This window comes from Desmodus rotundus, chromosome 5, assembly GCF_022682495.2.
Source record: "Desmodus rotundus isolate HL8 chromosome 5, HLdesRot8A.1, whole genome shotgun sequence".
Taxonomy (NCBI): Eukaryota; Metazoa; Chordata; class Mammalia; order Chiroptera; family Phyllostomidae; genus Desmodus; species Desmodus rotundus.
The window spans coordinates 60,410,347-60,554,525 of record NC_071391.1 but is presented as its reverse complement, the minus strand read 5'-3'; the positions used below and the strand labels follow the sequence as shown (position 1 = coordinate 60,554,525).

Genomic DNA, 144,179 nt, shown 5'->3' with positions numbered 1-144,179 from the left:
CGATTCACAGATATTTCCATTGCAAGTTTGCTGTTACAATGTTGATCAGGACTTGACTGCCTGGGCCAGTTTCTGTTCACACTGCGGGTAGTATGGGAACAATTTCACCTTCTCTTCCCTCCTGGTTTTGCATATACTGCAGAATTTGTGTTATATTGGAGTCTTTCGGTGAATGTTCACAGAGTGGAACAGTCACCTCTAAGAATATTGCTGCCACAGCAGGGAGTGAAGCTTGTCTCCTGAGAGGTTTGGCTGCAATCCTCCCAAGTTGTCACCACTCATCTCTCTTGACCAATTACCTAAAAATCTCCTCTCACAACACAAAACACAAATGCTCGTTCACATCATGCTGACAGTGATAAACTGGCATTTATGTGCAACATGAACATAAGAATCAAACAGGGTACTTAAGGGGTGCTACTACCATGATTCCCATGCAGATGGAACCACAGGCAATAATGAGCTTAGGTTCCAAAGAGCAGGGCTGTATGTGGGATGCAGACAGGAAAGTGGAAGCTGGTGAGCAGGGCTTCCAGGCTCAGCCTGGCAAGCAGGGGCTCAGGTGGATGAGGCTTCTGTGAAAGGGGTGGACATGGTGGGTAGAACTCAGGCTTTGTTTCACAGTGCACGTCCGTCTCAGGTGCAGTGCGCCTAGGCAAACCAGGACCTTAGGAGGTTAAGCCCTGTTAACACATGCACGCAGAAGATTTTCTGCCTTCCTGTCCCTTACTTCTGTCCTTACCACCACTGAGCCTAGACGTTCATGCTGTGTGACAGCTCTCACAAACTCCTTAACCTCCAAAGAGCATGCCTGTTTCACGTGTGTGTGCAATTGTGTTCTGTGGTGGGGCCGGGATGCACACTTGAGTCTCTTTAATCCGAGTGATCTTGCTTATGGGGGAAGTAGTCAGTAATAGCCTAATAACTAACTTTTTCATACTGTTCCCAGATAAAATACAAGATGCCAGTTAAAAGTACATTTTAGAGAAGATTGAATAAATTTACAGTAAAGGTATGTCCCAAATACTGCAGGGGGCACAATTATCCTAAAAACTAATTTATTGTGTATCTGAAAGTCAAATTCAGTTGGGTGTCCATTATTGGCTAAATCTGGCCACCTGGAAAGATTTCAAGGAGCACAAGTAACACTGGCATCCCGTGGGAAAGAGGACTGTGCTGACGGGAAAGAGCAGGAGAAAGACTCGTCACTGATTTTCCCATTTCGCACAATTTGCCTGTGAACTAAGCAAATACATTGCTTGTTTAAAATATCACATGAAGATCATTCAAAAGGTACAAAATTAAACATTGAACAACATACTACTCTGAGAAACAAAAATTAGTGATTTCTGGTCCTGGCCTCATAGGCTACAGGGCCTCCCCTTATGGACTGGAGCAAAGGAGACTGCTGGTGAGGCTGGGCCGGCTGCAGCCTGCAGAGCTGCCAGCACTGGATGGTTCTGGGCCTCGGGACCGTGTCCTAAAGAGTGATTGCACACTGCTACCGAACAGGCTGGATCTTCCGAGTCAACCCTAGTTTCAAACACGGGGTTGTGTGTGGCCCTAAGTTCCCATTATTTTTTCAGGTGGTATGTTTGACTTTTGTTCAGGAAGTGTGGCCTGTGTTGAAGTAAGTCAAGAGTCAGATGGGAAGCAGGTTGAGGGACCCAGAGTTAGGTTGATGGATCAATAACTGAAATAAAGTGAACATCAAGTAAAGCCTTTGTGCTGTGAATTGAAACAAAACAATGTATAAGTTTCCTAAAGATGCACACCAATTGTGTTACCACTTAAAATTTGAAAGGGACTTCTGATTCTCACCCACCTGCAGAGCCTGCCATGGAATGTCTCCCCACACCAACCCCACCATGCCACCTGCTCTCTGCCCCTCCCCTGCTGCAGAATTTCTGGAGCCCTAGGTTCCGCTGTTTAAATTCAAACTCCTCCTTCCACTGGATGCTGAGCATCTGTTGGAGCAGGTCACTCTCTGGATCCTGGACTTGCATTTTCTCATTGTGGAGGCTCCTGGGCAGTGGAGGTCAGTGCCTCAGCCTGCAGGGATGGCTTCAGAAGGAGGTAAGCTTGCAGGTTGGGGGGCCGCTGTTTTAGAGACAGCACTGACCCTCAAAATTTAGGATTACAAGATGACAGTCCCACTGGGGAAACAGTTTGGACTGAAGTAGAGGAAGGAGAGAGCCCTTGACCCCACGGACCTGTCACCCGGGAAGGCTGGGAGGCCGTGGAAACCCGTGAGGGTGTGGGACAGGAGGGCTGCTGAGAAGCAGTCAGGATGACTCGGGGGAAGTGCCTGGGTGTACAGAATGGATGGCCACAGGCACGTTGGTTCTTTCTAGAGGAGAGACAGGCCACTTCAACGTGTATGCAGGGAGCAGTGGGGTGTGTCGTGGTGGTGTCACGTGGGGGAGGGTTACAGGAAAGCCTTGCCCTCTGTCCTGTTCTTCAGGCACCTGGAAGCTACCCCGCAGTATCTTTCTAAGGGATTTGAACTGACTATATTAGAGCTAATGGGGCAGTGGGGACAGGTGGTCTTGGCCATGAAGATGTCCAGTGTGACAGTCTGTGGCCAGGTCTCCAATGAAATGTCAGCCGTGAGAGCAAGGTGTACGGTACCCCAATTGCTGCAGCCCAGGGCTTCCCCACTCCTTCCAGCCCAGAGCTCACTTCTCCTGAGTCCAGGGAGCCACTTGTTTTCTTGGGTTCCACATGGGCAGGGCAGCCGGGTAACTTCTACCAAGGTAGGGCTCGGTTCCCTGACTTGCCTGAATTGTTCCCCCCTGTGGAAACGGTTCTTCAGACCTGACCTGCTTCCTCCCATTGTGTATCTCATGGTGCATCCCTTGCCCTGCCTTTTCCCTGTGAGATGAAGGGTTTGCTCATAGGTCTCGTAAATACCTACAGATCTGGAAAGGCGGATTCTTTTTTAAAGGGGGCACAGAATCAGGAAGACGATCTTCTGTATCATTAGAAAACATCCAATGACACCTGTCCTGAGCAATTAGAGGCACCTGGTCAACTTTCATAACTTCTGTCCCACCTCCCGGTGAAAGGACCCAACATAAAGTCTGCTAAGAACCTGGCTGGACTGGGAGTGGGTGGGCCTTGGAGAATAGGCAGGTCTGCACGTCCTCACAATTGACTCTTTTGGATGCCCCCTCTGTCCTCTCCCCTCCCGGAGTCACACGGCTTCAGAGGGCCTGGCCCAGCTGCACCTTGTTAATGTCCCCCTACACTGCCCTCACCATCGCATGCCTTGGCGGTGGAAGCTGCAACCCCTCACACTCCCTCCTCTTCCCTCTCTGCCCCAGCTCTAATTCCCAGGAAGGCTGTATCCAAGGCCTAGTGCACCGGCAGACCCCTGCAGTCCCTGGAGACCAGGGCACCCAAGGATATCTCCCCTAGGGCCTTGAAGGGGTACATGGCCATCATGGACAAGCTGGTGAGGCTGGCCTTCTCTGCCCCAAGGCCATCAGGTGGAGTATCGAAAGAGGACAGAAAGGAGTATCAGCAGGAAGAGGATCGGACCTACCTGGACCCTCGTCTCCTGAGCTACATTGACAAGCTCTCTTCCCAGGAAGACTTTGTTGTGAAGGTGGGCTGGCTCAGAGCTCCGGGGTCTACAGGATTCTAGAGGGCGGCACCACAGGCCCCAGACTGGGGTTCTACCCAGGTGGATGAGATGAGCTCTGTTCTTTCTCTTTTTTTTTGATATATTTATTGATTATGCTATTACAGTTGTCCCATTTCCACCCCTTCACTCAACTCCATCCTGCCCACCCCAGAGCTCTGTTCTTTGTTCCTGAGCTCTGTGTGTGTGTGTCAGTGTGCATGTTGTGTGTGGTGTATTTGGTGTGTCTGTAGCTGATGACCAGGAGTTGTAAAACCTCTTGTAGGAGAGGATGGGGTAGACCTTTGCTTTTCCAATTTTCCCCCTGGTTCTACTGACTCACAGGTCACTCACAGCCTCTTGCTTCTGTCCCAGGTGGCAGAGGTCATTCACCCCAGATTTCTGGCACAGTTGCTTTCCCCAGAAGCACAGTTGGATGTCTTGAACCTAGCTGAGGATTTGGGGCAGGAGAAACGACTTACTCCTGTCCAGGTGAGCCAGTGGTGGGATAGAACTTAGGAAGATGGGAGGGGGTCTGTAGGGGAGCCATGGGAGGGACAGACCACAGGTGAGTTAGAGGAGAGAGGGGCTCTAGGTTAGACAGGGAGGGAGGGACTCCAGGTAGATTGGGGATGTGGGGACCCCAGGTGAGCCATGGGAGGGAGAACCCAGGTAGACCAGGGCAGGCAGCAACCCAGAACAGGGGCGCACTTGACTCTGTCTGGCCGGCCTTTGCCTGTAAGGCATGGCATGTTGAGGGACCAGCTCTGGGGTGGGTGCAGTACAGGACGACAAGAAGGAGAGGGTGACAGGAAGGAGAGGAACACAGGGAGGAGAGAGTGATAAGAAGACAGGAAGGAGTGAGTGATGGAATGGGAGACAGAAGAACAAAATGCAGACATAAGCTGCCTGCTCTCTTTCTCTTTCACCATAGTACAGTATTCTGCTGGGTTTTGTTTCTATTGTTCTTGTCCCAGAGTAAACTGCAAATTCACCTTATTGTGATTTATCATCTTAGTATGGCAGTGGATAGTGGAAATAGTAACTAATACATCCTCCTCTTACCATTGTCAGTCTGGTGGTAATAAGCATCTACCAATTTGATGAAAGTTTGCTGTCTAGTATGACGCCATAGTATAGTGTGCTCAGAGAGTTTGGATGAAGAGGAACTACACTGATCTGTACGGTCAGAGAGGACATGCTTTCCAAACTGTTATTTTAGCTGAGATGTGATGGGTGAATATTATGGTATATAACTTTTCGTAATACAGCTGTTAGTTTAAAAAAATGCCATCGATCCATTGACTATATTCTAGGAAGCTCTCCATTGTAACAAATTTTATTAAAAAATTTAATGAACACATTTGTACATTCAATGTGGTTATGCCATTTTATAAACATACGATAATGATGTTTCTTTAAGTTACAATATGCTCCAAGACAGTCAGGTATCAACCTGCTGCCTCACGGGACATTTCATACAAATAGTTTCCTTAGACATGGAACTTTATCAAATAAGTGGTCAAAACTTAACTTGGAGAATCAAAACATAGGAAAGGCTTCAGAGGGGAAGAGAAGGAGGAAGAAACTAAACTACTTATGAGGGAACTTTTTTCAACATCATAGAAGCTCACAGTTGAATTGTCATAATCCAAAAATACTCCGATCTTGCCCGGAGGCCTTTCCACATACTGAATGAAGAGTTGGGAGTTAGTGGAGAGACAGTAATGATCATTCTCTTTCAAAGACATTAGAAGAGATGCTTCTTCATAATCAACAATAATATCGGTATGGCTCATCAGGGAATCTTTACAGACTCCCAGAACCCACATTGAGCAGTGTGGCATATCCACCTCCCAGTAATGTCTACCAGAGGTGAAGGTGTGAGTTCCCCATGCCGCAAACCTCTGCACTCGCTGGGGCTCTCTGGATGTGCTGTCACGGTCCCCTCTAAATATCACACTAATATCCTTAGAAAGTCTTACATGGCGACCGATGCTTTCCTCGCTCAGAACATTATCCACTGCAAAAGAGGCAAAAAATCAGGTCAATGAATGGAATTTCCATGCCTTTTGGGACAGTCTCTTCATCTGCCCTCCTCTAAGGAAATACAAAGTAAAGACAGTAAAAGGAGTGGAGACTGACTCCTCTACCAAGAGCAAAAGTTATCACTACCTCTACAGCACAGAAATCCTTTAAATTATACAGAAAAAACAAAACAAAACAGAAACCCTCTGCATAGATTATGAACTGTGGAAAGCAGTGATTTGATCTCAATCCCTAGACAGTTTGTTTCAGGTTACACCTAAAACTTTTTCGTCACTTTAGAAATCTTTTCTTCTGTTGGTTGTCCGTGATATTATTTAATAAATAGATAGCAAGTTTGTATTTGAGGGTAATTATTGGAATATAAGTTGCACCTGTTATATATTCAAGAATCAAAATATTTGATAGTAGGTCATTAGGGATAAATTAGAAGTGTCTGAAGGGGAAGTTGTGGCTCTACGGTATCTGCTTAGACCTCAGATTCAGTCTGGTCCTGATTTCAGCCCTCAGGGTCTAGACCTGCCGTCTAGGTGGCGCCTGACATGGTGGGGCCATGATCACAGACCCTTCTCCTGTCAGTGGTTTTGAAATTGATCCAACAGCATTAAAATTATTCTGCTTTTGACAATTTCAGTTATTTGGGGGGCTATCTGATTTTATAAATAATAAATAGTTTTGTACAATGCACGATAAATGCACTTGCAATATGCAACAGATTAAAAGCCGTCAATGCCGTATGTAAACTCTCAAGAGTGAGCGAGACTGAACAAAGTACAATGTTGGTTGCTACTCTGGGAACTAAATATTCTCTCTCTTCATAACCAGGTGACCAATCTGACTGCTCATCTTCTAGTCTTCTTCAAAGTCTACATCAAATGTAGTATAAAAAGGTATGTTGCTTCATATTTTCAATATTTTGTAAATGGCAAAGTTCAGCCTTGGTCATTGTGATATGACTATACAGGAGGAAGATAACGATTTTGGGAAGTCATGTACTACCTTCATGTCAGAAAAATATATGTAATTAAAATAGATGACTCAGTCTTAAGAACCACTGAAGAAATGGAGGCCTGATGCCAAAGGGCTGACTCTCACCTCTGAAGTTGTTCAGCATGTCTAGGATTCCAGTGAAGTGCCATAAAGTGAGCTCTGGATTCACTGGCTCAGGCATTTGTATCTGCACCGATTCAGTTCTGTAAAGAATAACAGCAGAGGGATTTAGGGCCAAAGGTTAATCATACAATCATTGCAAAAATCACAGCTTTTAATCCCAGATATTTCGCCAGAGTCCTCCCATTCTGAGTTAACTGGGTATACCCCTTATTGTATTTTACCCCTTGGGCATATAAGAAATGTTACTTTTGTAATAAATTTAAATTATATCAAATTTCAACTTTCCCATGGTTTTCAGACATTGTTCCATTTCTAACGTTGAGAATCATTTCCTCCCTCTACTCCACCTCAGGGAATGCAAGACTCCTGGCTATCTTCACAGAGCAGAAAAGTCAGGAAAAGCCTGTGGGACTTGAGTCTGCAAGTACCGTATTTTGTCATGTAAAAAGCACACGTTTTTGCCCAAATAATTGAGGGAAAAGGAAAGGTGTGCATTATACATGGATAGTACTAATTCTATGTCTATATAAATGTTTTTAATTCTTTTATTTATGCTTATGCATTAAAAGTGTAACTCTGGAAGGCAATAACAATAGCCGTATGCAAAATAATAACCTGGAAAATGATAATCGGTTCTGTTTCTAAATATAAATAAATAAATTATTGATTTTAAAATATTAAAATGAAAGATTTTTTTCCTGAAAGTACGGGCCAAAAACATGGGCACGCACTATACATGGAAGTGCATTATACACAGAAAATGCAGTAGTCACCGACAAAACATTCAGTGTCCAAAAGGGAAGAATCTACAGAGACAGACAGCTTTGCTCTCTTTTTTTGCCAAGAAAGGGAAAAAACTAGCCTGGCAGCCCTGCTCCTGAAGGCCACACTTCCTGAGGGCACCAGGAGGTCACCGCCCCCTGAAGTGCTGCCTACAAGGGGGGACACGCAGTGATGGAACAGGCTGAGTCATTGCTAGTCCTGGGAACAAAAGCAATGACCCCTCTCCTATCCCACTCATAGGAAAGCTCCCTCTTCCCTTCCTTTTCCCCTTCCATCTCTATAATACCTTACAAAAATCCCTTAGAAACATTTTTTGTGATGTCTGGAGAGGATGGTGGGGTGAGTGGCTGGAACAAAGCCCAGAAGGTCACATGGTTTTTAGGTATGTTTGAATGCAGACACATAAGGAAGAAACTTCTGAGACCATAGTGCTTCAGGGCTTTGTTATTTTTTGAAACAAAATGGAAAATAGCCACTGAGGACAAGGTTTATAGCTCAAAAAATGTACACCCACTTCATCAAGAAAACTATGATTTCTTAGAAATCATCATTGTAAACTCACCTTTCCAATATATTTCCCAAATCCTGCAAAACAAACAAAAAAGAAGGTAAACATGTGACCTCTGGCTTTTATGCCATTTCTAGTATGTTTTAATAGTTTTCAGAGTTTGTTTTAGTAACGTATTTTTTCCTATTCTTCTTTAAGGAACAATCAGAGCCTTTCATTCTTTTCTTTCTTTCTTTCCTTCCTTCCTTCTTTCTTTCTTTCTTTCTTTCTTTCTTTCTTTCTTTCTTTCTTTCTTTCTTTCTTTCTTTCTTTCTTTCTTTCTTTCTTTCCTTCCTTCCTTCCTTCCTTCCTTCCTTCCTTCCTTCCTTCCTTCCTTCCTCTTTCTTTCTTTCTTTCTTTACTTATTTATTTATTTATTTTTAGAGAGAGAGTGAGGGGAAGGGAAGGAGAGAGGGAGGGAGAAAAACATCAATGTGTGGTTGCCTCTCGAGTGCCCCCTACTGGAGACCTGGCCCACAACCCAGGCATGTGCCCTGACTGGGAATCAAACTGGCAACCCTTTGTTTGCAGGCCCACACTCAATCCACTGAGCTACACATCCAGGGCCAGAGGCTGTCTTAATAACAGAACTTACACTAAATCATGCTAAGTTTCCTCAGGGTACACTGAGGGAGGAGGGAGTTCAGGCAGAGAAGTGAAGTGATGCATTATGTTCTAGGTTTCTAATGTCACTCATTTGCCCCATCTTATTCCCAAGGAAAGATCTGACCATTTATGATAATAATGAAAGCAAAACAGCAAATCATATGAAAAATAGAGAGAGCATTAACATTGATTGCCACATTCTATAAATGTTGCCTAGGCAAGGAGCAAAACCTCAATGTCTTTAGTAAGTTGTTTTTGTGGGGATAACAGAGCGTGACAGTGGACTAGGGGAACATTAATAGAGAATTACCGCAGCAAAGTTAATGTTCCTGGTCAGAGACTGACTGATTTTGAACAATCTCTGAGTAGATAGTACTTTGGATTACACTGAAATCGTTATTATCAGGATATGAGGAAATTAGTGACTGAATGGACAGACTTGATCATGGGAGTCAAGGAGCATTATTGCTTAGCTGAGGGTAACGGTATTGTATACGCAGGCAACATCTCAATATTAGGGCGACATTGCCCAGAAAAGGATTTCTGTCTCTGAGGATCGACCCTCCCTTCTCACCTGGAGCAGCTCCACGTTAGGCTTGTGGCACATGTCAGTCAGCTCTGTCAACGTGCCTTTCAGGCTTTCTTTCTGTTGGGTCATCGTAAGTTTGCTCTCCTCGAATTGTCGGAAGATCTCCCTTGCCTCTCTCTCCATTGTGTTCAGATGGAGTTGCTCCTCCTCATTGAGAAAATGGCGCATCTTCTGATATTCAGCTTTGATCATCTCCCTCCTAAGGGCCACGCAGTCCTGCACAGATAGTGCATCAAAGGGATTACCTATACCCACTCTCTCAGCAGAACACTTAAACTTTAAATATTTCCTCACACTCATCAAAAAAGTACTTGATGAACTTTTCTGCCTCACACCTCCAATTGTCTTGAGTATTTGCCAGTCCTTCTGTCTATCCTGACCCTATGTTCCTGGTCTTTTTTCCTGTTAAATCAAGCCCACCAAAGGACCCCAGGCTCTCTCCCTCTCATGCTTCTTCAAGGTTCTTACTCCACCAATAGTTTCCTCTCTGTTACTTTCTTTTTCTCTTTTCTTTTGCCTGCTTTTTCTACTTATTTAACAATATTTAAGTATATACCATAGTGTACTGATTTTTTTAAATTCTCTACTTTTTCTTCTATGTACTACTTTATTTTTCTCCTCTCCTTTGCAGTCAAACTTAACGTGGTGTTGTCTTTTACTCAGTTTCTGGGAGATTTACCAAACCTTCAACATTGCACTAGGAATGCCCTACAAGCCCTGATTACCGCATACACAGTTGACCCTTGAACACAGATTTGAACTGTGAGGGCACACTAACACTCTGATTTTTTTTCCACTAAATACAGAGCTGACTGTCTGTATTTGTAAGTTTCCTATGCATGGATTCAGCCCGTAGTATATCATAGGTGATATTTTTGATCTAAGATTGGAAACCTATGAGTTCAGAGGGCCAACTGTATGTATTAACTTATACCATGTTCTATAAAAGACTTGAACATCCTTGATATTTGGTATTTACGGGTACTGGCAACAATGTCTTGTAGACAAGAAAGAATTAAGAAATTCTGGGAGAGTTAAAAGTTGTGTGTGGATAATAAACTGCAAGCCCCCTGTTTTGTTCAAGAGTCAACTGTATTCATATTCTTTGCAGTAGCTCCTATTGGCTGATTATGTATTTTTTTGGCCAGTACATATGTGATTACTGATATGACACTAAAAACCACTGCCTTTGTCTAAGCAGAAGCTATTATCCTTTAACTGGTAACTTCAATTTGGCTGAAAATATAAGCCAGCCTTTCTCAACCTGCATAAAAATATAAAAATAAGCAGAACGTGTTCATTCTTACCTCTAATGACTGCTTTTTGCTAGCTTCCTGCTTCATATTATTTTTTATTTCTTGAGTCATGTTCCATAAAGATCTCATTCTGTTTAGAAGTTCCTCCTGTGAAATAAGTGTAAGGTTTAGTGACACAAAAGATGATATTGTAAATATGATTCCCTTATTTACGGTTAAAAGCAGTTGTTGGGAAAAGTCACCTTGAGTTAAAATGGAGAGGTTTGGTTTTTTTCCACATAAATTTAGTTTGATTGAAATATTGGGAATATCAGAGGTGACAGAAACATATAATAAGGAGTTTGTGGGTACCCTGCAGATAACATTCATTTCTTGAGAAACTGGCACTGAGATTTTCACATATCCTGACTATAAATAAGTCAAAAGTGCATCAGAAGCCAGTGTTCCTGGTGCTGGCCACCTGACCAACAATTGCACCAATTCTACATACTTGGACAGTATTTCGAAGGCAAGGTTCTTTAGTAAAGGCTCAACACACCTTTGATTATAGTGCTCAAGTTGGTTAATAGCATTGCCCAGATACACTTACAATTTGGAATTTACATGGAAACAGGACCATCTCCACTATCTCCATTGTTATCCACGTCCTCATCATCATTCTCACCTTTCTCTGTCATTTTGGAGCCTAGAGCTATCACATTGCACCTACCCTGTATTCCTCAGCAGACCACTGCACTGGGCTGTGACTGTGAGACGCATGCTCTGGGGACTCAGAGCAGAGCGCACAGAGCAGCTTCTTTTCAGCCCTGCAGAAGAGCCCCTTTGCTTCTTTGTGTGCCACACAGATCTGCCCCTCAGAGCTGTTGACATTGTGAGCTCTGGCCTCTCTGGCAATGGAAGCCAGCTTCCTTAGTGTAATGTTGGTTTTGAAATCTGGCCTCTCTGATACTCCTCTGCACTCAGGGCAGCGCATTGGAGTTTGGGCTTCCTCCCAGCAGAGGTCCAGGCAGAGACGGCAAAAGCTGTGCCCACAGCCTATGGTGACAGGGTCTAGGAAGTAGTTCATACAGACAGAGCAAGTGAGATCATTCAGGAAGGCTGGTAAGGTGTCTGAATCCATGTTTCTGAAAATTAAAATAAGAAAGAAAGAAAGAGAGAGTCATTGTTTTTTTCCCAGATGATGAAAGAAAGGCCTTTGGATAAAGGCATGTCTACTTGAGCTCCATCTTCCTATTAAATAGGAACCTGATCTACCCATTAACTTACCTCCTGTACAAACCTACACCTGGAAAGTTTAGGCAGGTTGGGTGTTTTCCTGATACAAGTAAAAAAATGAGACAAGAGAGTCCTCAACATCTTTCTTTGTTTAAAATAAACAATGATCTCGAATGCAGGGAGGAAGATGGCAGTGAGGTAGGTGGGAGCAGAACCCAGTTCTCCCTGTGCCTAGCTGGAACACCTGGCCAATCTTCTGAGGAACAGAGAACAGCCAACAGAAACCCAGCTTACATGAATTTTGGAGGAAAAAAGCTGCAGAGGACATCGAAAAACCTATGTACTATTGTACATAATTGTTGTTCCATACAATTGTACATACTACAGAGTAACCCTTCATGATCTTAGCCCACTTCACTTTAATCCTGAGCATTATTATTGTTGTGGTTAATTATATTCTCTCTTACACTATGCCTACTTTCTATACTTTAATTTCACTGTATCTCATCATCTATACTTGCACAAGCACTCTGTTTCTGGATTCTGCTCACAATCATCCTCCCCTGTAGCAAGAGACTTATCTCTCTTTCACCATTTATAAAAAGTGGCTAGTTGGGTGAAATATCACAGTTAACACTATACTTATCCAGAGAATCTCCTATCTCCTCTCTACTTCTGGTACTTTCAATCCCATACAATACTCTCCTGTTGTCTTAAACCATTTTGCCTACACCCTGCCACTGATCATATACAAAAATAGGTGGGAGCTGTGAAGATCGGTGTACCTGCTGGAGGAGGAAAGCCCACCAACAAACTAACCACCAAAAGGTAAAAACCCAAATACAACTAGAGAACTAACACGAACAGAAGGAAGGGAAAACCTAGAGCATCCACACAAGGAGATCAGAGACCACACCACTGAACCTCAAAAAATTCCTACCATAGAAGTTCCCCGTACAAAGACAGCTAGCAAAGTGAAACATCAGGAAGCACAGAAACAAACAAAGTCACCTAAAATGGGGAGACAATAAAAACATGCAATCAAAAGAAATGGAAGACTCCCCACTAAAAGATCTATGCAAAATGGAGGCAGCCAAACTATCAAATATAGAATTCAAATTAATGGTTATAAAGATGCCAAAGGAACTCACAGACCACTATAAAGAACTCAGTGAGAACTACAACAGCATGAAAAAGGAAATAGAAACTATAACCAAAAACCAGGAAGAAATGAACAATAAAATCTCAGAAATAAAGAACACATTAGAAGGAATTACAAGTAGGCTGGATGAAGCAGAGGATCGAATCAGCGAGTTGGAGTTCAAGGTAGAAAAGAACACCCAGATAGAGCAAGAAAAGAAAAAAGGTTCAGAAAGAATGAACAGGTGGTAAGGGAGCTGCAAGAGAACATGAAATCTAACAATATCCATATAATAGGGATACCAGAAGGACAAGAAGAAGAGCAAGGGATAGAAAACCTGTTTGAAAAGGTAACGATGGAAAACTTCCCTATTTTGATGAGAGAAAAGGTCGCACAAATCCAGAAAACACAGAGAGTCCCAAGCAAGAGGCACCCAAAGAGGCCCACTGCAAGACACATCATAATTAAAATGGCAAAATTCAAAGACAAAGAGAGAATCTGAAAGGCAGCAAGGGAGAAACAGGAAGTAACATACAAGGGGTCCCCGATAAGGCTAGCAGCCGACTGCTCAATGGAAACGCTCCAAGCCGTGAGGGAATGACAAGAAATATTCCAAGTAATGAAAGTTGGAGGCCTGCAACCAAGATTACTCTACCCAGCAAGGCTCTCAATTAAAATGGAAGGCCAAATAAGGAGCTTCCCAGACAAAAGAAGTCTAAAAGAATACACCTCCACCAAACCAGCTCTGCAAGAGATGCTAAAGGGACTGCTTTAAGAAAAGGAAGGGAAAGAGTGAGAGACAGAGGAACACAGGTATGAAAAAATGGCAATGAATAAGTACCTAGCCATAATAATCTTAAACTTAAATGGATCAAATGCTCCAATCAAAAGACATAGAGTAGTTGAATGGATAAGAAAGTATGCCCCACACGTATGCTGCCTACAAGAGACCCACCTTAGAACAAAAGACCTACACAGACTGAAAGTAAAGGGCTAGAAACAAATATTCCAAGCAAACGGACAGGGAAAAAAGGCCCGGGTAGCAATACTCATATCAGACAAAATAGACTTAAAAAAAAAAGAGCCATAAAAAGAGACCCAGAAGGTTACTGCATAATACTCAAGGGAGGAATCCATCAAGAAGACATAAACATTGTAAATATATCTGCACCGAACATAGGAGCACCCAAATACATAAAGAAAATCTTGGAGGACTTCAAGAAAGATATGGACAGCAACACAATTGTAGTAGGGGATTTCAACACCCCACTGTCAAAGATGGACAGATCTTCCAAACAAAATATCAACAAAGATATCGCAGCATTGTGCAATGTCCTAGATAAAATGGAATTAACTGACATATAGAACCTTTCATCCCAAAGAAGCAAAATACACATTCTTTTCAAATGCTCATGGAACATTTTCAAGGATAGACCACATGATAGGTCACAAAACAAGCCTCAGCAAATTCAAGAAAATTGAAATCATGTCAAGCATTTTCTCTGACCACAAGGGACTGAAACTAGAAACCAACCTCAAGGAAAAAACTCAAAAACACTCAAACTCATGGAGATTGAATAGCATGCTATTAAGCAATAAATGCGTCAAGAAGGAGATCAAGGAAGAAATCAAAAAAAATTCTGGAAACAAATGAAAATAAAGTCACAACAACCCGAAACTTATGGGACACTGCGAAGGTAGTCCTGAGAGGGAAGTTCATAGTGATACAGGCCTATCTAAAAAAAAAAAAAAAAAAAAATAGAAACGTTTCAAATAAACAACCTAACCCTACACCTACAAGAACTCGAACAACAACAACAAATACAGCCCAGAGCAAATAGAACGAAGGAAATGACCAAGGTCAGAGCAGAATTAAACAACATAGAGACTAAAAGCACAATTCTAAGGATCAATGAATCCAGGAGCTGGTTCTTTGAAAAGATAAAATTGACAAGCCTTTAAGCAGACAAGGAGGACCTGAATAAACAAAATCAGAAATGAAAGAGGAGAGATGACAACTGATACCACAGAAATACAGAGGATTATAAGAAATTACTATGAAGAAATATATACCAAGAAATTTCAAGATCTAGGTGAAATGGACAAATTTCTAGAAAAACATAATCTTCCAAAACTGAATGAAGAAGAAGCAGAAAGACTTAACAGACCAAAAACAGCTGATGAAATTGAGGCAGTAATCCAAAAACTCGCGACAAACAAAAGCCCTGGACTAGATGGTTTCACAGGAGAATTGTACAAAGCATTTAGGGAAGAGCTAAAACCTATCCTTCACAGACTATTTCAAAAAATCCAAGAAGATGGAAGACTCCCAAACTCTTTTTATGAAGCCAGCATCATCCTAATCCCAAAACCAGATAAAGACATAACAAAGAAAGAAAACTTCAGGCCAATATCGCTGATGAACATAGACGCTAAAATCCTCAACAAAATATTGGCAAACTGCATCCAGCAATACATTAAAAAGGTCATACACCATGACCAAGTGGGATTCATCCCAGGGATGTAAGGATGGTACAATATTGCCAAAGCAATAAACATAATACATCACATAAACAAAAGCAAAGACAAAAAACATGTGATCATATCAACAGATGTGGAAAAAGCTTTTGATAAGGTACAGCACCCACTTATGATAAAAACACTCAGCAACGTGGGAATAGAGGGAGTATTCCTCAACATAATAAAGGCCATATATGAGAGACCTACAGCCAACATCATACTCAATAGGCAAAAACTAAAAATGTTCCCTCTAAGATCAGGAATAAGACAAGGTTGTCCACTTTCACCACATCTATTCAACATGGTATTGGAAATCTTAGCCACAGCAAGCAGATAAGAAAAAGAAATAAAAGGCATCCAAATTGGAAAAGAAGAAACAATACTGTCATTTTTGCAGACGACATCATAGCGTACATAGAAAATCCTATAGAGTCCACCAAAAAACTACTTGACCTAATAAATGAATTTGGGAAAACAGAGGCATACAAAACCAATACCCAGAAGTCAAAGGTATTTTTGTATGCCCACAGTGAAACATCGGAAACAGAAATCAGGAAAAAAGTCCCATTTGATATAGCAACAAGAAAAATAAAATACCTAGGAATAAACCTAACCAAGGAGGTAAAAGCCCTACACTCAGAAAACTACACAACACTGAAGAAAGAAATTAAGGAAGATACAAACAAATGGAAACATATACCGTGTTCATGGATCAAAAGAATTAACATCATCAAAGTGTCCGTATTGCCCAAGGCAATTTATAGATTCAACACAATACCTATTTGAGTACCAATGGCATATTTCACAGATGTAGAACAAACACTTCAAAAATTTATATGGAACCATAAATGACCCTGAATAGCTGCAGTAATTTTGAGAAAGAAGAGCAAAGTAAGAAGGATCACAATATCTGATATCAAAATGTATTACAAGGTCACTGTAATCAAAACAGCCTGGTACTGGCATAAGAACAGACACATGGACTAATGGAACAGAATAGAGAGCCCAGAAATAAACCCAAGTGTCTACGGTCAATTAATATTCAATAAAGGGGGCAGCAACATAGAATGGAGCAAAAATAGGCTCTTCGGCAATTGGTACTGGGAGAGCTGGACAGCTACATGCAAAAAAATGACACTCAATCAAAAACTCACACCATACACAAAAATCAATTCAAGGTGGATAAAAGATTTAAATATAAGTTGCGGCACCATTAAAGTCCTAGAGGAGAACATAGGCAGGAAAATCTAACATTCCACACAGCAATGTTTTCACTGATATGTCCCCCAGACATAAAGGAAAGAAAAAACAAATGGGATGTCATCAAAATAAAAAACTTCTGCATGGCTAAAGAAAGCAGCATTAAAATAAAAAGAGAACCAACTGTATGGGAAAACATATTTGCAATGATATCTCAGACAAGCGTTTGATTTCCAAAATATATAAAGAACTCACACAAATACACTCTAAGAAGACAAGCAACCCAACTAAAAAATTGGGCAAAGGACTTAAATAGACACATCTCCAAGGAGGACATACAGAGGGTCCAGAGACATATGCAAAGATGCTCAGTATCGCTAGCCATCAGAGAGATGCAAATTAAAACCACAAGGCAATACCACTACATACCAGTCAGATTGGCCATCATAAACAAAGCAACAAACAGCAACTGTTGGAGAGGTTGTGGAGAAAAGGGAACCCTAGTGCACTGTTGGCGGGATTGCGGACTGGTACAACCACTATGGAAAAGAGCATGGAATTTCCTCAGAAAACTAAAAATGGAACTGCCCTTTGACCCAGCAATTCCACTGCTACGATTATATCCTAAGAACCCTGAAACACCAATCCAAAAGAACCTATGCACCCCAATGTTCATAGCAGCACAATTTATAATAGCCAAGTGCTGGAAGCAACCCAAGTGCCTGTCAGCAAACGAATGGATCCAAAAACTATGGTACATTTACACATGGAATTCTATGCAGCAGAGAGAAGGAAGGAGCTCCTACCCTTTGTGGCAGCATGGATGGAACTGGAGAGCATTATGCTAAGTGAAATAAGCCAGGCGGTGAAAGACAAATACCGTATGATCTCACCATTAACGAGCCTAATCAACAAAGCGAACAAGCAAGCAAAGCATAGCCAAAGACATTGAAATTGAGAACACCCTGACAGTGACCAGAGAGGAGAGGGGAGGGGATGATGGGCGAAAAGGGTGAAGGGTTTACAGGAACAATTATAAAGGACGTCTGGATAATAATGGGGGAGGGGTGGTGAGGAAAAGGAGGGAGGGGGCAGGGCTGTTGCAATGGAGAGGGGTAGGGGGAAAAGGCAGAAAACTACTTGAACAAAAATAAAAAATAAATAAATAAAAATAAAAAAAACCCAATGATCTCAATGATAACTAACTTACTTAAACAAGCTCAGTGGTCCAGAAGCACATATATAGATCATGTATCATTCAATCTCCCTCTCTCTTCCTCTTTCTCTGTCTCTCTCTCTCTCTGACTCCATGACAGTAAAACACACACACACCCTTCACACCCTTCATGTCTACGCTCATAGTCTATGTGTCCTGCCTCCAAACTGACAAATAGGACTGATGATATTAATTCATGCTTATTTAATTTAATCAGTGTTGACTTTAACTTTAAACTCCTTAAATTGTCAACAGTTGAATTTACACCTAAACTTTAATAACAAATCTTTCAAACAATAAGTTGTAAAAATTATGTTATTACTATGTTCAGGAAAACAATTTTTCCCAAGTCACTTTAGTCCATCATAGCACCTTCACATTTTGAACTGGTGAATGTTCAAGCTACAGTGGTAATCAGCAATAAGAATTCAATTATTTGAATAGAAATGAGGACACCACTAGAAAATGCAGAGATGTGCCCTGGTTGGTGTGGCTCAGTGGATTGAGTGCCAGCCTCTGAACCAAAAGGGCTGCTGATTGGATTCCCAGGCAGGGCACATGCCTGGGAAGTACTCTAGTAACACATATTTTAAATATCGATGTCATTTTAAATAATCAGGAAAGCTACTTGTTTGCTTGGAGGAGACCCAAGCACTCCAACATGTAAACTGAAAGCATTTGTAGAAGAGAAAGTAGACATGGATATATTTATTCTAAATTCCATACTCACCAGAGTCTCTATGCGTGGTCTCGACTCTGGAAATTCTGCCGATGTCAGGGTCAGTAGGAACTCTGTCCGCTCTCCTGGCAGCTACAAACTGTGTCCGTCTACCCTGGAGAAGTGGCTTCTGAAGTAAACGGTGCCTTTGAAAGGATTCCACCCACCTGAGGCCACACCCACTTCCTGAGGTTGGCCTACACCTTCAGAGAGAGGTGACACCCAGACAAGGTTACCCAGAGAGATAGAGTGGTTGATTAGATTTACCTTGTATAGAAAACAACACTGGGGGCCAACACCCTAATAAAACGTAAATGTTGTGTGATAAGTTGTATGAAACTCTTACATTTGCATTCCCATTTTTATTATAGAAATACGCTTGATTACATAGGGGAAGAAAGGGGGAAAAAAGAACAAAAAAGAAAGAAACGCACCAGAAATACACTTGGTTAAATTTCTTCCTAACTACACTTATTACAGGAAATTTTCCTATTCTACAATCATGCTATGTTAATAATGCAAATTATGGTAGCCTTATTATTGCCAACTGTTATAAGATGTATTTCATTTTCTTGTCTATTTGCATAGAGCAGGACATCATCATAGTGTTAAATATAAGTTGTAATAACAGATACTCTTATTGCATTCCTTATTAGGGGAAAACTTTCAAGTTTTTCACTAAATATGATACTTGCTATAATTTTTTCTAGATAATTTCTATGAGAGTACACAAGTTTATTTTCTTCTTTGTCTATAAGTATTTAAAAATAATAAATGGGAATTGAATTATTTCAAATGCCTTTGTTCAGCTCTTTTTATAAAAAAATTTTATGGTTCTTCAGTTACATTTGTATGCCTTTTGTCCCCATCCCTCCACCCCACCCCAGCCAAACCCACCTCCCTCCCCCACCTCCACCCTCCCCCTTGATTTTGTCTACGTGTCCCTTTTAGTAGTCCTTGTAATCCCCTCTCCTCACTGACCCCTCCCCACTCCCCCTGGCTATTCTTAATTCTTCTTAACTTCAATGTCTCTGGTTAGATTTTGTTTGCTTTTTTCTTTTGTTGATTATGTTCCAGTTAAAGGTGAGATCCTATGGTATTTGTCCCTCACCGTCTGGCTTATTTCACTTAGCATAATGCTCTCCAGTTCCATCCATGCTGTTGCAAAGGGTATAAGCTCCTTCTTTCTCTCTGCTGCATAGAATTCCATTGTGTAAATATACCATAGTTTTGGCATCCACTCATTTGCTGATGGGCACTTAGGTTGCTTCAGTACTTGGCTATTGTAAATTGTGCTGCTATGAACATTGGGGTGCATAGGTTCTTTTGGATTGGTGTTTCAGGGTTCTTCAACAGTATAACCAATCCTTCCATAATATCCCATTTTTAATGCCCAGATTAAGTTTATTTTTGTTGTTTAGATTTTCAAGATCTAGCTCCCTTTTCTATTTTTAAAGCCTCAAGACAACAAGTTATAATGATATACAGTACCATATAACAAATTATACCTTAAGAAAGGAAATCAGAGCAGTAATCTGTTCTAAAGTAAACTAAGGGTGACTTAGTTGTGTTTCCATGATGAGAACATAATCTTTTCTCTCTTTTTATTAGAGATTTTGATTTACACATAATTATAAGCTGTGAGTCAGTAGGACTGAAATAGAGTGTTTTTTGAAGCTATATCAACAAACTAAAGGTTTTAAAGATACATAGAGGTCCGCATTCCAGGACCTGTGTTCCCAATTGATTCAACACAATCATCTAATTTATATGAAACACTTGTTTTCACCTTAGCAGTTTCCAATGTTTGGGGTGAACCAAAACAAGATAACTGAGCCCTCTCCTCCAGGAAACTTACTATGTAAGACTGAAGTTCAGGCACAATCTTCCCGCTTTGGGAGACGTGCTCGATTTAATTACAAGAGTTTATGAAATACAACTCAATCCTTAATTCATTCAAATATTTAAACAGCAATTTTTTTTTCCAGAAACATACTCTGAGCCCCTTATGCTTTTAAAAATGTTCTAATGGCCTCATAATAAAAAGTCATTAAGATATTTAAAATAAAATTTAAGAATATACTGAACCCAATACATCTAAAACATTATCATTCAACATATCACTGTTAAAAATATTAATGAGATATTTTACATTCCTTTTATTTACTAAGTTTTTGATATTCCACATGCGTTTTACCCTTAGACAGATCAATTCAGACCGCTACATTTCAGATGCTCAGGATCTGCATGTGACTACACAATTATACAAAACAAGGTAGACAAACCACCCATCTACATGGAAAACAACTTGTTTCCAAATCCTTAGCTGACAGAACAATTTCCAGTAGTCTTAGGGACAGAGGGTGGGTAGGAACTCACCTTCTTTAAATTCCAACAGATGGCCATTATGAATGGTCTTAAGATGGTAGTTTTAGAGGAAAAATTGTCCAAGTTAGCCAGGCTGGTTACTTTATAGGACACAGTATTCACTGGTGGATATAACTTGGTATCATAATAGGAAGACCCACCAGTGAGGGTCATAATAAGATAAAGACCCACCAGTGAGGGTCTTTATTTTCTGGAAAATGTGGAGACTGAATTTCACTATTTAATCCCTGGTGTAGTATTTCTAAAGACTAGGCAATCTTCTTAACGTTTGGACCTACACTCTGAACCAGAGATTAGGTTATGCTGGGTGTAAAGAGGAGTTTAAATCGTTTGGATTGGATTTACATAATCTCTTAATCCATTTAAGGAAACCATAACAAATACCTGCTTGTGGTAAATACTTCAACTATTGTATCTGCTGCCATTATTTGATCTTACATTTTTATGCCCTCATAAAATACCTTGATGTATGCTTTTCAGTAATCCTTCATTAGAAACCTAAAATACAACAGTACAATAGGTTTTTGGCATGGATTTTTCTTTTTTTCCAAATAGATTACTTTTTAGAGCAGTTTTAGGTTCAGAGCGAAATTGAGGGAAAGATACAGAAAGAAACAGAGATGTAGAAAGATACAGAGTTTTAGGTTCAGAGGGAAATTGAGGGAAAGACACAGAGATATGGCCCTTGTCCCCACACACGCATAGCCTCCCCCCCATTATCAACATCCCCCTTCATAGTAGTATATTTGTTGCAATTAATGAACCTCTTTACACATCTTTAAAGAAGTTCATCAATTGCGACACTTCTTTATTACCCAGAGTCCCATAGGTAAACCTGTAATTTAACTTACGATTGACTCTTGGTGCTGTACATTCTATTGGTTTAGACAATTCATAACCAAATGTAATCCCCATAATAGAATCATACAGAACAGTTCCACTGACCTAAAAATCCTCTATCCACCACCTGAATTAATTATTTGAATATGTCTTTTTTAATAGTAGAGAATTTTTCAATAAGGCAATTAAAAGTATTTTCTGATATAAATTAAAAAAAATGTGAGTTCTCTTAGAAAATTATCCTTTAGGTTGACATGGTTTATAAGTACTTGGTATATATATGCTTTATTTTAAAGAATTGCTTTTTTTCTGTTTTTGAATATTTTTTTTTCAATTTATTTATATTTAGAGAGAGGGGCAAGGAGAGAGAGAGGGAGAGAAACATAAATGTGTGGTTGCTTCTAGTGTCCCCCCACTGGGGACCTGGTCACCAACCCAGGCATGTGCCCTGACTGGGAATCGAACCTGTGGCTCTTTGGTTCACAGGCCAAAGAAAAATCCACAGAGCCACACCAGCCAGGGCTGATTTCTTTACAAATAGCCCCAAACTATTTATTGAAATCCCTGAAGGATTTGATTTACTCAAGTAAATGACAGTGTCTGAATTGAAATGAGAATTCATAGCGATGCGCCCTATAAGCAGAGATGAAATTCCATCTCATTTGGTCTTTATAATCTTTCCAGTTTTTCAAAGCAGTGTATGTTTTATAAACTTTCCTATCAGATGAGTATAAGGCATAACAGTGCATTAATGTAGCCCAGGGGTCCCCAACCAGTGTGTGGTCCATTAGGAACTAGGCTCACAGCAGGAGGTGAGCAGTGGGCACATGGGCAGAGCTTCACCTGTATTTATAGCTGCTCCCCATCGCTCACAGTACCACCTGAGCTCTGCCTCCTGTCAGATCAGCGGCAGCATTAGATTCTCATAGGAGCATGCACCCTCCTGTGAACTCTGCATGTGATGGATCCAGGCTGCACGCTCCTTATAAGAATCTAATGCCTGATGAGTTGAGGTAGAGCTGAGGTGGTGATGCTAGCGCTGGGGAGCGGCTGTAGAACCCGACTATCCTTAGCAGAAAGGTGTTTGCTAAACACCTGCTAAAGGTGTTTCTTAGCAGAGACCATAATAAATCAATTGCTTTCAGACTCATATTAAAACCCTATCATTGAGTGGCAAGTGACAATGAAGCTGAATCTAGTGGCAGGCTTTAAAGCCATAACCCCCACCATCCATGGAAAACTTGTCCTTCATGAAACTGGTCCATGGTGCCAAAAAGGTTGGGGACCGCTGGGTTAGAGTACCATCCCAACATGCCATAGTTGCAGGTAAGATCCGCAGTCAGGCCACGTAAAAAAAAAAAAAAACAGTGAATGCGTAAATAAGTGGAGGAACAACAAATGTATGTTTTCCTTCCTTTCTCTCTCTCTCTAAAATCAATACAATAAAAAATAATAACAATAAAAATTAAAATTATTAAAAAAAACTTAAAAACCACTCTGAAAAGACCACATACTTGACAATTGATACTTTATGACATACTGAAAATGGCAAACCTATTTAGACTTTTAAAAGATCAGTGTTGCGTGGATTTAGGTCCGGGGGGGAGGTAAAAAGGCAGACCACAGAGTGTTATTAGGACAGTGAAAATAGTCTGAATGATACCATGAGGATGGATACATGTCCTTAGACATTTGTCCCGACCCTTTGAATATAGAACATCAAGAGTGACCTGGATGGATTCCTGTGATACAGGTGTGTCAGTGAAGGCTCAAGGGTTACAGCACGTCTCCCACTCTCCTGCAGGATGCTGGCAGTGGGAGAGAATGTTGATGTAGCAAAGGGAATGTATGGAAACTCTGTAATTCAGGTTTAATATACTGCAAACCTCAAATTACTCCCAAACCAAGGTCTACTTAAAAGTAATATAGGAGGTCTAACTACCTACCACATATTGTGAATTTATTAGACTCATGTTTTGTCATATGCCTTAAAAAATAATCTTTACATTTTGTATTCACACTAGAATAAATATGGCAGCCCAGTATCAGTGGTTTTATTTTTTAAATTTTATTTATTTATTTATTTTTATTTATTTATAGAGAGAGAAGGGAGGGAGAGAGAAAGGGAAAGAAATAATGATGTGCAAGTAAAACACTGATCAGCTTCCCCCAACTGGGGACCTGCATGTGCCCCGACCGGGAATTGAACTGCTGGACCCTTTAGTCTGCGGGACGATGCCCAACCCTCTGAACCATACCAGTCAGGGCAGTTTCCATGGTTTTATATAATCCACTTACAAAAGATGTGATTGAAATCTCTTAATGAATTATAGAAATATGAGTTTTGAGCCCAATCATATTATTCTGTATTTCAGAAGGCAACAGAAGTATTTTCCCATAACATCTGAATAGAGAATCACAGCAAAAGAAAAAAAGTGTTTAAGTAGTATTTCACTATCTTCCACTACTTTCTGAGTAGTGGTTTCACAGGTGGTAATTTCTGGTGAGTGGTGAGAATGGGAAAAGAGCCAGACACCAATAACGTGCTTCCTAATATTTGCTAAAGGAGTAACATAGATCCTCGTACTGGAGAGAAAATCTTCTATTACAAGCATATTCATTCATATTTTTGTTTTTCTACTCACCTATATGTCTCAGACTATAGATAGTAATACACTTATCATTTCTAAATATCAGTGACAATTTTCTTCTTATTTCTGGAGGCAGGAGTCTCTCAACCTTGCTGCGTGTGTCTGAGTGCTGAGTATAGCAACTGAAGACACAGAAAATAAGGTAAAGAAAATCAAGAGCTGGCCACTCCCGTCTAGGTCACCATCCTTATTGGTTTCCCGGGGCTGACATAACAAATTGCCGCACACCAGGTAGCTGTAAACAACCGAAATTTATTCTCTTGTAGGTCTAGAGGCTAGAAGTCTGATATCAAGATGTGGCAGAGCCACTCTCCCTCCAAAGGCTCTGGGGGAGGGTCCTTTCTTGCTTCTTCCATCTGATGGCTCCTGGCATTCCTCACCTGTGGCAGTGTGATTGCAATCTTGGCTTCTCTCTCTACAAGACCTTCTTCCTGTGCCTCGAAGTCTCTGATATCTATCACCATTCTCATGTAAAGTCACTAGTCATTCATTGGATTTAGGACCCACCCTAAATCCAGGATGATCTGAACTTCAGCTGCTCAACTTAATTACACCTGCAGAGACCTAATGTCCAACTACGGTCACATTCAACACAGGTGAAAGATGTTAGGTTTTGGAGGTAATTTTTTTTGGGGGGGGGAATTTAACTCACTACACCCTTCAATGAAATGAAAGAAGGTTGTCCTGAAATTCTGAGGATTCAGTTTCTCCTGAAAAAAGAAAAAAAAAAAGAGAAAGTTTATTCCTGATATGTTATGTACAGTGCTCTTGTTTATTCTGTGAGAAATACATTGCAAGACCCCCAGGGGAAGCCTGAAATCTTGACTAGAACCGAACCTTCTATGTATTATGTTCCTCCCTATACAAAGATACTTCTGATAACGTCTGAACTACTTCTGTACTGTGGGACCATTACTAAGTAAGACGAGGGTCACTTCAACACAAACACTTCAATATTATGACAGTGGATCTGATAACCAAGATGACCACTAAGTGACTAACAAGCAGGTAGGGACTCCAGGTAGATGCTCTAAAGCAAGGGACGAGTCATGTCCCGAGAAGGGCAGAGTGACAGTGTTGGATTCCATCAGAACGGCATGTCATTTAAAACCTAGGATTGTCTCTTAATAGAATCTTCCATTTAATAGTCCCAACCATGGTTGACTTCAGGTAACTGGAACTGAGGCAAACAAAGCTGTGGAAAGAAGGAGACTACTGGAAGCTGATTATACGCAGTGAGAAGAGAAACTGTGGATGTAAATTTCTTGTATGCTAAGTGTTGTCCAGGAAGTTCTTCCGGATTCTCTTCTATAACTAGAATTACTAGGTCAGAGGCAGACATATTTTTAAGGATTTTAATGCATATTTGCAAACTTCCCTCCACTGACTGCTAACATACTGTGTTGTGACCCTTCAAGGCCAGGCAGGTTCATGGTATTCGCACAGACAGAATAATATTCACGGAGCCGTTGGGTTGTCTGGCATGCCTTTATCCACAGGTGGGCAAGCCACGCACGCTGCAAGCTGTGTATCTGTCTGCCTGTCTCCATATGGCACACGTCATGGACCTTGTTCCCCTGCATGACACTCATCATGGCATCTGTCTCTTTGCTTGTGTCTCTCATCATCACACCCATCAGGAAGCCCCTAACAGTTTATGTACTAGATGGGAACAAAGCTGGCTAGATGTCAGAAATTTTACAACATAACATACTTCTGCGCATGGGAGCCCACTTCATGTTATGGATACCGTTTATTGGACCCAGTCCCAAGGCTATGAGAACACTACTTATCAGGTCCATTCAAGGCTATGGGGACACTGCTTCCCTTAGCTACTGGGACACATGGGTGAGGAACCAGACTACCTCCACTTACCCTACACATACCAATAGTATAGGACAGTACCCACTTCATATTTTACCAATTTCATAGTTTCATAATGATAGCTTTCACATTTCAGAATATAGTTTGCTTACCTTTCTTTTTTATTAAAACTATTTATGTTAGTTGTTTTTCATAGTCCAGTGAACAGAGCATATATTCTGTGTGTAACTGAACGCTTGTGAAGAGGTAACAGGAGGGGACAGGGCTCTGGCTCCTGGAAAGCAGGAGAGCAGGCTTCTTGGCCTCAAGCATTTCAGCCAAGTTCTGAAGAGCTCTCACAATACACAAGGCCTGCAGGCATGGGTGCTGGGAACTTGGGCGGTTGGGTGCTGTGGGGGATGGGGGTGTGGTCCGAGAAGCGGTGGAACAGACAGGCCAGGGGTGGAGCACAGGCAGGGAGTCTGGGCTGCATGCTGTTCTCCAACCCCCTGGAACCAGGTCTGTATCTGCAAGTGCTGGCTCTGGGGTGCATGCTGCCTCAAGGGGGTGGGTGGGCTTGCCTTGTCCTTGGCACTGTGGTGCCTGCTCTGCAGACTGGGCAGCCACCAAGGACAGCAATGGAATTGTCAAGGCACCAGGTGACATTTTGACTGTGGTCCTTGTAAACCCTGAGCTGGTTGGTGGGTTTCCCAAGTGACCAGGTAGGTATAGGGCCGGGGGATGTGAAGACCGTGCCATAGCCTCATGGGTTGCACGTGTAGTCTATGTGAGTTATTTTAATGTATGTAGTATGTATCTGGCAGTATATTTCTATAAAAACAGCTTTTCCTTCTTGGAGTGCCTCGTTCTCATTACCGAAAATGTTGCACAATACAAAGAAAGAGACATTTATTTTAAAAGCTCACACCAACAAGTTATTACCTTTGATAAACACAAGGAGTTTAGACCTCCAGAAATTTCTCTGTAGAAATTTTAGCTGTGTCTATATGTATGAGTAAGTTGAACAATCCAAAATTAATTCCTATTTACAGACTGCATTATAACCTAACTGTTAAAGCTTTTTATTAATTTAGAGTTTCTTGATAATATGCTATTGTGGGGCAATTCATAGAATAAATTATTTGCTGGAAGCTTAGTAATACAAGTTTTAAACAGAGGTGGGAAATGGATTTTTAACAAAATTTTTGAAACCTGATACTGTAAGAAACAAAGTCATCATTTCATTCATGATATCCTGATTGCCAACGTGGGTTTCATCAAATTGCTTTCACCAAATTATGTGTATTTTAGTACATATCTTAGCTCTCTAAACACAGAACTAAATATAATCATTCACAGTTTTATCTCAAATGCCACCTTAACCTCTAAAGACTGGGGGGAAATTGAACAGGACTGAAACAGTTTAAATAGCCATCCTGCAGATAAGAGAATTTCAGATTCCAGACCATAGAAAAATACTGAAATTAGAAATGAAGGAGAGAACTTATATTCAAATACCACATTAAAATAAAGTCAGATGTGGGAGCAGGAATGGAAGTAGAATGTGGGAACATTCTCACAAACATTCGCCAGAAACTCAGACGAAATTTTGCCGTGTGGATTTTGTTAAAAATCAATCAGTGTCTAGGATGAACCAACATAAAGGGATGGGGGCGGGGGTTAAACAGATTATTTCTAATCCATGATTACATTGTCTGTCCTACAGGGTTTCAGACACCGTAGAAACCTAATTAGGGCGGAGCTTCCAGGGTCCTTTTATAAACGCGGCTCAAAAGCCAGGTTCATTCTGCTTGCAGGCCTTTGTGGTTGGCTGGACTGTGGAAAACTCAGACGGTCACAGCTGCCTTCTGGTCCTGAGCGCCCAGACAACACAGAACCCCTGCGCCAACAAGCATTGATGAGAGGAATTACACAATCATCAGGTGAGCACACACCTTTATGTAGACGAGTTCTTCTGTCCTTAAAAAGTAGAAATCATAATTTCACTGTCAGCTGGCTTAAGACTTTCCTAAGAAAGTGTAATTTGCCTAAATTTAAATGATGTAATTACTTTAGTTTACTCTGGAGCTATAACATTTTAATGTTATTGTTTTGACATTTAGTTTTGCATAATTATTTTTTTTAATTTTAGTTCCTTGTCTGTACAAATTGTGATACCTAGAGGGAAAGTTGTAGATTTTGTGTAGTTTCTTATTCAGGCATGAAACCTGAAACTTAATTGGAAAACCTTGTTGTGCAATGGTAAAAGTGACAGACGATTAAAAATGAAGACAAGTTAACCTAATAAAATTGTAGATATCCCATAATTCTCATTTGATCCTTGACACTTGAAGGGTGAAGCAATATGGTTCATTAGAGGTACTCATTCTTCCTCACTACAAATAACCTATATGTTAGTCACTTATTCCAGGTTTGAAATTCATTCATAGAAAATGCCAGTGTGGAATGCATGTCTCCTTAGCTTGTTTCATTTCATTTCTAGCGTGTACCTTCTGCACGGACACCTGAGTGCACTTAGAAGGTGGCCACACTAAAGGCCCTAGAGATCAATAGTCCTTCCCTCTGCGACATTTCTCTTTCCTTTTCAATTTTTGCTCTGCTTCCCCAGGGCGCTTTTCTTTTCTTTTCTTTTTTTTGATTCATTTCATTAAAAATTTATTTTGGGGGCTCATAAATGAGTAAATTCCGAAGTAGTAGCGATACAGAGTATTTAAGGACATTTTACTATTTCTTTCTGCTTAACATTCCACCTTTGTCTTGCTTTCTGTGAACAAATGTACTGGGTTAAAGCAACAATACTCAACCCCAAATTCATCGCTGAACAGTTTCCATTATCTATTTTGAGCACATAATAAAGCAGAGGCAATTAATTATTCTTGAACATGTTATGTTCATTCAGAGCTTGGCAATTACGCTGGCTTCACATTATTCTGTCACAAATGATAACCAAACGGCCTAAGTAGCTCAAAGCATATAACTCTTTTAAGCCAAGTCAGTGGTATGCATAAAGTTAACCTAACAACTATACCATTAGACATTCGTTTGACACCGTACTAGAAATGTGCCAAAATAACAAGCTTTATTAAAGAACGAGGTTCTTGGGGGAAGAGGAGTCACACCATCAAAAATTATTAGAAAAGATTATAGGTAAAAAGGAACCCGCTTACAATTCAACCCAATAAAAAAGGCAAGGGGAGTACATCAGTAGGGTCGATGTCATTCAGGAATACACATTTATCGTTCCCCCACAAACTCGCCCACCCCCTCCAGGGCTCATCCTCAGGCTCTCCAGGCATTCTCTTATTCTCCCACTGAGTTTCCCTACATGGAAAGTAAACCTACAGGAATGGTAGCAACAGAATGCCATACTGCTATTTCATCTGACAGTAAAGAAAAGAAAAACAATTGTTAGGGCCAGACTGACTTTTGGCCATTTCAATACCCCTGAAAATAGGAGCAAAAATGAGTCATTAACAAACAATATTCAAAGAGCACTGTATTATCTAATGTGATTTATAAAACAAGTAAAATTTAGTCATCTTCAATGGAAAAAGCCATAGTATTTCAAAGTTAGGAATGTTTGATGATGATTTTTTTTTTACCAAAGTAGTACTCCAAGCCACTTAAGTTGGAACAAATCCCAAACTCACACTTACTTGCATCACCTTTGTTTAATAATCCAATAAATGACAAACAAGACAAACAATGAAAACAGCATCATATAGCACAGCAGCTTTGTTTGGCTCCCTCTGGATAAAATCTTCAGTTTTTCCATAGTTTTACCTAGAAATCCAGTTGTAGAATCAAACTGTGAATCCATTTCAGCTAAGAATTTATTTTGACTTTTAACTTCATGGCCTATTTCAATGTAAAGAGATTTTATGGCAGTTACTTTGTGTCTCAGCCTTTCAGTGAGTCTGTCATGTTCTTCTTCACAGGCACTATATCCACTATTAGCATAGCCATAGTTGCCAGGAGGTCTCCTTCACCATCCAAACGTGGGACTGCACCGAAGTTAAGGAAACACCTAGGATCTGTGACAAACACAGTGTTTCCTCTTGGCGCAGCCTCCAAAGAGCCCTCCATACATCCTGCTTTCTGGCTCAGATTCCAGTGGCAGAGACCCCACGTCCCGGCGCCCAGCACCGCCAGTTCAGGGCCCCCGAACTTCGAAGGTGAGCCTTCTCCTTACCCAGGCCTGCAGGCCTCATCCTGCAAGAAGAAGGAGGGGAAAGGCAGGCCAAGGGGTAGGTAGGAAGGAGCCTGGGGTCTCGCGGACCACGACTTCAGGACCAGGGCCCAGAGAAACAATTTCTTCCCCTAAAGCGCCATGAAATCAATCCCCCAGGGCGTTTTTCTTACATTGAGCCCTGAGTAGCAGTTGTTGTCGTATTTAAGAAAGGCCCTGATGAGATCTGGCAAAAGCAGGGTAGAATGAAAGGTGACAGGACGATTTTGAAAAGTGACAATGTAGCATATGAAAGGTAAACAGAAATTTCACTTCAGAGATAGATAATTTTTCCTTTATTTTGTTAAGGCAAGTCAGTTACATGAGGGACATATGCCAAGTGGGTTGTGATTTTCTCATTCATTTCTTCTCTTTCTCCTCAGAAATATAGAACCACGCTTTGCAAAGCTTCTGAAATAGCTCAACTGCTAAGTCTTAAGAGTGAAGATATTTGAGCTTCTGCTGTGGTGTCTGCATAACTTTGGGGCTCAAAGTCCTAGAAATGGCATCGACTAATGGCCAAGACCAATGGCCCAAAGAAGACATTGTGATGTTACTGGACCTCCTAGAGAATAATCTCCCCTTCAATGACAGCCACACTTTCACAACAACCCAGTCACAGATGGACTGGGAAAAAGTAGCTTTTAAAGGTTATTCTGGAGAAATGTGCAAGCTCAAATGGTTAGAAATTTCTAAAAAAATAAGAAAGTTTCGTACATTGACAGAAATAGTCCTGGAAGCTAAGGAACATTTTAAAAATCCTTACAAAAGTGAAAAACTCAAGAAGCATCCCGACTTACCCAAGAAGCCCCCGACTGCTTACCTCCGCTTCTTCATGGAGAAGAGGGCCCAGTACTCCCAAATGCACCCTGAGCTGAACAACATAGAGCTGACCAAGCTCCTCTCTAAGAAATACAAGGAACTCCCAGAACAGATGAAGCTGAAATACGTTCAAGATTTTCAGAAAGAGAAAGAGGAGTTTGAGAAGAAACTGGCTCAGTTTAGGAAGGACCACCCCGGTCTAGTCCAGAACTCCAAGATGTCTGTTGTTCCTAGAAGGAGCCTGACCAAAGCCCAAAAGAAGATTCAGGAAAATGTGGAAAAAGTGAAGTCTCCCTCAGAACACTGTTTTTCTGAGAAGGTAAAATTCCATGGAGAGCCCAAGAAGCCCCCAATGAACGAATACCACAAGTTCCACCAGGATTTGTGGTCGAGCAGGGAGCTGCGAGACCTGCCCCTGAGGGAGCGCAGGGTGGAGATTGGCAGACGCTGGCAGCGCATCCCGCAGAGCCAGAAGCAGCATTACAAGAAGCAGGCCGAGGAGCTGCAGAAACAGTACAAGGTGGACCTGGACCACTGGCTCAAGAGTCTGTCCCCTCAAGAATACTCTGCTTACAGACAGAGAACCTATACTAAGCGTAAGAACATGAACATGAATGGAGGCCCGGACCCCAAGATCATCAGGAGAGATGTGCACTCTCTGTGAGCAAGGGCTCTGCAAGAAGGGCTTGCACAGGAGCAGGGGCTGTAGGCTCCAGGGGCAGAATCATCAGGGACTACAGGGGGCCATTCTCATGCCTCACAGAGATCAGAAGGAAATAAGGAAGATGGGGAAAAGGCAGAAAGCAGTAGCTCCTCAGACTCCAGCAGTGGGGATGAAGATGAAGACTGTGAGAGCTGCAGCTGCAGCTCATCTTCCTCAGGAGTCACCTCTGACTCAGACTCCATCTGAGCTTTGTTCATTCCCGCAAAGGTGGGACAGAGAGCTTCCTGACAAATATCCATGACATCTGCAGCAAAAGAAAGGGCTGTTCTTCCTCCCTTTTATTTATTTGCTTGTTCCTTCATCACCCGTACCCCTCCTCAATACGGGGTGGAACACATTGGGGATTATGGAATTTGGGACAGTACTCTTAATATCAGGTGAGTAAGCCTGGGAGGAGAGTGTCCTGCTGGGAGAAGAAATATGTTATGAGCATGTATTGGGGCCCCTACCCCATATTTACCACTCCCCCAGGAACTCTGTGTGGTGAAGGCTCTTGAAACAGAAGATTGGGCTGTGGAGGTCACTGGGCTTTAGACTGAGTGTTTCTGAAGTAAGAAGTTTTGCTTTTGGAATGTGTCGATGGTTTGCCAGGTGTGAGGGCATTGGGGGGATGGGTGAAAACGGTGAAGGGATTAAGAAGCACAAATTAGTTGTTACATAATAGTCATGGAGATGTAAAGTACAGCATAAGGAATATGGAAACAATAGTCTAATAACTATGTGTCGTTATCAGATGGGTGTGAAACTTACTGGGATGATCACTCATAAGTTATGTAATGTCTAATCACTGGGGTGTACACCTGAAACTAATGTAATAATGTATGTCAACTGTAATATTTTAAAAATTATTTTTAAAAAGGCTTTGCTTTCCCCATTTTCTGTCTGCCAGAGGTAGTCTGTGGCCGCCTTGAGCCTGCGGCTCCTACACTCCCTACAATAACTGTGCCTCTGGACTCTTGCTCTGTCTGGTGTGAGGAAGGAGTTGACCATTCTGAAATGTGAGAGCAGGCAGCTCATGAAGGAGGCAATATATATATATATATATATATATATATATATATATATGAACTTTAAGAAATATATATATATATTTAACTCTTACATCTCTGTGAGACTTACATCTCTATAATTTTAAATATATATACATATTTCTTAAAGTTCACTGTTTCATTTGATAAGTGCCTCTATAGAACAGAAGCCTAAATTCCTTCCTGAAGCTCCAGGTGCAGGTGAATCTCATATTTAGCATCAGGACTCATGGAGGGATAAAGAGACAGACATACAAGGGCACATAGATACTTAGCTATAAGACATAGATACCTATATTCTATTATACTGGTCTCTCTGTGAATTCTTGTCCCAGGGCCACATTGCTTTGATTATTTGGTTTACCCATATGTTTGAAAATCTATTGAAGGTTATTGCTCTCTCATTAGATTTTTTTCCCTGTATATTGCTGGCTATTTCCATATTGTGTTCTCATGCAAATAAGCATTATAAAAGTAATTGTGTCATTTTCATATGAAAACCGTTAAGGTCTGAGCATTTAGATAACTAGATATCTTCGTGAATTATTATTATTGTTTTTCTAGGTAATCAGTTTCCAAAAATAATGTCAATATTAACAATTTTTATACCTCTAATACCTTTTTCTAAATGTTTTTTTGGAATATCCAGAACAATGTTAAGTAATAACAGTGAGATATACTTGTGTTGTTTCTGATTTTCAAACTAAAGGATTTACTATTGAAATTATACTGATGATATATATTTAAAATAAATTATAACCTATTCAGAAAATGCCAGTTTATTTACTTATACTGTTGTTGTTATTATACAATCTGTTTTTATTATTTAGGAAATTACTTCTCTGAGCTATCAAGGACATTTTCCTGAGGTGTATTAGTGTCAGAAATTGGATTACTGTGCTACCTAATATTAAACCCTCATCAGATTCCAGAAATAAACCCACTTTTTTATTCCATATTGAAGAGATGATTAGAGTTCAGACAAATTTTCCATCCTTTCCTATACTGGGAATGTAACATTTACAGAAAGTTCCTGGACATGTTTATTACATTCACTCATTCTTTTTTTCCTTATTACTTTATATTTATTGTTGACACTATTAAAAATGTCACCATTTTCCCACCCCGATTCAAACACCTCCACCCAAACCTCCACCCTCTTCTCTCTCTTTCTCATAATCTAGATTTAAATTGATTTTCCCCACAGTAATAATAACTGAGTGGGGGCAACGGGGTGACAGAAATACATGTTGATTATTACAATGAAGCTGAAGGATTCCCACCTCTCTCTTCCCAGAAAGTTAAAATGTGTTGAGGGTGGAAGAACCAGGGAGGAAAATCTCTCTCAAGGATGTTCCAGGTGCCTCGACTGGGCTAGACTAGCACTTAGTCTCTTTCACTTTGCATAACATGGGAGAGAAATCGAATGGCAAGTATCACAGCATCACCTGGGTGCCACAGTGTGCGTGTGTCGAAAGACCAGAGGGAGGGCGGGTATCCCTTGTGCTGTGATGCTTGAGCTGAGTCTCAAGGAGCTGGAGAGTTCAAGAAAGAACATGAGATGGAGGAATGATTTGCTTCCTACATTCACCACACTTCCTGATTGGTTCTCATTCATCAGGCACTTTCTCAAGGACCAGAAACTCCTGGTTTCCTAACATGGCCTCTTGGTCTCTCCTGCTGCTTTCCCTGTCATGGGGGTTTGCATATGCTCATTTTAGTCTATACACTTTTCTGGCATGGCCTAATTATGTACCATGAGTTTATTTATCATTCTAATATCAAGGAGTCCCATATCCACAGAAATTCATATCACAAAGTAATGACCTCATTGACCTCTCCAGAGCAATTTTCCCCTGGAACACCATTCTCCAAGTGTCAAAACCAGAATTCACCCCAAATCCAAAACTTGCTCCTTTCTTCAGCACGGTCTTGGCATTGATCCCACCAATCACCAGCTGACCCAATCTTTTCCATTGTGCATTCGGTAAGTTCCCCTCCTCCTCTCCACAGCCCGGTGAAGGTGATCCATCCTCTCAATACACAACCTTAAATGTAAATGATTGGCCTTGGCTGGGCGGCCCAGTTGGTTAGAGCACCGTCCCCATATCTAAGGTTGAGGGTTCTATCTCTGGTCAGGACAACTACAGGAAGCATCCAATGAATGCATAAATAATTGGTACAACAAATCAATGTCTCTCTGTCTCTCTCTCTCAAATGAATAATTTTTTTTAAGTGAGGTTTGTTAAAAAAAAATAATAATAACAGTCCAAGGAGGAGTTTCATAGGGGCAGCCAAGCTCTAGTAGAATTTTCCTAAATTATCTTGACTAGTTAAATTTTCTTCAGGATTTGCTAGTTGATAAGTACAGAGTGAGACGTAAAGATAGAAGAGTGAAGTAAAAGTACAATTCTATAGTTGATGATTATAAAGACATTAACAATTAAAGAAGCAAAAGGATTTTTAAAAAAAATTTTTGAAGCAGTTTTAGGTTCCCAGCAAAATTGAATGGAAGGTACAGGGCTTCCCATACACGTCTGTCCCCACACATGAATAGCCCTCCCTCATCATCAACATCCCTTACCAACACAGTTTGCATGTTTCTTACAACCGAGGCACCCACGTGACATACCATTATCACCCAAAGTCCATAGTTTTCACTGTTGGAGTAGGAAAATTTTATTTTTTCAATGTTACTTAGATTTTTATTCCCACACACCAGATTAATCTATTCATTTATCTTTTTCCTTTTTATTGAATTTGTTGAGGTAACACTGGTTGACAAAATTACATTGGACTCAGTTACACAACTCCATAACACGTCGTCTGTAACTACATTTTCTTTCCCCATGCTGTAGGAAAATATTTTTAACTCATAAAGGCTTTGAATATTGTATTGTAGTTATACATGTGGTTCAGACCCCTAAGGACATTTTTGTTTCCTGTTATTAAAACAAATATTTATTAATGCCAATTTTGAGATTTTTCTGAAAAACAAGAGAATGCACGAGACATTCCTCATTCAGAGCATCACTAATATAGTTACTGCCTTTAGAGTCCCGACTTTGCCGTTTCGGGAGTATGCGACGCATAAGTACATGCATTTATTCTCTTAAGTTCCTGGAGTTTTATCAACTTCCTATGACTTCTAGAGTGCTGACATGTTACATTTATTTGGAAAATTCTTTAGCGGATTGTGTCACATGCTTGCTCCTTGACATTATATTTGCAAAACTAAGGTTATTACATGGTTCCTTTTACTTCACATCAGCAGATCCCAGCAGTCATTTCTGCCACTAGGTGGTAGAAGGAGTTATAACCCAGGCTAGAGAGATACCCAGAGTCGATGAGGGCTCTGCTTGGGAACTTAAAGCCTGCATTTCTAATTCACTCAGCACCGGTGTTTTCTAAGCCATGTCTCACTGCACGGGATACAGAGATGAAAGTTCCAGTCTCTGACGTCACACCATTCACAGTCTCCCAGAGAAGACTGACGGGTCAATGCAATCAGTACGAGGAAGCATTATTTGGTCAACAGAGCACATATACTGGAATTGAACAACCATACATTAAAATTCTGAATTTGCTATTGCAATGACATGGGCTAAAATATGTCTTTGCTTACCTGTTTCTTCATGTATATGTTCATGAACTGGGAATAAAATTGCAGGTAGGTAGGATAAGTAAAGATTAAGCTTAATGTTTGTAATTATGGTAGATTTATAGAAAATGTTAGGTTGATTCCATTGGACTGCTACAGCAAAATATCATAGACTGACTGGCTTATAAATGACAGAAATTTCTCTCGCACAGTTCTAGAGGCTGGAAGATCAGGGGGCACATGTGGTTGGCTGATGGCCCCGTTCCAGGTGGCAGCCTTCTTGTATCCTCGCTTGGCAGAAGGGGAAGGGATCTCTCTGAAGCTCATATAAGGCACTAATTCCATTTCTGAGGGTTCCTCTCTCATGACTCAAGCCCATCTCAAAGACCCACCTCCTTATGCCATCACATCGGGCATTACAGTTCAATACATGAGGTTTGGGGGCCACACAAACACTGAGATCACAGCACTTAGCTCCTTTTAGCCCTGTATTTCATCCACCTTCCATATTTCTCCTACAGTGAATTCCGACAAGAATCCTTAAGTAATACATATCATACAGCAAGATAGTTTACATCAAAGTCAGTAAAAATACACCTAATCAAATTACAATATACATGTCACAATGACCTATGAAATCTTGCTGGAATCTGGTTTCAACTCTGACTCCAAGTATCATTCAAGCAATTTTTAAAAAGTAGTGTATTTCTGTATAGATGATATTTATACAAAAGAGTAGCAAGAAATCCATGGAACAATGGAAATTGTTAGAAAGGCAGCACATTTCTTAAAATGTAAAAATTTTACTGAAAGGAAATCCTTCCAGAGTTTGTCATTAAACAAATAGGGATTAAGTGGGAAAAGGGACAGTGGAAGTGGTATTCGGATGGAGGTAACAGCATGGCCAAAAGTTCAAAGTGAAGGTGGGCATCCTTGTAGAACAACTTCCATAGCTACTGTGTCCCGGTTCTTTTACACACAACTCTTACCAACTACTAAGAACACTGCCATTCAGGTGGGAGGCATTCTTCGTTCAGGGATACTTCTTACAACAAAACCAGTTGAGAAGCCCCAAAATATGCACAGAAGCAGACAAATCAGCAATCCCTAAAGATCCATGAGGAGCCCTGGCTGGTGCAGCTCAGTTGGTTGGGCATCGTCCTGTGAACAGAATGGTCACCAGTTCTATTCTTGGTCAGGGCACGTGCCTGGGTTGTTGGCCAGGTCCCGAGTTGGACACATTCGAGAGGTAACTGATTGATGTATCTCCCGCACATTGCTATTTCTCTCCTTCTCTTTCTCCCATACTTCTCCTCTCTCTGAAAAGAAATAAATCAAATATTGGAAGAAAAAGTAAAGATCCATATGCTATCAGGGTCTCTTTAGAAGGAAATGTGGAGATGGGGACAGAACTTCTGGTAAATCTGAGAACCCCAAAAGTCAGCAACAGAGATTTATTGAAAGGCATGGAAGGCCAATTCAAGAACAGCTGCTAACTTGGGTAAGAGGGAGCTTGCACACTGGAATATGCAAGGGGTGCACAAACAGATGTGAAGGCGCTGGTACCACCTAGGTTCAACACTGTCAACATAACCAACAAAAATTCCCTTTAGGGTCAAGCTCCATACAGAGAAAAATGTACTGGGAGTAAAATATGTACAGAAAAACCCCAAAGCAATAGGACCACCTAAAGAAAAAGTTCCAATGAAATAAATGTGAGAGCCCTAGCTAGGCGGCTCCATTGGTTGGAGGATCTTCCCATGCACCAAAAGGTTGCATATTCAGTCCCCTGTCACGGCAAATACCTGGCTTTCGGGTTTGATCCACGGTTGGTGAGCGTTCAGGAGGCAACCAACCTATGTCTGTCTTACACAGCAATATTTCTCTTTCTCTCTCCCTCAATAATCAATTGAAAGAAAGAAGAAAGAAAGAAAGAAAGAAAGAAAGAAAGAAAGAAAGAAAGAAAGAAAGAAAGAAAGAAAGAAAGAAAGAAGAAAAGGAAGGGAAAGAGAACGAGCAGATAGCTAAAATAAGGGGCCATACTGTTGAACACCTTATGCAAACAGCCAGGGAGCTCTACACTCAGGAAGCAGGAAAGCTGTCCTGATGTACCTTCACCTCAGAAAATTCCAGGAACACTAACTGCATATAAAAACCATTAAAAATCCCTGGAGGCGAGGGGATGATGGGGTGGCCGTCTTCCACCTTGTGTTGGGGGTGGAATCAACATGGAGGGTGCAGTCCTCCCTTATTCCTCTAGTGCTAATACGGTGGGGGACTTTGATGCAGATCCCGGCCCTCGGAAACCGTGTGTTGTGGCAGCAATGGACAAATTCACAGGGACTACAGAAATCCTGTGGAGAAAAAGGGACAGCACGGCCACTCTCTAAGTGAGAGAGGGCACTGACCCTTGCCTTGACAGGCTTTTATTGCTTTTCTGGGCACATTACATTGAGGATGGTCCTCATTTACTATGCACAGGTTCAGTTTGGGTGGTTACCTTTTACAGAAAACAAAGGAGAGGATGTTTCTAAGTACATCAAAAAGGAAGGAAATTTGTGAATGTAAAGGGAAAAGTGTTTGAACTGGTTATACTCATCCTTGGAAGGTTTAGCATAGGTTTTAGGAAGTTACTTTAAAGATATGCAGTAAACTTTGCTGCCTCAATTCAGGGTGAGGGAGTTTTAGCAAAAAGCAAGTCTCAAAGCGGCCTCGGTACAATGCAGGCCTGATTCCCCACGGGAGAACCTATCTGTGGGTTTGGGTCCTGTGTGCTAGACCACGCTCCCCACTGGCCTTTCTGAGTGGGAGCAGGGCCCATGCCACACATAATGGTCCCCTCTAGCACTTTGGTCATCTGGACAGTCCTGATGGGAGTGGAGAAATCCAGTCATCTGTAGCCTTGAGGGACAGAGGTGGTCTCAAACATTTTCAGAGCAGAACCTCATTCCCTTGTTCATCTACAGCACCAGGAGTAACGGGATCCCTACCGTCTCTCTGCATATTCCACTCTGAGTCTGCGAAAGCAGATTTGGGGGGCGAAAAATGAATGATCTGAAAGGAACTGTGCTATTTCTCTGAGAGCGAATCTGCCAACACAAAGACCTCCAGACGAAGCCGGGCTGGGTGAGGCCCATCAAAGCACTGCCAGGCCTGGACGGTCCCCTTGTCACCACAGCTGAGACTTCTGAGTTAATTTTTGAAGTACGAAGGGATCAGTTGGCAGCATGGCCCCCCACATCGCCCCCTGGGGACTGAAAAGCCCAGGAGGCCATGCTCCCTGTGTCAGCACTGTCCTCTGATTCACAGGGATGCAAACTGGTCCTGAAATCAGCCCCAGTAGAGGTGTCAACCACTGCCCCAGTGGGGCTGGTGGCAGAGCTGAGCCCGTGAGCCCACAGGGCCCATCCCAAACTATCCCTCGCCCAAGACCCTTTGCACGGCCACTTCTGTCCCTCCTTCAGCCTCTTGACTCTGGTCTCAGGTGGTGGACCTGGAGAGACGGACAAGAGTTTTAGTATTCACAAGGCTATTTGATTTAAAAAAAAAAAAGTTAAAAGGGAGCTACCATAAGATGGGCATCTGATTTCTCAACAGGAGAAACTGCCACCAAATATTCTCAATGATGGAAGTCAAGGACCTACAATCAAGATTCCTCTACTCAGCAAGGTTATCACTTAGAATCAAAGGAGAGATATAGAGTTTCCCAGACCAGAAAAAGCTGAAGGAGTTCATCCTCACCGAACCCGTGTTATGAAAAATGTTAAGGGGACTTCTTTCATAATAAGCAGAAAAATATGAATAATAAAGTGATAAGAGCTCTATATATACCAATAATTACATTAAATGTAAATGAGTTAAGTGAGCCATTCAAAAGATGTGGTTGGCTGAATGAATAAGAAAACGAGGCTCATATATATGCTGCATACACGACAACCCATTCAGACTGAATGCATGTATAGAAAGTAAAGTGACAAAATGATATATCATGCAAATAGAAACAAAAAACCTGAGGTAGCAATATTTACATCAGACATAATAGACTTTAAGACAAAGGCTATAACAAGAGATCATGAAGGAGCAAGAAATTCCACTTCTGAGTATTTGTCCCAAGAAACCCAAAACACTAATTCCAACAGGCATCATTGCTTACAACAGCCAAGATACTTTCTTTTACCCTCACCCTGAACACACAGACAGGCCACTTCTTACCACCTACTACCAAACACTCCAGTATTTTCCAACGAAATACACTTTGAGTAAGGCTAACAACCTCATACCCTATGAACAAACTTTGATGTTTCATGCACATGGTAATCAATATATACACAAACCACTATACATGTGCAGGACACCTAGAAATATCTCCAGAAAACCATGTATGATACAACCTCAAAACACCAAATTATTCCTAGCTTATGAGTCACATCCACAAATACTAACAAATAACCATACCTCCCATCGCAGATACATGTAAATACTATTCTCCCACTTTCCTGTATAAACACAGAAACCTACTCTCTATCAAACACACACGTACTTGCTTCTGCACACACATGAAAGCCTAACAACTCCCTAGTGGAAAGTATAAAGATATAGCTCCAGCAAATATTCCTCCAAACGCCATGGCCCTTGAATACACACACACAAACTAATACACACACAACTCTCCACAAGCCCCAAATACCCCACAACTACCCAGTAAAATACAGACATGCAAACATATCACCCTATACCCTATGTCCCAAATACACATGTAATGCCACAGTACCTGCATAAACGTAACCCCACACTCCCAAATTCTCATGCAGAATTAACTCTTCCATCTCACGGAATACACAATCACAAACACACCAAAGCATGCAAACACCACATAACACCAGCATATACACCATCCACCAGCACACACAGCTCCTGAAAATCAAAAAGTGAAAAAAATACACATAACCATACGACATGCCCTGAATACATAATGACCCTTCTACGTTCCTCAAATACGAAACAAAGAGATCATACACTCCAGCTAGTGATCAGAAACAGTTTTTGCACATGCAGATGGTCCTTCCAAACCCCCATCACAGAAACCCTAATACACGGGGTGGGAGAGGGGAAAGAACAGGAAAACATGCCCCACCCACAAACCCAAAATACAAACACCTAACCACCAACTCCTGGAATATACAGGCACTACCTCTCAACACCCTCCAAATACAACACTCGGTCCTACACGCTCTCCCAAAAAATAGACAGGACCTCGCCTTATTCACGAATATCCACAGACAAAACCAACTCACACATTTCAATACACACATATCAGATTCCCACCAACCAATGAATACGCACAAACCCCCTCTATGCTCGCAAGTCCATGATTTGACAGCAGACTTCATTGCCTTTAGAGTCAGCAAAGTCACTCAGTTCATTAACAAGAGTGCAGTTTGAACGTAATTGCTGGTTGAGACTTTCACGTAAAACTCTCAGGAAGTGCATGAAAGCTTCACTCACTTCCACTCATGTTCAGTGACTTGAGCTACTTCTTGCTGAACAGGAGGACCATTTTCAAATTCAGAAGAATGGAACAGCCCCGGAGCTCGTGTATTATTCAGAATGCAGGAGGCACAGAATGACCCTCAAGACTTTAATAGCTTACATGCATTAGACTTAACTGTAGGCCTGGCAATGCACCCCCCACCACCACCGCCACCACCCCACCTTGCAGCGAGTTCCCCTGGTGCCAGTTTCATGGGTAAATACCAAGGGAAGTGAGCTGGGGGGAGGGGGGGCGTGAACAAAGACTCAGGGCACAAATAGCCCACAGGGTGAACAATAGTGGATGATACCTAAGTATCACCAGGGTGATACCTAAGTGGGAAAGAGTCCAAGCATCCTTTACCTCCTTGTTTACATGACCCACTCTGGAAGCCACCATGCCAGGCCCCGGCCCCGTGCAGTCCAGGACAGCCATTGGGGACTGTCCCTCCCTGCTGGCACACATGCGCCCACCAGTGGCTACTAGCCACAACAGACTCTGGGTGCAGTTGCAGGACAGAGCCCCGCCCCCAGTGCAGTGTGCGCACTGTGAGTCCTGGAGCAAGGCACACCCCTGACCTACCGTTTAGGGGAGGAAAGACATGGAGGGTGGGTGTGAGGAGCTTCCTGCAAAGCTTCTCCAGCAAGGCCTCCTTGTAGTGTTCCCTATTTCAGACCATGGCATGTGAAAAGAGCACTTCGATTTTTTAAAATTGCAACCTTGCAATCCTTCAACTTAGATACAGCCCTCCCCCCGGAAACGGTGTTGGGGAGGTCTCCCTAAAGCACACATCCTCAAACTGGAGCAAGTGCCTTCACTGACTTCAGACTGCATTTCCACGGTTTCTTTTTCTTTCTTTCTTTTTTTTTAAGAAAACCCATTCCTTTTTTCTTTCTTTTTTTTTTTTTAATTTTATTTATTTTAGAGAAGGGAAGGGAGGGAGAAAGAAAGGGAGAGAAACATTAAAGTGTGGTTGCCTCTCATGTGCCCTGTGTTGGGGACCTGGCTTGCAACCCAGGCATGTGCCCTGACTGGGAATGAACCTACCATTTGGTTCACAGGCTGGCACTCAATCCACAGAGCCACACCAGCCAGGGCCAATAATTTCTAAGAATAGTAGAACCTTCCTCCAGAATTGTCATTAAATAATTTTGGCAAGAGAGAAAAAAGGAATTCTGGCAAAGAAATTTAGACCTGGGACACATTTGAAGAGATACTTTCCCCTCACTAAATTCCTAGAGTTTTTCCAAATGCACTAAGTGGAGTAGAGTATTTTTCTTTTCCTTTTCCCTTTTCATTTGTAAAGGGAACTTTCTCGTTATTTACTGTCCACAAAGCATGCACATGAAGACACATCTTCATAAATTATATGGGGGAATCACTAAAGAAAAAAGATATGGTCAAGTTGGGGTTTTTTTGCAAGAAAATATTTTTATTGACTTTCCCCCCAAGTTTTTTTCATATTTTATTTTTTCTTCATGTTTTTGTTTTTATTGTTGTTCAGTGACAGTTCTCCCCATTTCCCCCCACAGGATATTTTCTCAGTGTGTTTTTTTAGTGCAAGGAGGTTTTTCAGTACATGTTGATTCACAGATATTTCCATTGCAAGTTTGCTGTTATAATGTTGATCAGGACTTGACTGCCTGGGCCAGTTTCTGTTCACACTGCGAGTAAGTAGTATGGGAACAATTTCACCTTCTATTCCCTCCTGGTTTTGCGTTATACTGCAGAATTTGTGTTATATTGGAGTCTTTCGGTGAACGTTCTAAGTGTGGAACATTCACCTCTAAGAATATTGCTGCCACAGCAGGGAGTGAAGCTTGTCTCCTGAGAGGTTTGGCTGCAATCCTCCCAAGTTGTCACCGCTCATCTCTCTTGACCAATTACCTAAAAATCTCCTTTCACAACACAAAACACAAATGCTTGTTCACATCATGCTGACAGTGATAAACTGGCATTTATGTGCAACATGAACATAAGAATCAAACAGGGTACTTAAGGGGTGCTACTACCAAGATTCCCATGCAGATGGAACCACAGGCAATAATGAGCTTAGGTTCCAAAGAGCAGGGCTGTATGTGGGATGCAGACAGGAAAGTGGAAGCAGGTGAGCAGGGCTTCCAGGCTCAGCCTGGCAAGCAGCCTGGATGAGGCTTCTGTGAAAGGGGTGGACATGGTGGGTAGAACTCAGGCTTTGTTTCACAGTGCACGTCCGTCTCAGGTGCAGTGCGCCTAGGCAAACCAGGACCTTAGGAGGTTAAGCCCTGTTAACACATGCACGCAGAAGATTTTCTGCCTTCCTGTCCCTTACTTCTGTCCTTACCACCACTGAGCCTAGACGTTCATGCTGTGTGACAGCTCTCACAAACTCCTTAACCTCCAAAGAGCATGTCTGTTTCACGTGTGTGTGCAATTGTGTTCTGTGGTGGAGCCAGGATGCACACTTAAGTCTCTTTAGTCCGAGTGATCTTGCTTATGGGGGGAGTAGTCAGTAATAGCCTAATAACTAACTTTTTCATACTGTTCCCAGATAAAATACAAGATGCCAGTTAAAAGTACATTTTAGAGAAGATTGAATAAATTTACAGTAAAGGTATGTCCCAAATACTGCAGGGGGCACAATTATCCTAAAAACTAATTTGTGTATCTGAAAGTCAAATTCAATTGGGTGTCCATTATTGGCTAAATCTGGCCATCTGGAAAGATTTCAAGGAGCACAAGTAACACTGGTGTCCCATGGGAAAGAGGACTGTGTTGCCGGAGAAAGAGGCAGGAGAAAGACTTGTCACTGCTTTTCCCATTTCGCACAATTTGTCTGTGAACTAAGCAAAGACATTGCTTGTTTAAAATATTACATGAAGATCATTCAAAAGGTACAAAATTGAAGATTGAACAACATACTAGTCTGAGAAACAAAAAGTAGTGATTTCTGGTCCTGGCCGCATAGGCTACAGGGCCTCCCCTTACACACTGGAGCAAAGGAGACTGCTGGTGAGGCTGGGCCGGCTGCAGCCTGCAGAGCTGCCAGCACTGGAAGGTTCTGGGGCCTCGGGACCGTGTCCTAAAGAGTGATTGCACACCGCTACCGAAGGGGCTGGATCTGCCGAGTCAACCCTAGTTTCAAACACGGGGTTGTGTGTGGCCCTAAGTTCCCATTATTTTTTCAGGTGGTATGTTTGACTTTTGTTCAGGAAGTGTGGCCTGTGTTGAAGTAAGTCAAGAGTCAGATAGGAAGCAGGTTGAGGGACCCAGAGTTAGGTTGATGGATCAATAACTGAAATAAAGGGAACATCAAGTAAAGCCTTTGTGCTGTGAATTGAAACAAAACAATGTATAAGTTTCCTAAAGATGCACACCAATTGTGTTACCACTTAAAATTTGAAAGGGACTTCTGGTTCTCGCTCACCTGCAGAGCCTGCCATGGAATGTCTCCCCACACCAACCCCACCATGCCACCTGCTCTCTGCCCCTCCCCTGCTGCAGAATGTCTGGAGCCCTACGTTCTGCTATTTAAATTCAAACTCCTCCTTCCACTGGATGCTGAGCATCTGTTGGAGCAGCTCACTCTCTGGATCCTGGACCTGCACTTTCTTATTGTGGAGGCTACTGAGCAGTGGAGGTCAGCGCCTCAGCCTGCGGGGATGGCTTCAGAAAGAGGTAAGCATGTAGGTTGGGGGGCAGCTGTTTTAGAGACAGTGCTGTCTCTGAAAACTTAGGATTAAAATATGACAGTTCCACTGGGGAAACAGTTTGGACTGAAGTTGAGGAAGGAGAGAGTACTTGACCTCCACGGACCTGACCTGTCACCCGGGAAGGCTGGGAGGCCGTGGAAACTGGTGAGGGCGTGGTACAGGAGGGCTGCTGAGAAGGAGTCAGGATGACTCGGGGGAAGTGCCTGGGTGTACAAAATGGACGGCCGCAGGCATGTTGGTTCTTTCTAGAGGAGAGACAGGCCACTTCAACGTGTGTGCAGGGAGCAGTGGGGTGTGTCGTGGTGGTGGCACGTGGGGGAGGGTTACAGGAAAGCTTGTCCTCTGTCCTGTTCTTCAGGCACCTGAAGGCTACCCCGCAGTATCTTTCTAAGGGATTTGAACTGACTATATTAGAGCTAATGGGGCAGTGGGGACAGGTGGTCTTGGCCATGAAGATGTCCAGTGTGACAGTCTGTGGCCAGGTCTCCAATGAAATGTCAGCCCTGAGAGCAAGGTGTACGGTACCCCAATTGCTGCAGCCCAGGGCTTCCCCACTCCTTCCAGCCCAGAGCTCATTTCTCCTGAGTCCAGGGAGCCACTTGTTTTCTTGGGTTCCACATGGGCAGGGCAGCCGGGTAACTTCTACCAAGGTAGGGCTCGGTTCCCTGACTTGCCTGAATTGTTCCCCCCTGTGGAAACGGTTCTTCAGACCTGACCTGCTTTCTCCTATTGTGTATCTTATGGTGCATCCTTTGCCCTGCCTTTTCCCTTTGAGATAAAGGGTTTGCTCATAGGTCTCGTAACTACCTACAGATCTGGAAAGGCGGATTCTTTTTTAAAGGGGGCACAGAATCAGGAAGACGATCTTCTGTATCATTAGAAAACATCCAATGACACCTGTCCTGAGCAATTAGAGGCACCTGGTCAACTTTCATAACTTCTGTCCCACCTCCCGGTGAAAGGACCCAACATAAAGTCTGCTAAGAACCTGGCTGGACTGGGAGTGGGTGGGCCTTGGAGAATAGGCAGGTCTGCACGTCCTCACAATTGACTCTTTTGGATGCCCCCTCTGTCCTCTCCCCTCCCGGAGTCACACGGCTTCAGAGGGCCTGGCCCAGCTGCACCTTGTTAATGTCCCCCTACACTGCCCTCACCATCGCATGCCTTGGCGGTGGAAGCTGCAACCCCTCACACTCCCTCCTCTTCCCTCTCTGCCCCAGCTCTAATTCCCAGGAAGGCTGTATCCAAGGCCTAGTGCACCGGCAGACCCCTGCAGTCCCTGGAGACCAGGGCACCCAAGGATATCTCCCCTAGGGCCTTGAAGGGGTACATGGCCATCATGGACAAGCTGGTGAGGCTGGCCTTCTCTGCCCCAAGGCCATCAGGTGGAGTATCGAAAGAGGACAGAAAGGAGTATCAGCAGGAAGAGGATCGGACCTACCTGGACCCTCGTCTCCTGAGCTACATTGACAAGCTCTTTTCCCAGGAAGACTTTGTTGTGAAGGTGGGCTGGCTCAGAGCTCCGGGGTCTACAGGATTCTAGAGGGCGGCACCACAGGCCCCAGACTGGGGTTCTACCCAGGTGGATGAGATGAGCTCTGTTCTTTCTCTTTTTTTTGATATATTTATTGATTATGCTATTACAGTTGTCCCATTTCCACCCCTTCACTCAACTCCATCCTGCCCACCCCAGAGCTCTGTTCTTTGTTCCTGAGCTCGGTGTGTGTGTCAGTGTGCATGTTGTGTGTGGTGTATTTGGTGTGTCTGTAGCTGATGACCAGGAGTTGTAAAACCTCTTGTAGGAGAGGATGGGGTAGACCTTTGCTTTTTAATTTTCCCCCTGGTTCTATTGACTCACAGGTCACTCACAGCCTCTTCCTTCTGTCCCAGGTGGCAGAGGTCATTCACCCCAGATTTCTGGCACAGTTGCTTTCCCCAGAAGCACAGTTGGATGTCTTGGCCCTAGCTGAGGACTTGGGGCAGGAGAAACGACTTACTCCTGTCCAGGTGAGCCAGTGGTGGGATAGAACTTAGGAAGATGGGAGGGGGTCTGTAGGGGAGCCATGGGAGGGACAGACCACAGGTGAGTTAGAGGAGAGAGGGGCTCTAGGTTAGACACGGAGGGAGGGACTCCAGGTAGATTGGGGATGTGGGGACCCCAGGTGAGCCATGGGAGGGAGCACCCAGGTAGACCAGGGCAGGCAGCAACCCAGAACAGGGGCGCACATGACTCTGTCTGGCCGGCCTTTGCCTGTAAGGCATGGCATGTTGAGGGACCAGCTCTGGGGTGGGTGCAGTACAGGAAGGCAAGAAGGAGAGGGTGACAGGAAGGAGAGGAAGACAGGAAGGAGAGTGATAAGAAGGAGAGGTGACAGAAGGAGGTGATAGGAAGGAGTGGTGGGGAGGGAAGAACACAAAGCTGGGAATATGGCAGAGGAGGACAGCAGGAGGTTCACATGTTTGTTTTGGATTCAAGTCATAGTGTCATCCCCTTCCTACCTCCCCCCAATGCCATTGTCCCCACACCCACGTACTTCCTCCTCTCACATGGATGTGCAGAGCCAGTCAGTGTACCCCTTTTTTTCCCAGTTGGTAGAGGAGCGAGCGACTCCTGGCCTTGAAGGAGGAGGAGGGTGTGCAGGTACTCCTGAGTCATGGTGCACCCTGATTGGATTTGAGTCCTTTTGAGTCTGTGGCCAGCCAGGATGCCCAGAGGCGTGACCATGGCTCCCAGCCGGAGGTCAGTGACAAAGCCTCCCCACCAGAGACTGACTTCTAGGACTGCCAAAGCCACGGTCAAACAGACACCCACCTGTCCAAGCCCAAATCCTTTTTGTCTTTTCAGGACATCAGGGGTGCTCACCACTGAAGGCTCGATGCCCACTCTTTGCTCCCCAGGGTCCCAGATGCACCTACTCTGCACTGGGGCCAAAGGCTGCCTCCATTCCCAGGGAGACCCCTCCTGTTAGGGAGACCCCTCCTGTTAGGGAGACTCACGGGCCAGTGGGCAGGTCCAGTGAGAATGAGGACCTGCCCAGCCTGTCCTTCCTCTGGGCCTCTCCCAACAGCCTGCTGCCCCCTGCACTCTCTCTGGATCTGGTCACTGACTCGGGCCTTGCCTGTTCTGGAGGCCAGGGACCCCGAGGAGCTGCCCAGTCCCAGCCTCAAAAGAGAAAGTGTGACCAGTATGTCACAGGGAGTTGGAGGAAGTGGTACTGCAGCCAGTAGGGAGCAGTGGGGTGTGTGTCCCTCTGCCAGACACCAGGCAGCCCAGCCTAGATGTGACCCAGCTGTCCCCTGGTGGAGCCACGGCTGATCCTGGCTGTTCCACTGACATGGGCGGCAGGGAGGGAGGGCAGGACCATGATGGTGGGGGTGGGCCTGTGGTAGGAGCAGCTCCCTCGTGGCACAGTGTGTCAGTTATGAATCAAGATGGTTTTGTTTGAAAATGTTCTAGTGGCCGTTGTCTCCATATTTGTGACTGTGCTGCAGCTTGGAGAGGGGACCTGAGAGGAAGGAAGGGTGTGGGAGGTCATGGGCGCTATGGATTCACAGGTGACCCTTCAGTCCCTCCTTCCAGATGGACAGGGACTCCTTCCAACTGCTCCTGGGAGCACACAGCTCTCTGATCCTCAGGGAGCCCTCCCATCACTTCTCCCCAGGCCAGACTGGGTCAGGGGCCTCCCAGAAGCAGTCAGTCAAGTGGCTGAGTGATTCTCAGCTCTTCTAGGGCACAAATACAGATTATCATTAGCAGATAGGTTTGACTGCACAGAGACCATAATAATCAATTGCTTACAGACTCATATCAAAGCCCTTTCAGTGAGTGGTAAGTGACAATTAAGCTGTATCGTAACCTATAAAGCCATCCCCCCTTCTCCACTGTATGTGGAAAAATTGTCTTCCATGAAACCAGTCCCTGGTGCCCAAAAGGTTGGGGACAACTGAATGTAGCCCACAGAGTAAGATGGACATATGCAGTGTCCCCAATATAGAAAAGTAACTTCAATTTATATAATCACTTTCTTTCTTTATAGATGATTCCTATTTGATCCTTTGTTATTATAAATGTATTGGCAGACATGGTCATAGGAGCAACATACAGAAAACATTCCAAATGCCCACCAGCAGAAAAATGAACAAATACATCCTGTTATGTGCCAGTTATCCAACTTATTACTTCCAAATTACTCCTCATTGATCCCTCTTTGTAAATGCATCTGGGCCCTTTAAATAATGCTTCTCTTACCAAGAGGCATGGTGTCAAACTTTGAGCAGAAGGCATTGGAGCGACATTGGAAGGAGGGGTTTTCCTCCCTGGTTCCCATGTGCTCCCTTGGCAGGTCCCTGCATGCAAATGATCTCCCCTGGCCCCTGCAGTGCACTGGGCTTCACTGTTGTCCCCATCTTGTAGTACATGCTGCTGCTATAGCACCTCCCTGTATCTTGCAGTGCAAGGTGGCCAGCAAAACCAGCAGCGGGACCTTCTTCCAATGCTGCCCTGGTCTGGTTTTGTCGTAGAGTGCCTCCGGCAACACACTCCCCTATAAACAGCTTCTCACAGTGGCTGAGGTGCAAGATTCTGGGGAGTTTGGGGGTGTACATTTCAGCAAGTCCTGCTGGTGCAGCACCACAGCTGCTGCTCTGGCATTCAGTGAGGCCCGTGGGGTGGGGCGGACTCTCCACTGGCTGCTCCATCTCAGACCTAGGGCCAGTGACCGCTTCTTGTTTCTGCGGTTCTGTTCTGTAGAGTTCTCTGTGCCTCCTCCCAGACAGTACCTTATTGTTTCATGCTGTTCTGATCAATCATTCTTTATATTAAGTTTCCCTATTTATGTTTCTGTGTGGTTTCCCTGCCTTGACTAGATCTTGAATCATAAATGTCATAATCATGCGAGTGAAAATGCTCTGTGAAATCTGGGGAACTACAGCCGCAATAATGCATGGAGCAACCTTCAGAGTTAGTGAAAAACTCTAGTCCTAGAATAATGCACATGGTATAATTTTACTTATAAAAAGTTCAAAAATACACAAAGCCAAAAATGCACAGGGGATCTAGCCAGGTGGTAAAATTATAAATAACAGGGCAGAGCAACATAAAATTCAAGAATGTGAGTATGTCCGGGAGAAGAGGAAGGCACACTGGTCAACAGTACTTGGGGGGAACCGAGGATATTGGTACTATTCTGTTTCTTCATTTGGTTACTGGGGTGGGGGAGGTGTACACATGCTGTTTTATTTGTTCTCTTTCACTGTACATATTGTCTAAGTAGTGTGATAAGAGAGTATCCTCTCAGCCTCAGAGGCCATGCAGGACTTGAGGCCTCTGGTTCGGAGGGACCCTGTGAATTGTCCTTTGGGCTCTGACACAAACTGACGTGTCCCATGTGTGCATCCACAGGTGTAGGTTTAGAAGTACTGAATTAGACTTGATTCCCTGATAGCCCACATAAGAGTTTTAACATATTAGGCTGTTCTCCTTAATTTTAACACATAGTTCAGCTTCAGAATGACCTTGTGTAATTATAGAATAAAAATCATCTACCTCTCTTTCCTGATCCATGGGGAGAAATTAAAAAAAATACTAAGATGTATACAACTTTAATTTTGAGCTTGTCAATATACCCATGATGGTACTTTCTGATGATAGAACATACCTATTCATTATGGGCCCTCTACAGAAGCGCCTTAGGCTACTTCTCTCAGAGTCCCTGCTGCAGCCTGCACCGTGAAGGCTGCAATAGCAATCTGTCTCTTCACTTCTCCCCAGGCCTTGGCAGGATCTGGTTTATTTTCAATATCAAACAGAGCATCATAAATTCCTGGGAATAACTCCCCTGTGTACTTGTTGTGGTTGCTTGGCGCATAGATGACATGCCTGTTGATTAAAAAAAAATAGTTTGCTATCCACTAGTTGTCCAATAATATATACAAGTAAAAAACAAGAGCATGCAAGTCCAGGATCACACAATTCTAATTTTATGATTTCAATAAGCCACTTCTCAACTCAACTTCCAAGTTCAATCACCTCTAAAGACTGGTCTATGGAATATGTATTAGTTAGTTATATTTTGACTTTAAACCAATGACTTAAAGTGGTTTTGAGCAATAAAAATAACAACTACCGCAAAAACAGCTCATCACCTGCTATAGACTGTGGTTGACAGAATTTACCTATAATTTTTATAATCCTTAAAAATAAACTCTAAAAAAAGTTAATATTAGTACTTAACAGAAGAGGAAATTGAGGCCTGAGAGATTGAGTGATTAAGTGGTCAGTCTCAAGGCACATAGCAAATATGTGCTGACTTTCCACTGTAACACTTCATCCCCCGAAATGCGGCAAAATTGATTATTAATGTCCTATCTGTGACCGACCAACCAACTATTTTGCTTTCCCTCCTCTTTAAAAAAGAAGTCATGCAAACATGTTAAAATGCCTGGCTTAAAGCATGAAGAATCATGAGAAACAATTCTAATGTTCAATCTGACTGAAGCAGAAGGAGGTGTTTTATTGAGAGAGTTAGGTCAGTCTCAGTTATAGCCCTGGGCAGGGAAGAACAAGTTCCAAAGTAAATTAGGGAAGAAGAAAGGACGCACAATCATGCCACCTTTGGCAAACCAGTCACCCTGTCCGTCAAATGCCCTAGCCCGCAATTCCAATCCTTTGATAATCCCTATATTTTGACCCCTGATAGCCAATGATAAATTAATTCTGTAATACTTGGTAAGATCAACCTGGGAACAGAAATATTATATGTCAAAAACAGAAAAAAATTCTAATGTCAACATTAGGAAAGTGAGTAAATTATCATATTATATACTGTATATATTTATGTATAAATATAGGGGTGGGCAAAAGTAGGTCTACAGTATATAAAACACAATTTATTATATTAGTTTATTAATGATTGTATGATTCACTTGTACTACAATTGTAAATCTACTTTTGCCCACCCCTGCATATATTCACTATGTCTTATGTATGTAATGAGAGAAGGGCTAAAATTATATACATTAAAATATGAACATGATTTTATAAATGACTGATGGGATTGAGATTTTTATTTTCTCCTTGTGACTTTCTGAATCTTCTAAATGTCTTACAGTGAACACATATCCTTTTATAATCATAAACAAGACACTAAAAGGAAAGATACATAATGATCATATTAGCTTATATCAAGGAAAAATAATACATCATATACAACATGCATTTTAACATTTTCTATTGGCTTACAAGAAATCAATTATGATATTATTTTTCTACAGTGCAAAAAAAAAAAAGAAATGCTATTAAAATGAGTCATTTCCCCCCTTACCTATAGAAAGGCCTGTCTGGTAACCCTAAGGGATCAATAAATGCTCGTTCCAGAAACATCAGTTGATCATTCATAATTCTCAATGATATTAGGCTAAAAAGGAAATTAATACAGTTATAACCTCATGAAAATGTGTGCACTACTTAGCAAACAAAAATATTAGAATGAAACTAAACAATACTAATATATTTTAAGTTCCTATAGTTTTAAATTAAGAACAATAACATAGTTACATTTTAAAAATTCTATGAAGTACTACTCTGCTGAGGCTTAGAAAACCATAGAAATAGTCATGTGTGCCAATGGAAAAAAAATGAAAGTAACTTTTATTTATATTGAAATAACCATTAATTGATAAACCCAGGTACTTAAACATAGGCAAGACCTTTTCATCTTATATAACTTATTAATCTACTTATGGAAGTAATTTCAATGTATACACACATTTCCCTCTTTCTCTCTCTCTCTTCCTGACCTTGTGGCTGAAAGTCATCGAACTTTCCTTATACAGAGAGATTCAATTTGAAGAAACCCTGGGAGGTAATGCTCAGAGCACCAGTTATGTAAACGGGATCTTTTCACTCCAGGAACATGCTGGCTTCCCTCGGGAGACTGGAGAACTATCAGTCTTTGGGTGGAATATGGTGTGAGCACGAAGGTACCAAGAAGTCAATGCTATATCCTTTGATGGGTCAAGGAATTGCTTAAAGAAGTGTCTGCTCCTCAGATTTCAGTTTTAGTTCAGAAATTCAGCATCCCGTTTCATTTGCTTTAGCCAGCATTACTATTGTCATGCACGACAGTGCTCTAGAGCTCCAAATTTGGAAACAATAACACAGGGACAGAAACTGTACCTTAGTATCATTTGGAACAAATGAAACAAATACAGAAATACTCAAAGAAGTGAAAGCCATAATCTGACCTACAGGTAGTTTGCCAGAGGGAGAAAATATCATTATTTTAAGGATCTCTTTGAAGTTTATTTCTCATTGTTGACATTTTTGCACATGAGAAATTTGGAAAGGATTGAAAAGTATAAAAAACTCCATATTCATCATAACACCATTATTTTATAAATTGGTTTACTTTTTCTCTGTGTTCAATAAAAATGTAATCAAATATATTTACAATTTTATATCCTTTTTGTTTACTTCACATTATAAATATCTTATTGTATTTTCTTTATGATCATCAATTTTAATGCTTATAAATGTTTAAATTGGTGGACACCTAATTTTTTTAGTAATTTCTTTCCTCTTAGGTATTAAAATTATTTTTAATTATTGGGAATTATAAATCATATTTTCTCAGAGAAGCCTTTTTTTCCTTTCAAACTTGAAACTTTTTCCTTAAGAAAAAGATTCAAGAAACAGGACTTCTGGCCAAGATGGAGGCGTAGATAGATATACTTTGCCTCCTCGCACAACCAGAAGGACAACAACATATTTAAAAACAAAAAATAACCAGAACTGCCAGAAAATGAAACTCTGTGGAAGTCCAACAACCAAAGAGTCAAAGAAGAAGCATTCATGCAGACCGGTAGGAGGGGTGGAGATGGGCAGCTGGGGCAGGAGAGAGAACACACAGCAAGGTGGTGGTTGGAGGACTGGGTGGTCCCACATTTGTGTGCAGACAAACCTGGAAGAACAACTGAGGGACAAGACAGACCATGCAACTCAGGTTTCCAGTGTAGGAAAAGAAAGTCTCAAAACCTCTGGCTGTAAAAATCTGTGGGGGTGGGGTGGTGGAAGAAATTCCCTGCCTCACAGAAGAGTTTGTTGGAGAGACCCACAGGGTCCTAGAATGTACACAAACCGACCCACCCAGGAATTGGCACCAGAAGGGCCTAATTTGCTTGTGGGTAGTAGGGGAAGAGACTGAAAGCCAGGCTGAGAGCTGAGCAAGTGGCATTTTTCCCTCTCTGACACTTCCCCACATACAGCACCACAACACAGTGACGTGAGTTGCCCTGCACTGGTGAATACCTAAGGCTCCGCTGAGACAAAGAAATATGGCCCAAATGAAAGATCAGATCAAAGCTCCAAAAATAGAACTAAATGATGAAGGGATAGCCAACCTATCAGATGCACAGTTCAAAACATTGGTAGTTAGGATACTCACAGAAATGGTTGAGTATGGTCAGAAAATAGAGGAAAATGTGAAGACTATGCAAAGTGAAATAAAGAAAAATATACAGGGAACCAACAGTGAAGGGAAGAAAACTTGGACTCACATAAATGATTTGTAGCAAAAGGAAGAAATAAACATTCAACCAAAACATAATGAAGGAACAAGAATTCAAAACAATGATGACAGGCTCAGGAACCTACAGGACAATTTTAAAGGTTCCAACATCCAAATCATAGGGGTGCCAGAAGCAGAAGAGGAAGAGCAAGAAATTGAAAACTTATTTGAAAAAATAATCAAGGAGAACTTCCCCACTCTAGTGAGGGAAATAGACTTCTAGGAAGGCCAGGAAGCTCAGAGAGTCCCAAAGAAGTTGGACCCAAGGAGGAACACACCAAGGCTCATCATAATTACATTATCCAAGATGAAAGATAAAGAGAGAATCTTAAAAGCAGCAAGAGGAAAGGAGACAGTTACCTACAAAGGAGTTCCCATAAGACTATCAGTTGATTTCTCAAAAGAAACCTTACAGGCAAGGAGGGGCTGGAAAGAGATATTCAGAGTCAAGAAAGGCAAGGACCTATATCCAAAATTATTCTATCCAGGAAAGCTATCATTTAGAATGGAAGGGCAGATAAAGTGCTTCCTAGATAAGGTCAAGTTAAAGGAGTTCATCATCATTAAGCCCTTATTATATGAAAGTTTGAAGGGACCTATTTAAGAAAAAGAAGATGATCAAAAATACAAATAGTAAAATGACAACAAACTCACAACTATCAACAACTGAACCTAAAAACAAAAACAAAAACAAATTAAGCAAACAACTAGAACAGGAGCAGATTCACAGAAATAACAATCATATGGAGAATTATCAGGGGGAGGGGGAGAAGGGAGAATGGGGGAGGAAGACACAGAGAATAAGAAGCATAAATGGTAGGTATAAAATAGACAGGGGGAGGTCAAGGACAGTACAGGAAATGGAGAAGCCAAAGAACTTATATGTATAACCCATGGACATGAACTAAAAGGGGGAATGCTGATGGGAGGGGGGTTCAGGGCAGAGGGGAATGAAAGGGAGAAAAAAAATGGGACAACTGTAATAGCATAATCAATAAAATATACTTTAGAAAAAAAATGATGTGGGAAGGGTAATTAAAAAAAACAAAGAAAATTATTCAAGAAACAGAAATATAGTAAAGTGTAAGAACTAAGTGATGGCTCTTAAAACTTCAGCAATATGTAATTCTATTTTTCAAAAGGTTAAAATAAGTCACAATGCTCCAGTGAACAGCCTGTAGCAATGGGTACAATAAAATTTAATAGCAATTAATTTGATGCACAAATAGATAAAATTTTCATTTGTATTTTTGTTTATTAATGAATTTGAATATTTTTATATCTATTTCTGTACAGATGGTATCCTCTTTTAAATTTGTTTGTTTTGTCTGCTGCCAGTATTTCCAATTTTGTTCTTTTGGATTTTCTTAGAGTTTTCAAAAGGAATTTTTTATAATGTGTATATGAAGCAGGAGATAGCATAGGAAGAACTCTGAGGCTGCACTGCTGTTGCTGGCCAGCATCTAGAGTCCTGGTTGCCAAGCAATGCCTTTTAGCACTAGGTAGAATAGATAGCAATCCAAGGCAGGGAGGTAGGGGAAGACCTGTGCCATTAATTCAGCAGTCCTGAGCCTGGTTTGATAAGATTGCCAGGCATTCCGAACAACACAAGCAAAGACAGTACAGGAGGAGAGAAGAGTCCTTGAGACAGGACTTCTGTGAGCATCTGTGACAATCGTACTAAGATCTCCAGGTATCCTGCACTTCCCAAAGCCTAGAACGTAGAAGGGAAGGCCTTTAAATTCTATGTACCATTTCCACTGTCTAGAAAAGAACCCTCACACATACCTACGTTTGGGTAGTCATGTCCCCCTAGGGGAAGCTGGCACCACTTTTACCCACCAGCCAGTATGTAACTCCCTCATCCCTATCCTACCAACTATGTAAGTCCTCAGAATAAAGGACCCGAGGCCTCTTGTCACCCTTGCTCTTGCCATCCCTGCTTTTGCCTTTCTCCCCAGCCTTGGCAAGGCCTGCTCTCTTCCACTAGAACGTATCACTAATGAACCCTACTTGCACACTAACAGACTTGCTGATCTGTAATTCTTTACTGCATCAGCAAGAAGAACCAGGTTTCCCCTGTTAACATATAGCCCCCTTTCCAAATTTGGTGCAAAAGAGGCATCCCTGGCTTTTGCCTGGGAGAGGAATAGAAGTCTTCCTGAGGATACTGAGAGTTCTCCCATCCCCCCTCCCCCCACCACCAATCCTCCGGGCATTAATTAGGAGACAGGTTGTCCCACAGGGACTTCGGAAGAGGTTTCCCACTCTTTTATCTTTGTTATTGATAATTAATTTTCATGTTATTTACCACTGCAATATTCTCAAATCTGATTGTAGTGTCATTTCCCTGTTGCTTCTAAACTTGGAATTTCACTTCTAAGAAATTTCAATTTTTAGTAAAGAATTCCACACCTGTTACCTATGTTTGCATAAAATATGAAGTGAGACTCTGAACTCATTTATTAATTAGTTGCTAAAAAAGTTTATACAACAATATTTTTGAATACATCTTTCTTTCCCCATTGATTTTATGTATCCTTCATTACAAATAGATCCTTATATATAATTACTTTATTTTGGACCTTCTGCTCTTATCTTTCTATCTATTCTTGCATCAGTCCCTGAGGATTTGATATTTATGTGAGCATATGTTTCATATAAAGTAGACGTTCACCCTCAAAATTCTACTTTAAAAAAATTCCTTAATATTCTCATATTATTTTTCTCCCATCTTAAACATCTGTTCAAATTATGTTTGGTTTTTGTGACTTTATACACAATTAATCGTAAAACAATGGGTTTACAATAATTGTTATTCCAGATAAATAGAATTTTTCTAGGTGGAAGTGGGAAAAAAGAACTCTTTGCGGAGGTAATGACATGAAGAAGAGGGAGGAAGAACATGTGTTTAGGGAATAGGGGAGTTTGGTGGGAGCATGATGGACAGATACTGAAAGAACAGGAGATAAAACTGGATAAGGCTTCAGTCACGCAGTAGAGGACCTTCAATGTTAAGGGGGGATTTCGTATTGATGAGTGGTAGTAAAGAAGGGACGAGCCTTTCCCAGCAGGAGAGTGCCCAGTCAGAACGTCAGAAGCAGGCCTTTGAGAGATACAGCAGCCCTGTATGCACTAGAGTGGAGGGACAGAAGGAGCAAAAAACTTGCAAAGATATTTCAACAGAGATGTCAATATGCATTTCTTTTTTACTTATATAATAAATAGAAGTAAACTTATATATGTAGAACATACTTGCTTTTATCCAAGTTTTGGAGTCTCTCATTGAACTTAGAAGCAATTTCTGTAAAGTTCTTCACTGCAGAAAATAGTGAATCTGAAAGAGAAATCAGTATCTAAATGGTGTTGTTTCAGCTTCAGCAAAGAGAACAATATAGGAAGTTGTTCTCCTTTGTATTTTATAAGGTATTTATGTTTTATATATTACAACATGAACATGAGTGAAACAAAAAATACATTTGTAGACATAAACAAAATATTTAATCATATGGAATAGCAATAAATAATAAATGGACCCAAAGTAGGTCACCATATTTTAGGAATTAATAAAAACATACAGATAATGAATTGAGAAAGAGGAAGTGTAACGTACCAAATGACACACTGTATGTTTTCATTTCTTCTGGATATTTCATTGAAATATTGTAGATATTGTCAGCATACTTTCTTAAAACCACAGCATAATCTCGACAGTCAAAGGGGAGCACTATGGAATTGGCTAGTTCAAATATCATCCCTCCTCGAACCTGGGCCACAGTATGGTGATACTTAAAAGTTGGATCATAAAACTTTTCCACCAATTCATATGTTTCATAAACACTGTGATACAGTGGAAAACTGCCAGATTTGTATATTTCCTACAAAAAAAAGCAAAGAACAATAGGTATCCCTTATAAGATAGCTTATAATATAATACATAATGCCATATTTACTATTAATATTAGTGAGACTATTCTGGTTAGTAATGAATAAAGGAAAGTATTTAAGTACCTGTATAAGCCACTTACTAAAGGGTTAATATAATATTAAAACCTGCCCTGAGTTTTTACCAATTAAAAAACATGTATATGTAACATCAATGATATTATAAAAATTATCTTGGAAAGACCTAACAGTCTTGCCTTTAAGAGTACAGGAGATGTGGAAATATTTCTGGAACAATGAAAGAATATGTTGCATTTGAGTAAAAAACTTAAAAAGACAGGATGGGTATAACCAATATTATAAAGGGTAATGTTGCAAATTACTTAATGACTGAAATTCCATGAATGAACAACTCCCTAACAAGCAGTGTGCTGAAGAGTCAAGAGCCTGAGCAGCGAGGGTTTCAGGGGTGGACCTGAAACCTCACTAAGGAGAGAGAAGGGATGCTAGGACAGTTTAAGAAACCAAGACACACATCAAAGGCAAGAGGCAAAAACTTTTTTCAAACTGTGAATTGCCGATTCATGTCTTTTCCCCATTTTTTAGCTGCATATTTTTTTTTATTGATATAGAAGAATACTTGATATATGTATGTTAAAAAGACTAAGACTCTGGAATCAGCCTGTCAGAATTTGAATGCAAACTTAGGACTTAATACCAAATAACTTGAGGTGGTTAGTAACGCAAAGGTTATTAACCTTTCTTTGCTGAAGTATTCTAGAAGGTAAAATGTAGATAATATTAAAATCTACCCTTATTACTACCCTATCTAATCTTGTCTAATCTCCTACTCCAATGGTAGGAGATTATTAAAGATTTCTTTTCTGGAGAGAACAACTAGTCTAAGAGAAAAGACCAATAAATTCTAAATGGTGGTTTTCTCCCAATGAAGCAACTGGAACAGACATTATTGATCACTCTCCTGGGAAGATTCCCAAAAGTGCCACCCTTGCATACAGGGTTTCAGTCAGCTTCTCATGGTCTCACTCCTAAGTAGCACAGATTGCTAAAAATGACCAGGCATTGAGAGTTAACTTGAAAGATAAAGACCAAGCACACAAACTAAAATAAAATCAACTCCCAGTAAGAAGGTAATGAAATAGAGGGGATCCTACAGCCAAGATTGTTCTGCCCAACAAACACATCGTTTAGAACCAAGGGGCAGATAAAGAGCTTCCTAGACAAGAGAAAACTAAAGGAGTTTCATCACCAAACCATTATTATATGAAAGGTTAAAGGGACTTATTTAAGAAAAAGAAGATCAAAATTATGAACAATAAAAATGGCCAAAATATATACCTATCAACAATTGAATCTAAAAAACAAACTAAGCAAACAAGAAGAACAGAGACAGAATCAGAGATACAGAGAGCATTTTGATGGTTGCCAGATGGGAGTGGGGTGTGGGGAAATGGGTGAAGAGGTGAGTGGATTAAGAAGTACAAATAGGTAGTTACTGAGTAGCCATGGGGATGTAAAGTACAGCATAGGAAATGGAGTAGCCAAAGAAACTATACACATGACCCATGGACATTAACAATGGTATGAGGATTGCTTGAGGTAGTGGGGGGTACTGGGTGGAGCCGGGCAAAACAGAACAATAAAAGAAATTCAATAAAAAATTAATGACAGAGTTGAGAAAAATATTCCGGAAAGTAGAAAAAGACAGATAGAAGCAAAAGAGAAAAGACAAATACATCAAAAAAGATCCTCAAATGCTAAATTAATAATAGTTCAAGAATGAGAAAAAAGGGAATAAATAATAAAAGACAAGATATTTTCTCCAACTGCAAGACACAGCTTTCCAGGCCAAAGGACCCATTATGTGCACAGCCCAGTGTATGGAAAAAATGGCACAAGCAAGGTTAAAGAGAAGATGCTAAAATCTTCCTTTAAAATATATCAGAGACAAAGGAATTGGGATCAAATGGTTCCAAAATCTCAACAGCAATCTCTGAAGACTGGAAAACAATAAAGCCATGAGATCAAAATTCTGAAGGTACAGATTTTCAACCAAAAGTTTTGTGCACAGCCAAACTATGGAAGAATTGTATGTGGAATACATAACATTCTCAGACATGCAACGTCTTTAGCTTTCATACACCTTTTTCAAGAAGTTCCTGAAGGATGTGCTCCAAAAAAAGTACGGAGTTTACAAGCAATAGGAAGACACAACATCCAGAAAGCAGAAGGTCCAGTACAGGAGAGAAATGAAGGTACTCTCAGGTTTCTCAGTGAAGGAAAATTTCACAGGCCAGAGCTCAACCACAGGCAGCGAGAACAGCCCAAGAACCCAGAGGAGCCGAAGAAGAGCCCTCACGGGGACGATGAAATCTGCCACATCACCTGATGCGTCTGAATAGATGAAGAGTTTGTGGTAAGTTAGTTAAGGATACATGGACAAAAAAATAGTGTTCTGATCAACAAGTGTAGTTCAACTATATATGGAGACATGTGATAAGGGTTAAGTATTCGGGGGTTGAAAGAAGAAGCAATATAAGAAAACTGAATGCCTATCTTCTCTAGGAAGAAGTAAATGAATTCGTAAAACTGATTAATTGAAAGAATTTTAATCTGCTGAACAGAATCAAACGTGGGACAAGATGAAAGTGGGGTAAGGGACCACTCTTCATTATAAATTCTAGTACTATGTGACATTTTGTGAACTATATACCTGTGTTACTTTGATAAAAGTAAAAACTGTAAAATTGTCACTATCATCAGCAACAATAAAAAATGACTTGTGTATCTGTTCATTATTTATAACACCATTTGTTATTATAACATTCATGTTTAATGACTGGAGATATAATCAGATAAAATTCAAGTATTTGCAGGTCTTGATAAGATTGATTTTGAATTACAATGGGTAGAGAGGAGTCAAAGACAATTCCTACATTTCTAGTTTAAATAACTGGGTGAATACAATACCATTAAATGAAGCAGAAAATTTATTTAAGGGAGTATGGGGAAGTTCAAGTCACAAGGCTAAGGATCCCAGATGCAGCAACTGTCCCCGTGGTAGCACCACCTCAGCCATTGAGACTTCTCCCTTCTGCTTCAATTCCTCTATTCCTGTAGTGCTTCAGTCACTTTTCTTGATTCAGAATGATTTGTTTAGCTAAAATATATTCATAAATACTCTCCAAGTACTGATAGATACACTTACCCAATCATTAGTATATCGTGCTCTGCCTGAAGCAATCCCGAGTCTTTGGAAGAACACCTCAAAATCATTACCAGATCCCAACTTGCTAATCCTTTTAGGGATAAAACTCAAGATTATTTGAGTAATCATTTCATCAAGTACAGATTAAAGACAATCAAACTCCATTCTTACTATTGTTAATACAATTTTTTGATGTATCACCTTAGACAAGCAGAAAATAATTGAGAAAAATATCAGTTCTGATCACAAAATACCTACTGTGAGAATATTTTGGGTATGGTGACCATTGCTTTTTTGTGTTTGTGTTCCCGGACCCAATTCCAATGAGCAGAGTGGGATTCTTCCCACACCAACCGCAAGCAACTATTCAGGAAACCAACCAGGTGTCCTACAATTCAACTCAACACTGACACTGTATTCCTGGAGACAGCATTAGATTCCACAGGTCAAGGGCTCATTCTCACAGGACTGTCCCCTGTGAAACATTTTACATACTAGATCACTGGGTTATTATAGAAGGATATATATAAAATCAGAAATAGCCAGAGGGAAGAGGTGCATAGGGCAAGGTATCAGGACAGGACACCGAGGTTCTAGTCTCTCCCTCTCCCTGAATCTCCACATGTTCAACTACCTGAAGCTCTCTGAACCAAGTCCTTTTGGGATTTTGTGGAGGCTTCATTACATAGGCAAGATCAATTAAATCACTGGCCATTGGTGATTTATTCAACCTCTAGCTCCTTTACTATCCCTGGACTGAAAGTTTCAACCCCTCTAATCATGTGGTTGGTTCTCCAGGTAACCAGCCCTCATTCTTCGATGTTTTCCAAATGGCACTAATTAACATAACAAGAAACACCTATGCAGCTCTCTCAGCTCAGGAAATACGTGGGTTTTAAAAGCTCAGTGCCAGAAGTGGGGCTATCTCTTATTGTAAATCACAGTATAACAACTCTATGTCACTTTTTAAAAAAGATTCATAAATAGTAATTCCCTTCATCAACTTATTTATGTTTGTTGTATATGAAACAGTTAAAATATACAGACATATATATGTCTGTATATATCAGACATATACAGTTGTATATGTCTGATTACTTGCAAAATGAAGACATTTTGCAAGTAATCAGACATAAAATTTTAAATTATTCATATTGTTGATATCTACAATCTTAAACTACTGGGACATGTATTCCTCCCCTCGCTTGTGGGCTTGGAGAAGAAAACTTCCATTTCATGTGAACTCTGAGAAGGAATCTTTCTTGTGAGATGGACTCCTTATGGTCAACCCAGGGCCCAAATCTGATAACCAAAGCCTAGCGGCCATTTGCCAGCAGGCGCCCCTCATGTACTCTGTTCACCTCGAAGAACCTCAGACTAAATTCCTGTTTCCTGCACTATGCTGGTCTAGTTTACTTTGTCTGACTCAAACATTGCAGGGCAACTCTGGGTCCTCTTCTACATATGATTGAGACCTACTCTGTCCAATCAGAATCGCACAATTTGGATACCTCATTTACATAAAAGATACTGAGTTGAGAAGCTAGGTGGGAACTTTTATTGTAAAAGGTGGCTTCCACTTGACATGCGGTGGGGGTGGTGCAGACCCAATTTAGGTTTCTACCCGATCTATGTCTCCAGGGCTACAGATCCTTTGTATTAAAATAAATGCTTTGTGTTTTCTATTGCAGTCTAAAGTTAATTTTGATTTACACAACCAAAACTGAAATAGTGTCTATATTTTTCTTAGAGTAGCTAAAATATTTGTTAATTGTATGATGTTCAGAGAAAAGAAAATTTATAGAGTGACCAGCGGACAGAAATATGGGGGGCAATTACTTTCCACCATTGCAACCTTTGACTTGTGGACCGCGTGCTCACATTACCGTTCAGAAGAGAAGCACTTTGTGATGGCCTACACTCGATTTAACTTCCAAACACGTAGTAACTTTTTATTTGTGAAGCTCAGCATCACTTTTCCTTGATCAGATATTAGACAATTTTGAACAATTAAATTTTTATTATTAAAGATTAAAAGAAGTTACCCTTTTCTTTCCAACACAATCCCATGCTAAATTCAGGAGAGAGTTTTGTCTGTCTGCTTTGCTTACCTGGGCATGCCATCAAACACTGGGGAAGGGCTTTTTTTATTCCAGCTCTCATAGAGAGATTTGCCTTCAAAGCCTTCATCAGGACTCGGGAGCTACACAAGTTGAAAGAGAGAAAGAGAGAGAGAGAGGGAGAGAGAGAATACTTATAAATCAAATGTTTTAAAATCTAAAAGTCCATTAACTAAGAAATGAATAGCTAAACTATATTCAGCAAAACAAGGGAACAATTCATACATTAGCGGTCATTAACACTTACAATAGTCAGTGTCTGACAATATGGGGAAATGCTCATGTTGTTTATTATGTATAAGTTTAATTACCATAAAAATTACATGGGAGGAATGGAAAAGAGGCTACACCAAATTATACCAAGCCATTGTATTCAAAGGAATGGTTATAGTACAAAATTTTTTGATGTATTTTTCTTAGTTAAGGGAGACTGCTCTCAAAAACATTATTTCTCCTCCTCTTATTAAAAAAAAAAAAAGGAAAAGAAGGAAGCTAGGTAAGGGAAGGTATTCCTTTTAATATTTCTTCTTTGGCAGTAAGGTTGCTAAAGTCTTTAAATAATACATAATCAAACAAGTGCATTAACATTTTAATTAATTGAATATTTATTTTAATTGTATTAAGTACTGGACTTTAAATACATTTTCTGGTTTTACAGATGAGCAAACTAGGAGAATAAAATATGACCTGCTGTTGGATTCTAGACTCAGAGCATTAGATGTTATACCAAAAACACTTAGCAAATAAACTTTAACTAATGTTCCATTCCCCATAGGTGATTGAACAACATATGGTATAGAATGTTTTTATTTTACAATTCATAAAAGTCCTATGTTCTATTTTTTCAACAAATTAAAATTTAAAAAGCCTATCAAGTGCCTATGCTTTTTAAGACTTTTTTGAACGCCAGGGATACAAAGTTCAGTAAGATGCATTTCCTACTCATTTCAAACCCTCCGTAGTGGGCACTGTAGGTGAAGTGTGGGACTCGGTGGTGTGACAGAGGCATGTACACAGGTCAGTGGGGACACACAAAAACTCGCATAAGTGTGGGGGAAAGAAGTTATACTAACATCTTCGCTTGTAAAATACGACCAAATACAGAAACAAAATAATTTTACTCCAGCTTATAGATTTACACAAAACTTTGGTAGAAGGGACAGTATCATTCCATTTATTCTAAGGAATGCAAATTTGGAATAGTGTAAAAATATATGACTAAGTTCTCAGTTTATCACTAAAAATTGATATGCTGCAATTCACTCTCCCAAAACAAACAAAACCGAAAAACATCAAGCATCACATAATTTCAGACCTGACCTAGAGAACTGTGTTTTTGCAGCTGTCCCAGGGTGCCACCTGCCCAGTAAACAAATATAACCACCCAGTTTCCTTAGCATTTACCTGAAGTTACAAGTGTGGTGAGAACTCTCTGGAATACCCTCTTTCTGATATTTAAATTTTTACATATTTCATGGAAATTGATAAAACTGCAGGAAAATGATAGAACTCTTAAGTAACAACACAAATAAATATTTTTCAAATTAATTGTTTCTATTCCCATGGGACAAGTTAAGTTATAAGATTAAATTCCATGCTTTTGAAACTAGAGCTTAGTGATATTTAAGTCTTACTTAAAATCCCTATTTGAAGGGAAATATGTTTTTCTGGCTAATTACAATTCAATTGGTAATCCTATTAAATAGGCAAGTCTTTATTTTCTTTCCAATACAAATCAGGTAATTAGAAGTAATAAGAAAAATCTGCCACGCCAAAAACCTTATACATTATAATTAATTTTAGGAACAGAGGATTTATGGGGCAGGAGAACCAAAGTGAAGAGTTGCCTGTCAGTCCTTTAGGAATTCAAGCATCACCTCTCCTCCAAGTTCGGTACCTCGAGCTGCTATCAGAATTGATGACTTTAGTGGTCAGCCCAGCCCAGTAGGGCTCAGTGGTTGGAGCCCAGGTCAGGAAGTCAGGAAAGAGGGTAGGTATATGGCCTCACCTAGCCTCCGCCCCAGCAGCCAGCACCTGGTGTATTTTTAATCACACCCTTTCTCAATCAGTTAGAAACTTTACGTCTTCCTACATCCTGAGTTACTTGATATCATTCATTATATTAAGGAATATAAAGCAGCTTTAAAATGAAGGAATTAAACCACAGGTCTAAGTCCTGGTTTGGCTGCTGGATAAGTTGTGTAACTTTAGTGGCTACTGCATTTTAAGCTCCAGCTTTCTCATTTTCAAGTGGGGATGTAGACACATTGCCTCGGGGTGGTGTGGGGAGATACAGGATCATGTGTGTAAACGTATTATTAGACGTAATGCCCTATGGAGAAGATATTTGCTAGACGAAGAAAAGACAACTTATAAAACAACACAGATGCTTAGCATATTAATGGAATCTCAAGCTAAAGGCATTTGCAGAACTCAGATTTTCTAAAATTGTATGTAATCATTTGTACCTCCTTTGTTAGGTTGTATACCAAGCTGTACATCAGTGGGGTGCAATCAACTCTCAGAGTGTAGTTTCCTGAAAGATAAAGAGAGGATAGATTATTTTTCATTTCTTCATTTGACTCTTTCATTCAAAGACCACTTACAACTCTTTAGCCAGCATGATCCTTTCAAAGCCCGACTCTGACCAAAACTATCCAAGGCCTGGTCCTCACCATGGCAACTCAGCGCTGTAGATGAAAGCACCTGAGGCCACCCCTCCAAACTTTCGCCTCCCACTCTGCCACACAGACTCCTTCTGGGGTCTTTGTACACACAGTTCCCTCAGCCTGAACAGGGCGCTGCACCACAGCTGCGTGGCTTACTCTCCCACTTCACTTAGACCTCTGGTCTGCTGCCACGTTCTCTGAGAGGCTTTCTCTGAATGAGCAAGACAAGATGCAGACCGTTTAGCTGTAATATTACATCAAAAACCTGTACGTGGTAGTGAGAGGCGACAGAATGTAGTGGTTAGAAGGATAAAGTTGAAACAGGTCAGTTTGACTGGAGTCTCAGCTATACCCTTTACAATCTGGGTGATCTTGCAAAGTTACTTAGTCCCTCGGAACCTGAGTTCCCTCTTCTGTACTCGAGAGAGGAGAATACTTACCTCACAGGGTTATTGTGAGTACATATTAAATAAACTTTTCTACGTAAAGCACTTAGGATAGCTACCCTGCCAATTCGTGTGAGCTAAATTCTACATACGTGTGTGCCCTTTGTTCCTGATCCTGAGTACATGGGGAGACAAGGCAGCATTTTAAAACAGGGAGTCACGTGATCAGCAAAAACCAATGATTTAAAAACATATTAAAAAACATATTTTATTATCATGAGATGATAATAAAAAAGTTAAAAAAACACATTCAAAATCAATTCTTAAAAAAACTAGCAGTAAAAAGAATTTTATTCTATTTTTAAAGAATATATGGGGTATTTATTTGCACAGAGGTGAAGTGTCACATCTTATTACGTGTTTTTAAGTAAGGGTAACGATCACACAAACTGACAAGTTTGAACATTCACTCTGTGCGAGGCACAGGTCTGGCAGTTTTGCAAATATTAACTACTCTTGCCCTTACAAGAGCCTTTGAGTTGTTCTTAGGAACTCCATGTAGAGGTGAGGCAACTAAGACACAGAAAGTAAGTAACAATCGGAGGTCACCCAACACAACTAGGAAGTGGCAGTGACAGGAATAAGGCCAGGCCCTTGGCCAGGAACCTAAGCTAAGGAGGAAAGAACAGCTGAAGTGCACCGCACAAACCAACCTAGGAGGCAATGGGAATGTAATCAACGGTATTGTCGTAACTGTGTATGGTGTCAGGTGGGTACTAGATTTATTGGGGGGGTCACTTAGTAAGTTATATAAATGTCTAGTCACTATGCTGTACACCTGAAACTAACAATATTGTCAGCTGTAAATGAAAAAAATATTTAAATAAACATCCATTAGTCTTTTGTTTTGGGGGAACAAAAAAAATCATCCTTTTTTTTGTTACCTCATTTTAAAATCATTGAAATCTTTAGTTCCATGATTTGCTTATTCATTGAGCAGATATTTATTGAATTCCTACCATATATCTACAAGGCAACCTGCCAGATGAAACAAAGCAGAGAGCAGCTTTCTCAAATTAGCATTCTGGGGCTCACAGCTGCTGTGAGTCAGGGGCAGGGGCCTGATACAGCAGCAGCGGATTCTGAACCACAGGCCAATCAATTTCCCTTCCTTATTAGTGCCTGATTTATGAACTACACTGCTCCCACTACCATGACCGCATCTTTTCCTGTGGGACTGACGGTATTCACCTTCCATAGAAGAATCGGCATTAACGTAAGCCACACCGCGCTCCTGAAGGAGTCTGGAATTCTCCTACAATATGAGAGAAACAAAAGCGTAAACATACAGCCATAACCTCTCCCCCCAAAATGCACATCTACATTAATTGTGTGCAGATTTGTGAATTAAACTGGCCCAAATTAGCCACAAATTTGAAATATAAGATTTCAAAATTATTTGTTTAAAAGAATTTTTTAAAAATTTGGTAAGGATAACAAGTAAGGCATTTTTAAGACTAAAGTGTGAAAATAAAACTGTCTGCATTTTTAATTTGTTAAAAGGAAAGGAAGTTGATTACTTAACCATTCTATAGGTTATCTATTTCTTAACATGAATGACCTAAGGGATCCTTTCAGTGGAAATATTCTCATGGATATCTCATTACTTAGGTACAGGATCTTGGCTGATTCACAGGGAATGAGTTATTTCAAATATACCAGTTAAAAATAAGTGAATTTCAATATCTGCATACCCCGAAACATGAAGTTCTCCAGTAGGATGCCACCACCTACTGGTCAACATTACTCATTGCAGTTTCCAAACAAAAGGAAGGGTGTAGCAAAGGTTTTTTGAGACATTAAGTGTATTCTGAATCTCAAACTTGCCACCTAAACATCATGACTATAAGAAAGAAAATAGCAGAAAACTATGCCACTCTAGGTGACAAAAACAGTTTGAAAGAGACAAATCACAACCTCAACATATTGAGGCTCTTCCTGATGCCAGCATAAATGTTTTTGTCTACAGAAGCACTGCTTTTTTTTCCCCCCAAAGAAAATTGAAGGTTACAGGGCTTCTCATAATTTCTGGAGTATAATAGCTCAATAAATATTTGCTGCATGACTGCTAGTTAATGGAATGTGTGTTAACTTTGAATATATTTACTTTACAGCTAATGCCTCTATTACACAAAGCCAAAAATACATGCAGGTAACATTACTTTCCAAGGCGCTTAGTAAAGGTTCTGTTGTGGGGCTTTATGTCTCACTGTTAGCATAATTTAATTTAGACTAGGTCATTATGATATAAGGAAGATAACTGCGAAAAGTATACCTTACTGCACAAGCTCGGGCAGTATTTAAATGTGGTTAGCTTGAGGAACCAGTTTGGAAAGGTAATAGAAACGTCATATCTTATTTTGCTGTTTGGTTTCTAGTGAATTTAATTACTTCCTATCACACTCTCAGAAGATGAAGTAAAGTTATTTTGACAATTGTCATTAACTGTCTCTAAAATGTTCAAATAGAACTTGTTCTTTAGTGACAAATGTATTGTTTGTCACTGTAGGTATTTTTTGTTGATTTTTTTGACAAGGATATGTTGCTTCAGATCTTCTGAAAAAAACTTTGAATATCTTCTCCCTGGATTCACTTATTATTTTTACATCCTTGAGAATTAAGTCCGAACTGCTTTCTCATTATAAAAATATTTATTGTAGCAAATGATCAACTAACCTCCGCCCACTCAGTAGAACCAAGGAGCCCAAATTCTTCTGCATCCCAGCTTGCAAAAAAAATTGTTCTTCTAGGCCGCCATCCTAAAATGTATGTATACACACGTAAATGCTGGGGAAGTGCACAACATATCCAAGACATTGCCAAGCCCAACAGAAACCACAACAAACAAAATCATGGATTGTTTAGGTTTGGAATGATTGGCTATGCATAGGAAACCATCTGCGACCTGCAGCTGCCTAGGGCAGAAGAAGAGAGCGCTAGATGTGGTCTGTGTTCTGAGAGCAGATAAAACAGAGAAAATCCTTGACGACTCTTCCGTGTTGTTCTGGCATCACAGGACTGTTCAGTGTCAGCTGGTTGTATGACATCACTCAACTCTCTGCCAGGATTAGTCAACAGAAGCTCAGTTAATGTCTGCAGTTACTGAAAACTACATGATTCAATGGGGAGGTCGTATGGCTCGGAGTCAAGAACACTGGCCTTGAGGTTAAAGAAAGATCTTACTTTAAACCCTGGTTCTTTCACTTACTTGCGATGTGACCAAAGGAAAGTTATTCACACTTATTAAGCCTCTGTTTCTTCATCTGTACACTAGGAATAACAAAGTAAAGATACTACTCGATGGAAGGATTAAATGGAATAATATCCAGAAATGTAGCACGTTATAAGTGCTCCAAAAACTGTAAGTTGCCTTTATTTTAGTAACTATTTCATCTGTGCTTATTAAGAATGTGGATCCCTATACCTTTCGAGTACAGCGTTTAATTTTTGTCAGGTTTGTTGACAGTATTATTCAAATTTCCTTTAATTTTTATTCATCTTTGCATTCTTTGGCATGCTCTAGAACTGTCTCAGTGATGTTTTGTACTTACCACGAGGAATCTTCTTACAAAAATCATGAAAATTTTTGTAATAATATTAAACACTATGGAATTCATAAATTATGTAAATTCAGGTTTCAGTAGCTTTTCTTTCTAAAAATATAACATAGCTGAAAAAAATAAGCATCTTTACACTTTACTTAAAGAGAGGCATCGTGGTTTTGGGAACTGGTAGCTGGAAATTTGAATTTAAGGCCTGGTTCTTTGACTTTGCCATGCATTAGCTACATAATGTTGAGTGAAGTACTTGATTGTGTAAATCTTGGTCAGCTTTTTTGTAAAATGAGAACAGAAATATCCAGGTAAACTTTTCTCTGGTTGTTATGAGTTCAAAATAGATAGCACATGCGAAAACATCATTTCTCTGAGAAAATAAGTACCATGCAAACTTAAAATATTTTTTTACCATTTTTTTATTGTTGCTAAAAAATATATGAACCACATTCACAGTCCCTAGACTTTTTGTTTGCAGGGTCAGTAAACAAAATGGACTTTCTGCTTTCATTGCATAATAATTATTTTAAAAAGCAACTATTGGAACTAAATTTTATTTGTGCTTTTATACGAAGATTCTAAAATGACCGAAGCAATGGTGCTAAGAGTATAAACCTAAATTCCGGAGAACAGTCAAAAGTTGGGGGTTTGAGAGTGCAGACACTGAAGTTTTGACAGTACCCTATTGGGCAAGAGGACCGGTGTTTTTTTCAATAAGCTCTGCTCTCCCCAGTTACTTAGTACACTTGACCTCACGTATGAGGCTGGAAGAGCCTGAGGAATTTCTGCTCACAGTTCTCAGACCAGGAAGCTTTGGCTTACGACCTAATTCTAGTGTGTACCCTTCAGTGAGGAAACCCATTTCCTTCTTCTTAGTTGCAAAGAGTGACCACTAACAGTGTAATTCCTTTATTTCAATACAGTCTAATATATAAATGTTAATCAAGTGAATATTACTATATAAATGCAAAATGAAAACCCAATATAATTAGCTAACCAACAGGATAGCCACAGTTTATTGAAAGCTATTCTATGCTACTACTAAGTACTTTGTGCTGCTCAGGTGACATAGTTTGCATGTATCCTCTCGGTTCACCCTTCACACAACCTATGAGGTGCCATGTTTACACTCACTTAAGAGAGAACTAAACTGAGACTCAGAGAAGTAGGTCTTTTTCCTCTCTGTTTAAATTACCTTCTTTTTTCAGAATTCCGAAACTCCTCACAATTTCATGAACAACAGCTGCTCCACTCTGAGGGTCAATGCCACCAAACACCCATGAGTCACGGTGACCTCCAAGGATGACATACCTGTCTAGAAAGCAATATGGCAAAATTTACTTGTCATTCCAGGTCAATACCATAGCACATTGCAAATGACTCAGGAGCATCGAAACACACAGCATGCAAGTCAGAGGAAGCCCTGGACAGGTGGCTCAGTCGGTCGGAGGGCCGCGCTGATGCGACAAGGTCTGACCCCTCGTCAGGCCCCAGACAAGAACCAACCAATGAACGCATAAATCAGTGAACAACATAATGACGTTTCTCTCTCTTTCTAAAATAAAATTTTAAAATAAAAAGACTCAAAGGAAGATAGTTAGTTTCCTGAAGAGTAGTGTAAATACATTATGTATTTTGTTCTGATTTTGATGTACAAAGGCAATAAAAAAGTCATAAGCAAATGATTAGTATTACAGTGATTATAAGTATATACATAATGATAATTGCGTATAAAATTAACCTAGTCACATCTTTATATAATTTCTTATTAATCCTCTCTACCTACTTAGCACTGTTTCCAGAATGTTCAGATTAAGAGAACACAGTGGCCACATATCAAGTTCTCCTCTTTCTATTCCTTCTATTCCTTTTCAAGATACAGGTCAAGGATTTTCCCCCTTTATGGACTGCTCCTAGTTTCCATAGAGAGAGGGAATTGCTTCCCTACCCAGCATTCAGGGCACTCTGTTGAGATCTGAGAAAGCATTTACCTCCCTTAGATGTATGGCTCCCCTCCCAACCGTGAGCGCCTTATCCCCAGACGGCGTCCTTCTTGACCCTGGCAGCCCCGGTGCTGAGCACAGAGCTGGCACAGACTAGGTGCTCAGAAGATGCAACAAAGAGCCAGTTGCACAGTGTTTCACTTGCACTGGAAGAACATCAACACTCTCGATCACTACAGGAAAGCGCTGGCTTGCTTGTAAGAAAGATAGACAGTTTAATTGGATCTGTTTTGGTAAAAATATATAACCAAATAATTTCCAAGGAACTGGAATATAATAAAGACTCTTTAGGAGATGTATTAATCTCCAGATCATATGAAATCCTATGGAAATCATGTGTTTATATATTTCATCGACTTCAACAAAAATCTATGTAAAAATGATTAATTCAAGGTTATCTTAATTTTCTGAATGCTGTCTTTTATATAGATATGTATAGTTATCATGGAGATATTTTCCCCATGCAAAACTATGTAGTAAACAAATCCATAAAACTCAAGAAAATACCTAAAATCCACCTCCCCCTGCCCTACCTACCTGGACCCTCTAAGTAAAGCGTGCACACTCTGTCACCAACCTTGGCCATCTGACCAGCCTAGCGTCACCAGTTACTTTTCTTTCTTTACGGTACATATCACAATACAAAATCACCTCGCGTTTATGTATTTTGTCTTTATGTAAGTTCCATTAGGGCACAAAGTTGCTTTGCTTTGCTCGCCTGATGGCCCCAGGGCTCAGAGCAGTACCGGGCCCAGAAGCATTGGGTGTGATGTGTGCGGATGAGCTTACCTGGTTCCACTGCTCCTCGGAGAGTTCCGATCACATTGTAAATTCTTGTCACCTTGTTGTTGGAATGGATGTGCATCTTGACTTTTCTAATGCACACATAATGAACACATTCAAAACGTGCTGGTTAACAGATCACAGCCCACAGTTTTTAAATCTTACATCACTGTTTAAAAGATTTCTAAAGGTACGCAGGCAAAGATTACATTTTCCCAACCGTCCAATTATAATGATGTACGTATAATCTCCTCTTCAACCTGTGATTTTGTTTCCTGCTGGTACCAGATAGTTTTTACTTTTTCAGGCACCCTCTATAACTGCTTTTGAATTTAAATTTTTTTAAAAAGGCTTCCTTCACCTAAAAAGAGTTAAACTAAAAAGTCTCTTACTGTGCAGAAAAATTTCCGGTAAAGCCAGGTCCGACATTGTAGGGCACTTTGAGACTTCCTTTCCAGCTGCTATCTGGAGGTGCTGCTCCACCCATGTTTCTGTTGAACATGGAAAGTGTTATTAGCTGAAGGAAGCCATGAAGTTACAAGAGAAAATGTCAATGAACTTGCTTTCTTGAGTGTCTGTTGGTAGTAGCTTCTATGAGTCAGCAATAGTGCAAAGTGCTTTGCACGTGAAATGCCATTTAAATCCTTACTACAGCTCCTATGAAGCCAGTGCTATCACCCCCACTTCACAGATGGGGAGCATGTGCTTAGAGGGACGAGGTAACGTGGCAAAGTCATGCAGCCAGTAAGTGGTATAGCTGAGATTCAGACCTTTGTGAAGAATTCAATCCCTGTTACCAGTTTCCAATAGTAAATCATGTGAAAAGTGCTTTCCAGGGCATGCTCTGAAGAGATAGTTTGATGTCAACTTGTTGGACTTTTCCACCCATTATGTTATTTCTCACACTGATAAATACATTCAAAATATGTATATGGTCATCCTTTACAAAAGGATATCACATCACATATGTCACACACACACACACAGTAGGGAGAGAGGAAGAACAAAGGAAAAATTTCACTTCAATCAGCAGTCCTGAAATGTTTCACACATTTTCAGAAAGGTGGAAAGACACAGACAGGCCAGCCAGTGCATGCGCCAGCCCTGGTTAACTCTTAGCAGGGGACTGAGAAAGAGATATGATGATGTTTAGGGAGTGGTGGGATTTTTGCAGATCGACTTCAACATATCCACCTGTACTGTATTAAGAACACAGATTGACTTTTTCTTGATGTGAGCATAGAAACCAGATATACCTTTGCTAAAAAACAGAGAATAAAAGAATATGGTTCAAGACAAACTTGGAAGTGGAAAACATCAGTTTCCTCCTTTTTCAATGCCTGCACACAAGTGCTTGTTCCCTTACTACATATTTGAGAAAATGTGAATAGCTCAACTTGATCTAGAATCTACTGAAAACCTAATACTCAAACAATTAATAAGATTATCTTCTCATGAAAACTAACTATAAATAATATTGTTTTAAAATTCTCTATCAGGTAAATGCTTATTTTCCCTTTTCCTGTCTCACTAGGGAGTTTGGCTAATAAATATAATTTAAAGGAATATACTATCAAATTTATTTATTTACAATAAAATTTCACATACAAAACATCAGTTAACATGAATGGGCATTTTTCTTTGGCAAAAAAGTGTAATCAGTAGTCAAAACAGCAAATAATTAAGTATGCAAAAAAGTTATAGAAGGCAAGTGAATAAGAATATACACAATGCTTGATTATACATAAAACATTTCTACAATGATATATTGTACACTAATAACACTGAATGCCTTTGTGGTGGAAACGGGTAAAAGGGAAACTTTTTACTGTGTACTGCTTGGAATTTTGAACTGTTAAGTGTATTTTCTTCTATATAATTGGAATTATACCATACAATGTTTTGCAATCTTTTCCCCCCACCGAAAAGTATAGCATATGTAGGTTTCTATACCATTAAATATTCTTGTGCAACATGTACTTTCAAGGCTTTAAGCACTATCATAGCCAGTAATGTATTTGACCACTTATCAGTTATTGAAGAATTGTGTAGTTCATAGTTTTCCATTATTAGAAGTAATGCTAAAACCACTTTCATCTTTTAAATATCATGACCACTTAGACTTTATTTATAAACAAATTTAGAGAAATGCATAATCCATGTTGCCTTGAAAATCAGTGTCCTACCCTGAATCTTAACCCATGTGGTAAATCTAAGAGCCCCAAAGATAAAAATACCAGGGTATTATTCCTTAATGTGCCCTTAAATTGGAGAGATCCCTCCAATGATCTGATGTCAGCCTCCTCACCTGTAAAATTGAGGGCATGGCTCTAGGTTATAGAAAGGTTTTTTTAATAGTCACTATAATAAAATAATCAAGAATGTCTTGAATTCAAAGAAGAAAAGAGATTAACTGGCCAGTCTCGGTGTCCCAAGCAATTCGACTTTTAAAGAAGTCAGTGGTGTCTCCTGTCCTAAAGGATAAGAAGGAAGAAGGGGCATGCAGAGAGGAGAAAGCAGGGTAAGAAGGGGGGAAGTGTTCCAATGCCAGGTTAGGCAATAACACATTTGTAGATGTTTCAATAATGAAAGCATAGGGAGAAGAGGAATACAGATGAAAACAAATGGAAATTGCTCTCAGGGTGTTATTCCAGGACCTCCAATAAGTAGCCAGTAAGAGGATTAGATGAGTAAGAGATTTATTAGCAAAAAGACCCATGAGGAAAATAGCAAGGGATGTAGCTGAGAAAGCCATCAGACTGGTAGGCAGGTCTGATAAGGGGTAAAGAGAAAGGAAAGGAAGAAAAGAATGCTGGGTGGGAGCATCAAGTTGAGGAAGGATGTCAGAGAGTCCTGAGCCAAAATTTCCCATCAGAAAAGTCCTGTGCTTTCCATAATGGGCCTGGTTTAGCATTCCTGACACACTCTGTCACTCACTGGGAGTACCTGTGGGGAGCGTGGCCTTGACACAAATAGGTAATGCATTTCAAAGCAGTGGCTGGAGCAATTCATCAATTATGCTTCCTGCATTTGGGGCTTTGAAAGGCTCCTTTACATGGCTGTCACACACTGCATACCAGTATGTAAATTCCAGAACAGAACCACTGCTCTATAAGATGGTGATAAAATCTGATGCTTCACCCACCTCAGAGAATTTCAACATCCAATAAGGAAGACAAAAGCATAAAAGTTGAAGACTGTCAATAAAGAGAACCACGCCATCGCTTTGTTTCTCAGAAACTTACTCCAGGAACTTCTGTGCGTCATGGTATCCAATCGGATGAACAGGAATACTTGGAAGACCGACAGCCTCTGGGAGTTCACGTCTATAGGCATATTCTGAAAAAAGTTGAACATTCTTCTCATAAAAATTCGGTCCTTTTCAAAATATTTTCTGTAAGTCATGTTAAACATATTTTCATATTATATCTACTAGAATTGTTAAAATAAAAAAAAAACAATTTCAAATGTTAGCAAGAATGTGGAGTGACTGAAACTCTCATACATTTCTTGTGAGTGTAAAATTATAGTCACTTTGGATAACTGTTTTGAAAAGCAATGTTAAACAGAAATGTGCTAAGCAAGTTCACTCCTCAGTATATACCTCCAAAAGATGAAAACATATTGTATGTCCACAAAAAGATCTGTACGAATTGCTCATAACAGCCCCAGTTGTGTTAGCCAAATACTGGACATAGTCCAGGTTCCTCTCAACGGGACAATGAAATATTTGTCCTACAGCCCTGACTAATGTGGCTTAGTGGACTGAGCACCAGCATGTGAACCTAAAGGTCACTGGTTTGATTCCCAGTCAGGGCATATGCCTGGGTTGTGGGCCAGAACCCTAGTTAGTGGCGTGCAAGTGGCAACCGATCAATGTATCTCTCACACATTGGTGTTTCTCTTCTTCTCTTTCTCCCTCCCTTCCCCTCTCTCTAAAAATAAATAAATAAAATAAAATAAAATCTTGGCCTGGCTGGCTCAGTGAATTGAGCACTGGCCTGCGAACAAAAGGTTTGCCGGTTTGATTCCCAGTCAGAGCACATGCCTGGGTTGCAGGCCAGGTTTCCAGTGGGGGGTGCATGAGAGGCAACCACACATTGATGTTTCTCTCCCCCTCTCTCTCCCTTCCTCTCTCTCTAAAAAGAAATCAAATCTTTAAAAAAAATAAGGAAAAATCTGTAGCGCAGTCCCTATTCAGTCCCTGAATAGAATACTACTCAGCAATTAACAGGAACAAATTGCTAATACGCATAATAACATGGATAAATCTCAAATCATTATAATGAGTGGAAGTAGCAAGGCACAAAAGAATACATACTGTCTGATGCAGTTTATGTTAAGTCCCAAACTAGGCAAACTAATCAATGGTGACAGACGTCATCAGAAATTGGTTGCTTCTGAGAGGTGCAGTGAAACCAGACCAGAAAGGAGCCCAAGAGACCTTTCTGAACTCATGGAAACATATTATATTTTATATTGAGTAATATAAATATATGCCTTTTAATAACATATTTTTAAAGATTTTATTATTTTTTTTAGAGACATGGAAGGGAGGGAGAGAGAAAGGGAGAGAAACATTGATTGGCTGAGCACATGACCTTCCTGGGGATCAAACCTGCAACCCACGCCTGCACCCTGACCGAGAATCAAACTGGTGACCTTTCACTTTGCAGTACAATGTCCAACCAGCTGAGCCACACCAGTCAGGGCATACATGCATCTTTAAAAATTAACTCAACTGAACTCTTAAGCTCTGTGAATTTTAGTGCATGCAAAATCAACTTCAAACTAAAAACATACATGCTGTCATTTCTTTAGATTAAAAAAAATTTCCATTTTTTTCTCCAAATTTTTTAATTATCTAAGAACTGATTGCAAAAAGTGTTTCTTTTTATGGGTAAAATGATAATCATATGTTAGATAAAATTTGTTTTAAAATTCTCTAGAGTAATAACAGTAAAATAGAAATAAATAAGGAATTAACAGATGAAACAAGATTAACAAAATGTCTCTATCATGCATTATACATTATTTGATGTTATGTATTATGTATAAAATACTACATATAATATATGTTAGACCTGTTCCATAATAAAAAGTAAAAAGAAAAGTGTAAAGAAAAAGCCACCAAAGGGAGTTCAATAAATGTAAGCCCCATAGGGATAACGTGACTTTTCTTCCTAAAATGCCATCATTTAAATTAGAGGATAATCAACAGAAATATTCCAGTTAATCTCATTTTATGTTCATAATTTTAGCTTTGCATAACTAACAGAGCTTGGGTGAAGATACATTTGAAAAACAAAAAACTTGGGAGTAAAAAAGTGAAATCAGTCCAGGTATAGTTACGTGATTATTATAGGATAATATGTATTGCTTGAAATAAATAATCTGTGAAAATGTACCATGTTCCAAAGAGATTTACAAAGTCAAAGTACATAAACTTTAGGGGAATCTACAATCTGATTAAAAAAAAACCCAGATGAATAATTAACATGGAAATGCCACAGATACTTTGGCAACCTACTTTATCCAAGTTATACACCTCGGTTAGTTTTAACCCACACAAACTAAATGATCACAGACTTTTGTAAATATCATCAAATAGCTAAGCACACTCAAATAAATTAGCTCCCTTTGTTAGTGACCTACGGTTCTACAGGGAGCTATTTCAGCACCAGACAAGCACGTGGACTCTGGAGCCAGACCGCCTGACTTTGAATCTCAGCTCCTCATTTAGTGGTGTGATAATCTGGGGCAGATTGCTTACTTCTCCTGATCTCATTTTCCTCCTCTGTCAAACAGAGATAATAATTCTACCTAGTCTGGAGGATTGTTAATAATACTACCTTGTTTAAGGAGCTGGCATTTAGGAAAAACTCCTTGAAATTTATCACTGTTGTCTTTATATAGCAAAGATGCAGGAAGCATTTTGTGGACTCTATTCTAAATGTCCCATTTCAGGGTTTGTAGAACTTCCGTTCTACTATCCTTTATCCACAGCCATGAAATTCCACAACTATGAAAACCACAAATTTGGAGGAGATTTACTTGGCAACAAAACCTGATTTGATGTAAACTCATTTGACAGCAAAATCTGAGTTAAGCAGACACAAGGCTATTTATACTACTTATTTAACCCAGCTTAGTATGATTATTCATACATTTTGCTGCAAAAGTATTTATATGCTTGCTTCCTGTATTATCCCAGCCTCTACGTGAGTGTTACGCAATGTATGGTACAGTATATGCACTGTATCACTTTTAAATATCCCATCAGACCTGGGGTTCCAAACAAGGGATAAGGGTCCTGAACCAATAATTTTCAGAATTCAAACCTCTTTATTTCAAAGCAAGCAAACCAACAAAACACCTCTTTATTTCTTAGATTCAAAGAGAATAATAAAAAGACATATTTGTCAAAAAAAGACCTTTAATTAAACCACTTAAAATGTTAAGTTTCCTCTGATAACTAAGGCCTGACCACTCACCATTTGCTGGGTACCCAGGTGTGAGAGGGTCCCCTGCCCCATTAAGATTTAAGATATTTCCACGCTGGACACCACCTCCAGGAAGACTCCAGCCCTCTGGGTAGGGTGCCACCCCAGACGCTAAGTAGTCAGCAGGGTCCGAGTACAGAATGACTCCTTTGGCCCCCGCCAGCTGGGCGTTTTTAACCTGTAAAAGGCAATGCCTCTCTTACTTCTGGTTGGCTGCTCCAAATTTGGTTTTATCAATTGTCAAAATCATCCTTAAATAAGTAACCAAATGTTTTATCTTTAATCTTTTATCATTAGACCTACAAAAAAGGATATCTCACAGAAAATTGACTCCCCCCCACCACCACAAGCTCTAAAGTGTCAGCCGTCAGAGAAGCAGTGTGTGGGTAACCTGCACATTAGTGGTAGCGAGGACTTCCTGTTTCCTTCCCCTAGTCTAGAAGCACAATAAGCAGGCCAGAGTCCCATTTTTTCCTATGTTTAAAAGGGAATATTTCTGAATTTTAGTTTCCCACAAAGGAGAAAAATTATATATATATGTATTTAATTATATGTTAAATTAATGTATACTGTAAATTATACATATATAAACAAATTAAGTGACAGAAAATTTAAAAACTGCTATGTATGTATAAATTGGTTTCTCTCATTACTTATAAAAATTCATATTAAAATGTAATATAGTAAATATTTTCAAAGTTAATATTTCAAACAAAGCTACTGAATCGAGGTTAACAACAAATCCAACGCACACTTTTTTGTAGACCATAGGCATACTTTGCAGGTGTGGAAAAAATCTGCTCTATTCTCCCTGGTCTATTATTACACTGGCCACACTGCAATGCCCCAATTTACAACCCCCATCCACAAACCTGTAGAGGGCCCTCCCTGTAAGGAGAGCATGTACAGAACACGAGAGGATCATGGTCCTCAGAAAGTGTTAAGGATATGATTTCACATGCATAAGATACAGTATAACTTTATATTTGTGGGGAACAAAAAAGAGATGATTTTTACCTTATTTCCTCTAAAAATTTTCCCGTATCTGGCAATCACAATCTTCCCAGAGCAATTGATTTTCATATCCCGCTCCAGTTTAAAGAAGTCTTCGGTTCGTGCATAATTAACATACACTAGATCACCCTGTTGAGATCACAAATCATTTAGTACAACCAAAACTGAATACATGGAGGTTTCTCTGCATGGAGACTGTTTTCACATCTTTGAAATAGGGAAGAGGCAAGAGCATGCAAGAGGGTCAGAAAAGCAGAAGCCTTAGCTAAGAGAGTCAGGGAGAAAAAAACTTGAATCCAGAAGGCAATTAGCTGGGTTAGAGACAGAGGAATTTATGTCTCTATGGTGGCTATAAAGCTATAAAAACACTTCCCTGGGGGAAAAATGTATATAAATATACACACTGCTGCATGAAATTTGAAGGGATCCAGGCACCCTAGAGGAAGAAGTCTTTGGGGAGAGCTTTGTTCTCTGAAGTACATTTATAAATAGTAGCTTAATGGTTGTGCCCAACCACTAGATAAGGAAGAAAGGCCAGGTAATATCACTGCTTCACAGGTCTGGTTTCGCATCATTTAGTACGGTTATGTGCAAGTCTCACATGATCTCTGGGTCTGAACACAGTCCCGTGTCACATAGTGATGTTTCGGTCAGCGAGGGACGGCATACACAACGGACACACACCACACAGCCTAGGAGTGTAGAAAGCTCTACCAGCTAGGTTTGTGTAAGTGCCTCTGTGATGTTCGAGCAATGACAAAATCACCTCATAATGCACCTCGCAGAACATATGCCCAGTGGCATAAGACTCTACTTTCACTTGTTAAATGCCCTGTTGGATTAGATCGATATTCTTCAAACACATTTTGCTCATCTACTCCCTAAATTGATTTTGAAAAGCACTATTTTTAAGTTGACATCTAAAATTTTATCATACTTTAAGGCGCTGCAAATAAAGCAATTTCCAGCATATTATAAATATTAACAATTTTAAGCAATTTTACCTCAATTTTTATGTGTCCAAAGGAATTTAAATACTATTATGATTTATTATTTAACATCATCATTTAAAAATACAGGAATACACTCTTCTCTTTAGTCAGAATTTTATCATTACTTTTTTCCCCTAGAACTTGTATTCCCCCTCAAACATTCCACTCTCGAGTAAAATGTATTTGTGCTGGAAACTGGCATGTGATGCCCAGATTTTCCTGTGGTTAGAGGTTCTTGCTCCAGCTTCAGGGAAGGCTCTCTGCAGGCAGACTTCCATTGTCAGACCCGTGCTCAAGGTCAGCTATAGATAGCCACCTTGCTCAAAGTCATGTCTCTTTTTAGGATGCCACACATTCAGTGACCAATTGATGCGAAAGTATTAAGATCTGGACAACTTAGTCTAACCTAGGACTGTTCTGACAGGCAATTCTTGTTGGGAACCGCCCTGCCTGGTTTCAGAAGCTGTAACCCCCCATGGCTAAGGCTGAGTCAGAGACCTTGGGACCATAAGCCACTAAGGAGACAAAGCTTATCTCCCTGGCAGGGGCACCACCTCTGTCCACTTTACCCTGCTTGGCCCTGAGCTTGACCAGTTAGCCAATGAGGGGTAAGATTCCTCAAAGGAGGGACGACCTAAGACAGGCCCACAGGGAAGGACTTGAGGGGCTATAGAAAGAGGGGGTGACGGACCCTCGCCCCTCGGCTTTGACATAGCTTGAGTCCTCATTCTGTCTGCAAGAAGTCTCCTAATCTCTTGGCTGCCTTACTTCCCCTGCTCAATTTAAGCCTGAAACAATGACAGAGGGCTGTGGGGCCCTGTGCTAGAAAGGGCAGATTCCCCAGGGCAATCAGGCCTAAGAAAGAATACATAAAATCCTGTGAAACCTGCTTTGCTAATACCCTCAATTTAAATGATAAAGGTCCAAGCCTGAAATGAGTTTGTTTCCCAAAGTCTTATAGCCCTTTAGCTAACTGACCCTGACTCAGAATAAGCCTTCACAGTTCTTTGTCTGTTATCTATTGTTTGATCCTTACTGCCCGACAATGAGTGATGAGCTTTACCTGTATTCCTGTGCAAACTGAACCCAATAAAAGCCCATTAAGGAAAAGGCTCTTGGTCCTTCTCCTTTGAGAGATTGGCTACCTTTCCTCCCCAAGCAGATCATGTCTTGTTAGATTTTCATCCGTGGTGCACAGGGGGCTCTGTGGCAAAGCTCCCCCACAAATTCTGACTCCAGGCTGCCCCTTGTGTAAACTGAGGGTGTCCTTCATCTGACATTGAGGTGAAACTTCTCCGTCTGAGTAACCCAGCTTTGTCCCCCTGCCTGCTGAAAATATAGGTCCCAAGAGAACACTCCTTAATTGACATCTAGCATGTTAAATTCCATTTCCATTTCTGGGTATGCTTGAAAGTCTTTTATTAATCACTGTCAAACTCTGCTTGATTAAGAATATATAAATTGAATTTTTAAAAATATGCATTTCCTGTGACAGGTTATATGTGCTATGAAAATTCTTCAGAAGTAAGTTATTATTATTGGTAGTATCCAACTGAGTGTAACAACTTCATTACAAGTTTTTATAAATGATACTTAAGCACAAAATTATACTTGAAATATATCTCAATGCTATGGAATGTTACAACATTAGGTCATGGGTCTGCGAATGAATAAATTATTGCCACAGTGAAGACAGGACTTAGCATCAGTTCTGTTCACACTTTTTATTTGTTTGTTTTTAGACATAAGTTCTGAGAAAACTTGGGATAGGAATGAGAGAACTGTTGTTATGAAATCTCCACTCAATTATTTAAATTCCTTCCAAGTCACAACCCCAGAATCATACACTGGTCTATTATCCAAGTTAATTCTAACAACACCAGCTGGAAACTCAGGCTCATCTTTAACTTGTTTCAATTGCAAAGCATTTGATTTGCCTGGTCATTTGTTACCCAGCAATCAGAATCTTTCACTATCATCTCTTTGATTTTTACAACTCAGAAATATGTTTTATATTGTTTTAGGATGGGTGGGTGATGCCTTTCATTTATAAAAGAGAAAAATGACTGTAACTAAGGAGGTGGGGACAGAGTACCAGCAGGACCTCACCACAGGCTGGTTCTCAGTTCTGTCACAGAGAACCCTGGGAAACTGATGATGCAACTCGTCTCTTGAAATGGGACCGTGCCTGCCTTTGGAAAGTCTTCACACATCCTAGCTTGAAGCCCCTCTCCTGGGTGATTTCTAACATCCTATCGTTTTATTTTGGTTATTGTTTTCCTCTTTGACTACATTTCTCATAGCATGTGCACAACAATTAATAACAGATACTAAAATAGTTTACAAACTGATTCTAAGATATGACAAATTCACTGAAGATATGTTACATTACCTGCCCAACAGTGTTCTAGGAATTAGGGATACACCAAATCCTTGTCCTTGAAGGAACTTACATCCATGGGGAAAGCAGAGATAAGATAATAGGCAATGAATTTAATAACTAAGTAAATTACACACTATATTAAAAATGATAAGTACTGTAGAAAAAAATTAAAAGTGCAAATAGAGTAGGCAAACAGTGAACTGTTCGGGTGGGACAATGTTATTTATTTATTTTTCAGATTTTATTTATTTACTTTTGGAGAGGGGAAGGAAGGGAAAAAGAGATGAAGAGAAACATCAATGTGTGGTTCCCTTTCGCACACCCCCACCACCTGAGGACCTGGCCTGCAATCCAAGCATGTATCCCAGACTGGGAATCGAACCAGCAATCCTTTGGTTCACAGGTAGGCACTCAGTCCACTGAGCTGAACCAGCCAGGGCTCAGGTGGGACAATTTTAAATATGAGGAAAGTCTATTGAGAAGACGACATTTGAATCCTTGCTTCAGTGAAAGGATTACTTTTAGCTCTTTTATTTCTTCCTAAGACCAATGCTATGTTAATGCACTATTAATGATAGTACTGTATGTCTGACTTACAACTGTTTTAATTTATTGATTTGAGAGAGAGAGATTTGTTGTTCCACTGATCTATGCATTCATTGGCTGATTCTTGTATGTGCCCTTGTATGTGGGCCAGGGATCCAACCTTCAACCTTGGTGAATACGGACGATGTTCCAACCAACAGAGTTACCTGCCCAGGGCTGTCTTATTTATAATTGTTAGCCCCTTTTGGGGTTCCCTCATTCTAACTGTGAATAAATACAGAGAAATTAACCAATTGGATTTCAGTGAATTTTGTTTTAGTGTAAATGTCCTACTTGAAATTCATCCTGTTTAATATCACCAACTTTAGAGAGACTACTTCTTTACATGTCAGTAAATTTTGGATATCTTTTGATAGATCTGCAATCCTCACACAAAAATGGTTATAATAGAGAAAGGACTGAAGAAGACGTTAGTTTTCAAATGAGAGTAAATTTTGAAAATGAAAACAAGCGTGATAGATATGCAAGTTGTCATTGTGAATTAGAACAAAGCTTTGTTTTCAGACAATGACATTGTAAAGTTTACACTGTCCATTGTTCTCTGGGAACAAATACGATCTTGCACTGTTAGCCTAGAATTTTCCATTTCTTGAAAGCTTCCATCTTCCTGTTGTTGTTAATAGAGACAGAATTGAGAGGCAAGGCCAGTGTTATGAAAGCACAGTTCTTGAATCCGGAGAATCAACATAACCTGAGACCTTGTTGGAAAAAACTGTCAACCTTCATCTATGAAGGGACTAGAATCTGAGTTTTACAAACCCTCTGCATTATTTTGATATGTGCTGAAGTTTGAGATCCTGTAGATTAGACTATATTTTATAGACATTGTCAAATTGCTATTTTCAAATAAGCTAAAGCAAAACCCAGTATTTCGCACTCCAGAGGATTCAGATGAAGATTGAAAAATTACTTACAGTGAAATACCTTAAGCATACATACAGACATACATAATTTAAAAAAAATTAACACTCCACCGGCTGGGTTACAGGTGATCAAGTGAAGCACACCAGCCAGCAAACTCACCTAATATTTGAACACAGACAACAACCCCATGCAGAATCACATGCCCTTTCTATCTTCCGATTAATCTGGGATAGTTTAAATCTACTTGAAAAATGTGAGTCCTGAGTGGAATAGAATAATTCTGTCAAAGTTCAAAAACTATTTGGGGAATTTTACTCCCTAAATAGTTTTTACTCCAAAACAAATGTGGGTATAATTTTCTCCTTATAATATTCTATCTTCCCATCCAGAACATAATCTATTTCTTTATACCTAATATTTTCACCGCTCAATAAATTTCAGTGTTTTTCACTAGTTCACATTCATTTAACTTTAAGATTTTTAAAGTGTATTTTATATTTTATGGCTATTTTATTTTAATTTTTATGTCTATTTTAAATTAAATTTGTTATATTCTCTGCTATTATATACTATTTGTGTTTTGACATGCACATATATATTTAACTTCAATCTGGTAATATTAATGCTATTTTTATAATAAAGATGTATTAGTGCTTTTTTGCATTCTGCTTATACAGACATATCACTACAAATACTGAAGGAGGGAATTAATAAAGAAGATCCACAGTGTGTAAACATAAATATAACAGACAATATCAAAATTAAATATTTATTTTAAATAAAGGGCAACATAGGTGATGAACAAATAGGTAAAAAAAATAGAGGATATTTGCAATATTTAAACTAATATGAGATGAATAACAAATATTTAAGAAACAATATTGCTGATTGTTACATCCTTTATATCTATCTGATGTCAATTATAAAATTATTAAATAATTGCAAACATTCTATTTCTGTGCTAATTTTAGGGAGAATTTTCTAATATAATATCATGAAGTATAATTTAATTATTCATTTGAAGTAAATATTATATAACCAATAAAAATATTCTAAGTTTGTGACATTTAAAAATTATAAATAAGTTAATCAAATACATTTGAAAATAATAAAATAGTATGTTGTTTTACCTTACTTACTAAAAAATATGGCATTGCCTGATATTAAATCATCCTTGTAAATCCTAACTGATATCAATTTAATTCTAAATGCAATTTTTTTTTTACCCAGGATGTTTCCAATAATAGACCAAGCCCTTACTTCTCTGTTGAGTGATACTTCAATATGCCCAAGTACCCATTAGCAACTTCTTGTGAATATATACTAGGCACCTCAAACTTAGTATGTCCAAAATTGAGTTAACTTATTGTTACATATTATAGTAGGAGAGAACTTGTAAAAACATACTAATAAATTATATTCGACTCTTTCAAATTTAGCTTTCTTATAAAAAAGAAATTGTAAATTGTCAGACAATTGTTATGCACAGTGCTTTACTGAGCAAATCGCATAAAACTTTCTAGAATGGACATTCATTCTCTTCATTTGAAAGTGGCAATAATACTAGTATTTGAATTCTATGAAAATTAATCAGTGCTATACAATAGTAAGACGTAGCATTCCCACACAATGGAAATTACTTGACAATAAGAGTGAACAAACTTCTGATAAATGCTAAAACATGAATCTCACAGACTATGCTTAGTAAAAGAAACTAGACAGAAATGATTACATGCTAGAAAACTCCATTTATATGAATTTCTAGAATAGGCAATACTAATCAATGGTGGCAAAAATAAGAAGAAGAATGGTACTTTTGGGATGTGTGGAACTGATTGAGAAGAGGCATAAAGGTACTTTTGGAAGTAATGTTAATAGTCTGTATGTTGATGGGGTTTGAACTGCACAAGTATATGCATTTGTCAAGTCAATAAATGTACCTTTTGGATTTATGTATCTCACTGCAGTAAAATTTACCTTAAACTATAAACACAGAATAATAAATATTTTTTTTCTTACTAAGAAACTCTAGTTCCTTAAATGTGAAAAAAGGTGAATTCGACTTGTATGAAAAAACCTTTTTATTGTCCCCTTAATTATTGTCTGGATGTACTAGGCTTAATTATTTTGCCTGTATGAATGAGGGGGTTCTCCTTGTTATTTTTACTTTATTTGCATTGGGTTTTTACCTCTGGCATTCCTTGTGGAGAGAAAGCACTAAAAGGTGGTACAACATCTGAAACATTTTCATATCCTGGAGGAGGTGGTTCAAATAATGATGTGTTAAAAATCTAGGGAAACAAAATTCAATAATCAGAAGTAAATCAGGTAAAGTTTGATTATTACAATCAAATAAGGAAAACCATGTACTATCTTTTTTGTCAGTAGAGGGTTAATCGATCCATCAGTATTTTGAGAATACATATCAAATACCTAGCACTGAAGCCGGGAGGCTTTTGTGAGATGAATAAATTATAGACCCGGAGAGGATCTCTAAATACCAGCTTTTGATTTAGGAGAAAAGTTTTATTATACCAATGAAAAGTAACATTGTATAGTAATCATAGTCACAACAGTGCAAAGATAAATACTTAGGAACAAATTAAATATTTAATGCACTTCAATAAAAAAAATTACATTTTGGGGGGAATCCATATCTGATAGAATCTAGATATATAAACAACATTTACTCTGAAAAGAACAAGAAACACTAAACCAAATATAAAATATAATCTTTTTAAGTATTTCCCTGAGTTAGGGGGGAAAAGGTTAGGAAAGAATGAGAAACCCAAAAAGTAATATGAAAGCAGGAATTCTGAGATGAGCACTAAAACCAGCCCTTCCCTTAGCTGGATCCATCAAAGCCCGGGCCTCCATGGGAGGGGCAGAGGGGTTAGAAGACAAGTCCAGAGCCCATCAAATAACAGAGCCTAACAGCAGAACTCTGCACACAAAAGCTGGGTCTTCAAAAACAACAACCTGTAAGGTTAAGAATAAAATAAAAATAAATCTGTCCTACAAAAAGCGATGGCTTATTGTAGAGGGAAAAATTGCCTCAGGGAATTCATAATTCTATAATTATGTGATTACTGATATACAGTACTTAGGTTACTTATACCTCCTTATTATGTGACTTATTCTTTCTTTTCTTCCCCCAATGCTTCTTTTTCTCCTCTTATTTTTTTTTTTGATGGGTTAATCTTATTAGTTTTATTTCTTTTGGTAGTTTGGAAACTGAAAAAATTTGATTCCTACTTAACAAAGTTACAGCAAATATCAAAAATAAGGACGAAACATTAAAAGCACTCCCCTCGACTCAAGGATATCTACCATCACCACTTCTTTTCAACCTTTGGCCAGTATAGTAATGCAAACGGTGACGGTAGTCAGCGAGCGAATCTGGGCTGACATCGTACTGGGCTAAGTGAAGCTGACAGAACCGAACGTGAAACCGAATCAGCCACTACCCTCCAGAAATCCTCACATCTTCCATATTTCTGCGACCCACATAGGGTGCAAGCTCGTCTGAATCACTGGGAATGATTATTTAAAAATGTGCTAAAGTGCCATAAAAATCCACCCAGAAACGAAGTCACTACATCAGCAAGTCTTTCAGCCAAGGCAGTATTCAAGCTTGTCTCACTTGATTTGCCTTTACACTAATCTTCAATTTTATAGCACTACTGAGCAAGTAGATTTTAAAGTGAGTTTATGAGTTATTCTAACAACTAGCAAAAGTTTTTTAAGGTCAAGCAAATAGCTTTCTTGGGTGACTTTTTCAAAGGTATGCTACATACCAGTGAACATTGCTCACATTCCCAAACTCACTAATATAGCCTCAAATTAGGTATTCTGAGCACAACTACAACAACTTTGGCTTACAAAGTTCTATTTACTTGTTAGGACAAAAAGTCAATATATAGTTCAATCTATACAGTATGTTATCTCTACAGAAACAAAGGTAAAAGAATGTATCTGTATATATTTAAAACATTTCTGGAATCTACAAAACACTAATATCTGTTGCCTGTGAGAGGTGGATCTTGTCTGTGTTGCACAGGAGAATAAATGTTTAGAGTTTGCCACATATTTCAGCTACGAATAGTTGGTCACAATAACTAAACTGCACTGGGAAATGACGAGATGATAAGAGAGCATTTGTATAATAGGACAGAGTGATGAAAATGGAGCTGAACTATCAGAATGTCAAAAGATGATGCCTAAATCTGAAACACAAGCAATAATAAGCATGGTATCTAAGGAAATAGAGGTAAATATCAAAAGAAAGAGCTTATGGTTGAATGGTGTTTGCCTCAGGGAAGGGGGAACTAGGAAGGAAACCAGGTACTTTGGAGAGCTATGTGACTCTTCATGTACAGGTGCCACTTGGATTAAAATACAAATGAAAATAAAAGTATATAAATGAAAAGAAACTACTGATATAACTTAAAAATATTAGAAACCTTTAGGCAACTAACACCATTCAAGAAAATCTCCCAAGTGAAACTTCCACATGATGTGCTTATATTATGTAGTAGGCTCCAGGAATTTCACAAATAGTTTTAATGGCAAAAATAACAAAATGGAGTAACAAAAGCAAAGATACAGGCACAATTGGAGTTTACGAAGGAAAAAAAGGACTGAGAGTTTGCTATTTTCCTGATTGTACATAGACAATCCCCATATTCAATAGATCAAGACAGAGGTTTAAGCATATGTATATTTTTAACACTGTCGATATTAATCAAGCTTTATCACAGAAAAATCTGGATGGATATACTTGAAGCTATATATGATTTAGAAGCCTCGCCCAAGAAAAAGACTAGAGGAAGCTATCTAAATGGAAAGCAGTTACTGTAGTAAGGTATGGTAGCTCTAAAAATAAGATATGCTAACTAGCAATGAAGACGAGTTCTGAGTTTCCATGCTGAACACATTTCATATTAAGAAATACCTCAATTACTTGTATTGTCTTCTCTTTCTTAAGTATGTTCCCTAACTTTCAAACCAGATTGTAAACTTTTTAGACTAGAAGTTCCAGATGGAGGCGTAGGTAAACATGCTTCACTTCCTTGTGCAACCACAAAAAAAAAAAATTACAACTAGACCTCAAAACAAATGATACCCAAAACCATCAGAAAATTGAGCTGTATGGAAGTCCAACAACCAAGGATTTAAAGAAGCCACATTCATCCAGACAGGTAGGAGGGGAAGAGAAGCGGGGATGGGTGGAGAGGCGTGGAGGCACAGTGTGGCGCAGAGAGGTGGTAGGGGCAGAATGGGCTTGTGGTGGGTAAAAATCAGGAGGGTTACCTTGGGAGTGAGCAATCCCAGCCCCAGGGCAGACTTCATAGCTCAGGGTTCCAGTGTCAGGAAGATAAAACCCCATAACTTCTGGCTATAAAAACCAGTGGTGGGTAGGGAAGCAGAAGAAACTGCTGGGTTTTCAGGAGACTCTGTATAAAGGGCCCACATGGACTAAAAACATATGCAGACACACCTCTCTGGCATTCAGCATCAGGACAAGAGCTAGAAGGGTGCCAGTCACAAAGGGCGAGTACCAGGCAAACCTCCAGAAACCAGGCAGTGGCACTGTCCCTCCCCTCTCTGAGCCCTTCCCCTTCACAGAGCGGTGAAGCTGGTGATTAACTAAGGCTTCTCCCCACACATCTTACAGGTGACTTTTCTGCAATAGACCATGCTACTAAGACAGTAGTCAAAGCAGCTCTACCTAAAACACAGAAACATACACATGGAGGAGACAAGGAAATATGGCCCAAATGAAAGAACAGAATAAAACCCCAGAAAAAAATTAAACTAAATGGAGATAGCCAACCTATCAGTTGCAGAGCTCAAAATACTGGTGATCAGGATGCTCAAAGAAATCACTGAGTGTGGCAATAAAATAAACAAGACCCAGGAAGAAATGAAGGTGACACTAAGTGAAACAAAGAAAAGTCTACAGGAAACCAACAGTGGTGAGGCTGAAGCTGGGATTCAAATCAACAATTTGGAATATAAGGAAGAAATAAGCATCAACCAGAACAGCAAGAAGAAAAAAGAATTAAAAAAAAAAAGCATAATATAAGGAGCCTCGGGACATCTCCAAACATACCAACATCTGAATCATAGGGGTGCCAGAAGAAGAGAAAGAGCAGGAAATTGAAAACTTATTTGAAAAAATAATGAAAGAAAACTTCCTTAATTTCATGAAGGAAATAGACATACAAGTCCAGGAAGCACAGAGAGTCCCAAACAATTTGGACCCAAGGAGGACCACACCAAGACACATCATAGTTAAAATGCCACAGGTTAAAGATAAAGAGAGAATCTTAAAAGCCGCAAGAGAAAAGCAGAGAGCTAGCTATAAAGGACTTCCTGTAAGACTGTCAGCTGATTTCTCAAAAGAAACTTTGCAGGCAAGAAGGGACTGGCAAAAAGTATTCAAAGTGATGAAAAACAAGGGCCACAGCCAAGATTATTCTATCCAGCAAAGCTATCATTTAGAATGGAAGGGCAGATAAAGTGCTTCCCAGACAAGGTAAAGCTATAGGAGTTTAGCATCACCAAGCCATTATTACATGAAATGTTAAAGGGATTTACTTAAGGAAAAAAAGATCAAAAGTATAAACATTAAAATAGCAACAAATTCATAATTATCAACAACTGAATCTAAAAAAACAAACTAAGCAAAAAACCAGAACAGGGACAGAATCATAGATACAGAGATCATATGGAGGGTTATCAATGGGGAAGGGGGAGAATAAGGGAAAAGGTATAGAGGTTAAGAAACATAAATGGTAGGTACAAAACAGACAGGAGAGTATTAAGAATAGTATAGGAAATGGAGAAGCCAATGAACTTATATGCATGACCCATGGACATGAACTAAGGGAGGATATTGCTGGAGGGAATGGGGGTACCAGGTGGAGGGAGGCAAAGAGGGAAAATTGGGACACCTGAAAGAGCATAATCAATAAAATATCTTTTAAAATGTTAGACTAAATATCATTATATATATAGTCTTTCTCCTCAAACATTCTCCCCTCTAATTGCCCACAACCGAGTTCTGGGTACAGAGCTAAAAAGATGACTATATGAAACATCATCATTGAAAACCAATAAAAACCTGCTGGCTAAAAGTGCACACTAGGTCTCTAAATTTCCAAGCAAGCCCAAACCCATGCAGTATCTTTTATAGTCTGGAACTATCAAAAATGTATCTATTTTAGTTGCCTGGAAGCTTACTAATATCTTATATTCTACATTAGTGTACACTACTAAAAATAAAAAAATAGCAACTGTTATCAAGCATTAATTTCTCCGAATGTTTCCAAAATCGCATTAAATTCAAACATCATAAGAAAGTTGATATTGGTAATAAGATATTAAAGGCATCATTGACCAGTTTCTATCTACCAATAATATTGATTTCTATCAATAATTGGAGAGGTTATAGTATTTTGTTTCATAGGAAGTGTTTGAAAAGGAGAGTTCTTTTTTAATCTTTTTTTTTTTTACCTCATTTCCATTTTCATCAATTATTGAGATGTAGTTGGGATGACTCTCATTTGGATAGGACAACAGGACATCATAATGGGCTAACTCAACAGAATCCAGGCCAAAATCTTTCCACTGGGATTGAATTTGCTTTGCAAGCTGGAAGTTTTGTTCTGTTCCTGCTAAATGTGGAATCCGTGTAAAATTACTGGTGAACAAAAAATTAAAGTGGTTAGAAATCTCAAATTAACAACCGATTAAAGCAGATTTACATAAATACTTTGAAATGTGATACATTAAAAAAGGAAAATGGTAGTTTTATTGCATCAAACAGATTTTCAAAGTATATTTTTCAGTTTTCATGCTCTAACTTGTATTCATTCACGGGAAAACTGGAGAAACTGATCAGGGTAGAGAACTGTTATGTACAACCCCGTGGTCATATCCCTGGATACTAGGTAAGGGAAATGTCATATTCTTTTCTTAAGAGCCACTACTCTTAGAACTTTCATGGAATTGCCTGGCTTTATTTTACTGTGCAAAATAATTCAAAAGATATAAATATTTTCATCCAAAATACCAAGCTGTGATATGCCAACAATTACTGATAATTATATTTAGTTTTAAATATTGAAAGTTATAGTCACGTGAGAAACCTTTTGATTAAAAACCACTTATAAATGAAGTGTCTTCATTAAGGAATAATCTGGACGTATTTACACAAGCTGAAACTGAACCTTCTGTGCTCTACCCATCATGCACTGTAGCAGGTACACTTAAAAATCAATGATGAGAGTTAGTTTGACCAGGGATATCTTTTTACATATTTTTGCTTACTGATTTTCTTTTAGAAAGAGAAAGGAAGGGGGAGAGAGAGGAGAGAGAGAGACAGAGAGTGAGTGAGAGAGAGAGAGAGAGAGAGAGACATCTATTTGTTATTCCACTTACTTGTGCATTCATTGGTTGATTCTTGTCTGTGTCCTGACTGGGAATGGAACCTGCAACCTTGGTGTATGGGGACAACACTCAAACCACCTGAGTTACCTTTCCTACCTTTCCTGGGCTGACCAGGGATATCTTTAACAACTAAATTATTAGTCCACAATTTTGTCTACTAGATATACTTTCATAAGTAGACTAATTTCTCAGTTAATATGTCTAGATACTTGTGCTTTTGTTGGTTTTAATTTTTTCCTCCTGGAAATGTGTTATTTCCTGAGCATTAAAGCTCATTGGTATTGTCAACTTAAACTTCTAAAAGGAAAAAAGAAAGAAGAAAATTCTACGTGTCAAAGCATCATATATCATGTAAAGACATTCGTTTATTTCTAGCTCATGAACTTCTTAACTTCATGAATCTCTGGCTCTAAGTATAGAGGTCTTACTAAAATCAACACACCACCATCCTTACAGCAGTTTTTCAAAAATTAACAGGAAACGTGGCTATGACAATTCCAATTTCAAATGTTTAATTCTACCGTGAGTCTAAACTTTTGATTTAAAAAATCAATTGCCAAGAAAAATAACTCTCAACTTTAAAACTTCCTGTGATTAATTTTTTTATCCTCACCTGAGGACATCATCATTGATTTTAGAGAGGGGGAAGGGGAGGAGAGAGAGAGAGAAAAACATGTATCAGTTGCCTCTCACATGCTCCCCCACTGGGTACCAAACCCATAACCTAGGCACATGCCCTGACAGGAAACGGAACCCACGGCCCTTTGGTTTATGAGACAATGCTCTAACCAACTGAGCCACACCAGCCAGGGCTCCTGTGATTACTTTTTATAATTATGTTAAAATAATTTTTCTATTATTTTAATAATATAATTGTATTTATAAAAATAGTATTAAAATCCTCATTCAGTAAATTCTTAAGGGCTTAACACCTACATAGGATTTCTAATGTATATTTTCAAAATATAGTGACAAAAGAACACAATTTTTATTGACTTTATCGGGGTAACATTGGTTTGAAAAACCACACAGGTTTCAAGTGTACAACTCAACAAAACATCATCTGCGCACTGCATCGTGCACCCATCTCCCTGAGCAGTCTCTTTGCCTCCCTGCTTTCCATCCCTTTGCCTACCACCACTTATCTCCCCTACCTCCCTTTCCATCTAGCTATCACCACACTCTTATCTGTCTGTGTGTATATATATGTTTTTTTACTTAATCCCTTCACCTTCTTTCATCCAGCCCCCCAAATTTTCTTCCTTCTGACCGCTATCAGTCTGTTCATTGTATTCATACTTCTATTTCCACTTTGCTTCTCAGTTTATTTTGTTCATTAGATTTCATATATAAGTGAGATCATATGGTTTTTGTCTTTTGCTGACTGGCTTACTTCACTGCACATAATGATCTCCAAGTTCATCCATGACATCACAAAAAGTATAGCATTCCACTGTGTAAATGTAGCACAGCTTTTTTATCCACTCATCTCCTGATGGGCACTTGGGCTATTTCCAGATCTTGGTTGTTGTAAATAATGCTGCAATGAACATAGGGGTGCATATATTCATTCAAACTAGTATTTCAGGTTTCTTCAGATATATTCCCAGAAGAGACATCAATGAGTCAAAAGGAAGTTCCATTTTTGTTTATTGAATTTATTGGAGTGACATTGGTTAATAATAAAGGTTTTAGGTATACAATTCTGTAATACATCATCTCTATATTGTATTGTGTGTTCATTACCCCAAGTCTTCTTCCATCACCATTTATCCTCCTTTTATACTCTTCTACCTCCCTCTATCCCCTTGCTCTCTTATTTTTAATTTTTTGAAGAAACTCCATACTGCTTTCCACAGTGGCTGCATCACACCAGCAGTGCAGGAAGTTTCCCCTTTCTCCACATCTTCACCAACACTTGTTTGTTGATATATTGACAATAGCCATTCTGACAGGTGTGAGATGGTATCTCATTATGATTTTAATTTGCATCTCTCTGATGATTAGTGACATTAAGTGTTTTTTCATATGTCTATTAGCCATCTCTATGTCCTCTTTGGAAAGTGCCAATTCAGTCCTCTGCCAATTTCTCAATTGGGTTGTCTTCTCAGTGTTGAGTTATACAAGTTCTTTGTAAATTTTGGAAATGAACCCTGTATCAGATGCATCATTGGCAAATATGTTCCCCCATTGTGTGTGTTCCCTTTCCATTTTGTTGATGGTATCTTTTCCTGTGCAAGTTTTTTAGTTTGATGTAGTCCCACTGGGTTTTTTTCCCCCTTTGTTTTCCTTGCCTGAGGTGGTAAGTCTGCAGAAATATTGCTACTAGAAGTGTCTGAAATTTTACTGCCTCTTCTAAAATTTTTATGGTTTGACAACTTACATTTTGAGTTTATTATTGTGTATGATGTAAGTTGGTAATCTAGCTTTTCTTTTTTTTTTTTGCATGTATCTCTGCAATTTTCCCAATACAGCTTATTGAAGAGACTGTCTTTATCTTACTATATTTCTTGCCTCCTTTGTCAAATATTAATTAACCATAAAGATGTGGGTTTATTTCTGGGCTCTCTATTCTGTTCCACTGATCTAGATGCCTGTTCTTGCACCAGTGCCATGCTGTTTTGATTACTACAGCCTTGTAGCTTAGTTTGAAATAAGGTAGTGTAATACCTCCCACTTTGTTTTTCTTTCTCAAGATTGTTGGGGCTATTTGGGGTCTTTTGTGGGTCCATATGTATTTTTGGAATATTTGTTCTAAATCTCTGATACATGCCATCAGTATTCTAATAAGAATTGCATTGAATCCATAGATTGTTTTAGGTAGTAGGAACATTTTAATGTTAGTTTTACTATCCATAAACACAGTATATGTACTACTTATTTATATCCTCAATTTCTTTCTTTAGTATCTTATAATTGTTCAAGTAAAGGTCTTTTACCTCCTTGGTGAAACGTATTTCTAAGTGCCTTATTTTGTTGGTTGTTAAAATAGTAAATGGGATTGTTTTCTTAATTTCTCTTTCTGATAGTTCATTATTGGTGTATAAAAATGCCACTGATTTCATGCCCTGGCTGGTGTGGCTCAGTGGATTGAGCACCGGCCTGTGGGTTCAATTCCCAGTCAGGGCACATGCCTGGGTTGCAGGCTGGTCCCTGGTTGGGGGTGTGTGAGAGGGAACTGATTGTTGTTTCTCCCCTTCTCTTTCTCCCTCCTTTCACCTATCTCTGAAAATAAATAAAATCTTTTAAAAAAATGCCAATGATTTCCAAATATTAATTTTGTATCCTGTTACCTTACAAATTTACTTTGTAAGATCTAGTAGTTTTTTTGTGGAATCTTGAGGGTTTTCTATATAAAATATCATGTCCTTTATGAACAATAGTTTTGCTTCTTTCATTCCAATTTGGATGCCTTTCATTCTCCTTGTCTGAATGCTGTGGCTAGTACTTCCAGTATAATGTTGAATAAGAGTGGAGAAAGCAGACATCCCTATATTGTTCCCTATCTTTGAAAAAATACTTTTTAGTTTTTGCCCACTGAGTATTATGTTGGCTGTGGTTTGTCATATGTGGACTTTATTATGTTGAGGTATCATCTCTCTATTCCCACTTTGCTTAACGTTTTTATCATAAATGGGTACTGGATTTTATCCAATGCTTTTTCTGCATATATTGATATGATCATGTGATTTTTATCCTTCATTTTGTTTATGTGAACTATCACGTTTATTGATCTGTGAATGTTGTACAAACCTTGCATGCCCAGAATAAATCCCACCTGATCATGGTGTACGAACTTTTTAAAGTATTGCTGGATCCAGTTTGCTAACATTTTTTTGAGGATTTCAGCATTTATCTTCATCAGGGATATTAAACTATGATTTTTTTCTTTGTAGTGTCTTTATCTACTTTTGGAATTAAGATAATACTGGCCTCATAAAAAGAGCTTGGAAGTCTTCCTCTTCTTTTGTTCGTTCACAGGCCGGTGCTCAATCCACTGACCTACACCAGCCAGGGCTGAAGTTTTCCTCTTCTTGAATTTTTTTGAATAGTTTAAGGGTAAGTATTAGTTCTTCTTTGAATGTTTGGTGAAATTTGGTGAAGCCATCTGGTCCCAGACTTTTGTTTGCTGGGAGTTTTTTGTTTGTTTGTTTGTTTTCACTACTGCTTTCAGATCATTAGTTGTAATTGGTCTAATCAGGTTTTCTGATTCTTTCCAAATTAGTTTTGAAAGATTGTATGTTTCTAGGAATTTATCCATTTTGCCCAGGTTGTCCAATTTGTTGGAATATAGTTGTTCATAGTATTTTCTTACAATCCTTTGTATTACTGTGGTGTCAGTTATTACTTTTCTGTTGTTTCTGATTTTATTTATTTGGGTCCTCTCTCTTTTTTTCTTGATGAGTGTGGTTTAAGGTTCGTCAATCTTGTTTATCTTTCCAAAGAACTATCTCCTACTTTCACTGATCTTTTAGGGTTTTTTTTAGTCTTTCTATCATTTATTTTTGCTCTAATATTTATTATTTCCTTCTTTTTATTTATTCTGGAGAAAGAACACAAGTTTAAGAGGAAGCCAAGAAGTCTACCTATTCCTTCATCAGTGTAGACCTACTTGCAGCCAAACAGCTAACATGCTGTTATTTCTTCTGTACCACAACACACAGACCACAAACTGTGACATAACTGAAGTGGATGTATATTGTGCATATTTCATGAAGTCACAGATATAACTCTGACCCTACAAGTAAGAAGAGTTGTTATGGGGGAGTCTTGAACATACTCACGAGAAAAAGAGAGAGAGAGAGAGACTTTATCAGACTTTGCCATAATGAGTGAAATTTGTTGCTGTGTACCAACTAGCATTCAACCATGTGCTTTGATCAGGTTTGAACCCACTCATTTGGAGCAAAGCTGATCCTAAAAAAAGATAAATAGAAAAAAAGACTACTTTTCAAGATAAATAAATTAGCATAAAATCAGATTAAGTGGTGTATTAAAGGTTTGGCAATAACTTTTATAACCCTGGCCATGTCTTAAATTTCTCATCTATACATGGGGAGACTAAAACCACCTCACTAGTTCTCAGAGATGAGGCTCAATTAGGTACCTGATACTAAACAGCAGATTTGACATTTTTAATTGTTTTAATCAAAAGGCCAGACCTCCATTATCATTGTATCTATTATACCTACTTATAGTGAAAGAGCAAGTGGCAGGGGAGAGATTTCCAAAGTTTAAGCTTCAGGGTTCCTGTTAAAATGGCCCTTCCAAACACCTGGGAGGTACCCCAGTAAATTTTTGTTCATAGTTTTAATTCCCTCAGAATTTGTATAGACATACATGTTTATATGATTATGTGTATACAGTTATGCATATAAGTATATATGTAAAACTCTCCTTTTTATAAAATTATAACTTGTATTCACTAAAGAATCTTTCAATCACTAAGTATTTTTGGACACATGCACTAAGCAAATTTGTTTTTAAAAAAGGGACTTTATGCTTTGAAAAGCTAAATATTCTAATAGATTATATAGAATCAGGGTGTTTTGGTTTTTTTTTAGTTGCTTTGCAAATAGTTTTCAAATTTACTTACTTCCCACTTTGGCTCTACACTAGAGATAGCTATTTCAGGAAAAAGGGAGCTAGACTGTAAACTATCTCACGCACATGCTCTCTAAGTTCACCCTCATCTCAGAGGTATCATTGTCCTTATTTTTACAGATGTAGAAAGGAGGGCTCAGGAAGGTTAATTATTCACTCAAAATTACTTTGCTATCAATGGGCAAAGATGAAATTTAAGCTCAAGTATGACAGACTCCGAAGTCCAAGTTTATTGTTTTGACCAAGATATACTATCTTCCTCTACAACAGGAGACAGGCAAATGAATTCCACTGACCAAATCCAGCACATTTCCTGGTTTTATATAGCCCACAGCTAAGAATGGTTATCACATTTCAACAGGTAAAAAAATCAAGAGAAATATTTTGTGACATAATTATATAAAACTCAAGTTTTAGCACCCATAAATAAAGTTTTATCAGAACTGCTACCTACACTTACTCCTTTTTGCATTTGCTATGGCTTCTTCTGTGCTACAGTGTAAGACGTGAGGAGTTGTGACAGAGATCAGCTGGCCTACAAAAGCAGGCCCTTTACACAGAGGTTGCTGAATCCTGCTTTAAAACATCTCTATCGGTAAAGTTCAGATGAAATATATAATCCTGTCCATATAAAATGTGACACAAGAGCTTCAACACATTAAATAAATTAATTAATTAAAGTCAGTTCCTGTATATGAAGTATTGGATCAAAACTTTGAAACAGAATAAAGTTTTCCATCAAATTATCCATGTGAACGTTCAAGTATATGCTTACTATAAGAACTCTTTGATGTTCTCAGCTTTCAGTTCATCCAAAAATGCCTTCTTCATGTTACGCTGTGGAACACTGTCAGTAGCTTCATTGGAGGGTTTTATAAACCATCCTGTAGAATACATACAAATACAGGAGTGAGACATGAGCTCACAGACAGGCCCTAATTTTTCTTATTACTATCTCTATCGTATATAAAATATAAATTACCAATGACCTCCAGCAGTCACTGAAATTTTCCAAACTTTAGTTTCTCTTGCCTACTTCTACTGGAGAAAAAAAAACATGCACACAGACTTCTAAATTACAAATCAATTGCAACATAGATTTTATTCAATTTCAATGATAAGATGATTGCTGTTACTCTAAGAAATGTTTGATGAGGAAGTCTACACTAAAATTGATGTTTCAATTAATGGGGATGAACAAGATCCCTTGAAAATTAAGGTAAAAATGAGATCCACCTTTTTTTTTCCCTTAAAGCTTTTATCCACAGTGACTGTTCTCTGCTGATCCAGAATAAGCATTTAATCAATGTTTATAATGAGTTAATTATGAATACATTTTAAGTACATAAGTTATTTCAAAGAGTTGAAGGAAACTCAGACCTATAATTTCTTCTGTCTCTGAAACTAAAAGAATATATGCTGAGAGTTTATGTTTCCAGTTGGAGTAGGCTTGATAAGTTCAACTGCAGAAAGCTACAGTGAACTATAATTTATCCAACATCCCCGCAAGACACCTAGTGCACACAGGCCAGGGGCAATGGGGGTAGCAAGATAACACAGAAGTAAACGCTCGTAGCTGGCTTTTAAACTGAAGGAAAGGGGCATGATTACAGGATTCATTTAGAGAAATGATATAATCCGGACCTAAAATCGTTACCAAAATCAGCACCCAGCCAGCTTTCATGGAACTTTCCAGTTATTAACCACACATAGACACACACACACACACACACACACATACAGAGGCATACTGAAATAAATGGTTGGCAGCAGATGGAAACATAGTCCCACCTGTATACAAAACAAAGGATTAGCCTGGGGGACCCGGGAAGGACACACAGGATTAAACGTTTGAACTGAGGTCTGGAGAATGAACCGGAGGAAGAGGAGGGAAGGCTGTGGGGGAGGGGAGAGCAGACAATTCTAGGGAAGAACAAACAAACATTACTGAAGAACCTGTTCTGTGTCAGCCACTGAGTGGCGAATATGAGGGTGCTGGTGAGGTCTAAATTAGGAATAAAATGCCCTGAAGAAGTGCAGATTTTAATTCTCACACCAACCTTGTCGTTTTTTACCGTTGAAAAGCTGAAACTTACTTTGAAGTGTGTCCTTACTGAGCACGTATCTCATTCAAGCCCTACGACAGCCCTAGGCAGCTACGAATAACCACACGTTAGTATGAGCAGAGTGTGGCTCATAAGTTCTTTTAAGGACCCTGAGGTCTATGCGCGGGTCTTCTAAATCCCGGAAAGGGAATCCAGAGTTCAGGACACAGGCAAACTACCCGGCAATACCTTAGGCTAGTTCTACACATTAACGTCCAAGGAGAAGCATCTCCTTATCAAGAAGGAATATAGAGAAGTGCCAATACCCCAATTGTGTGCTGGGAACTTTAGCTGCTATTTTACTTACTATTCCCACCAAATTGCAGATGTTATCGTCATCATATAGATGGGGAAAATGAAGAAGTGGCAGTCAAAATTAAAATTTAAGAATCTGAGCTTGTCTGTGCTGCCCCTGGTTTTCTTAACGAGTTGGGTTAGGTCTGCAAATCGGTACACGGACAAAAACGCAAAAGAACTGTATATAACGGTCTCTTCAGAGAGCTGACAATAATGTGAGCGAGTTCCCAAGTGTTTCTCTATTATTTACTCCCATGGACGGAGGAAGGAGAAAAGTGCCCCCCTGAAGTAACGTCCTGATGTCTACCGACTGCACACGATCAGCAGCTCCAGGCCCGAGTGGACGCAGACCCCAAACAGGCGACTCATTTCACGCAAAGCACCCTGGAGGACCTGGTTCAAGTGCCCGGAGACTTGCCGCTCGCCCTAAAAAGTTCCAGTTTCCAAGGGCTCCAGCTGGGGGACCATCGGAAGTCCAGTTTCAGGGTCTCTCCCTTCTACTCTTTACTCTGGGTGACTGTCTTACAATAGCTTGTCCAGAACCCAACGGCGCCCCAGCAACCCCCACCTAGTTCCCGGAGGCTCATCCCCACCTGCCCCCAAACCAAACCACAGTCCCCCGACCCTACACCGCAGACGGCCGGCGCTTCCAGCACAGCGTGGGACTGCCGGGCAGGCGCCGGGGCGTGCTGGGCGCGCGCGTCCCTACCGAGGAGGAAGCCGAAGAGGAAGAGTCCGGCGGCCAGCAGGGCCCCCGCGCAGAGCCAGCGCGCGCGGCGCCAGGCGACAGAGGGCCGGTCGCTTTCGTGAAGGGGATTCCACATCTCGCGGGGCAGGGCTGGGGGGCCTCCTGGGACCTGAGCCTCTGCTGCGGCCCCACTGAGGGCCAAGGGCTCCCTCCACCTGGGGCCGCGAGGACGTTCCTGCCTAGCGCGCTGGAGTCCACGCTCAGCCCCGAGTCTAGTTTCTCCGCCCCGAAGTTATTTCTCGCCCACTCTCCACCAATCCCAGAGAGAGGGAGGCTTGTGCTATCGCGGGGGCGGGGCGGGGCGGGGGGCGGGGGAAGGGTGGGGCCCCGCCCCTTTGGAGAAACGCTTTAAAAAAGTTTACATTGAAAAGTCCTAGTTCTTGTTTATTTAAAAATGAAAGGTAAAAAAGGAAGGAAGGGAAGGAGCAAGAAGCTACTCTCCTTTCTTCACTGGCAAACCAAACTCTGACTTGCAAAAAGAGAATAAGGATCGCCTGAGTAATTTAATAGAATGCTTCCCCTTTGTCCAGGAAAATATGCACTTTGGACCTCGCTCCAGGCTAGTTGGTGGACTAGACTAAATGATCTCTCAAGTGCTTTATTTTTCAGCGCTGAAATCCTATGAAATGCTTTATAGCACTATAATGAGTAAAGTAGAAAAAAAGTGGTGTTCCGTTTGGACACACTGTTGGATGGATAACCAAGGAGGAGGTGGTGTCCATGTGAATCGCCACTGTGCTCTTTCTCCTAACGAATGTCACTGATTTTAATAAGCTTTTAAGGAATCATTCCCACCCCCACCCTTTGAGTCCACTTTTTAAAGAAGTAATATTGGAACCTGCTGACGGCAAGCTTTCCAGTTCAATCATTCATTCGTTCATTGAAAGTGTATTTATTAAATAGTTATTCTGTACCAGGAATTACGGGTACAAATAGGTGTAAAATTAAAGTTCCTCACCTCAAAAAGGATCACAATATCTGGGAAGATACACGAGTGAATGCAGTTACATTGTAGTATAATAAATATCGTCATCAAGAGAAACAAGAGAGTATCCCGCTGGGTTTTGTGTTATTCTTCAAGTCCTCACATGAAAGGTCATCTACCATCTTTCCTCAACAGTTGAACAAGGGCAAACGTGTGCCAGCCTTCCCCCGCCCCTCCCAAGGGAAGGGATTAATCAACTACACTAATCCTTAGTTGCCTCCTGTGTAAAAGAAATGATGGAAGTGACTGACAACAGAAAAACCTAGTGTGGCTTGCATAACCACACATTACATACTTTTAATTCTTTGGGGGAAAGTCCTGATAATTACATGAAATAATTCATGTAAAACACATGGCACATTGCCTACCATATAGAATGTGCTAATAATATCAATTAGTTATAAATGGTATGTCTTCCCCCATTAGACTGTAAGTTCCATGGGAGGGGGGAGGAATCCTTTTTATAAAATCTGACAGGTGTTCAGTCATTCTCTGACACTAATACACTGATCCTTACTTTTCTTGAAGTTTAATTGTTAGCATTCTTTTAACATATTTTACTTTTATTTCCTTTCAGATTTTAAATTTCTTGGTGCTAGAGACCATAACTTATTCCTCTCTATTTTCCAGAGTTACATAATGCCTAGCATATAAAAAGATCCTTTGAAATAATAATATACTAAGCAATGAAGCAATTATGAGGTATAAGAAGTAATTATTGTTACTGAAGAAGTTTAGTCAAAGTGGGAAGACAGGGCCTAAATAAAAAGATAAATAACAATACCAGAAGGCGGAGATTATAAACCAACAGGCTGAAAGGAGAGCATTATGGGCTGCTTGTCCATACCTAATGTTTCATGTTAACCTCAACGGCTCCTGCCAGAAGAACATGCTGAAACACTTCATGGTGCCCTATGCCCATCCATATACAAAAATATATAACTGGTACTACTTTGTAGGTAGGTAGATAAAGTAAAATATGACCTGACCATCATCTTCCTCTCCAAGGGCAGGAAATGGTAGATTCAGAATAGAAATATTAAATAAGGGAAAGGTAATATACTTACTGGCCTTTGCTTCTAGCCAACCCTCAGCTTTCACAGAATCTCAGAAGCTCCCATAGAGGAGGAATTGTGCCTGATAGAGCACTTGGCACGTAATAGTTATACAATAAATACTTTTAAATGAATGAATTGTATAGTAAATACCAGATCATGAAAAGTTATTACCTAGTTACAAAATTCTTTAAACAATAGAACTATATGGTACAAAATGAAAGTATTTAATTCAGTAATGAGAGAGAGCATTTTTGTTCTTTACTAATATGTACTTGTGTAGGTCATTAGTCTGGAAAGCATTTCTTAATTATCACCTTCGCCCAAGTACTGGGCTGGGTCATAGAAACACCAAAAATACATTTTTTTGCTTAAGCTGGGATTCCTGACTCTGACACTGCAGTGTTTGGTGAAGAGCAGGTGCTCAGTAGGTAGTAGCTATTATGGCCCCCACCTGTGCCTGGCTAGAATTGACTGCACTAAATCCTCCCCTGCCACGCCCCTTAGTCATGGTTTAGCTTTCTGCAGGTTTACTTTCTGTAGTTGCAGTATGGAAAATTCCAGAAATAAAAAATCCACTAGCTTGCTGCTGTTCTGAATAGCGTGATGAAATCTCAGGACATCCTTCTCAGTCTCACTTCAGATGTGAATCATTGTTTTATTTAGCATCTCCACACAGTAGCTGGTTAGGTTAGAGCGGTGCTGGCAATTTGGATATAACAAAGAGAAGTCATAAAGTGCTTCTTTTATGTAAAAAGTTGAGCATTCTTGGCTTACTAAGGAAAGAAAGAAAATTTCTATGCTGAGGTTGCTAAGTTCCATGGTAAGACCAGAGTCTTCTGCTAGTGAAGTTGGGAAGAAGGAGAAAGAAATGTAAGCTCCTTTTGCTTCTGTACCTCACACTGCAAAAATTATGGCCACAGTGCAAGATAAGTGATTATTTAAGATGGAAACGATATTAAACTTGTGAGGTGAAGGCAGGACATAGTCTGTCATGGCTTGATGGTCCTCCTGATGAATCCCCAGAAGTCCAGTAGTTGCCTCATGCTATGTCACCAGGCTACATCATCACCTCACCTCGTTTCCTTACGTAGGCATTGTACTGTCCAACACCATCACAAAAAGGGTGAGTACAGTACAATAAATATTTTGAGAGAGAGAGAGAGAGAGAGAGAGAGACCACATTCACATAACTCTTACTACAGTGTATTGCTATAATTGTAGTTTTATTAGTTGTTAATTTTTTATTGTGCCTAATTTATAAATCAAACTTTATCATTGGTATGTATGTATAGGCAAACACAGTGCATGTAGGGTTTGGTACTATCTGTGGTTTCAGGCATCTACTGGGGGTCTTGGAACACATACCCTGCAGATAAGGGAGGACCACTGTATATGTAAATCATAAAAAATAGTTATGTAGGCTAACCAGCCTTGGAGAGGCTGTATATGATCTAACCCTGTTAGGATGAAATGACTTAAAGCAGTGTTGAGCAAGAATCCTGGTATTTTTCTGTGAACTCAGATGGAAGAAGGCTTGAGGGCTAAAACAGACACTTGTCAGATTAATTTTCTAATGTCTCTACTCTATTTTTAATTTCCCAACTCAGAAAGTGTATGTGGATTCCAATGAACTATATAATGATTCTAAATTCTTTAACAAAGTCCTGTAAGCTGTCTACATTTTGAACTCTTTTAAGAGCATTCTCCGTTACTTTCCCTGCCATATATTTTTATGTAATTTACTTAGTTTTGCTCATTCTGTTTACTCATCTATAAAATAGGAATAATAAAAGTTCTATTTGCACATAGTGATTTAAGAAGTTTAGTAAAGAGGTCTGGCATTTAGATAACTGAATGAACGACAAGTGTAGTCATTCTATATATCAAAAAAATCATATAAAATCATTATCTTATTTGATCAGATCATTTTAAGTAGACACTCATGAACGTACCCAGAAATCTCCTGTGTTTAAAACCGATACATTATCATTATGGTAACGTAAGTTAAAGAAAACCCATTCATATAAAAACAGCAAATAAATACATTTTGAAGAGCAAAAATTAGATATTCTCTGCAGGATACTACAATTTCTTTCACAAGTAGAAAGCGATCATGTCAGTAGAAATGGCAACGAGGATAAGATGAGCCTGTCTTTGTACAGACATGAACTAAATTAATGACTATTATACTCATCTCTGGGATCTGTTCAAAAGAAAACAATATAGATTATTTTAGCTATTTTTCCCCAGCCTTGAATACATGTATATTTAAAAAAATACTTCCTCAGGGAAAAAAAAAAACCTTAATATTTCATGCATTGTACTTAAAGTATAAACACAGCTTTCCTGAACTCTAAATTATACACTAAATGACATGTGCAGGAAGAAAAGAATTCTAACTTGTCCAAATTATTACATATATTTTTTTTGAATTTTTAATCTTTTTAAATTGGAGGGTGGTTATATGGGCATACACATTTGTCAAACTCTTTGGACTATACTTTTAAAATCTGTGCAATTTTTTGTATATAAATTACAAATCAAGAAAAATGATTTAAAGAATTAGATGGGGCATAAATGGGAATATTTCTTAATGATTCATTTAAATTCTATTCATTCAGAGTAATTAATTCCCATTCCCCTTATGTTAACTTGACCTACACCAGGGAAATCTTTGCAGACAAGTTTTTTTTTTTTAATTTGGAATTTTGAGGGTTAAAAAACTTAGCAATACTCTTTCCAATCTAATGATTGAATGGGATAGTAAAAGGACATTTTTCATGGAAAAAAATGTTTGTAATCCCTAAGTAAAATGCAGTGGTTTTGCTGTTAATTTTTATTACTAAAATAAAACTTATTATTTTAATAAATGTATGTAGATGTATAGGAAGTAAGAAGGCTAAGTAAACTTTTACTCCCCTCTCTCCCTTGCCATGCTATATCACCCTCCAGGGGTATATACGTACTGTAAACATTCGGTACTAATCTAAAGTACATACAGTACTTAAAAAATACAAAATGAGATCACGTTATGCTTTTAATTTTAAGAAAGCTTTTAATTCATGTATGCATACATTCAGAAAAGTACACAAGTCATAACTGTACAACTGGATAAATTTTTACCAAGTGAAACACTGGTAATTCAGCATCAAGATGAAGAAACAAAATATCACCACAAACTCCAGAGGCCCCCCTCAGTCCTCTGTACTTCGCTATTATTTACAATAAATGATCCCCACTACTCCCCTCTTCTGATTTCTAACACCAACGTTTAGTGTTACCTATTTTTGAAATTTCTATAAATGGAATCATATATTATACTACGTCTGTCCAGAAAGTATCCAGCCACATACTATGAAAAATAGAGACATTGAAGAAGATCCAAAAAACAAGAAACATTGTACATAAGACAATGATGCCTCAGGCCCCTTCAAAGCAGGCACCTTGGGATCTCACACAGTTCTCCCAGCATCTCTTGCACTGTTCAAAACACTCTGCAAAATACTTTGTTGGAATCACCATCAGCTGCCATGTTGTATTTTCCTAAACTCATCAATGGTCTGAAATCTCTTCCCTTTCAAAGGTGATTTTAGTTTTGGAAAAAGCCAGAAGTCTCAGGGTACCAAATCTGGGCTGTAGTGGGGGCTGAGTCACCTGGGTGATTTGATGTTTTGCCAAAAAACTTTGCAGGAGGCATGATTCATGAGTAGGTGCGTAGTTGTGGTGAAGCTGCCAGTCACTAGTTGCCCATAGCTGTGGCCCTTTTCATCGTATAGCATCTCTCAACCAAGGAAGAACATTGAGGTGGTACTCCTTATTAATTGTTTGGCCTCTAGGGGCATACTGGTGATGGACAACACCTTCCCAATAAAAAAATACCCAGATAACATGGCTTTGATTTTGCTGTGAATTTGCTGTGCCTTCTTTAGGTGTGGAGAATTAGGCAACTTCCGTTGGAACAACTGGGCCTTTGTTTCTGGATCATAGCCATAGGCCCACAATTCATCTCTGGTTGTCACCTTCTTGAGAAAATCTGTTTCATCGGTAATGATTTGAATCATCATTAGCAACTGCAGCACAATGTTCCTTCTACCCTGGTAGCAGAAGCCATGGAACAAATTTTGCCATGACACGTTTCATGCCAAGATCCTGCATCAAAATCTTGGACACCGTGGTTTTGGAATCCCCAATCAACTTCTACTTCTCACACTGTCAGTCGCCAGTCTTTGTTGACTGCAGCCCATATACATGCAACATTCTCAAGTGTTCTTCTTATTGCAGGCATTCCAGAATTGGATCACTTTCAACACATTCTCAATTATCTTTGAAGCATTTGTGCCATACTTTTATTTGTGCTGCACTCATTGCATCATCCCAGAAAACCTTCTGAATCATCTGAATTGTTTCCATGGAAGAATGTTCAAGCTGAATGCAAAATATGCAGATTTGTTGCTCTACTTGCTCAGTCATTTTGAATGCGATGGCCACACAGGACACATACTCACTCAATCGCATCTATTGCTCCCACTGACTAGTACAGTGAAGTTGTCATTGTTCACACATGAGCATTCCAGTCCACTCACTTGGCCAGGTTACATTAATGTATACAATCTGTTCTTGTTATATTAATAATGGCTAAATTGTTATATTAATAATATGTACATATATGTATGCATGTATGTATGTGTATGTGTATAATATGTATAGTGCATATGTAATATACATATATATATTTGTATTTGTCTTCTTTCACTCAGAATTATGTTTGTGAGATACCTTTAGTGGTGTGCTAGTAAATCACCTCTGCCAAGCAAGGGACAAGCCCTCATTTATAGTACTTCCTGACTTCCATGATTCAAACAGTCCCACTGTGGCAGATTTCAAACTAACAACATGATGTAACTGAATGTGCAGTTGGAAAGAGATGCCCATAATTCCTTCTTATAACCTGGTAAGAGCAGGCTTCCTAATACCACTGGACCATATTTTTCCAGGTAGCAATAATTCATTCATTCTCACTACTATGGACTAACCAATTGTACAAATATGCCACAATTTATCAATATTTATACATTCTCTTCTTGATAGACATCTAGATTGTTTCCATGTCTTAGCTAATAGAAATTGTGCTTTGGTGAAGATTTTTGTGCATATCTCTTGGAGATCATATGTGCTTATTTCTGTGCGCATTTATCTAGAAGTCACAGGGGTGTTTATGTTTAGCTTTAGAACACGGTCTACTTTTTATGTATCACCACTCTTAGAGCAGTGTTTGTGAAATTCCAGTTCCTTCACATCCTTGCTAACTAAATTTTATTTTCCTGATGACTAATGAAATGTAGCAGATTTTCCCATGTTTGCTGCACATTTGGATTCCTATGTTTTTAGAGTGACTCTGCAAGTGTTTTGTCCAATTTTTTAACAGTGTATTCTGCTTTTTTCTTTTGGTTTTGTAGACCAAAACTACATTTTTATATGCAGTTATGCCAAAAATTTAATTTTTTTTGTTTACTCAATTATGTAAACTTTTATATCAGTGCATAAGTTATTGCCTTTATTATTTTTAGAAGCATTTTTGTAAAATATTTTAAATAATATATGTGATAAACAGAATTTTCATTTCTAAGCTTACCAAAAATTTCTTTGTGTTATCTGATTTTATAAAAATTTGATATTTTTTTGAAAGATTTTTAAATTTATTTTTAGAGAAGGGGAAGGGAGGGAGAAAGAGAGGGAGATAAACATCGATTCATTGCCTCTTGTGCACCCCAACTGGGGACCTGCCCTGCAACCCAGGCATGTGCCCTGACTGGGAACCAAACAGGCGACCTTTGGGTTCAGAGGCTGGCACTCAATCCACTGAGCCACACCAGTCAGGGCAAAACTTAACATGTTGAATCAAAGATGACATCTGTCCTGGAAAGTAGCACTGGAAATTTTGTCCTGAATAAACATTTAAAAGGAGAGAGTGGCTCTTAAGAACTTAAAAATGAAAAGGCATGATGAAGTAGAAAGGGCCTCCTTATTCCACACATCGTAGAATAATCACAGAATTTTAGTCATTTTAGTGTGCTAACAAGCAAGATGGATATGATTTGTAAGGGGTAAAGTGAAAATGGTTGCAATTTGTTTGGAATATAAAAGTAAGTGGTCAGCCAGAGATGAATGGGCAGAAATATAAGTAAAGGTCATAGTTATGAAGGCCCCTAATTGGAGTTCTGAGAAAAATATACTATTAAGAACTAAACTGAAGGGAATTAAGTTAGCATGTTTCTAAAGTAGTATCTTCTTCAAAGCTCTTGAAAGCATATGGGGAACAGTAAACTGAAATTTCAATGAAAATGACATTTTCTTGGGGGAGAGGGCAATATGAATTGGAGACATGTTTCATTGTTTACTTCAAACTAGAAACTGAAAGCTAGAATCTCTGTTCTTTACTTAAAAAAATAATTGGGACCCATGTACACTGTTGGTGGGAATGCAAAATGGTACAGCCTGTATGGAAACAGGGTGAAAGTTCCTCAAAAACTCAAAAAGAACCACTGTATGTTTGATTCAGCAGTTCCATTTCTGGGTATTTATCCCAAAGAATTGAAAGCAGGATCTCAGAGACCTTAGTACCGCCATTTTCGTCGCGGCCCTGGTCACAACAGCGAGGATATGGGAACAACCTAAATGTGCCTCCCAGTGTGGTACATACATACGTGGAATATTGTTTATCTTTAAAAAAGAAGGAAGTCCTGCTACATGTGACATAACAAGATCGAGATGAACCGTGAGGACACTATGCTAAGTGAAATAAGCCAGTCCCAGAAGGGAAAATACTGCATGTTCTACTTATACATGGCATCTAAAATAGTCAAACTCACAGAAGCAAGGGATAGAATGGTGGTTACCAGGGAGTTGCCTCAGGGCTGTAAAATTTCAGTTATGCAAGATAAACTCTAGGTATCTGGTGCACAGCATTATGCCTATAGGTAATATTGTAAAGTATACATAACAATACATTATGTACACTTAAAAATGTTCAAATGTAGTTCACACATCAAATATTTACTACAATAAAAATAGTAGATGGCAACTCTTAAAACTAAAGGAGGCTAAAAGGTCCAAATTATAACCAAGACAATAAATTAATAAAGATTTAGCTTCTAAAATGCTAAATCTTCTATTCATTTAGAGTATTCATCTAATAAAAATAAACAACAAATGTTGAAAAGACAAAGATTTACACACACAGCTATATTTTTTCAAAGTTGTGACTTTAAAAACATACATACTTGGTTTTAAATCTATCTCAGTTACTCACATATGTAATTATAGGTGAATTGTTCAGTTTTACCTCTTTTATAATTTTAACCACTCCACAGAAAATTCTCTTCTCAAGGCAGTGGCCAATTCTGTCTCCCTCTCTCTCTCTCTCTCTCTCTCTTTCTGAAATAACTGAACTTAGTAAAACTGTATAACCATGAGAGTTATCTAGACCCATAAAACAGCTATTCCTAACAAATAGAAAAACCATGACAAAAGTGTAGTTTTCCATGAAGATCAGAAGTATTTAGACCTATCTAGGAAGATATTTTATTTTATTTTATTTGTTTTGTTTTGTTTCTTTTAAAAATATATTTTATTGATTATGCTATTACAGTTGTCCCATTTGCCCCCCTTCACTCCACTCCATCCTGCCCACCCCCACCCTCCCACATTCCCCCCCTATAGTTCATGTCCATGGGTCATACATATAAGTTCTTTGGCTTCTACATTTCCTATACTATTCTTACCCTCCCCCTGTCTATTTTCTACCTACCATTTATGCTACTTATTCTCTGTACCTTTCCCCCCTATCTCCCCCTTCCACTCCCCTGTTGATAACCCTCCATGTGATCTTCATTTCTGTGATTCTGTTCCTGTTCTAGTTGTTTGCTTAGTTTGCTTTTGTTTTTGTTTTAGGTGTGGTTGTTAATAACTATGAGTTTGCTGTCATTTTTACTGTTCATATTTTTAATCTTCTTTTTCTTAGATAAATCCCTTTAACATTTCATATAAGGGCTTGGTGATGATGAACTCCTTTAACTTGACCTTATCTGGGAAGCACTTTATCTGCCCTCCATTCTAAATGAAAGCTCTGCTGGATAGAGCAACCTTGGATGTAGGTCCTTGCCTTTCATGACTTGGAATACTTCTTTCCAGACCCTTCTTGCCTGTAAGGTCTCTTTTGAGAAATCAGCTGACAGTCTTATGGGAAGTCCTTTGTAGGTAACTGTGTCCTTTTCTCTTGCTGCTTCTAAGATTCTCTCCTGTTTAATCTTAGGTAATATAATTATGATGTGCCTTGGTGTGTTCCTCCTTGGGTCCAGCTTCTTTGGGACTCTTTGAGCTTCCTGGACTTCCTGGAAGTCTATTTCCTTTGCCAGATTAAGGAAGTTCTCCTTCATTATTTGTTCAAATCAGTTTTCAATCTTTTGCTCTTCCTCTTCTCCTTCTGGTACCCCTATAATTCCGATGTTGGAACATTTAAAGATGTCCAGAATGTTTAAAGTTGTCCCAGAGGTTCCTAAGCCTCTCCTCATTTTTTTGAATTCTTGTTTCTTCATTCTTTTCTGGTTGGATGTTTCTTTCTTCCTTCTGGTCCACACCATTGATTTGAGTCCCAGTTTCCTTCACGTCACTGTTGGTTCCCTGTACATTTTCCTTTGTTTCTCTTAGCATAGCCTTCATTTTTTCATCTAATTTGTGACCAAATTCAGCCAATTCTGTGAGCTTCCTGGTTACTGGTGTTTTGAACTGTGCATCTGATAGGTTGGCTATCTCTTCGTTGCTTAGTTGTATTTTTTCTGGAGCTTTGATCTGTTCTTTCATTTGGGCCTTTTTTTTTTTTTTTTTTGTCTTGGCATGCCTGTTACATAAAGGGGTGGAGCCTTAGGTGTTCACCGGGGTGGGGTAATGCTGGTCACTGCGCTATGACGTTGTATGTGGGGGAGGGGCCGAAAGGGAGCAATGGCGCTTGCTCCACTCTCTGCTGGTTTTCAGTCACTCCCTCCACTACCCACAATCAAATTGAGACCTTCTGGTGCTTATTCCCAGGTGGGTGGGTTTGTGTACGTTCTAGTCCCCTGTGGGTCTCTCCAACAAACTCTCCTGTGAGGCTGGGAGTTTCTCCTGCTGCTGCCTCAACCCCCACACGTGTGTTCAATCAGAGATTTGAGGCTTTATTTCCCCGCACTGGAACTCTGGGTTGCAGGGTCTGTCAGCCGGTCCATCAGCTGCTGACTTGCCGGCCAGCTGCAGCTTTGCCCAGCCCGCTCCACAATCTGCCACCTCCTGGGTCCGCCAGCCACCGCCTTGTCATGAGTCCTCTCCGCCCAGCTGCCCATCTCTGCCCGCCCCTCCTACCAGTCTGGGTGAGTGTTTCTTCTTTATCTCCTTGGTTGTCAGACTTCCATACAGTTCGATTTTCTGTCACTGCTCATTGTTTTTTGTTTTTAAGTTGTTGTTGTCCTTCTTTTGTGTGAGGAGGCACAGTGTATCTACCTATGTCTCCATCTTGGCTGGAAGTCTCTAGAAAGATATTTTAAATAACATTAAGAGCTAAAGAAAATCAAATCCAGTGATTTAACTATTTAAGTAAGGTTGCAGAGTCTTGTGAGAAGAATTAGGTAGTATCTAAACCCTAGCATAGATTCTATCTACATGGATTATAAAAACTGCAAGACTAGTGAGTCGATATAGTTAGTGTGTCACAGGCATACCTGTCAGGATGCCTTGGTCAGTATCTCAGGTAAATATGCAAATTTCAAACATCTAAGAGAGTGTCCTTGAAGACTGTGATGACATGGATGTTTCCCTGTGTGAAAATATATACTTTTTAAAGATTTTATTTATTTTTAGAGAGGGGAGGGGGGGGAGAAAGAGAGGGAAAGAAACATCGATGTGTGGTTGCCACTTGAGTGCCCCCTACTGGAGACCTTGCCGGACACCCAGGTGTGTGCCCTGACTGGGAATCGAACCAATGATCATTTGGTTCACAGTCCGGCACTCAATCCACTGAGCCATACTAGCCAGGGCAGCATATTTTTACCTTTAAATATGTATATTTAAACATAAAAATATGTGAATCCATTTTTAGTAATTGAATCCATTAAATGTAAGAAATTTATTCATACTTAATATTTCAAAAAATGTAATGTCAGATATTTGGGTGAATTCGGCCTATTCAGTTAGCTTTGACTCTAATATAACCTGTATAATTGAGTAATTGAGTTTATCTTTTGTATCTTAAATTGAAATTACTTACTGTATTTATATGCAGTTTGACTGGAATTAGTAAAAAATTAAGATTCCCTGTAATTATAAATTTAATTTATTAGACTTATAAGAGTTAATTTTAAGTATTGAGGTTTGTTAGACAATTGAAGTGCCAAAAAATTAATAGAATAAATTAAATGTATAAATACTGTTTAAAATGTTTAACAGTATTTAATTAACTAAGTGTATAAAGTAAGACTAAATTTATATAGAAGTTCCCATAGTTATTGTTAAAATTTGTTAGATTTATAGATAGAATAAGATATCTATGCTAAGTTAAAGAAGCTAAGAAAGAATTTAAAATCCTAATTTCAGTCAACCAAATATTGGTTATAAAAATCAAAGTAAAATTGTGAATAGTTTTTTTCTAATAACCTGTTTTCAAGGACATTTAAAAGAAAAAGTGCCATGGTTTAGACACTTGGAGAGTTTAGCATATTTAATAGATAGTTCTTCTCTTTACACATTGTCTTCTAGACTAGATCATACTGAAACCTGAGGGCAACTGAATCTGGGACTGGTGCTGCCTCTCACTGTTCAGGGATTGGATTATAATTATACTTTTATTCATTCCAGCAATCTAGGAAGGTGGCAGGTAAAACCCCTAACGCCCACCTTTCCTCGGGCTTCCAGAAGCAAGTTGATATGGGGGAAACATGGAAATTTGCAAGGGGAAAATTCCTCAGGGCAGCAAGGACATGCTGCTTCTCTTGGGAGGAAGGGGTGGGGGAGCTGATAGAGGAGTAAGTAGCACACCTTCTCCCCAAACTCCTACCCTTTGTGCAGATGTTCTGTCTCCATTTGCATTAGCATTCCTCTCTTCCCTAGACATCTGTGGTATTTCCCAACTGCAAGGAGAAGTTTCAAAGGAAGTTCCCAGACCAGGGTGATTTAAGTTATGTATTAGGGAGGAGAGGTATAAACCATTTGCTCTCAAGTGTCCTTGGTTGGGAGACATAAACTCTTGCGATTCACCAGCTGGCTGTAAGTTGCTCAAACTGTTTGGCCTTGCTTAATTTTCTTGTCTCGGTTTCCGCATTCCACTTACCCAAGAATTTTCTTTGCTTCTTACTATCCTGTCAGGATACTACTCCTCTCATACTGACTGGCATTCCCTCTCATTCTCCTTGCCAGCTCCTTCTGGACCACCCCTTTAAATGATGGGAGGTGTCAAGGCTCTCCATTGGCCCTGTGCTTGCTTTCTTCCATAGTATCTCTTGAGAGATTTCAAATTCTATCTCTGGCAGAAACTGGCTAGAAATTCACCAAACACATTTTGCTGTTTCCTAGGCATCTAGATAGAGAGTAAAAGTCTCAGTTCTATCTTGAAGCTAGATAAGAGCTAATAAAATATGGAAGTGATATTTGTCACTGCTAAGCCTAGCCCTTAAAAACTTCCTACACAATCCTCTACTCTCTCTTTTCACCACAATCATTGGCTGAATACATGGGATCTAGCAGAGGAATCAGAAGCCCTGGAGGATGGTATGGCCTCAAGATGGAAAGAATGTCAATTCCTGAATCATTGCTTAGAAGAGTGACCAGCAATCAAGAATGCCCAGATGGATTTTAGAGAAGTGAAAAATAAACTATTTTTTTAACCCAATGGATTTATTTTAGAAGGTAGTGTTACTAAATATCAATGTTCTTGATAGAATCCTCCATTTTTCATTTATTGGTGGCTCAGACTTCACACCTGAAATCCAGAATTAAATACTGAATTACTTAAGTGAGCCCTCCACCTGGAAGTCTACTAGGCCACTCAAACTTCACATGGTCAAAGAAAAGTCTACTACTCACCTGTATTAGGATTCTACAGCAAAACAGAACCAATAGGAAACATATATATAAATGGGGAGGGAGGGCCTTTCCCCTCCCTCCCCATTTATATATATGATGTGGTACAGGAGTGAGTTATGGAGCCTGTGTTGTAACCAGTCAAAGCCAGGCAGGTTCATACAACATTCAGGCAGACGGAAGAAAATTTATGGAGCCGTGGGAATGCCTGACATGCCTTTATTCAAGGGTGGGGTGATCCAAGCAGTCACGTATTGCACTGGCAGGGAGTCCCAACGCCCTTAAGTACTAAACGCACACAGAGCCAGCAGGGTGCCATGATATTGTATAACAGCGTGATTCTGTGCATTCCAGCCCACTCAAGGTTATGGGAATACTGCTTATCAGGCCCATTCTCAAGGTTGTAGGAAAACTGCTTCTCTTAGTTGCCTAGACATCTGGGTGAGGGAGCCTGACTGACTCCATTTACCCTACAGAGCCCAATAAGTCTCACAATCTGCTGTCTGCAAGCTGCAGAAGTAGGGAATCCAGTGATATAATTTAGTCCCAGTCCAAAGGCCTGAGAAGGGATATATGTGTGGGTGGGGGGCTATCTGGTACAGATCCCCAAGTCCTGAAAACTGTTGCTCCAGCATCAGAGGGCAGAAAAAGATGAACATCCCAGCTCAAGGAGAGAAAGGGAATTCACCTTCCCTTAACCTTTTTGTTCTATTACTGCTCCAATAACATTGGTGAGGGCAGATCTTTATTCCACCTAGTGAATCCAATGCTACTCTTTTTCTGAGATGACACCTTCATAGACACAAACAGGAATAATGTTTTACCATTATTTAGTATGGTAACAGTGAATGACACCAGATGTTAGACCCAAGCCCTTGAGTTCGGCTAAGAATTTGGAGCCAAAATCTCAAATATAAGCTAAAGTTTATTTAGATAGTGTAGGGTAAATGGAGGCAGTCTGACTTCCTCACCTAGGTGTCTGGGCAACTAAGGGAAGCAGTTTCCCATAACCTTGAAAATGGACTTGATAAACAGTGTTCTTGTAGCCTTGAGTAGGCTCATATGCACAGAATCTTATTGTATTACACAATATTCTGGTTTCCTGCTGGCTTTGTTTGTATTTAGTATGTAAGGGAGTTGGGACTTCCTGCTGGGAGAAAGAAGGAGGATAGGTGACATGCAGAGACATGCAGGAGGACATGCAGTTTGCAGCATGCATGGATCACCCACCCTTGAATACAGGCATGTCAGACATCTCAACAGCTCCGTGAATGTTCTTCCATTTGCCCAAATTCCATGAACCTGTCTGGCCTTGACCAGGGGCAACACAGATAGTCACAGAAGTAGAAGTGAGCCACCTGGGCTGTGTGAACTCAGGAAAAAAGTTTCAGAGGAAAAAGGAGGGTCCTTGGAATTTAGGAGAAAGAAAGCAAAGGTATATGCCTGAAGGAAAAAAGGGGAAAGAGAAAAGATGCAGGCCTGAGAGAGAGGGAGGGAAGTGGTTGGTCAGTGCCAGGGCAGGGGTAACTTCAATCATCATAGCTGGTCACGATGTCTGCCCTGGCATCTCTCTGCCTGGCCTTGCTGCTTGTCTGGGGCTTGGAGCTGAAACACAACAGAGGCCTGGAATATATCTCTAGTTTGACCAAAAGTCTGTCTCTGTGGTCAACAGACCTGAGGTTTTGTTATTGAGATTATTTGATGTGAACCAAAACCCTTGAGGGCTTAATGCCTAAAGGAATGGTCTTGAAAGGGCTTGTATGGGAGTCATCAGAGGCTATTCTTTGGTCCCCTTATTCCACCTCCTTGGGGCTCTATCACATGACCAGTGACATGCCAGGGGAGGAAAGGTCAGAGAAGGATCCCAACTGCATGACCAGTGATATAAAAGGTCACAGGTTTAAACCACATGACCAACAATAAGCTAGGGCGGGGGAAGGTCACCCCGAGGGCAAGGCCCCACCCTCCAATTCTGTTTTCTCAGTTTTTCCCTTTGCTGGGCACCTGGGAATTTATGTCTTGGTGACCTTCTGTACTTGGCCTATTGTTCCTACTCTGCTCATGTTTATCTAACTGCCTCCTATATCAGCTACAGATTATGTAGGGCTAAATCATAAGACACCATGAGTTAGGGGTTTGAGATTGTGCTGGAAGCTCATTGGTTGGAGGATAGGTAAGGGTAATCAATCATTTCTTCAGGCCCTGAGGACAGTTCTGAGGTCTTTTCTGGCATTCCTGTGTCCAGTCTCACAGAAAAGTAGCCAAGGGGTTCCATCTTAGGGCTCAGAAACTGAAATATAACTTAGGTCAAGATGTTATCTTTAGCCTGCCAGAAAGGTCTGGACTATGTGGCCTTTAGTCAGGTCTGGGCTACTGTCTCCTGCTGCCTTGGGGGTAGGTAATTATGTGGGAAAAGTCTAGGTATCTGAGGGATATCTCTGAGAGACAGAGAGAGAGAGATGATTCCTAGAATTAGAATTAAAAGCTAAATTTAATTATCCTGACTTGTGTGGCTCAGTTCTTTGGGCATTGTCTGGCAAAGTGAAAGGTGGATGGTTTGATTTCCAATCATGTCACATGCCTGATAGGTTTCGGGTTCTATCCCCAGTTCAGGCCCGTACAAGAGGCAACCAACTGATGTTTCTCTGTCACACTAACGTTTCTCTCCCTCTCTTTTTTCCTTCCTTCCACTCTCTCTCTAAAAAAAAAACAATAAAAATAAATAAAAGACAAATTTAATCAAAATTAAAAGGATCTTTAGTTTCAATAACTCAAAGACCTAATTTTTACAAATATTTTTCCCTGCCAACTTGAATTTGGAAAGGAAGAGAAAATGTGAAATTTAACTTCCTCTTTTGACCTCAGGTAGAGAGACCTGGGACAGCTGACTTTCATAAGAATTCTCACCCTTTGCCAGCTTCTTCCAGATTTCCCAGGGTTCCATCTGTTCTAGAATGAGTAAGGTGTCCCACCAGTCCCATCCTAGTCATCAAAAACTACAGAGAAGGAAAGAATAATTTTTCTTCTACCCTTCATAGTAAATGCTTGGATGAGACCTCCTTTTTCTCTAGGGCACCTTATAAATGAATACACTTAGCTAGGTTAAAAGTTATTCACATTGGCCACTGTATTTCATGATCATCTTTGGTAATGTTAACTTGCTTGTTCAGTCTTAACTAAATTTTATTCTCTGGAGGCTTCACACTGGACTAAATCCAGCTTACCAGATTCTTTGACCACGAATCTGATAGAGGAACTCAATAATTAAAGATTTTAGCCTCAGTTGATAGGCTTAAGTGATTAATGCAGATGGAATGCTGTAATTCAAGAGTTAAAGATTTTAGCCTTAAATTGATAGATTTAAGAGATTAATGCATGTAGATAGTTATTATTCCAGGAATTGAAATGCATGACTATAGGAAATTGACAAGCAATTCAACCTTTGTACCCCAGGGCGTCTGCAAGCCTTGGAGAAGATAACTAAGCCACTGCACCAGGGAGGTAACACCCATGATGCAGATAAAGAATTGTTTGTTCAACAGATAAGTACTAGGAAAATCACAGCAGGACTGCAACTCCTATCTAATAAACCTCTTCTCAACCCCCTTACCTACCCTTCTATTCCTTTAACCATTTTCCCAAATCCCTTATGCACACTCTTTCTTCTTAAAAAAAGATCAGCTTGAAATGTTAAGATGATTTTTTTCATATTTCTTTTTTGTTTGTTAAGATGATTTTTGAGTGTACATAACCCACTTTCTTCTCAGATCATCAGCATCTGAATAAAATGCCTATAAAGATTCAATCCTTGTCTCTACTCTTTGGTTCTGATAGTGACAGGCAGCATGAACACCAGCCTTTCTGGTGTCAAATTCAGTCCAACCACAGACCCAGTATGGTTTCCACGTCAGTCCAACTCTGGCCAATTTCTGGACCCAATCCAGAAAAAGAAATGCTCAAATGAAGTCTGAAATCTTATAACACAAAAGCTGTGGAGCTAGAGTCTGAGAGGGACTCGTCCACCACCTTCAGAAGGTGGTGAGAAAGCCATGGGTTCAAGGGGCTCAACAGGTACTTTTGCCTGGTTGCTTTTGCTCCTGGGGGTTCTGGTAGGGGGTTTTCTTGCTTTCCTCTTCTATTAAAAAATTGATTCAAATTGAGCCACACCAAACTGAAATTGCTTAAGAATACTTCACTGATAGGACCATGGAAAGAGGCATTCATAGAGAAAAGGTGGAAGAAAAGTAAAGAAGTTTATTGATTGGCTGTAGATTAAGGCTATGTGGCTTTTTGTGATTGGGTGTCCTTAGCATTTTGATTTCATAACCTTAAGGAATTTACAGGCTTAGATTTTGGTTTGCTTATGTAAGTTGCCATGAGAGAGCCACCTCATTCTAATGGCCTTCTGGTTTAATTAATTCTACATTGCATATTTATCAGTTTGTGACTTACGTTTTTTTATTTTTTAATTGTATTTTACTAATTATGCTATTACAGTTGTCCCAGTCCCCCCCCACCCAGCACCCCACACTACCTCAGGCAATCCCCACACCATTGTTCATGTCCATGGGCCATGTGTGTAAGTTCTTTAGCTACTCCGTTTCCTACACTGTACTTTACATCCCCATAGCTGTTCTATAACTACTTACTTGTTCTTCTTAAGCCCCTCACCTCTTCACCCTTTTCCCCTCATCCCCCTCCCATCTGGCAACCATCAAAATGCTCTCTGTATCCATGATTCTGTCTCTGTTCTCCTTGTTTCCTTAGTTTGTTAGATTCAATTATTGACAGATATGTATTTATTGCCATTTTATTGTTCATAATTTTGATCTTCTTTTTCTTAACTAAGTCCCTTTAACATTTTATATAATAATAGTTAGGTGATGAAGAACTCCTTTAGTGTTTTCTTGTCTGGGAAGCTGCCATTCAGTTCTAAATGATATCTTTGTTGGGCAGAGCAATCTTGGTGGTAAGTCCCTACTTTTCATGACTTTGAATATTTCTTGCCAATCCTATTTAGCCTGCAAGGTTTCTTTTGAGAAATCAGCTGACAACTTTATGAGAAATCCCCTGTATGTAACTAGTTGCTTTTCTCTTGCTGCTTTTAAGATTTTCTATTTATCTTTAACCTCTGGCACTTTAATTATCATATGTCTTAGAGTGGGCCTCTTTGCATCCATCTTGTTTGGGACTCTACATGGTTCTTGGACTTGCATGTCTATTTCCTTCACCAAATTAAGGAAGTTTTCTTTCATTACTTTTTCAAATAGATTTCCAAATTTTTGCTCCTCCTCTTGTCCTTCTGGCACCCCTATGACTTGAATGTTGGAATGCTTGAAGTTGAAGATGCTTACAGTATCCTCTTTCTTTTTTTTTTTTTTGGATTCTTTTTTTTTCTTCTTGTTGTTCTGATAGGATGTTTTTTACTTCCTTATGTTCCAAATCATTGATTTAATCTCAGCTTCATCCACTGTACTGTTGTTTCGCTGTAAATTGTTCCTTATTTCAAATAGTGTATCCTTCATTTCTGACTGAAACTTTTTATGCCATTAAATTTCTCATTAAGTTCCTTGAGCATCATTATAACCAGTGTTTTGAACTCTGCATTTGATAGATTGCTTATCTCCACTTTGTTTAGTTCTTTTTCTGGAGTTTTGATCTGTTCTTTCATCTGGGCTATGTTTCTATGTCTCCTCATTTTGGCAGCTTCCTTGTGGTTGTTTCTATGTATTAGGTGGAGCTGCTTTGACTCTGTGTCTTGGTTGTGTGGCCTAATGTAGCAGGTGTCCTGTAGGGTCCAGTGGCACAGCCTCCCCTATCACCCAAGCTGGGTACTCAAGGTGCACCCTTTGGGTTAAGTACACCCTCCTTTTGTTGTTGAGCTTTGATTTTTGTTGTTGAGCTTTGATTTTTGTTGTAAAATCAATAGGAGGGATTTATCCAGGCCAGTCAGCTGCAAGAACAAGCAGTGACCAATCACCACCAACCTCCATCCTCTGTGGAGGATCAGCTGTGAATGGGCAGGGTGGTGGTGCTCTGATGTGGTCTGTAGTTGTCCACTGGGTGCACAGGTGCTGGGGTTCCCTGGATGGGCCAAGGTCAGCCCCTACCTATTTCTGCTTAGGGCCACCCTGCCTGAGCTATAAAGCAATCTCAGATGGCCGCTACTTGTGCTGGGCTTGGAAATTCCCAGGCAAAGCCAAGCTGTGAATCTAGGCAGGCTGCTGTTAATGCCAGGCCTGGGACCGCTTCACAAGAGGTTCGGGGCATGGAGGTCACTAAGTCTGGCTTTTGCTTGTTTGATGGGATTTAGGAAATTGTGAAACATGGGCCCAGACCAGCTATTCATATGGAAAAGCAGGTTGGGTGGGCCGGTAAGTTGGGTAGGATGGAGTCTCTGGGGATATCCAGAGAGGGACAAAGAGTGTTAGCCAGGTTGATGGAGTCTCAGATATGACACCAGCCTGCTAGGTCTGTGGCTCTGTTGGGAGAGGATTCAGAAAAGGACAATGGCCTCTGCTCATCTTTTTCTCTAGGACAAAGCTTTCCTCCAGTTCTCACCTCGATGCCAGGCACTTCAGGTTCTTTCTCTATGCCACTGGTACCTTTCAAGCTGCTACCGTTGTGCTGGAGGTCATAGTGAGTCTCAGTAAGTCCATGTGTGGGTTCTTTAAGAGGAACTGATGGAATTCCAGAAATTTCTTTTACCAACTCAATGCCTGCTGGTTTTTTCAGCCAGAAGTGGTGGGGACTTATCTTCCTGGCACTGGAACCCTGGGCGGGGGTCCTGGTACGGGGCTGGGACTCCTTGCTCCTGAGATATCCCTCCTGAATTTTTACCCACCACACTTGGTTGTGAGACTAGCCTGTTCCATGACTCTGCCCCTCTTTCTAGTTTTGATGGATGTGGTTTCTTTAATTCCATATTTGTCAAACTTCCATTGAACTTGATTTCTGATGGTTCTGAGTGATGGTTCTATATTTTAGTTATAATTTTGACGTTGTGTGAGAAGGTGAACTGTGTTTACCTACACTGCCCTCTTGACCTGATCTAGACCGATTTTGGTTTTATTTCAAGTCCAATGGGTATTTCAAAAGGGTTGCTTGCCAAAGATATTACACATGGACGGTGTTTATTTAGGTTTATAACTACTATTTGTTGTTGTTGTAGGTGTTTTTTCAGCAATGACTTGATAACTTAGGAAAGGTTGTGAGCTATTTCACATTTTTATTATTTATATTGGGATATTCGATACTCTCCTGCACTAGAATACTTTGTTATTTTCTTCAGAAGTATCTATTTTGTAATTGTGTCTATGTCTACACAATCACAAAATTGTGGTTAAGAAATTCCTGACTAGTTACCAACTTTTCTTCCTCCAAGAGCTGAACTAAAACAAGGTGATTTTTGAGCCCCTGGCCAATAACATGCAAATAATGTCTGTGTGTGGTATAACGTTACTAGCCAGGACAGGTTAGTGGGAGAACGATCTCTTTACCCGTTAGAAGTGGCAGGAAAATCACACTGTTCCTCAGGATTGGCCTGTCTTCCTGGGACTCTGACACAAGCATATGAAGTGATATGGATGGGGGCTTTATAATGCAGTTCATTTTTACTTGCCCTTTCTGGTGAGGGATTTAATCTGTTCTGTTCCAGTTCTTCCCCTTCATAGCAGGTAAGCCAAAGGAGAGAAGAGATATAGGGGAAGGATGACATGACCTCAGAGTGAGGGTTTCAAGGTGTGACATTCTCTACAAAGTGAAAAACTATGCCAACTTGTCACATGTTGGAGTTAAATGTGGATTAGAATTTTTTCTATGTGTCTTTTAGTTCCAGTTTTCAAATTATTTCTTTTTAAAAAATGTTTTTAGTACAAATTAGGTAGAAAAACTTCAACTTTGTTCTAGCTTAACTGACAGAATAAGGAATGTTTCCATATCTCAGACCTAAATAAATAGGGAACAGCTTATACCTGAGGAATGAGCCAGTGAGAAGGATCCTTTTTGGAAAGCCCAGTAATACAGAAGTTGTTATGAAGTGTATGAAGGGAAAGACAGGAGTTTCTCTGTAAAATAATCTTTACCTTTCTGCCTATAAACCAAAAAAACAGTCCAGTCCTTGAGATATTATTCTAAGAATTTCCCAACTGCTGCTAATCAAAAGGGAACAGATTTGTCTCTCTCTACAAGGACAAAATGATAGTTGCAACATAGTTCAGTTTCCATAAGACAATGGGTCCCTGCCATGGATTGCCAAGATACCCTTTCATAGTTTGGCCCCTGCTAAGAGTGCTCATTCCTTTTTCTCTTGTACTCTTCTTCCTGTTTCTTGGGAAAGCTGCCCAGTCCCACCTGTGTTTCTTTCTGGTTATTTGGCACTTATTATCTTCCTATTATCATGTATTTCTCATGTATTATTCTACTGGATTTTGCTGTTTAATGAAAAGTACACTAGATCAGGAGTCTCCTATGTGTCTGGGACTGTGATAAGTAGTTTCCATGGACTGTTAAAAATAAATGAAGTATTCAATAAGCAACAAGCTATGAGGGTAGATTTGTATAATAAAATGTGTTCGATTATAAATAAATAAATAAATAGTTTACATGGTGTGGGGTAAGTAGAGGCAGTCTGGCTTCCTCACCCAAGTGTCCGGGTAGCTAGGGGGAGCGGTGTTCCCATAGCATTGGAGGGGCCTGATAACTAGTGTTCTCATAGCCTTGAGACTGGGTCTGATCAACTGTCACATAAAATGAAGTGGGCTCACATGCGCAGAATTCCGTTATGTTATGTAATGTTCTGGCAGTTTTCCAGCTTTGTTCCCCTCTAGTACTTAAACAGGTAGGGGCTCCCTGCTTGGGGGCTGTGATGATGAGAGACATGCAAGGGGACAGGTGCCACGATGGGTGCCATGATGGGTGCCACATTGGGGAACAAGGGCCATGACATGAGACATGCAGATAGACAGTCAGCTTGCAGCATGTGTGGCCTGCTCACCCGTGAATAAAGGCATGCCAGACATCCCAACAGCTCCGTAAATACTTTCCCGTCTGCACGAATACCATGAACCTGCCTGGCCTTGAAGGGTGGCAAAACACATGTTGAAAATAAATGAAATATTAATGCAACAAACTATGAGGGTAGATTTGTATAATAAAATTTATTTGGAACAAAATGTAATATAAAATTGTCTGTGGTGCACATGTGTGGGGGTCCAGAAACAGTCAGCTGAAGACATGCCCCAGTGGCACACAGGTTGTTCTGAGCTAAAGGCAACTTCCTCTGCAGGCTCAAGGAAAACTTTGGCCTACCCTACCCCTTTTGACTACCTAGAAGAATTTGAATTAGAGGCCTTACCCATAACATAGTATCAAAGATAAACTTCTTTTGTTAGCTTGTCTATAGGGCAGGGCACATTTCTGTTCGCTAAAGATGTGTCCTTATCAACCTGCACTGGCCCTTTGAAGTTCCCAAGGTACACACCTCATCCCTAGCTCCAGATGCCTCACACACCTCAACCTCCATTCTCTCTCGGAACCTCTCCTGCATGCGTGGGGGGGGGGGGTCTCTGACTCTCCATATGTGCAGGATTTCCATACATATGTATGCATTAAATTTGGTTATTTTTCTCTTGCTAATCTGTCTCATGTCTATTTAATTATTAGACCAGCCAGAAGAAACTTGAAGGTAGAGAAAAGTTTGTTCCTTCCCCACACATGCCATCATTACTGTGCTTTGTGTTCAGGCATAAGTAGAGAGTATTCCAGACAAATGTAATTTTTATAGTCAAGCTCAGTAACTTCAATTGAAGTCTGCTATTATTATTATTATTATTATTATTATTATTATTTTGTTAAGTCTAAGCAACTGGATGTTTCACTTCCACTAAAAAGTAGTACCTACATCCTGGACATTATAAGCCCAGGATGTTTACTATGATAGATACATAACACTGCTGAGTTATATGCTTCATTCAGAAGCTGGGGGGACATGGTGTTATGAATCCAAGATTTTTAAAAGGGCAGGGCAGTTTTCTCATTTTTAAGTTTCTATTTAACCTCCCTTCCGCTGAAAAGAACTGAGGTCATAAACATTTCTTTACATGAAAATGGAGTAAGTTATTGACAGAAAGACCCCTTTCGGCACTCTATCATCCTAGACAAAATTTATCACTCAATTAAAACTCTGCACACAGGAAAACATTGGGATTAATAAGCAAGTGGGAGAGATGTTTGTGCTCAATCATAGTTTAACAGGTAGGACACTGCTGTTATTATTCTCATTGCTTACTTGTGGTTTGTACATTCTGGGTACTGGGTTTTTGACAGTAAGAGTAGTCACAGCCCAAATATGGAGTTCTATAAGTCAGACTCTGAAACACAATGATTTTTCAAGATTAATTAAAATATTTATTTCTCTTAAAGAGAAAAAGCTATGTATTTCTTAACACTATTAATGTAAATGTCATTAGGAGCAATCTATTACCAGTGATAAATGACAGGGTCCTGTCAGAGCCAGACTGCTGTTCCCCCTGAGACATGAGTGGTACTCAGCGTGGACTGTGCACTCTGGAGTTGCTTGCCTTTGGGCTGCCTTGTATAAATATTTAATTTTCTCTTAGTAATCCTTTAATCAGTAGTGGCTATGATACCCATCTTTACTCTGGGTTGGTTGAATTATTCTTTATTGTTTGGCCTAAACTCTGCAAATCCTCTTCTGTTGACCTTCATAGTCTGTTCCTTTACCATCCCCTTCTTCATTCAGCCGTTTCTTTGTACTGAAGAGATTCCCACGCATATATGCACCCACAGACTTCAAAATTCACCATACTTACCCCGGTGTGTGCATGCAGGTACCTCTCCCTTCTCTGTCTCTCTCTCTTCCTGTGTGTGTTGACCACCGTTCTACTGGCACTGTTTAAAATTTAGTTCTCCTAGAGCATTTGAGAACTTGCCTCCTGGCATGTCCTTCGTTTGGCTCAAATAAACTCTTACAAAAATTTTTTAAAAATCATAAATAAACTAAAATTTATATATCTTCAAAGAAAGAGTATTTTCTACATGGAGATCTCAAATAAAAAAGTTCCTCCCATTGGAGAGAAATATGGATAACCTGGCACTTCCCATATAACTGCATTTAAAATCTTCCTTTGAATTATTTTAGAATTATTATTGGTTAATCATTTTATGCTCCACATGATATTAGGGAAGCATGCTAATTTAACACATCTTCCTGTGTCCTTATACATTTTTCATTCTGGTGTGCTTTGTGAATCTTCTGTGAGCCACCTCGAATCTTTTCTTCAATTTGGACTGAGTCTGGAAATGTGTCACTTCTATGCTTCTGTGTACCTATTATATGTTGAATTTTCCCCCCTAAATTTATACTGAAGTTCTTCAGAATGTGACCTTATCTGGAGAGAGGGTCTTTTACAGATGAAATCAAATTAAAACAAGGTCATTAAAGTCAGCCCTAATCCAATATGACTGGTGTCCTTATAAAAGCAGGACATTGGACATAGACATTTACGGAGAGAGAATGCCTTGTGGAGAAGAATGCAAAGATCGGGATGATGCTTTTACATGTCAGGGATTGTCAATGATTGCCAACAGACCACCAGAAGGTAGAATAGGGGCCTGGAACAAATTCTCCTCTCAGAGCCTCAGAAGGAGCCAACTTTGCCAACACCTTGATTTTGGACTTCTAGTCTCCAGAACTGCCAGACAATAAATTTCTGTTTTTTAGCCACCCAATTGTGGTGTTTTGTTATAGCAGCCCTAGAAAAATAATACAATGTTCCTATCAAAACAATTATCTTGTAAACTGCAGACTTTTTCTTCGGCATTTCTGTTCCATACTGGGGTATATGTGCAGAAAAGTAACCTTGCCCGTCACATACTTTTCTCTGTGATAGTTTTGCAAAGGATACAAAATGTAAGACACAACCTAAAATTTATTTGTCCATTATTTATTGAGTGATTGATATAATTTTGCAAGAGTCACTCAGTCAGGATATAGGTCACACAGTTGTGAACACAAGAGATAATTGTCCCTACTCATGGAGCAAATAGTCCCAGAGATGACAGTGGGGTAGAGCATTAAGAACACACACAAAGAGAAAAGTGTTGTATATTATGATAAATAGATTGAAGGAAAAGAAGACAAATAATATTTTATACATACAAATATGTGATGATTACTAGTAGGAAAGAAATAACTATTTATAAAGAATAGATTGCACTGATAATCTTGGCCATGGGATGCTCTGAGAAAGCCTTCAAGTGAAGGAATTTGAGCTCAGCTTCCAAAGAATGGTTGATTTTGATAGAGGGTAGGGAGAGAGCCCATTTACACTTATCATGGTGGGAAGGAACAAAACCTCTGGTCACTTGTTCATTTCTCTGAAGCATAGGACAAATAGAATAAATAGATGGCATGACAATGGTAGTAGTAGTTGTTGTTGTTATTATTATTATTATTTAGTTCCAGGGACTAGAATAGATTTACATTATCTAGTTTACTTTCACATTTATCTCTAGTTGTTCTAGGTTACAGATGTAGGTGTTGAAGTTTGTTCAATCATTGCTCTGGACTCATGTAATTCTGCCATACTACATATCACTAAGACTTATTTATAGGTATAACTGTGACTTGGAATGAGATCTCTGAGTCTACGCTCTGGTTTTGAAAGAGTACTGTTCCACAAAATGCATAGTTAGAAGATAGGTTGCAGCAAATTTTAGAATACTTTGTATTCCTGTAACTGAATAAAAATAAATAAATAAATAAATAAATAAATAAATAAAATATGAATCTGGTGTTGAAAAACAATTGTAAAGCTTACTTATGATAAACAAAGTGAGAAATAACATTTCTACAGAGTAGTAACATAGCCTGAAATTTGAAGCAGAAAGAAATTGAGGGAAGTAGGATCCCTTAGCCCTTACTAAAGGGAAGATCCAGATGACAAGTATAGGCTTAGTGTGCACAAGAAGCACCTGAGGTGCCTTTTAATAATTCCTTTTTTCAGGCACCACACTAGGAGATTGCTAATGTTGAGGAGGCTTGAAACAATCTTCTGTTCTTGCCTCGCCAAAGGATTAGGGAGGCTGTGTGAATGAAACTGCCTTCTTCACAGCAAGCTTTTGGCTAGCAGGGATCAAAATTTATTCATCTTTTCATTCTTTGTCCCCCTAGGACCCAAGATCTTACTCATAATAAGCATGTGGTTGAATTGCATTGAACTGTGAGAGTGAAAGATTCTTGACAAAGAAGAATCATTAGGGCTGTGTGAACTGAAAAGAAGAACAAATTCAAAAAAACACAATTTGTAAGTCTGGGAGAAAGAACAAGTGGGGTATAGGGATGGTGACATGTGAGCAACAAAAAAATAAAATAAAATAAAATAAAATCCATCAATTACATCTGAGTGATCAGCTGCTTAGGGTGCGTGATTAAGTTCTTAGCAAGTCTTACTGGTATTAACACTTTTCCTCTACAGGCTCTGAAAGTACTTGGAAGAGAGTTAAAGCACCACCATCAGGAGACAATATAAAGCACCACTTGATCAGAGTCTCCCACTCTGGAAACATGCAGGCACCATTCTTCCTGCTGAATGCCAAAGAGAGGAAGGGGAGAATAGCTTTTCCATTGAAATAGCAGGAAGTTGCCGGTAGGGAAGCACAGTATGGTTTTCTGAGCTGAAAATTGACTAGAACACAGAGATGTGACAGATCTTCTCTAAAACATGCTGGATGCCAATAGATGCGAATGAGGTAAAACTTATTAAAATAAATGGCAGGATCAAATAATGCTGGAGTGTTTATTTAAGCCCTTGTTATTTGACCTCAACATAGTAAGCATTCCAATAAATATCTGTCAAAGGACAAATAGCAATAACAAACTTAAGAAATATGTGCTCTCAAGTGGTGGCTGATTTGTTTCTTATACCTCTTCTGTCACTGGACCTAGATGTAGAGAGTTTGTCCCAATTTCTCCTACTTGACAATGCAGATCATTTTTACCCTGTTCTCCTTAAAAATTTTCCAACGTGATGCTCATATCATCGGGTTATATTGCTTATTAATCTTTCTATTGCTTTAAGATCTTATCACATGTGCTTCAACACCAGTCTTTACAACATTCCTGTCATAGACCTTGGTAAACATCCATGGATTAAAATTCCCAAATCCTGATCTCCTTTTCAAAGAACTTTCATTCTCCTTCAGCTACCCAGGTCTTGGTCCTACCCTAGAATAATCAGTAGTCACTCCCCTGTCCTGGTACCACATCGACTAGCTGGTCTTCTCTGTACATGTATTATCTCTTCCTTTGTTACCATGAATGAAATGGCCACAGTCCTAACTGGTAACCTTCGTGTACGGGGTCTCATTCTCTTTCACATCTGCAATAGGGTTGTCTTCCTTAAGTAATGTTTTTCTCAACTCTATTATTCCCATTGTCACATAAACATACTGCAACATCTTTTTAAAATAATCCCCTTCTTTAAAATAACCTCCAACTATCACCTAATTTCTCTGCTTCTCTATACATCAACATTCCTTGAAGGGTTTCTTATATTCACTCTGTTCCTTTTCTTTCCTCCCATCCTCACTTGAATTTACTCCAAAGGTTCCACCCACACACACAAAGGAAAAAAAAAAAAAAGAAAAGTATCTCTTTTTGCGATTACTCATGGCATCCATAGTGCTAAGTTAAATGATAAAATCTCAATCTTTTAAAAATATTTTTATTTGTCAAATATAGTTGACATTCAATATTATTTTATATTAGTTTTAGGCTTAAAGTATAGTGGTTAGACATTTATGTAATTTACCAAATGATTTCACCAATAAGTCTAGGACCCACATGGCACCATGTATAGTTATGAAAATATTATCGACTATATTCGCTATGCTGTACTTTACATTCCCATGACTATTTTGTAACCACTAATTTGTATTGCCTAGTAGCTCCACCTTTTCCACCCAGCTCCTAAGCCCCCTCTCATCTGGCAGCCATTAGTTGGTTCTCTGCATCTATGAGTCTATTTCTGTTTTGTTTGTTTGTTTATTTTGTTCTTTAGAGTCCACATATACCATATTTTCCTGTGTATAATGCACATGTTTTTGGCCCAAACTTTCAAGAAAAAAATCTTTCATTTTGATTTTTTAATTCAATTATGTATTTATTCATATTTAGATACTTATTTTATGTATTATAAAGGGGTTTTAGTGCTTGTTTTTGAACATATTATGGCATGAGAAATTTTATGTAACAAATAATTACAAAACACAAGAACAGATACAAGGTATTTCAGGTTCTACCCATGTATAATGCACATATTTATTTTTTGCTCAAAAATCCAGGCAAGAAAGTGTGCATTACACACAGCAAAATTCGGGTAAGTGAAATAATATGGTATTTGTTCTTCTCTGACTAATTTCACTGAGTATAATACCCTCTAGGTCCATCCATGTTGTCACAAATGGTAAGATTTCTTTGTTTTTTTTTTCCACTGAGTAATATTCCATTGTAAATATATATGCCACTTCTTTATTCATCATCTGTTGTTAGGCACTTAGGTTGCTTCCATATCTTGGCTATTGTAAATAATGCTGCAATGAACATTGGAGTGCAGATATCTTTTTTGAATTACTGTTTTGGATTTCTTTGGATAAATAATCAGAAGTGGAATTTCTAGGTCATAAGGTAGTTCTATTTTTTTGAGGAAATCCCATACTGTTTTTCATAGTGGCTGCAGCAATTTGCTATCCTACCAACGATACACGAGGGCCCCCTTTTCTCCACATCTTTACCAACACCTGTTGTTTATTGATTTGTTGATGATAGCCGTTCCGACAGGTGTAAGGTAATATCTTATTGTGATTTTAATTTGCATTTTTCTGATGATTAGTAACAATAATGTTGAGCACCCTTTTATGTCTATGGGCATCTGGATATCTTATTTGGAGAAATGTCTATTCAGACCTTCTGCCCACTTTTTAAATTGGGTTGTTTGTTTTTTAGTGTTTTATTGTATGAGTTTTTATAAATTTTGGATATTAATTTCTTATCGGATTTATCATTGGCAAATATCTTCTTCCAATTGGAAGGTTATCTTTGCTCTTTCATTGATGGAAAGTTTTCTTTGCTGCGCAAAAACTTTTGAGTTTGAGCTAGTTTATTTTTTTATTTTGTTTATTTTTGTTGTTGTTCTTTTTGTCCTAGGAGATATATCAGAAAAAAAATATTACTAAGAGCAGTGTCAGAGAGTTTACTGCCTATGTTTTCTTACATTTAAGTCCTTAATCCATTTTGAGTTTATTCTTGTATATGGTGTAATAAGGTGGTCTAGTTTCATTGTTTTTTTTAAAGGTATCTGTTAAGTTTTTCCAAAACCATTTAATTAAAGACTGTCTTTACGCCTTTGATATTCTTGTCTCCTTTGTGATAGATTAATTGACCACATAAGTTTGGTTTGTTCCAGGGCTCTCTATTCTCTTAGTTGATGTATGGTCTATTATGCCTGTACCATGCCCTTTTCATTACTACAGGCTTGTACTGCAGTTTAATATCAGGTAGCACGGTACCTCTGACTTCAGTTTTGTTCCTCAAGGTTGCTGTGGCTATTCAGGATCTTTTGTGGTTCCATATAATTTTTAGAATTATTTGCTCTAGTTCTGGAAAAATACCATTGGTATTTTGATTGAGATTGTATTAAATCTATAGATAGCTTTGAGTAGTGTGAATGTTTTAACAATGTTAACTCTTCCTTTCCATGAACATGATCTATTCTTCCATTTATTTATATTTTCTTCACTTTCTTCAACACCTTATAATTTTTTGAGTATAAATCTTTTACCTATTAGGTTAAATTTATTCCTAGGTATGTATGTATGTATGTATGCGGGTAGATAGGTAGTTATTTAATCTGTGTTGGATTTGGTGAAAGTGACAATTAGCTTCACTAAATCACTCCTTTTATTTGAAGAAAAAAATATTTTTTAAACTTTCTTCCAAATGCTTGATCACAGCAAGTCAGAGACAAGAATGAGAGTCATATTTGTTACCATGTTACTATATTGGAAGTCCTGGTGCATCTTAAGATAGATTGTGCTTGGTTTTAGAGGGAACACAGGTATGACATAGTTTTGGTATCAGCGTAGATTGAGCCATTGGCAAAACACCTGGAAGCTGAGACTGAAGAAGATCCAGCCAAATACTTGGAGACTTGAGGACTGAGCAAAAACTCACTGATAGTTGTATGGGCTGGAAAATCACCTCTTCACAGGCATTGACAAGTATCTAAATATTGTTTGCACCAAACTGGTCATTGGCCTCCATGATGACAATAGTTCAAGATGAAAATAGCCAAAATAGTGCATTGTTTGAATGGAGGTCTTGAGCCTCATCTCAGGGCAATGATTTGAGCATGGAAAAGCATCCACCAGGACATGTTAAAGATGGAGCAGCAGTTCTGGGGCCCAGGTGGCACATGTAAGAAGGTTTCAGCATTGCAGTTTGGCAAATCTCACAATAAGACATATAACTTTACACCTTTACAGCCTACTAGATCAAAAACACTAGCCGTATCAAGGCCAACAGAGAGTACAACCAGAGGACTAAGGCTGAAAGGTAAATACCACAGCTGACTGAGGCACCTGAAGACTAAGTATTTACTATCAGCTCAAGAACACCACCAGCCCAGGCAAGCACCTCTGCAGTATCTGGTTCACCTTAATTCCAACTATTAGGCTAAACATCATGGATTTTTAAAATATGGCTAGTAATTTTAATGCAGTTACAACTATTTTGTCTATTTTAAATCATAACTCATTTGAAAGTAGGTTACTGTCAAATAGTAATACTGTTTAATACAAAATATTAATTCCACTGTGTTTTTTTTAATTCAAGTTCTCAGGTCATACCCCCTCCAATTCCTGGGATTTCTCATTTAGCAAGTCCATAGTGAAGCTCAAGAATCTACATTTTTTCTAAATGCCTGAAATGGTTCTTTTTTAAAGTATATTTTATTGAATATGCTATTACAGTTGTCCCATTTTTTTCTCCCCTTTGTCGTCCTCCACCCTGCACCCCCTTTTCCACCAGCCCCCCACCCTTTGTTCATGTCCATGGGTCATACATGTAAGTTCTCTGGCTTCTACTTTTCCTGTGCTATTCTCAACCTCCCCTGTCTATTTGGTAACTACCATTTACGCTTTTTATCCCCTGTACTTTCCCCCTGTTCTCCCTCTTATCCCTCCCCATTGATAACCCTCCATGTGATCTCCATTTCTGTGGTTCTGTTCCTGTTCTAGTGGTTTGCTTAGTTTTTGTTTTTTAGGTTCAGTTGTTGATAGTTGTAGGTTTGTTGTCATTTTACTGTTTATAGTTTTTATCTTTTTCTTAGATAAGTCCCTTTAAAATTTCCTGTAATAAGGGCTTGGTGATGATGAACTCCTTTAACTTGACCTTATCTGGGAAGCACTTTATATGCCCTTCCATTCTAAATGATAGCTTTGCTGGATAGAGTAATCTTGGATGTAGGTCCTTGCCTTTCATGACTTCAAGTACTTCTTAGCAGCCCCTTCTTGCCTGTGAGGTTTCTTTTAAAAAATCAGCTGATAGTCTAATGGGAACTCCTTCGTAGGTAACTGTCTCCTTTTCTCTTGCTGCTTTTAAGATTCTCTCCTTATCTTTAATCTTGGGTAATTTAATTATGACGTGTGTTGGTGTATTCCTTCTTGGGTCCAGCTTCTTTGGGACTCTCTGAGCTTTCTGGACTTCCTGGAAGTCTATTTCCTTTGCCAGATTGGGGAAGTTTTCCTTCATTATTTATTCAAATCAGTTTTCAATTTCTTGCTCTTGTTCTTCTCCTTCTGGCACCCCTATGATTTGGATATTGGAATGTTTAAAGTTGTCCCAGAAGTTCCTAAGCCTCTCCTCATTTTTTTTTGAATTCTTGTTTCTTCATTCTGTTCTGGTTGAATGTTTATTTCTTCCTTCTCCTCCAAACCATTTACTTGAGACCCAGTTTCCTTTCCTTCACTGTTGGTTCCCTGTATAATTTTTCTTTATTTCACCTTGCATAGCCTTCACTTCTTCCTTTATTTTGCATTTGTATTCAATCATTTCTGTAAGCATCCTGATTGCCAGTATTTTGAATTCTGCATCAGATAGGTTGGCTATCCTCTCATTGCATGGTTCTTGTTCTGGAGTCTTGATCTGTTCTTTTATTTAGGCCATATTTCTTTGTCTAGGTGCTCTTGTTATGTTGTAAAAGGTGGAACTTTAGGTATTCATCAGCGTGGGTAACCCACATAGCTGCATTGTGGTGCTGCCTGTGGGATAAGGGTCAGAGAGGGAACAATGCCATTTGATCGACTCTCAGCCAACTTTCAGTCACTTCCCCCATTACCAAAAAGCAAATTGGGCCTTTTTGGTACTGATTCCTGGGTGGGTGGGTATGTGTATGTTCTAGGTCCCTGTGGGTCTCTCCAGTGAACTCTCCTGTGAGGCTGGGAGTTTCTTCTGTAGCCACAACCCGCACAGGTTTTTACAGCCAGAGGTTTTGAGACCTTATTTTCCCACAACCCTGGGTAGCGTGGTCTGTCTTGCTCCCCACTTGTTCCTCCTGGCTTATCTGCACATGAATGTGGGACCTTCCAGGCTGCCAGCCACTGCCTTGCTACACTTCCTCTCCATCCTGGCTGTCTATCTCTGCCCCTCCTATCAGTCTGAATGAGTGTTTCTTCTTTAACTCCTTAGTTGTTGGACTTCCATACAGTTTGATTTTCTGTTAGTTTTGGTTGTTTTTTGTTTTTAACTTTGTTGTTGCCCTTCTTATAGTTGTTTAAGAAAGCAAAGCATATCTACCTATGCCTCCATCTTGGCCGGAAGTCTAAACCTCTGAGATGGCTCTGATGCAGGGTTCTGTGTGCCACACTTTGAGAATTCCTCCTCAAGGAAAGAAAGCTGAAAGAGATCACTTTTGCCTTCTGAGCTATGGGACACACAGATTCAAATTTGTGAAAGAACAAAGAATATTCTTTCTATTTGTTTCTACAAAAAGCAAACTGAGACCTTAAGGCCCACATATGGAAGGAAAAGAATCATGCTGCAAATGGTCATTATTTAATCAATGTACAAAATACAGACATGGAAGAAATAACATTAATGAACAATATTGTGCTGTTTTCCATGTCAAGTATAGGACAGGGAAAATATCCACTTTAGGGTTTCATAGTGTTTGGTTGAAAAAGCAAAGACATAGCCAGGTTTCCATTCTGACAAAAAAAAAAAAAAAAAAAAAAAAAAACAAGGAAAAAAAAAAAACAAATCAAAGAACCCAGACATGACACAGAAAGGGGTCCAAAGCTTAGAAGGTTCATGGGTAGCAGTGCTGAATTATACTAACAGACAAGAAAAGATGTGCTCATTGTTAATATTGACTGGTTTAATTTGGTGTGAAACTTATGTTCTTATTGATTTGATTTCTTTCTTCTTCTAAAGAAGTGAACTCTACCCACTAACCGTATAATATCTTGAAAAGTAACACTAGTCTGACACTTACCATTCATTTTCACCATCACATATGCATCAGAAACTGCCTCACCTCCCCATAGTCCTTCTGCAGAGCTGCCAGATCTCTGGCCTCTGTCCACTCCTCTTCTTCCATGCCTTCTCTGATATACCATTGTAGAAATGCCCTCTTGGCACACATGAGGCCAAACTTGTGTTCCAAGTGGGCCCAGGGCTCTACAGCTGCCGTAGTGTTGCTCAGCACGCAGACAGCCTGCTGTACCTTTGCCAGTTCCCCCTGGCATCATCATAAGTGGTTGATCATTGAAGTCTACCCTGAAACCACTTAGACAACAATCTGCAAACTAAACAGAGTTCTTCGACTTCATGGCTGCAGTTGCTGCATTCACGTTTTTAGGGACCATGTCTTCTCTGCAGAGTAAGCAGCAGGCCATGTACTTCCTCAGTTGAGGATCTCACTTGACCAGCTGGTTGGCAAAGTCAAAGCAAGTAGTAGTGATGTCTGACATGGAACAGTCCTTGTGGTGGGCATTGTTAGCAGAAATGATGAGGTCAAAAGCTGTCATGGGGAAATGTATTCTCTGGTAGGATGCTAGGTTGGTCTGAAATTTAATTAGATCTACATTCAAGGGCCCTTCAAATTGGAGGGAAGCATTAATGAAAGATATTGTCTCACCTATCAACCTATTACTGATGGTGTAAGGGGGACATTCAACACTCAGTTTATGATGGCCTATGTCATATAGGGCCTTGTTGTCCACCATGAAGGTAAAGTCAGAGTGCTCTAATGTAAACTGGGTGGTCAGGATGGAGTTGTGAGGTTCTACTACATCAGTGAAGATCCTGGGGTCTGGGTAGACAGAAAACTCCAATTTAGTCTTCCTGGTATATTGTATCAAGAACTCTCAATTCAGAGAAATGTAAATCTCGATCCAGTGCCTCTTCCAAATCTTTGAAAAATCAAAAATCCCTGCAATCCACCACACTATTCTGTCAGTTTTGGGATCCTCTCTTGCACAAGGTTGATGATCTCTGACCCCACAGAGTAGTGGCTTCGCTTGTAGTGGTCTGTAGCATCCTCCTTTCTGCTAATGAGCTGCTCTGAGTGGAAGAACAAGCATTGTTTGTATGCTTGAATCCCATCTATAACAGCTGGCTCTAGGTCAATGAAGAGTGCTCTGGGCACATGTTTCCCAGCTCTTGCCTCACAAAAGAAGGTATCGAAGAGGCATCCATATGCTCCATTTTAGCAATTTCCAACTATCCTTTTTACTGTTGAGAACAAAGCCATCTGGATGGATTCCATGTTCCATGCAATAGAGTTTCCGGCAAGCAAGCATCCCCCAATCTGGACACCAACTTGGCCCACGTGAATTGAAATGCACTCCCTCGTGCTGAAGGGACTCCCTGGTAATGAGTCTAATTTTTTTTATTTTTGATAGAGTAGTAAATGAGTTTGTTTTTTAAATTTATTTTTCTGATAGTTTGTTATTGGTGTATAAAAATACAATTGATTTCTGAATATTAATTTTGTATCCATCTACCTTATTGAATTAATTTATTAGTTCTAATAGCTTTTTTAATGGAATCTTTGGGGTTCTCTATCATCTGCAAAAAACAACAGTTTTACTTCTTCCTTTCCAATTTAGATACCATTTATTTATTTTTTCCTGTATGATTGCTGTGATTAGGACTTCTAAAACCATGTTAAACAAAATTGGTGAAAGTGAACATACTTGTCATGTTCTGGGTCTTAAGGAAATCCCTTTTAGCTTTTCCCCATTGAGTATGATATTAGCTGTGGGCTTGTCATATATGGCCTTTATGATGTTGTGGTTCAATATCTGCCAATCACTTCACATGATCACCACATAGACAAAATGAAGGATAGAAATCATGTGATCATATCAATGGATGCAGAAAAGGCATTTGACAAAATCCAGCATTCATTTATGATAAAAATTCTCCATGGAAACAGAGGGACTATAACTCTCAGTCTTAAACTCTCAGGTGCTTTGATGCACTGGATGAATCTCTCCTTTCTTCTCTTGGCTTCTGGAAACTACCTTCTCGGTTCTCCTATTTCCCTTAGTTGCTTTACTGGTTGAGCTCATTTTTTCACTAGAGTTCACTGAAGTTTAGTTCTTAGATCCCTTCTCTTCTCTATCAACACTTACTCCCAAGGTTATATTGCCCAATCTTATGGATTTAGATATTACCTGTCTGTTAATAATGCTCAAATATCCTTTCCACTGAATTCAGGATTCTATTCACTGTTACTGGACATCCTCACCTGTACTGTTAATAGATATCTCAAATATAACATATCCTAAGTTGGACTCTTGATATCCAGCTCCTCCAAACCTGATCTTCCTGCCCATTTCCTTATTTCATTTAATGTCAACCTATTTCAATTGCTTAAGAGCCTAGGAGTCACCCCTGAGTGACTTTTCTCTTTTTCTCATATACATTTGATCCATCAATCAGTACTTTCAAATATATAAATAATCTTGTATTCTTCTCCCACCACCAACAACTCTTCTCCAGGTGGCCTCCATCTGTTTCCTGGATAAACAAAATGCTGTACTTTTGATCTCTCTGATTTAGTACTTGCCTACCTCCTATACTTCATTCTGAACATAGCAGCAAGGCCGGACTGAGTAGGTCACCTGTACGCAAACTCTACAATGGCTTCCCACCATTCTCCTTGTAATGGCCAACAGGCCCTGCATGATTTGGCCTCCATTTTTTTTTTTTCAGACCTAATTTCTTCTGCCTTATGTGGGCCTCATTCATTAGTCATACTGTGCTCCTTGATGTTCTTCACACTCCATGTACGTTCCTACCACAAAGCTTGTATTCTTATTGTCCCCTCTGTTTGAAACACTCTTTCCCTAATTCCTACATGTCTCCCCTGTTACCTCTTTCGGGCTTTTGCTAAAATATCAGTTTCTCAGGGAGGTTTTTTCTGATTACCATATTTAAAATTATACCCTTCCCAACACTACCCATTCCTCATCCCTGATCAATATTTCTTAATAATATTTAAAGTCATCTGACTTACTATATATTTTACTTATTTATTTTTTGTCCTCCCTTCTAGAATGTAAGTACAATGGGGGCATGGATTTTGTTCACTGTTTTATTTCCAGTACCACAAAGAATATAAGTGATACTTGAATACTTCAAAATGAACAAATCTGTTTTTTCACCCCAGTTCTTAACAGTAGAAATAAGATTTGAGAACATTAGGAACACCCCCGTATTCTTGAGCAGAAGTTGTGCATACTCTTTCTCTGTATAGGGCCAAGTTGATCAATACTGAAGACATATCAGTGACCGTCATACCCATGGAATGAAATTTAATAAAAACATATTTAGATGCTAGATGTTTTATATATAAATATATTTTAATATAATAAATATTTGAGAGAATGAATCAAGACCTTTTGCTTTTTAAGTCATGTGGATTCACAAACCCTTATTAATATTAAGTTAAAAAGTTCTTGTTCTCTCTGAAGCCTTTCTGACTTCCCAGTCACTTCTTCCTCAGCATATTTTACACATATTTTTATTTTAGCCCTCATCACATTGTATTATAATTCCCTGGAATGAATGAATTTCCCAAGGCAGGCATTGATGTTCCTGAAGAAAGAGATAATAGATACCTATGTTTGCATCCCCAGTTGCTGGAACTGCTTTTGTCACCTAGGATGTTTTCTTAAATTTGTTGACTAGATTATGTAATTTAGACTCAGATGGCACAAGATTGACACTAATTCACTGTTATTACAAAAAAAAAGAGAATTACTATAAAACACAGCTTTGTAGATATATAAATGAGGACAGGAACCAGACAAGACATTCTCAAAAATTATAACATATCCTCCAAGTTTTGGATTTAATTACCCTGGGAAAATGTTAAACAAAAATAGAAAGGCGCTTTATTTTCATTACTCCCGTACTTTGTATTACCCTGATTTAGACACCAGATGTCACTAGGAGACTGCGGTCCACGTCACTCTTTCCAGTAAACAAGAAGGAAATAAAGACTCGACGTGAAACAAGGAGCAAAACCTTTTTCCTTGTAGAAATTCTTCTGAATGCTATGCCTAGTAGTTCCGTATTTTATCTCAGAACTGATTTTGACATAGTCTAGTGTAGAAGAAAGAACTCTGGATTGTGAACCAGAGATCATATGTTCTAGCCCCTTCTTTACCTTTCTGGACTCCAAAGGAGTTCCTTATCTGAAAATAAGTAAGACAAAAGAAGGTGATTCCTATGACTTTCTAGTTCTAACTTCTGATGATTCTGTTCCCTCCTCTTGCTAAGTACTTACAGTCTGGGAGGGGCTCTTCATCTTCGTGGTGACTGGGAAAGTGGGCTCCCGTGAGAATGGTGGGTGCTTGTTACACAGTCAGTTTTATTCTAAACACAGGCTCCCCTGGATTGTGACCAACTATGAAGCCGAAAACCCTTTATGTTCTTTCTCACTTCCACACAATCTCCAGACGTTGGCTTACATGTGTGAAATCCGTTTTCCATCTAGAAAATGCTTCATTTTTATTATAAAACCATTACACAAAACTTGTTTAAGAAGTCATGTGTGACACTGTAAGCGACAGTCATTTTTTGGGTTTCGCTTTTACTAGGAAACAAGTTATTTATCTCAGGTATTTCCGAATATCTATTCTGATTATTCTCCTTGTTTGTTACCAGTTCTCTGAACTGCCCATCATTCACTTACCTAAAACATATACAGCTTAATCTTTTATTCATCGTGTTCCATGGCAGCCTGCAATCATAAACTACTTGTAGACGCTTCAGACACTGTTGTGTGAGTGCCTCATTGATCCCTTTCTGTGCATATTTACTGGTTAGATATTTACATGGCATATATTTCATTTTGTGGTGAGGGTTCTCACATTCTCTTATCATTCCTACGTATTTCGTTTACCCAGGGTTCAGCCACAGGGGAAGTATTTTTTAGAATAACCTGAATTAGATGGAGTCCCCCTCAGCACTTAGAGCCACTATTCTATCACCAAAATTATAGAGACCAAGGTCACAAATAGTTTTTTTAAAGAATTTATTCATTCCTGGAATGTATGTTGAGTATTTACTAAGTGCTCCATGCTGTTGATAATCTGGGGTTTAGATAACAAATAACACACAGTGTGACCTGGACAGGTGACGACTGCCACAGTGCAGCTATGTGCAATGGGGCAATGGCCAGCTAGAGGCAGGCAAGCCTAACCTGCAGGGGAGAACCAGAGAGGGCTCACAAAAGCTTTACACATGTACCCTTGAACTGACTTTCAAAAAAAAAGTCAGGAGGTTTGAATGGGAGGTTGGGAGACTATTCCAGAGGGGGCAGCAGAGACAAAGAAACAGACTGCATCTTAAATTGGAGAACTGCATGCACATGGTCTGTGCTCACTGGATAGTAAGTGACAGGAGTGATTTGCTAGAATGTCAGATAATTAATACTACCCATTGCTTTCTCTTTGAAATGTATAGAATCTTCTCTTGCCTTTTCCTTTCTCTTTGTGTATTTTGGTACTATTCAAAGGTCAGTTCAGGTGTTTCTTACAGAACTGTTCTTCATGATCTTTGATAATTTATATAAAACCTACATTATGTATGTCTGTGATGCATTGCTACTTTTCACTTGTTACTCGTTTACTTGTGGGCCCTTGCCTCAGGTAGTTCCCCAGGTCATGTTTGCACTGAGCAGTCAAATTGAGTTATTATATGGATG

General features: G+C 39.5%; 2 protein-coding genes and 2 pseudogenes across 2 annotated transcripts; 1 reads left to right on the top strand and 3 right to left on the bottom strand.

The window, feature by feature from the left end:
- Window positions 1-5,154: 5,154 nt before the first annotated feature.
- LOC139440944 (tripartite motif-containing protein 64C-like) lies at window positions 5,155-11,685 on the bottom strand. Its single transcript, XM_071221592.1, has 6 exons — window positions 11,269-11,685; window positions 10,617-10,709; window positions 9,295-9,525; window positions 8,130-8,152; window positions 6,767-6,864; window positions 5,155-5,648 (listed from the first exon to the last, which is right to left on the bottom strand). The coding sequence occupies exons 1-6, from the start codon at window positions 11,683-11,685 to the stop codon at window positions 5,155-5,157; spliced, it is 1,356 nt and encodes a 451-aa protein (XP_071077693.1).
- Window positions 11,686-25,610: 13,925 nt separating this feature from the next.
- LOC112306520 (upstream-binding factor 1-like protein 1) lies at window positions 25,611-32,238 on the top strand (annotated as a pseudogene).
- An 18,651-nt stretch (window positions 32,239-50,889) lies between these two features.
- On the bottom strand, window positions 50,890-103,960 carry FOLH1 (folate hydrolase 1). Its single transcript, XM_053924985.1, has 19 exons — window positions 103,693-103,960; window positions 101,357-101,465; window positions 94,042-94,228; window positions 88,710-88,811; window positions 81,679-81,804; window positions 80,653-80,839; window positions 77,404-77,497; window positions 74,551-74,649; window positions 74,165-74,250; window positions 72,568-72,687; window positions 70,495-70,577; window positions 69,010-69,073; window positions 67,172-67,239; window positions 64,695-64,786; window positions 62,584-62,674; window positions 59,083-59,347; window positions 58,725-58,806; window positions 53,226-53,318; window positions 50,890-51,781 (listed from the first exon to the last, which is right to left on the bottom strand). The coding sequence occupies exons 1-19, from the start codon at window positions 103,805-103,807 to the stop codon at window positions 51,592-51,594; spliced, it is 2,253 nt and encodes a 750-aa protein (XP_053780960.1). The 5' UTR covers window positions 103,808-103,960; the 3' UTR covers window positions 50,890-51,591.
- A 34,504-nt stretch (window positions 103,961-138,464) lies between these two features.
- LOC112315874 (tubulin alpha chain-like 3) lies at window positions 138,465-140,799 on the bottom strand (annotated as a pseudogene).
- Window positions 140,800-144,179: the final 3,380 nt, after the last annotated feature.

What these genes read in the sequence shown, in the direction of transcription:
- LOC139440944 (XM_071221592.1), bottom strand. Translation starts at nt 11,685, where the DNA reads ATGGATTCAGACACCTTACCAGCCTTCCTGAATGATCTCACTTGCTCT. An exon ending in CTGAGGAATACAGGGTAGGT is followed by an intron (nt 10,710 to 11,268) that starts GCAATGTGATAG and finishes ATTTCACAGGAG; the next exon opens with GAACTTCTAAACAGAATGAG. An exon ending in CATGCTGAACAACTTCAGAG is followed by an intron (nt 5,649 to 6,766) that starts GTGAGAGTCAGC and finishes CCTCTTTTGCAG; the next exon opens with TGGATAATGTTCTGAGCGAG.
- FOLH1 (XM_053924985.1), bottom strand. Translation starts at nt 103,807, where the DNA reads ATGTGGAATCCCCTTCACGAAAGCGACCGGCCCTCTGTCGCCTGGCGC. An exon ending in GACGCACAGAAGTTCCTGGA is followed by an intron (nt 74,650 to 77,403) that starts GTAAGTTTCTGA and finishes CATGTTCAACAG; the next exon opens with AAACATGGGTGGAGCAGCAC. An exon ending in ACCGGAAATTTTTCTGCACA is followed by an intron (nt 74,251 to 74,550) that starts GTAAGAGACTTT and finishes TGTGTGCATTAG; the next exon opens with AAAAGTCAAGATGCACATCC.